General features: G+C 43.0%; 1 protein-coding gene across 2 annotated transcripts; it reads left to right on the top strand.

Moving 5' to 3' along the window:
- The first annotated feature begins 26,992 nt into the window (after window positions 1-26,992).
- On the top strand, window positions 26,993-129,737 carry RASGRP1 (RAS guanyl releasing protein 1). Of its 2 annotated transcripts, XM_060261293.1 has the most exons (17): window positions 26,993-27,084; window positions 34,924-35,105; window positions 56,102-56,207; window positions 59,426-59,488; window positions 60,833-60,964; window positions 66,162-66,315; window positions 83,849-84,022; window positions 84,396-84,512; window positions 84,748-85,023; window positions 87,622-87,702; window positions 88,104-88,208; window positions 89,346-89,455; window positions 101,635-101,779; window positions 110,478-110,514; window positions 112,961-113,107; window positions 123,812-124,182; window positions 128,333-129,737. In XM_060261293.1, the coding sequence occupies exons 1-17, from the start codon at window positions 27,053-27,055 to the stop codon at window positions 128,462-128,464; spliced, it is 2,364 nt and encodes a 787-aa protein (XP_060117276.1). In that variant the 5' UTR covers window positions 26,993-27,052; the 3' UTR covers window positions 128,465-129,737. The 2 variants fall into 2 exon arrangements, with proteins under 2 accessions (XP_060117276.1, XP_060117275.1); XM_060261292.1 differs by lacking the exons at window positions 56,102-56,207; window positions 59,426-59,488.
- Window positions 129,738-144,179: the final 14,442 nt, after the last annotated feature.

The following is a 144,179-nucleotide window of genomic DNA, read 5'->3' as shown; positions in this document are numbered from 1 at the left end:
GACTTCCGTATACTTCCGAATATCTATACGGAAGTACACAGGGAGCCATATATGGCTCCCGTTTACTGACCTGAAAATGGAATTGGAAGTATACGGTGCTGTATACTTCCGAATCAGGGGTGATTCGGTGGTCTATGCGGTTTGGCCGAGCTGAATGCACACCCCTAGTTTGGTGTAGTGGTTAAGTGTGTGAACCTGGTTTGATTCCCAAATCCTCCTCCACATGCACCCGCTGATGTGACCTTGGGTCAGCCACAGGTTTCTCTCAAAGCTGTTCTGCTCAACAGCAGTTGCAGGAGAGCTCTCTCAGCCCCACCTACCTCACAGGGTGTCTGTTGTGGGGAGGGGAAGGGAAAGGGAAAGGAGACTGTAAGCCACTCTGAGCCTCCTTGGGTAGTAAAGGATGGAGTATAAATCCAGTCTCCTCCTCCTCCTCTATGATTCTAAAACAGCTTCAGTGTAAATGGATTGTTGTGTTCGTCTGTTAATTAAATTAACTCTGACTTATTAGAAATAGAGAAGGAAGGGGACCAGAAATGGATAAGGTTTGAGAATGAAGCTAATAATGAGGTAGGAAAACATGGCATCTTTACGAACATGGGGGCGAAGGAACTTAATTTAAACGTGGGACCAAGGAAAAATGGGCTAAATGTTTGGAAGAAATGGCAACCAAAATGGCTGAATCGGGTATCTAGATGGACGCCATTAGAAGTGTTGATGGAAGGAGACAAGGAGCATAGGTGGAGCGAACTACTTAAGGCTAAAGGATTTAGAAGGGTAGAAGATTTGTTAATACTAGATAAGTTAAAACCATTACATGAATTTCAAGAAGTCGTAGGAATACAATACTGGCTTAAGGCCACAGGATTGTATACTAAAGTTAAAAAGGAAGTGGAAAAGAGTAACTTAAATGAAGAAGAACCTATGGAAAAGTTTTATAAATTAATGGGTAAAACAAAAAAAGGATTAGCAGGCATCCTATACAGGAGCATGAATTTAGGTAACGAAGGAGCAATAAGCTACCTTCAACGGTCATGGAGTTTAGAAGGCCAAATAACGAAACGAACAGGGGAGAAGATAATGGAAGGTTTAAAAAAAGTTAAGATACATAAGGTTAGAGAAATGGAATTGAAATTTTTCACCAAATGGTATAGAACTCCGGCTACTTTAGCCAATATGTTTCCTGGGTTGAGTCCTAAGTGTTGGCACTGTAAGAAAGAAAAGGGATGGTATTCCCACATGTGGTGGGAGTGTCCTGAGGCCAAGAAACTATGGGATATGGTAGTGGGAATGATAAAGAAATTCTTTCAGGTAGAGCCGAGAATTAACTTTGAACTAATGCAGATGAGTTTATTAGGGAATGAAAAAACAGGGAAAAACAACCAACATTTACTAAAAGCAATGATATCAGCGGGTAAAGCGGTAATAGCGGCAGGATGGAAGGACAAAAGTAAATGGAAGGAAAGTACTTGGCATAACTACCTCTTTGATTTTGTCCAGTCAGATATAGCCGCTATAATGGTGCAAGAAGAATCATGGGAAGAAAGAAGATCAAGAATTAAAGAAAAGTGGCTGACGTATCTGAAATGGGCGAAGGAAGAAAGGAGAGTGGACATTTAGTGGAAGCTTCGAGTCCTTTGTCCCTGGCTGGAAGAAGAAAAGGATGCATAGACTAAGGGGGGTGGGTTGGGGGTAAATGTAAAATGGATATCAGAAACCATGTAGAGAAACGGATAATGTATTAATAATAACAATATACATATTAAAAATAAATTAACTCTGACTTTATTTCAGATAGTTTAATATTTATTTATTTATTTCAGATACTTGATATTTCTAAAAGCAATGGGTGATCCAGTATGCAGATTTTTTTTAAAAAATGCTACGTAGCATTTTTATCAAACCTGGAAAATACTGAGACATTTTTCTGTATAGTCTTGAAACAGAAAAGGATTTAAGATGAGCTGTTGTCTAGCAATAAATACTCAGAATTCAGAGAACCTGACAAACAGATTGCTATAATCAGGGCTTTTTTTGAGCAGGAATGCACAGGAATGCAGTTCTGGCTGGCTTGGTGTCACGGGGTGTGGCCTAATATGCAAATGAATTCCTGTTGGGCCCTATGTGTAACATTGGTGACAGGGGGTGTGGCCTAATATGCAAATGAGTTCCTGCTGAGCTTTTTCTACCAAAAAAGCCCTGGCTATAATGTTACAACAAAATAAAAATATATTACTTGCCAGTTTTGAAAAATGAAAATGCCCTGAAGCAGCAGGATCATGCCTTCTGGCTTGCCCAGGCTAGCCCAATCTCATCAGATCTCAAAAGCTAAGCAGGGCAGCCCTTGCCCAAATTTGAATGGGAGACCTCCAAGGAATATCAGGGACATGACACTGAGGCAGGCTCTGGCAAACTACTTCTGAACATCTCTTGTCTTGAAAACCCTACTGGGTCACCATAAATCAGCTGTGACATGGTGGCACTTTCTACCACCACCAGGGAGAAATGCAGGGCACAGGGAATTGGAGTAGGGGAAATCTGGGAAAAATTGCCATGTGGAAGTCCTGTTGCCATTGTGGTGTACCAGCAGCTGAAGCAAAAATTGGGAAACCACACAAACCTGTCCCTGCATGGAAAACACCTTTGTGTATATTTTAGCTGCAGGATACAAGCTAGTGATTATGAAATTCCAAACAGATGATCCAGTCAACATTAAGCCCTGTTATTTCAATGGGAGTGTTATGTATTTAGCTCTCTCCTAGAGAAAATGGATCCGATAAATTATTGAGTTATGTCATTTTGTGTTAGAAAAGCAAAATAATGTGCCCTCATTATCTATTATGCCAGGTAATCCTTTTGTAAGCAAGAAACAAGTTTTACTTTTCCTGCTTATAGTGAAGCTAATTAAAAAAAAGTATAATGAAATTCTGCAAGGAACTGTACAAATCACAAGCAAGATCGGGAAGACCATTCAGAAAAATTGAAAATATACATCATATAATACCAGGCAGAGACTGTGAACTCTAAAGACCAATTTTACTTGGAAGACTTTAAATGTCAAGCTGCTTTGCATAATTAAATACTAAGAGGTACTTATGAAGGTAATAAATGTGGAGCTTTGTTCCTTACATTCCAAAACCTAAAATCCTTTTTAACAGAAAATTTAGATGTCACACAGATTACACGTACCCTAGCAACCAGAATGTTGTTGAAACATTAAGTGTGACTCATTGTAAAAAATACAGTGGGACGTTTTGAATTTTAATGCATGGCACAGTGATCCTAGAAGTTTCTGCTCTTAAGAAATCATTGAATTATGCCATTTTTATTTAGAAAAGCAAACTAAATTATTAGCCGATTACCCAGATCTAATATAGTTTGGTGATTCTGGACATAGGTATTAAGGCCTTTGGCTTTAAATATTTTTCTGTCTTGCGATGCGCTTATCCAAAAGACACAGAAACCCTATATATGCTCATGTATCTTGGTGTACATCTCCTCCTGAATTTCTCCATGCACTAAGAAAGCCCATGGAGGCCCTGCCTGCATGTCATCCATCTACATGTTAATTGACAGTAACTATTGCTCGAAGAAGAAATATTTAAAGACTGCCAACCCAGTGGTGTAAAAGCCATGGCTGGGATCAAGAGACAATAGGGTTGCCAGGTCTGACTCAGGAAATATCGGGGACTTTGAGGATGGAGCCAGAAGACTTTGAGGGTGGAGCCAGGACTGAGGTTCCAAAAAACATGATTGAACTCCAAAGGGAGTTCTGGCCATCACATTTAAAGGGACCACACTCCTTTTACATGCTTCCCTCCATTGGAAATAATGGAGGATGAGAGCACCTTCATTGGGGCTCATAGAATTGGACCCCCTGATCCAATCTTTTTGAAACTTGGGGGATTTTTTGAGGAGAAGCACCAGATGCTATGCCTGTACCTCAGAAAACACCCATCAGATACTCATGGATCCAAATGGAACCATTCTCCATAGGGTATAATGGAGAGCTCAATAGACATTAACCCCCCACCCCCGCTTTCTGATAACCCTGAAGTGGGAGGAGGGCCTCCAAACCAGGGAATCCTCTGCCGCCAGCTGGGGATTGGCAACCCTAAGAGATAAATTCTGCACTCTGAAAAGGGATTTGGGCTGCGTTTCCTGAACAGCAGACCCTCATGGCAGAGGTAAAACAATTAACATTTTCAGAAGCAGTTTCGATATTGAACTAGATATGAATAATTTCAGTGTATGAATAAAACTATTTAAGTATGGGGTATGTGGTGGCTATGACATTCAAAGAAAAAAGTGAAAGCCCTGAGCATTGATATGCCTAGAGTGTCCTTTGGCCCACACTTGATGTATCTCCCAAATTTGGTTTCATTTGTATATTCTGTTGCTGTGTTGTTGTTTTTGTAATGTTTGATCTGGTCTTACAAATCATAGTTGTTTTCATTTTTTTAAAAAAGCAACAAACCTGCATTCCTAAGCAGTTTTGGCACTTCACATGATTGAGATCTCAGCTCTTGGAGAGCTGGCAGGGGTTTGCTGGTTGCAGGCCACTTAAGAGGGATAAGTTCAAATGTATTCTCCTAATTAATTTTTTCCCCCAAAACCCAAGTAAACACAAGTTGCACTGGGATTAAACCTTGCCATTAGCAACTACAGGGGTTCTGAAATACATATGATGTTACCTAATTTACAAAGCAATTTACTCATAGAAATGCAAAGTATCCTTATAAGTGCATTCAGGAAACAAGAAGAAAATGTGGCTAGTGACATAACCAGTTCTGCCTTTTTGATTCACATTGCAGCTGAAGGTCTCAAAGAACTTTACACCTTTGCCTGCAAATTTAAAACCTTCATGTTTATGCACACTCATACTGAGTACATACTCTTTATGCATATACACTCTAGAATATTTGTGTCTCCCCACTTCCCTGAGGAATTTGTATTCAAGGAAACAGTCTATGTCTGCTGTCCTCAGGAGAGATCAGATCCTCCAACATTTCACACTTTAATACAATAGTTCTTGTATTGTAAGTGTTCTCACACTGTTACCCAAACCCTGTCTATTACATCTGTATTTTTTTTGTTTTGTAATAATCTCTGTCCTGCATTGTATGTTGTATTTAGTCTAGTGACAGCTTGCTTTGAGCTGACTTCTGAATCAGGATATGTTAGCAAACTGACCATAACAAGTGTGTTTTAAAAAAAATTAAAACTGTATGACAGTGGAGGGGCCATGGCTCAGTGACAGCGCATCTGCTTGGCAAACAGAAGGACCCAGTACAATATCTAGTACCTCTAACTAAAAGGAACAGGTAGTGGGTGATGTAAAAGACCTCTACCTGAGACCTGTCAAGAGTCACTCCATCTTTGTTCCTCTTGCCATATGTATCCAAACAATTTATAATCGTATAATGCTAATGCATGTGCTATGCTATGCTGGCTTTGAAGCATCCCCGCTGCTTATCGGAAGGGAGGGTGGCATGTCTGGGAATTTGCTAGTTACTATGCAACCAAGGTCAGAAGAGCTGGAGAAGATGCAACCAAAGGGTGATAACAAGCACCTGGGGTGATGACTGAATAGTAGTGAACCCACGCAAAATCCTTGCTTTGGCTTGGCGCGCTTGGCTTGAATTATAACGGTCAGGGCTATAAGAGCAGGGAACTGGTGGGAGAGCCAGTTCCGACAATGTCTGTATCTTCCTATGATGCTGGAATAAAGATCTTGAACTTTACTTGTCTTTTCCTTGTCTCTGGGTCTAACATTTTGTTGGAACTGTACCTACCCCTGACCGGCCTGGACGCAGACTAACGATGGCTAGTGAACAGGACCAGGCTATAGGGACAACCAAGACCACCGAGGAGGAGGAACCAAAGCCTGAAGGGCGGGAGGAGAGCCGCCAGCAGGGGGAGAGCCACCCACTGGGGGCAGACCGGCCCCCCAACTCCAACCTAGACCAGAGGAACTTGTCTCGGTACCAGGCAGGCCGCGGATCAGTGAGGTGAGATTCGACAAGGACCCTGCGGAACTTGCCTACTTTATAGTGTTGGTGGGGAGCCACCTCAGTGTGTGGGCATGCAACTTCCCAACGGAGCAGTTGCTGGTGGTATACATTGGGAGCTGCCTTTGTGGGGTGGCTACCCAGTGGTATGTCACCCTGTTCGAGAGTCAATCCTCAGCCCTCAGCTCGGCCATGGACCTCCAAAGGGCCCTACGTCGCCACTTCGAGGACCCCTTTCAGGAGACCAACGCCATATAGGCCCTGCAAGACCTGAAGCTTGTGAGCCGCCCTGAGCCCGCCTTTGGCGGGGGAGGGCGGGATATAAGAATAAATTTATTATTATTATTAAGCAGGGCACCGGGTCGGTGCGTGACTACCTCAATGAATTCAGGGTGCTGAATTCCAAGGTCAACTGATGGGGCGAGGGGGCCAGGGTCAAACAATTCAAGAAGGGTCTGAACTCCCACATCTACGGAGAGGCCCTGAAGACGGGAGAACCAAGAGACCTGGTCAGCTGGATCCAACTAGCCTGTGAGATAGAGGATCGTAATGAAATGATCGCCCTCCACAACAAGCAGCAGGGTGGGTCCCCCAAGGAGGACCGGGAGAAAACCCCAAGACCGAGCCTATCCAAGAGGGCCCCCGAGTCGCTCTCCCGAGAGGAGCGATACCTCAGAGCCAAGGCTAAATTGTGCTTCAACTGGGGGGGGGGGGGGATTAAATCGCCAGTGAGTGCTCAAGCAAACCAAGGGAACCTCGAACCTCTACACTGATCAAACCTGAGGTGAAGAAGAAAGCTGGGGGGGGGCAGGGGCCCCGCTTGCCAAGGCTAAGTCTTAGGTGCTACAGTTCAGAGAACCAATCCTGGAAGAGTCTGAGGGGGAGGACAGAGAGGCCCAGCCGACGGGAAATGACAACGACCTGATGTGAGGAGCATGCAACAGCAGGTCCAAGCCACAGCCATGCCACTATGGGTGAGATTATCCGGGACATTGTATTACGTGCCCATAACCCTAGTGAACCCTGTCACAAAGAGGTTTACTTGCAATAGAGCCCTATTGGACTCGGGGTGCTCGAAAGACCTACTATCGCCTAGCTTAGTCAAGGTGCTAGGACTGAGAACTGTGCCCCTTAAAGAATCTTATATATTCAATCAGATGGACGGGAGTCTAATGAAGGGTGAGCTGTGTAGCATGGGAATGAAGGTGTGTGGCATGGGGGTGGGAGAGCACTGGGAGCCCCGCACCTTCATCATAGCCCCAGCAGCCAAGTTCCAAGCAGTTCTCAACCTTGAGTGGCTGGCTGACCATGACCCATTCATCCAATGGAGCAGGAGTGCCATATACTTCCTAGACCCAGTATGCAAGAGTCACCGCTGGGACAAAAGGTGGGGCCCGCATCCCCCTCCCCAACTAGAAAAGTTGTGTGTCACCAGGGTCGAGGCACCCCCCCTGCCCCCCTGAATACCAAGACCTCCATAAGATGTTTGATAGTCAAGAGGCAGACGAGCACCTCCTCACCAGGATACGGATTGTGCCATTGAACTGGTGGAGGGGGAGCCACTTCCCAAAGCTAAACTGTACTCGATGAGCTGAGGGGAGTGGGAGGAACTACAAAAATTCTTGGAATTGAACCTTTGCTGGGGGTTCATACGCCTTGCCAAATCCCCCCATGTCGCCCCTGTACTCTTCAGAAAGAAGGACAGCAGTTTGTGGCTTTGAACTGACTTTTGTGGGTTGAACGCGATTTCTATGAGTAATGCGTACCCTCTCCCACTCATTCAGGACCTTTTGGGGGAGGTATCCCAAGGGAAAATCTTTACTAAGGTTGATCTCCGGGACGCATACTTCCGGGTGCGCATCAAGGAGGGAGACGAGTGGAAAACCGCATTTAACACCCCGCCCGGACAATTTGAATACCTGGTCATGCCATTCGGCCTCAAGGGGTTCCCTGGGGTGTTCATGAACTTGATCAATGAAGTGTTGCACAAGTACCTCTGAAAGGGTGTGGTTTGCTACCTGGATGATGTGTTGATATATTCCCAGGATCTCCCCTCGCACGTTCAACTAGTGAGGGAGGTGCTCCAGACCCTGTATGAGCACACACTGTTTGCCAAGCTGTCCAAGTGCGAGTTTCACAAAACAGAACTTGATTTCCTAGGATACTGCATCTCCATGGGGGGGAGGGGGTTGGGGATGGACCCGAATAAAGTACAAACAGTGATTGACTGGGAACCTCCCCGAACTCGCAAACAGCTCCAGAGTTTCCTGGGGTTCGTGAATTTTTACAGGGGGTTCATCAAGAACTTTGCCGAGGTCACCCAACCCCTCACAGAACTGTTGAAAACAAAAGGAAGGGGGCCGCAAGCCTTAAAAGGCAGTTCTGGCCTTCGGTGGACAGGGGAGTGTCAGAAAGCGTTTGATGAACTGAAAGCACGGTTTACATCCGAGCCCTGCCTAATACACCCTGACGAAAACAAAATGTGACACGAGCAACGTCGCCTGCACAGCCTTGTTGCTCCAAGAGGGGCCAGACGGCCAGCTGCATCCCTGTGCGTATCTGCCCCATAAATTTAGCCCAACTGAATGTAATTGGTCTGTTTGGGATAAGGAAGCCTCTGCCATTAAACTTGCCCTAGAAAAATGGAGGCACTACCTAGAGGGGGCGAGGGAGCTGTTTGAACTGTGGACGGACCACAAAAATCTGGCCACTCTGATCGCCACCCAAAACCTCAACAACAAAGAAGTATGGTGGGCGGGGTTATTTCAATGGTTCAATTTCAAATTGGGTCATATCCCGGGTAAACTGAACTTCCTAGCTGACGCATTGTCCCACCTCCCACAGCACGACAGCAAGAGGGAGGAAGTTATTGACTCACTGTTCACGCCCTCCCAACTGAGTGCCTTAGTGACCACGCATGTGCAGAGCCGAAGGGAAACTGAGCCCCCTAATGGAACTAAGACAAGCGGTTTTGGATAATCCACCAGGGGGGGATCTCCAGTTAACAACAATTGAGGACGGACTTTGGCGGAGGGGAGAAAAACTTTACATGCCCCCTCCCTTATGCAAACAAGTAATCCAAAGATTGCACGATTCCAAGTTGGGGAGGCATTTCGCTTTTGTCAAGATGGTGCATTTGATTCAAAGACAATTTTGGAGGCCAGGACTCAGGAAGGATGTGGGAATATATACCGCAGGGTGTCCCACTTTCATCATGGCCATGAAATGGGGGGCATTCCACCAGGACACTTGCAGCCCCTCCCTCTTGCCTCATGCCCCAGGGAATGTATATCTATGGACATTATAACTGACCTGCCCTCACCCATGGGGAAAACAGTGATTTGGGTGGTGGTGGACACCTTTTCCAAACAGGCTCATTTCATACTTTGCAAGCAATTGCCCACAACCAAGCAGCTAGCCCAGCTGTTTATACAGCACGTCTTTTGGCTACATGCTTTTCCCAGTAAGGTGATTTCTGACCGTGGACCACAATTTGTTGCCAGGTTCTGGTCACACTTGTGTAAGTTGGCTGGGATGGAGCAGGGGCTCAGCTCCGCCTATCACCCGCAGATGGACGGACAGATGGAATGCACCAGCGCGGTGCTAGAACAATTCCTACACTGTTATACGTCCTTCCAGCAGGACAACTGGGTGGCCCTTTTACCCTCTGCCGAATATGCTTATAACAACAGCATGCACAGTGCTACCAAAGTCAGTCCGTTCCAGGCAGTGTATGGATATGAGAGCAAGCTGTTTCCTGAACTCGCCTCCCCTCCCACATCGGCCCCAGTAGACTTTAAGGAATGGTGGAAAGGAGTAGCAGGGGGATGGGCAATTATCAGGCAGCAACTCCAAAGGGTGCAGGAAGCTTACAAGACCCAATATGATAAAAAGCACTCCGAACTTTGGGACTGAGCGGTGGGGGACAAGGTGTATATTTCAACTAAGGACTTACCCAATGCCCAAAATTGCAAAAAGTTGGGGCTGAAGTATTTGGGACCTTTCCCAATCAAATGGATTATAAACAAGGTGCCTGTTGAACTGGACTTAAACATGTGCACCCTTGTTTCCACGCCAGCTATCTGAAGAAAGACCCTGGGTCTTCGTCATGGCACCCCCAGACGGAACTGCCGCCCCCGACTCTGGTTCATGGTCAGATTCATCATGAGGTACAAGAAATCCTTGATGCAAGACCAAGCATGGTGAACTCTTATTATCTCATCAAATGGACTCATTTCCCATTAAGTCAAGCAGAATGAGTCAAGACCAAAGACACAAACTGTAAAGCTTTGTTCAAGGACTTTTACAACAAATATCCTGACAAGCCCGGGGGAGGGGGTCTTAGGGGGGCAGAATGTCAAGAGTCACGCCATCTTTGTTCCTCTTGCCATATGTATCCATCCAATTTATAATCGTATAATGCTAACGCATGTGTTGTGCTATGCTGGCTTTGAAGCATCCCCGCTGCTTATCGGAAGGGAGGGTGGCATGTCTGGGAATTTGCTAGTTACTATGCAACCAAGGTCAGAAGATCTGGAGGAGATGTAACCAAAGGGTGATAACAAGCACCTGGGGTGATGACTGAATAGTAGCGAACCCACGCAAAACCCCCACTTTAGCTTGGTGCACTTGGCTCAAATTATAATGGTCAGGGCAAGGGGTTATAAGAGCAGGGAACTGGCGGGAGAGCCAGTTCCGATAACGCCTGTACCTGCCTATGATGCTGGAATAAAGATCTTGAACTTTACATGTCTTTTCCTTGTCTCTGGGTCTGACAAGACCCTGGAAAGCCACTGCCAGGCTGACCTTGATGGGCCAATGGTCTCATTAAACATTTACACAGCTCCATATATTCATAACAGAATGTTTAATACCACAATTGATCTGATTGCTGTCATTATAGAATACAGGGTACAAAAATAAATTCAACTATTGAGAATCAAAACTTCCTTCATCAGATATGAGTAGGAATGGAGATCTCTAAGTCATCAAGTCAGAAGGTGGTGGTGTTGGGGTGGTGCAAAGAAAGAATTCAGGATGCAGAGGAACAAGATGCATTGTGATCAGCTGGATTAGTATGGTTGCCAGTCTCCAGACTGTGGCTGGAGATCCCCTGGTATTACAGCTGATCTCTAGGTGACAGATACCAGTTCACCTGGATAAAATGACTGTGTTGGATGGTGGTCTTTGTGGCATTATATCCCATTGAAGTCCCTTCCCTCACCAAACCCTGCCCTCTCCGGGATCTACCCCAAAACCTACAGGTATTTTCCAAACCAGAGCTGGCAACCCTAGAAGAAGATAAATGCTTGGGAGCAAAAAATTAGCAATTGCGGTTAGATAAGAATACTATGTCCCTATTTAATCCTGGGGTGGTCCACTGTTCTGAACTTGTGTTTAAACACAATTTTATTGATAACATATGGTAACCATATCCATTAATACCTTCTTTTTATCTATCCCATATGCTATTTTCTAGTTCCGCCTCCCCCGTTACTTGACTCCCACCGAAGTTATATACTTAAAATACTAACATTTAAAGGTACCCTTAAACCATAAGAACCTATATTCATATTCTACTCATTTTCTAGTACTTGATCATTATTAAAAAATTGTCCAATATCCTTTTATATTCCATTCTTCTTCTACATAACATCTAAACTTTTTCCACTCCTTTTCATACACTTCCAAATCATAGTCTCTTAAGATTCTTGTTAGTTTGTCCATCTCACTCCATGTTATAACTTTTACAACCAATCCCATTTTTCTGGTATTTTTTCTTGCTTCCATAACTGCGCATACAATGTCCTAGCTGCTGAAAGCAAGTACCAGATCAAAGTTCTATCTTCTTTTGGAAATTTTTCCATTTGTAATCCCAATAAATAAGTCTCTGCTACTTTCTTGAATTCATATCCCGAGATCTTTGAAATTTCTTGTTGAATCATCTGCCAATACTTTTTTGCTCTTTCACAAGTCCACCACATATGGTAAAAAGAACCTTCATGTCTTCTACATTTCCAACATCTGTCTGGCATCTTTTTATTTATCTTTGCCAATTTTTAGGAGTCATATACCACCTATACATCATCTTAAAACAATTTTCTTTTATACTCTGACATGTTGATAATTTCATAGAGTTCTTCCGAAGATACTCCCATGTATCCATCTGTATTTCTTTATTTACATTGATTGCCCACTTAATCATTTGAGATTTTACTACCTCATCTTCCTAGACCATTTTAACAGTAACATATATTTTTGAAATTAATTTTTCATTATCTCCAAGCAGAACTTACTGCCCTGGGCCAAAAGAAGCCCGCTTGAAATCCACCAGAGAAAGGGCTTTCTCTGTTATGGCCCCTACATGGTGGAATCAGTTGCCGGAGGAGGTGAGGGCCCTGCGGGACCTTGTTCAGTCCGCAGGGCCTGTAAGACGACCCTCTTCCGGCTAGCCTATACCTAGCTTGAGAATTTAATGCAACTTGCCAGAGTTTTTTATATACATTTCGAATATTTATTAATATTTATGGTTTTATCTGTTTTATCTGTTTTAAATGTTTATTCTCTTATATGTTTAAATATTGCTTAATGTTATGTTGGATCTATTGTTGGAAGCCGCCGTGAGCCACCCGTGGGAAGGGCGGGATATAAATTCTAAATAAATAAATAAAAAAAATTAAAACTTTTTCCATTTCTATTTGCTCACGTCTTATTCCTTCAGTTTTGATATCATTCTCCACCAGGCTTTTTATTTGCTGCATTTGAAACCAATCATATTTTTTATTCAACTTTTCAGCAACTTCAATTCTATTTTGCCACTTTGTATTTTTAGTAATTGATTGTATGACAACCCTCTCTCTTCACTGGTTTCAGCTGTTATTTTTATTACTTCTGCTGGCACTATCCATAATGGCTTTCTCTCATCACCATATTTCTTGTACTTCATCCATGTATTTAACAAATTATTTCTGATATAATGGTGAGGAAAAAAACCATCCATCTTTTTCTTCCCATAGTACATATAAGCATGCCAGCCGAATTTATTTCCATGAGCTTCCAACATTAAAAGTTTTTTATTCAACAGCGTCATCCAGTCTTTTATCCATACTAAGCAAACTGCATCATGATATAATCTTAAATCTGGTAGCTGGAATCCTCCTCTCTCTTTAGCATCTGTTAAAATTTTCATTTTAATCCTTCGTTTCTTCCCAGCCCATACAAATTCTGAAATCTTCCTTTGCCATTTATTAAATTGTTTGCTATTTTTCACAATCGGAATGGTTTGAAACAAATACATTATTTTCGGCAGAATATTCATCTTAATTGCAGCTATTCTGCCCAGCAATGACAGATTAAGTTTATTACCAAGATTGGTGGATGAAAATGCCTTCTTCCTTTCTGTTAAAATTGTGCTGGTGTTTGTAAATCTCAATAGCTTCTTTGTTCAGGCGGATATGATAATGTGAGACCGTAGAAAGGACTTCAGTTCTTTCAAAGTGGATGACGTGGTCTCCTTCTTGAAGTGCATGTTCAGCTACAGCTGATTTTTCTGGCTGAAACAAGCGACAGTGTCTCTTGTGTTCAGTGAGACGGGTGTTGATACTGCGTTGGGTACCAATCTTGGTACCCAGCTCTGCAAAACACCCTACAGACCATAAATTGCAGAAAGTCTCAGAACAACCAGCAAATTCCACAGAACAATCAGCACAGTCAACAACCATCTTCCTTATCTTTAAACCCCTTCCAACCCTCCCAGCAATTAACACAGAACAATGGTCATATTCAACAGCCAGTTTCCTTATCACTACCCTTCCAGGAAGCCCCACCAAACAATGGGCACGTCCACAAACCAATTGCCCTTTCATCACACCCCCTCCAGCCTACAAATAGCAGCTCTCCAGCAGCCCTGGCTCCACTCAATGCACAGCAGCCAAGAAGGTCTGAGCGCCTGCTCCGGCTGCAACGCCACTGAGGATGTTCTCCGCAGCTGAGAACGAAATGTCTGGAAGGAAAACTTTCTCCAGTAGAACACGGCACTTGATCCCTAAAGATTCTACAAACCCTAATGATGTCACCAGCCGTGAAAACCTGAAATCTTTGATAACAGATTAAGTTTATTCCATTTCACCATATCTTCATTCATCTTATGCCATAGCTTTTCATAGTTATTTTTGAACAAATCAATATTTCTCATTGTTATCTCCAAGCCCAAATACTTTACTTTAGAAGTAACTTCACATCCCGTCAGTCTCTGCAATTCCTTTTGCTTATTTACTTGCATGTTTTTCATAAAAATTCCGATTTTTCTTTATTAACATAAAGTCCCGCCAGCTCTCCATATTCTTGTATGTTGGCTAATGTCAAGCATGGCTAATTCTGATTAATAACTGATGGTTTTAGGCCCTTGCCAGAGACAGGTCTGGGAAAGATCCTTGAAGACCAAATGTTGTTAGTTTATTATTCCTTCCTGGCTTTCCTCCCGCTTTATGACTGCTTAATTAGTGGTAGTGTGAAGAGAACAAAGTTATCAGCACCTTCCCATGAATTCTCCTCCGGGAGGATGAGCCATCTGGGCATAGCAAGGCCGAATGGTTGATAACGCCCTGGGAATGCATGTAGTATTGATATTCTATGTGTGAATGCTCCCTTGCGTACCCCCACCTTTGGAATTCCTTTGAAGTATGCCTTAAAAGTTATGTATCAATGTATTGGTTTCATTCTTCTCAAGCAACGGCTCCGGCCATAGTATCGGTCTATCAATAAATGTAGTCTTTGCATCAACTTTGACTCGTCATTGAACCTGCATGCTTGACAGCTAGCAGCAAAGGTATTACTTGTATAGGATTTTCAGCTATAAACATTATATCATCAGCAAATGCTCTATATTTATAAGTAAATCCTCTAATTTTCAGCCCTTCTATTTTTTATCATCTAATATTTGCATTAGCAAAATTTCAAGAGTCATCATAAACAACAATGGTGAAAGCAGACAACCTTGTCTTATACCTTTACTGATCATCATATCCTCTGTGAGGTCTGCATTTATACACAACTTTGCTCGCTGTTCCATATATATTGCTTTTATCATTCTTATGAAGTGTTCTCCAAGTTCCATCTTTTCCATTACTGCAAACATAAAGTCCCAGTTCAAATTATCAAAGGCTTTCTCTGCATCCACAAAAAATAATGCGACTTCCTTTTCTGGATGTTTTTCATAATATTCTACAATATTTACAACTGTTCTTATATTGTCTCTTATTTGCCTTTTAGGGAGAAATCCTGCTTGATCTTCCTTTATAAAGTTAATCAAATATTGTTTAAGTCATTCTGGTGTGACACGAGTGGCAATCTGTACACAGTTCATTAGTGTCCATTGTGAACATCGTGGTTTATTGAAAATCATAGTTCTTGGGCAACAATAGAATTTTTTAAAGCCTCTCAGTATTACTCCATGGTAATATAGGGATATAGACAGAGGTACCCTACATAGCTAGGACACATGGAATATCTTAGGAAAATCAGTTTAGAGTTGTCAACCTCCAGGTTGTGACTCTTGGGATTACAACTGATCTTCATGTGACAGAGATCAGTTCACCTGGAGAAAATGGCTGCTTTGGAAGGTGGACTCTATGGCATTATTCCACATTGAAGTCTCTTTGAAAAACTCTGCTCTCCTCAAAATCCCCAAGTATTTCCCAACCTGGAGGTGGCAACTTCAGTTTAGAGAGTATTCCTAAAGTAGGATAGTATTTCCATCCTACACAGGTCTATCCAATGCAGCTTACTCCAATGAAAGTGTACACAGGATGACACTGTTGGTATTTTTAAGACATGTAAAAAGACTAATTTCGTGTAGTGATGTACAACCAGTTTTGTGTAGTGGTTAAGTGTGCAGACTCTTCTCTGGGAGAACCGGGTTTGATTCTCCACTCCTCCACTTGCAGCTGCTGGAATGGCCTTGAGATAGCCATAGCTATCACAGGAGTTGTCCTTGAAAGGGCAGCTGCTGTGAGGGCCCTCTCAGCCCCACCCACCTCACTTTGGCGTCTGTTGTGGGGGGAGAAGATATAGGCGATTGTAAGCCGCTCTGAGTCTCTGATTCAGAGAGATGGGCGGGGTTTAAATCTGCAATTCTTCTTAATGTAGGCCTGTTCATTAGTGGTCTTCTACTACCATTGCTTTCTTCTAAAAATGGTATGCTTTCTAAAAAGCTTTCTTCTAAAAATACAAACCATCCTTCTCTGCACTAATCAAGCTGATCCTAAATCCTCAGCCACTACTTGTTTCCTGATATGACTAGATTTATTTTTTTTTCTAAAAAGGAAACAGAAGAGGGTTGAAACTTTTTAACCTATTAGTCACTTCACCTAATAGGCAGACACCCACTCATTTAAAATTTTTCCAGAAAATGAACAAGGAAAGGTTCAGGAAGGGGAAAATCACAAATGCAAATGTACCATGACAGAGCATTAGGTTATTTTTTGCTAAATAACACATATGGATTGTTAACACTTTGAGTCAACAGTTTCAAATATTTTTATACATCAGGGCTTTTCTTAAAGGAAAAAAGTATCACTCCTAATATCCCTGCCTTAAAGAAAAGCAAAAAAAATAGATGTTAGAGAGTATTTTAAGATATATTCTACATAGGGTTGCCAAGTCCAATTCAAGAAATATCTGGGGACTTTGTGGGTGGAGCCGGGAGACGTTAGGGGTGGAGCCAAGATCAAGGCTGTGACAAGCATAATTGAACTCCAAAGGGAGTTCTGGCCATCACATTTAAAGGGACGGCACACCTTTTCAATTCCTTCCTTCCATAGGAAATCATGAAGGATGGGGCACCTTCTTTTGGGGCTCATAGAATTGGACCCCCCGGTCCAACCTTTTTGAAACTTGGGGAGTATTTTGGGGAGAGGCACTAGATGCTATAATGAAAATTTGGTGCCTCTATAAAAAAAAACAGCCCCCCCCAGAGCCCCAGATACCCACGGATCAATTCTCCATGATTTTCTATGGGAATAAATCTCTATAGGGAATAACAGAGTTCCCAGCAGACATTTCCCTCCCCTCCCCCCGCTTTCTGATGACCCTGAAGCGGGGGGAGGGCCTTCATACCGGGGGATCCCCTGCCCCCACCTGGGGATTGGCAGCCCTAATTCTACAGTCCCATGTGGTGCATTCTTAACATAACTTAATAGGGGTTTGCAAGCCCATCATCAGGAAGATTGAAGAAGTTTTAGACAGTTTGTGTAAGTCCTGGACAGAGATTGTGTGCTGGCTGAAATTTAGTGAACTCGGACATCCTTTTCCTGTGGTGCTAGGCAGCATCAGAAGTATAAAAAATCAAGTATACATACTGAGGTTTTTTTTAATTTAAAAGTCCTGTTATCGCTTTTCTATTTAGTCTTTGTTGCCACTGAGGATATACTGAGAAAAGTGGAAGGGAAGGCTATGATTATGAGCAAAAAAGCCATGGGAACTTTCAGAATACTATCTTTATAGAACTGGATCTGAAGAAGCAGTATTAGGGTCATTAGGAAAGGCATGAGAGCCAACATGGTGTGGTAGACTCTAATCCGGAGAACTAGTGGCAGACTCTAATCCGGAGAACCAGGTTTGATTCCTCCACATGAAGCCAGCTGAGTAACCTTGGGTCAGTCACAGTTCTCTCAGAACTCTCTCAGCCCCACCTATCTCACAGGGTGTCTGTTGTGGGGAGAGGAAGGGAAGGCAATTGTAAGCTGCTCTGAGGCTGATTCTGCACTCACCGTTCTCTGGGGCAGGCTTCCGTTTCTGGGTGGAGCAAACTGGCAATTTTGCACCAGTTGCTCTGTGCTGGCATTTTGCGCAGGGCAAACCTGCGATATGCCCTGCTGCAGTGTAAACCTGAAAAAACAGGTTTACACTGCAGCAGGGCAAATTGCGGGTTTGCCCCACCCAAAATGCTGTTGCGGAAAAACTGGTGCGAAATTACCAGTTTGCTCCACCCAGAAACGGAAGCCTGCCCTGGAGAAAGGTGAGTGTGGAATCAGCCTGAGACTCTTTCGGGTAGTGCAAAGGGGTATAAACACTTCCTCCACCACCTCCTCCTCCTCCTTCTTTCTCCAGAACAAATTTCCCAGAAACCTGTTTCCCATTTTTGGCTCAAGACCTGTTTCCAAATCTACAGAAGTGTTCCAGAATTTCAGGCAGCAAAGCTTTTCTACCATTTTTAGTGACTGCTTTCATTTGCTGTGCCACTCAAACTAGGCATGAATCCTGACAACTGGCAACAAGCACCATTTTTGCTGTAGTAGAAAACAAGCATTTCATTCATTTGATTTTATCTCACTCTATTTGCAAGGAACTTGTGATTCCCCATCCCCATGGTCGGCCCAAGGTCACTAAGTGAGGTCATGTCTGCATGGGGATTTGAAGCCAGGTCTCCCCGATTCTTGTCTGACATTCTAATCTTGACATTAGCTGTCATTTCTGTATACCTCTACAAACCTGTAATAAATAGAATGCAAGGATACCCATGCTTCTTGCTTGAATGAATTTATATCTTTAACTGAGTGATATGTTGTTGTTCAGTCACACAGTCACACAGTTGTTCAGTCACAAAGTCATGCCAGGCCCTCCTGTCTTCCACCATCCTCCGAAGTCTGCTCAAATTCATATTAGTTACATCAATAATGCTATCCAGCCATCTCATCTTTTGCTGTCCCCTTCTTCTTTTGCCTTCTATCCTTCCCAGCATCAGGATCTTCTCCAGTAAGTGCTCCCTTCTCATTTGGTGGCCAAAGTATTTGAGCTTCAGCTTCAGCATCTGACCTTCCACGGAACATTCAGGGTTGACTTCCCTTAGGACTGATTTGATCTTCTTGCAGTCCAAGGGATTCTCAAGATTTTTCTCCAGCACCACAGCTCAAAAGCATCTATTCTTCTGCACTCAGCCTTCCTTATGATCCAACTCTCACAGCCATACATTACTACTGGGAATACCATAGCTTTGACTATATGGACTTGTTGGCAGGGTGATGTCTCTATTTTTTATTATACTGTCTAGGCTGACCATAGCTGTCCTCCCAAGGAGCAAATGTCTTTTAATTTCATGGCTACAGTCACCATCTGCAGTGATCTTGGATCCCAGAAATGTGAAGTCTGTCACTACTTCCATGTCTTCCCCTTCTATTTGCCAAGGAGTGATGGGGCCGGATGCCATGATCTTAGGTTTTTTTGATGTTGAGTTGCAAACCTACTTTTGTGCTCTCCTCTTTCACCCTCAACAAGAGGTTCTTTAGGAAGGAGGAGGAAGGAGGGAGGTGGTACTCCCATCTCTTTAAGGACTTGCCACAGTTTGTTGTGATCCACACAAAGGCTTTTGCATAGTCAATGAAGCAGAAATAGACATTTTTCTGGTACTCCCGTGCGTTCTCCATAATCCAGTGAATGTTGGCAATTTGATCTCTAGTTCCTCTACCTCTCCAAATAGCAGATATTAAAAATGGACTTTTACTGGGAAGACCTGTCATGATCAAATCCTCATTCAAGGGTGATACTTTTGGTCACTACATCTCAAATTAACCCTCTATGCAGAATGGCCCAATTTAATTTACTTAAGCTTTCTGTCAGAAGCCTGGGATACAAATGTAACAATTGTAGTAATCAACTAATTACAGTTGATTCATTGAAAAAATGCATTTTTAAAGAAACATAAAACGTACAAGAAAGATTTGACTATTTTAACTAATGTACACAGAATTCTGAGCCTGTGCAATTGCCTCACTTCTTTCCTGACAGTTTCTTACCAATGACATTAACTCAGGCATCCCTCTTCACTAGGGATGTGCATTCGGTTTGGCCGAGCCGTATTTACAGCCGAATCAGTGCTGATTCGGCCGCATACGGAATAGCCTGCAGCCGACTTCCATAAGCACCCATTATACGGCAGCCGAATAGGCTCGCTGTGTAGTTATGAATAGCTATTCTTAAGCACACAGCTGTCAATTCAAAAGGCGGCAATTAGCTTCTGGAGCTTCAAAGGAGCTGCTTTGGCACCTTCAGTGGCCTCTTCCCGCCTCTGCCTTAACCTCCCTGGGATCAGGGAGGGGGGGGGAGGGGGAAGAGGAGCTCCAGCAGCCAATCCAAAGCATGCATTTGCAAAATGCATTGCAAATGCATGCTTTGAAGGGCTTTCTAAGGAGTCTTCCCTTCCTGGCTGACTCCTCCATGCTGTGTGTGGCTGGCTGGCCCTTCGCTTAAGCTGCAGCTCTCTCACTCAGACTTCCCTGGACTACAGAAGACAAGGTAAGACACTCTTTAGGTTCTTGTTTTTATTTATTGTTGGTAAAAGGACTTTTTTTAAAGACTTAGAGTTCCTTTACTTATCCAGATTTGGGTGGTGGTGGGGTAGCTTATTTGGGGGTTTCTGCTTGGGGAGGGGGCCTGGGGTGGGGGGGTTTGCCAATTTGCCCATATCTTAATTTAGTGAGAGGACTTTTAAAAGTGCAGTGTCCTTTTACTTCTCCTGATTTGGGTGGCTTGGATTTCTTGGGGTTAGGGTGAAGGGTTTTTTTTGGGGGGGAGGGGGTGGCAAAGTTCCTGTATTTTTAAAAGTTAATTTTTTACTGTTTTAAAAGTATTCAGTGTTTGATTTGTTGCTGCTGTGCTGTGTTGTGCTGCTGCTGTTACTCTTTTCTTTGGGTGCTAGGGGGGGTGCTGTTTGGCCTAATTTCCATTGTTTAAAAGGCCACTTTTGTCCCCCTTTTCTTGTTGGTGAAAAGGCCACTTTTTTAACACTTGGCCTTTTGTGATTCTGCTGGTTTTGTTTTGGTTTTTTAAATTGCCTCTGGTTGGTGTGGGGGTTGGTGAGGGTGTGAGCTGGCATCTGGGTTTGCTGCAGCCAGGTCTGCAGAGCAGACCTTGAGCAGATTGTGTTTTGTGTGGCAGTGATGTTGGCAGCTGGGTTTATATTGGTGCCAGGCCTGCAGGGGTCATAGATTAGATAGAGGGATGTAGTGCATTTGGGGCCTACAGAGATTCTCTGGTGTGAAGTTAGGTTTGGCTTTGGGTGCCCCAGGAATTGGACCCCCTGGTCCAATTTTTTTTTTGGCCTTGTGGGTTTTGTGTGGGACAGTGCCCTGAAGCTGCCCTGCAGTTTTGGGGCCTCTGCCTCAAACCCCCCTCTGGCCAGAGCCACTTTCCCCACAGCAATTGTAGTGGAGGAAGTGGCTAATTGGGCTTTCCCCATCATTGTTGGCAATGGGCCTTTTGGGGAGCCCAAAGACAGGGACCCCCTGGCCCAATCTTTTTGGGACTTGGGGGGGGGGGTTGGAGGGGAGAGTCCCCTGCAGGTCCCCTGCAAATTTGGGGGCTCTCCCTCAAACCCCCTCCCCTCCAGGCGGCTTCAATTATACCCTATTTGCCATTGATTTCAATGGCCCATAGGGTATAATGATGGAATAGGGGCACCCTCTTTGGGTGCCCCTGGAATGGGATCCCCTGGCCCAATCTTTTTGGGACTTGGGGGGGGTTGGAGGGGAGAGTCCCCTGCAGGTCCCCTGCAAATTTGGGGGCTCTCCCTCAACCCCCCCCTCCAGGCGGCTTCAATTATACCCTATTTGCCATTGATTTCAATGGCCCATAGGGTATAATGATGGAATAGGGGCACCCTCTTTGGGTGCCCCTGGAATGGGATCCCCTGGCCCAATCTTTTTGGGACTTGGGGGGGGTTGGAGGGGAGAGTCCCCTGCAGGTTCCCTGCAAATTTGGGGGCTCTCCCTCAACCCCCCCCTCCAAGCGGCTTCAAATATACCCTATTTGCCATTGATTTCAATGGCCCATAGGGTATAATAGGGCCGTATATTCGGTAATAGCCGTGCATCTACCGTATATGCGGCTATTCCGAATACGGTATTCAGTAGTGCATGGGGAATCCGAATTTTTTTTCCCCGTGTACTTCCGAATCCGTGTAATTCCGAATTATTTTTTTTTGCACATCCCTACACTTCTTTATTTTTCTTGCCAATGTAATTCTCCTCTACTAACAGGAAGTCAACAGTAACGTTTCTGTTAGACCACCTGGGGGCAAGGACAGCTGTTAAACATGAGCTTCTCAGTGATTTTCCCCCTCTACCTTTGATAATTTTAATAGAAAATGGGAACTCATATGAGCCAAGAAAATTAGCACTTTTTAATTTTTTTCGTAGAAAAGGTGCAGAATTATTGTCTTCGCTAAAGGAAGCACTCCTGTTATGCTGATAACTTTTATGTTCTGAGAATTCAAATTAAATACCTTGTACATTTTTTAAAAATCCCATTCTTTTCCCAGATAAAGTCGTCATTGCTGTCTAATTGCTGTATTAAATGTTATTGCATGAGAGTCACCTATTAGAAATTGCCTGTGTGACTTGTATTGTTATGCATGACCCAACTTCCCTTTTACAAGCCTGTGTAATTTTGTGATTTCTTTTATTAGTGTCATTATTTTTCTAAGACCATAAAATCTGAGTAGTTTTCTGTTCCAGAAAAAGAGGCAGTGTGGCCAATATGTTTGGGCCACTTTAATTCCTCATGCAGAGTTAGAAAGCACTTTTGCAATTCTTCCTGTCAAGTATATATAAAATTGTATCCCTGGACTTGTGTTATACATTATACTAAGAAATGCATTTCAAGGGCAACCCTAAACATCATAACACCTTTCTAAAACAATTGAAATGGCTTACATAATTCTTCCTTGCTTCATTTTATTTTCAGAAAAATCCTGTGAGGTAGATTAGTTTGAGAGGGTGTAACTGGCCCAAGGTCACCCACCAAGTGCCATAGCAGATGTGGGATATGAACCTTGGTCTCCCAGATCCTAGTCTAATGCGCTAACCACTACATCACAGTGGTTCTGTTGACAGACTAGTTATGCCAGGTATGAAATGTGTTATTGTGAGAGACTTAATAATCAGTGTGCATTAGGGATGCCAGGTCTGTGTTGGAAAATACTGGGAGACTTTGGGGGTGCTTCTGGGAGAGGGCAGGGCTTGGGGAGGAGAGGGGCCTCAGCATGGTACAATGCCATAGAGTCTATGCTTCACAGCAGCCATTTCCTCCATGGGAGCTGATTTCTGCCAGCTGGAGATCAGTTGTAAAAGCGGGAGATCTCCAGGCCCCACCTGGAGGCTGACAACCCTAGTCTATATTCAAATCATAACTCAGCTTGAGTCAGTCACTGTTAAATGTCATATATATGAAAATGCCACTGAGGCATTACTAGCATGCTGAAGTGGTTAAGAGCTTTGAGAGACCTATGTTCAAATCCCCATTATACCATGGAAGCTCTCTTGGTGACAATGGGCCACTCACTGTCTCTCAACCTGTCTCAAAGGGTTCTAGTGAGGACAAAATGGAGGTACAGAGATCAATGCTGAAAGTCACTTTGGGCCCCCACTGGGGGGGAAAGTGAGATTTAAATTAATAAGCCATAAAAATAAATTTATTATATGTAAAATAATTAGTTTTGTTTTGCTTATTACAAAAAGAAACTTTTATTTCTATTTTGCAACACAGCAGATTGTTTCCATAGTACTACACATTGTTTTCTTTTAAATTATGTATTGTGTCCTATTGGATTCTAAGATTTCAGAACTCAAAAAATTAAGCAGACTCTTGAGAAGTTTGCTGTGTCATAATATGCTGCTGATGTTGCGGCTTGCACACAAAACCAATCTTGTAAACACTGAATAAAACTAAATTTAGCAAGGGTGTGTGTGTGGGGGGGAAACATAAAGGGACTTATCCTGCTATTTTTATCCTCAAAGACTTCCTAATCAGCATCTCACAACTGTTAGCTCTGAAAGCATTTTGAAAAGACTAAAACAATACACTGTTTATTGTTCACAAAGAGCTGTGCTATACTGTGTCATATCAATGATGCAGGTATATAGCTGTACTCTTAAATTCTTCCTTGCAACTGGAGCTCTTTTTTTTTTTTAAGGAAACTGTCAGCAAATAACAGTAGCAGAACGCGAAACATGATGGGCCGCTGTACAAAGGCTGATGCTCTACAGCATCTAAGAACATAAGAGAAGCCATGTTGGATCAGGCCAATGGCCCATTCAGTCCAACACTCTGTGTCACACAGTGGCCAAAAAACCCCCAACCAAGTGCCATCCAGAGGTCCACCAGTGGGGCTAGAAGCCCTTTCACTGTGCTACTCCCAAGTACCAGAATACCTAGAGCATCACTGCCCCAGACAGAGAGTTCCAACGATAAGCTGTGGCTAATAGCCACTGAGGGACCTCTGCTCCATATGCTTATCCATTCCCCTCTTGAAGCTGTCTATGCTTGTAGCCACCACCACCTTCTGTGGCAGTGAATTCCACATGTTAATCACCCTTTGGGTGAAGAAGTACTTCCTTTTATCAGTTCTAACCCGACTGCTCAGCAAGTTCATTGAATGCCCTCGAGTTCTTGTATTGTGAGAAAGGGAGAAAAGTACTTTTTTCTCTACCTTCTCTATCCCATGCATAATCTTGTAAACCTCTATCATGTCATCCCACAGTCGACGTTTCTTCAAGCTAAAGAACCCCAAGCATTTTAACCTTTCTTCATAGGGAAAGTGTTCCAACCCTTTAATCATTCTAGTTGCCCTTTTCTGCACTTTTTCCAATGCTATAATATCTTTTTTGAGGTGTAGTGACCAGAATTGTACACAGTACTCCAAATGAGACTGCACCATCGATTTATACAGGGGCATTATGATGCTGGCTGATTTGTTTTCAATTCCCTTCCTAATAATTCCCACCATGGCGTTGGCCTTTTTTATTGCAATCGCACACTGTCTTGACATTTTCAATGAGTTATCTACCATGACCTCAAGATCTCTCTCTTGGTCAGTCTCTGCCAGTTCACAACCCATCAACTTGTATTTGTAGCTGGGATTTTTGGCCCCATTGTGCATTACTTTGCTTTGGCCACATTGAACCTCATCTGCCACATTGACGCCCACTCACCCAACCTCGATAGATCCCTTTGGAGTGCCTCACAATCCTCTCTGGTTCTCACCACCCTGAACAATTTAGTGTCATCTGCAAACTTAGCCACTTCACTGCTTACTCCCAACTCCAAATCGTTAATGAACAAGTTAAAGAGCATGGGGCCCAGTACTGAGCCCTGCGGCACCCCACTGCTTACCATCTTCCACTGTGAAAATTGCTCATTTATACTCACTCTGTTTCCTATTAATTAGCCAGTTTTTGATCCACAAGAGGACCTATCCTTTTACTCCATGACTCTCGAGTTTACTAAGGAGCCTTTGATGAGGAACTTTATCAAAAGCTTTTTGAAAGTCAAGGTAAACAACAACTGTTGGGTCTCCTTTGTCCACATGTTTGTTCACCCTCTCAAAGAACTCTTAACAGGTTAGTGAGTCTTCCTCAATAACTTGTGTTTATCAATGTGCCTACTCATTCTCTCTTTGATAATGGTTTCTACCAACTTTCCTGGTATTGAAGTCAGACTGACTGGCCTGTAATTTCCTGGATCTCCTCTGGAACCCTTTTTAAAGATGGGGGTGACATTTGCTACCTTCCAGACTTCAGGAACGGAGACAGATTTCAATGAAAGATTACGTATTTTTGTCAGGAGATCTGCAAGTTCACCTTTGAGTTCTTTCACAACTCTTGGATGTATGCATTTGTTTTGTAACATTAAGCATGTGCCAGGGCATATCATTTTGTTAACTTAAACCACATATTTAAGTTGCTCTTTTTCTGAAAGACAGTTCTGTAGATCCTTGTCATTCAGGGTTGTCAGTCAAAATATTTAATGAAAATATAATTACATTAAAAAAAAACCTGACAAAGTATTTGATAGAGAACTCTCCCCCCCACCCCGCCCAAGCTGCCTCTAACTACAGATGTCAGTTACATGCATATGAACAAAATTTATCTTTCAGTTGCATTATTGCTATTTTTCCTTTTCATTTGATAAAAATAGTGTTTGAAGTTATTTGGAGAAGTCTCTTCAGATAAGAACTCTCCCTAAAATGCATTTTGCAGGGGATGGAAAGGTCAACTTTTGCTTCCTTCAAACCAACGGCACTGCAGTGGAGGAGGGGACAACAGCAATACCATGTGCAACTGTGTTCTCTTTGCACCATTAAGGTGTTGGTATTGGTGTGAGGCTTGAAATCTTTTCTCCTCACCTCCTCCTAATGCCAGCATACTGAAGGCTTCTGGGCCACACATTCCATGTGTTTTCTCACTAGGGGGATGTCTTCCACTAATAGTGTTGCCATTTCATCATTGTGGGATGGGAGGGCGAGTCAGAATTTAATAGTTTAAAAGAAGACTTTTAAATGCAGCACATAATTCCTACAGGTGTACGGGCAAACCTCACTATTGCTCCTTTAGACTAAAAAAAACATACGAAATGGGAATTTCACATCATTTCCCTTACAGAAAACCCCCGCACAAGGCTCTAATCTTAAGCACAATTAAGCGAGTCCCATAGAATTCAATGCGACTTAACTTCTGGACGGCTACTCGAAGGATACGTTTGGACCTGGCAGCCGAGAGGCACTCGGGGCTTTTCATCATGGAAGTCGGCCGCCTTTTCTTCCTGACTGAGACTCTGTGACAAGTACATGACAGGCAGTCAGTCAACAGATGCAGCTTCCTCATCCGCTCAGGCGGGAAGGAAGCGTCACTCGATAGTGTTCAGCGTGCTTTGCTGCAGCTATTAAAGGCCTAGGAGCACAAAAGGCAGCTGCCTGCAGCGATACCATAGAAACACAGCGCGGACACGCGTGCAGAGACCGAGAGCGCCAATGCGCCTCTTCCCCGTGCGGTTCAGGATCCCACTAGGCCCACCTTCGCCTCGTCGGGTTTCGCCAGCGGGCGGCCGCAAAATATGAGCTCTTCGCAAGACAGTGGCTCCGGCGAGCTCCGCTGGAGGGCGCCAATGGGGACCGACAGAAAGGAGCGCGCGGGGTGGGTGGCTTCGGGCTTTGCGTGCGGCATTCCGCGGGGCGCTAACGCAATTGCCGCGGGGCTGAGGCTGGCGCCAACATGGACGCACCAGACACCGGGAGCTCGAGCCAGTAAGTGTCTGCCCAGTGCCTGTCGACACTGCTTCCCTTTTCTTTGTTCCTTAAGCGATCAGCACAAGTCGTCTCCTCCTTGCTTCTCATATGTGTGTTCCCCGTACGCACGAGCATGTGTCTCCCGTAGGAAAGGTTGAGAAACTTTGCCTCTGCAAGACAAATAGGGGTGAAAAGAATGTTCCCGCCGGCTTCTTTCTCAGAGGAATGTCTGGATATGCGGAGTGGAGGTCACTGGTCTCCTCTTTGCTTCGTAGCTACTCGAAGGGTGGGGGCGGCAGTGTCCATAGTGGGTAGGTTATTTTAAATCTTAGTAATAACTTTTAAAAGGAAGAGCTACCCGATCTGTTGTCAGGTTACCACTTTTCAAATTTAGGGATTTTTTTGGCTGGGGTTTTAATAGCTGTTAATTTTGATGTCCGTTTATGAGTGGCCTTGGACAGGTTCTTTGGAAAGCAGCATATAATAAACCTCAATAAAATATTCTTCATAGTTTCTCTGAGCCAAGAACAGTTAGGCCACCAAGGGGCTAAGATCTTGGACATCTGCGGGACAAAACTACTTACACTTTCTGGTTATTAAGTCTCACTGAGTAGAATTTGAGTAGGATTCAGAGTAGACTTGCATAGGGTTGTGCTGCTGATCATTTATAGTTTTCACTGTTAAAGGACAAATTGGGCATAAATAATAATCATTACATTATTCTTCACATCCATTTTCAGTTTTTGAAGTAGGCATAGTATCTAGGTGTATGACCTTTCCATTGTATCAGATCCTTTAATACTGGAATTAAAGCTGCCTAAGAAAAAAAATCCATTACTTAGTTCTGTTAGCTCAGTTTCCAGGTGTAACTTGTCTCCACTTCGTTGGTATAAAATTTCCAGAAACTGCATTTTCAGATATACCAAGGGCCAAGAGGACATATATCCCAGTTCTAGAAGATACTGGATTTTGGAAGATATTGGATTTACATCCTGCTCTATACTCTGAATCTCAGAGTCTCAGAGCGGCTTACAATCTGCTTTATCTTCTCCCCACACAACAGACACTATGTGAGGTGGGTGGGGCTGAGAGCGCTCTCCCAGTAGCTGCCCTTTCAAGGACAACTCCTGCGATAGCTATGGCTATCTCAAGGCCATTCCAGTAGCTGCAAGTGGAGGAGTGGGGAATCAAACCCAGCTCTCCCAGATAAGTGGATGTTGAGGATGGTGCGAAGGCAGCGCTGTTCGCACACTTAACCACTACACCAAACTGGCTCTCATACTGGCAGTTACTGTTTGTACTACTTACAGAATGGATAGAGGGAGGTGTGAAGTGGCACATGAGTGAGTTTCCAGGTCTTCATAGGTTCTTGTTAAGCAGACATACATGTACACTGGAAGTCCTTGTTGAGACTTAATTATGAGGCATCTAGGGACCAAATTTGAATCGAGACCTTAACAATAGGGAGAGAGGGCTCGGCACTCTCACTGCACTAGTTTTCTGACCTGAGATGGATTTGTCCTATTGGGGGAAACTTAAATTTATTGATGAGCTACTCTTCTTCGTTGTTTCGTATATGGGTGGGTGGACTTGTGCCCCTCCCAGCAATTGCAACCCTATTAAATATAGGGAAGACATCCTAGAAACTTCAGATGCCCATATAGTTTATATATCCTTATCCTTTATCATCATAGATCCTTCTTTTGTCTATTCAGTGCATGAGTATATTTGCTCTTTATGTGATGGAGATTTAAGTCTCTGTTCCTCCTTTTCAGAAGTGCAAGTGAGTTGTTTGTAGCCTTGGATAGCGAATTTGCCTCTTTCCCCACCCTCCACCAGCATGTGCAGGTAAAGAATTTGATTTTTTACCTTGTTGCAGATGGCCTCATCTTGGGGTGGGGAAAGATAGCCTGAGGTTAAACCTCTGTCCTGCCTTGCATGTATGTCCAAGCAAAGCCCTTGCTGCAGCCTCCAGATTTCAGGTTTGTAGATTGGAAGATGCTGCTGGCCTTGGGCTTCCTGTTGAATAAGTAGATGGCAGTGGTAGCCAGGGGTGCCTTCCACCAGTTATGACTGGTGAGACAACTTTGGCCTTTCCTGGGTAAAAAAGATCTTGCCATTGTGGTGCATGCCTAGTAGTCGCATCTAGATTAGATTATCTGATGCATTCTACTTTGGGCTGCCCTTTAAGAGTGTCTGGAAACTTCATTTGGTACAGAATGCTGTGTCATGAATGTTGACTGGAGTGGATAGTAGGACCATATTCCTCCAGTCTTGTTCCATCTAGGTTGCAGTCAGACTACAGGCTTGGTGCAATCTAGCTGTGCCTCTAATTGTACTGTTTTATTTTATAATGGGAAGTTTTGATCAGACATCTCATCCTGTACTGACTTCACTGTGCTCTCTCCCTGTGGTAGATCGTTCAGATTGTTGCAGCATCCTTTTTGTTCATTGGTTTTTCATGCATGTGCATAAGCATGTATCCAAAGCTCTGCTCCTTTTTGATGGCTCCTCAATCCCTCTGCCAAGTACTGCAGCCCCTCTCAGCCTCCTTTGCATTGCCTCGCTTCCTTGGAATGGGCGGGGGGAATGTAAGCATCATGCAAATTTACATGAGAGTAGCCCCACTGACTTCAATACATTTACTGTTGTGTCAATCATGGGATGCTCTCCAATAGCTACCCTTTTTCTGCTAACAATTTGCATGGAGAAAAGTGCGATGGGGAGTAGGTTGCCAGTCTCCCCAGGCTCCCTGTTGGTATGGGAACCTAACTAAGGACTATTTCCACTGCTTTCCAAACCCAAGAAAAAGAAGGGGTTTTGGGGAGGGGAGAATTGTCTCTCAAAAACAACTCCCCTGTGGGTTCCCAATCCTGACAGTGTTGGGTGCAGAAATGCACAATCAGTGATCTAAAACTCTGGGGCAAAGATCCACTTATGTACACATCATTACTTGATTTTCTTTTTAAAGTAGTGGAATGAAAGTTCACACTTCCAACTGCCTTGAGTTCACAACAGGGGAGGTCAGACATCCGGAAACACAGGGCGAAAGCACTGACATCTGGTCTTTCCCTGGTGCCTAAAAACTCCAGTTTGAAGGCTGGTCATAACGGACTGCCAGTTTCTTGGGAACAGGAGGTAGATGTTGCTGTCTGATAATGCACTTTAAATCTGGAAGGGAACAGCAGTGACATTGGATCAAACTGCATTTCTGATCACAGCCCTAAAGTGGTTTCCAATTGGCTTCTGGACTCCATTAAAGGAACTAATATTGACCTTTAAAGGTCTATGTGGCTTGGGACTAGTATACCTTAAGGACCATGTACTCCTATATCAGGGGTGGCCAAACTTGCCTAATGTAAGAGCCACATAGAATAAGCAGATGTTTGAGAACCTCAAGACAAGAAGGAAGGAAGGAGAGGAAGAAAGAGGTGAAAATAAAGCAACTTTAAATGTATTATAGAAGTTGCCTGCTTGCTTGGCTTGGGGAAGTGATTTAAAGAGAGAAATGTCTTCTCCAAGTTGACCGATGAGGCTTTGACAGCCACACAATATGTGTGAAAGAGCCACATGTGGCCCCCTGTCCTATATGAACCTGTTCAATCAGTCTGGTCATTTTCAGGGGGCACTTTTATCTGAGATGAGAGCGGTAGCAATCCAATAAAGGGCTTTTTTTGGTTGTGGCAACAAAACTATAGAATTTCCTCCCCTGGGAGTTTCATTTGTCTTCCTCAGACACTGTTTTCCACCAGCAGGTGAAGCCTTTTTTAGTTCATTTGATGTTCCCTTACTGATCCTCATTGTTGTTTTAGTTTTAATTGCTGTTTGTGTATATATATGTTTGTGTGTGCGTGTATTTAAAAGTTGATTTGCAGTTTGATGCTGACATGAAGACCCTAATTGAGTGGAAAGGCAGGATAAAGCCAAGATTGATAAGGACATCATTGCTAAAGCCATCACTTCTGCATCTACAAGATCCTTACAGCATAACAGATGGTTTGGGGGGCTTTCCAGCATGGGTGGCTTGGAGGGAAAACACCCTCTGCACCCCCTTGAAAATGTTCTTTTAATTAAACCTTTGGTAAATGCACTTCCTTCAGATTTAATTTCGATCTGACAGTAGTTAAAGTGTACTAGTGGCCTCTATCCATTCCTTTGATAGGTAGTTTCTGTCCTCCTCTTCTCCCTGTACTGACCTTTGCACTTGTATAGTGAAGGAAACTTGCAGCTAGCTTGATGTCTTGCACTGTGTATTTATTAACAGCTTTTTCATATGTTTCAGTTTGTGGTTAGATATGACTTGGCATATAGTGTCCATTTACTTAGTTTGCTAGCCAACTGCAACTAATGCCTCAGTCTTGTGATAAGTTTGAAATGTAAGCTATGAAAAACTGCTCATCTGATAAAAATAACAGCTGTTCCTTTGGTCTTACCTGTTAGCGTTTTGAGGGAAAATATTTAATTATTACATTCTATTCCAAATTTCTTTCCCAATGGAAACTTAAAGTGGCTACCAAACACCAAAGAAAAATAAAGTTAGACTCCTAAAAACTGCATATTGCTGGCTCAACTCTTCTGCCTCTTGATACAAGTTTGTAACCACTAGCGATAGAGGAAATTTGCTCAACTCCCCCCCATCCCCCGGGCAAATCAGTGTCAGGCAGTGGAAACCTATGAAGTTTCTTGAGACTGTGCCTCACTGAGCGGAACAGCTTGGGGCTGCACTTTCAATAACCCAGGTGGCTCTGAGTTAGAATTTCATCCTTCATTCTTCTTGCCTAGTGAATACAAAACTATTGGGTGGCTCTGTGCTCGGATTGACTGGAAAATATGATTTTTGATCATCATAAAGAGATAGCATGCAAGATAGTTGTGATTTGGAGTTTGTCATGGAAATTCTTAGCAGCAGCCCAGTATCTAGTGCACAGGATTTTTCAGTTCCTTGGAAATAAATGGTAATAAATGGAAATAAATGCTATCAGATTTGAAATATATGGAATTCCTTACAAAATCCAACCAACCTGTAATTTTAAAAGGAATCCCCCCCCCCCAAAAAAAACGGCATGAAAAGTTAAAAGGAGACTACAAAGTACCATCAGGAAGGGCAAATTCCTTCTGGAAGCTTGGAGATTACTTGCAACCAGGCCTCGGATTCAGCTGGAGCTCACAGGAGCACAGCTCCTGAACCTTTCTGACAGTTCCACCTCCTCCTTCCCACCTTGTCCATTGAATAGTAGGTGCAGCTGCATAACAATCCCTGGATGAGCTCCACCACCTTTTTTTCTACAAAACGACCCCTTGCTTGCAGCAACTATTGACGTTTGCATGAAACATATTGAAATGGCACAAACAAGAACAAAAGCAGTGGTCAAATAGTAGTGTCAAGTAAATCTTGAAAGTCTTGCCCATATAGAAGACAAACTGTGGCACCAGTTCTAAATATAGAATAAGATGATTTTAGGATCGAAATGTAAGTAAGGTGCTGTCAAGTTGCATAGGTTTTCAAGGCAGGTGGATAAGCAGAGGTGGTTTGCCATTGCTTTCCTGTGCAAAGTCTCCTTGATGGTCTCCCATCCAAATACTGACCCTGCTCAGTTTCCAAGGTCTGATGAGGTCAGACTGTACTATAGTATCCCACATCCCAAGAGCAGATTACAAAACAAATTAAAACAAATAATGTTTAACTGTAGCTTTGATAGGAAACCAGCAGTGGGGACTATTTGATAGCACACGTATGAAAACATTATTGGTGAAGGCTGAGAAACTGCAGGGAAAATAGATGAATTTTTTGCCTCAGTCTTTGAGGCAGAAGATTCTGGAGAGATCCATATCTAAACAATTGTTTTTGGACAATGCAACTCAGAGAAAAAAAGTGCTTGTAGAAATAGTTGACAAATTAATTATTGACAGTGCTAGAGCTGGATGGTAGTCACCAGCCTGAAAAGTACAAATTGTTCTATAGCTATTTATTTTGTTTTTGGAATAATTATATCCCCCTCTTCTGAAGACCATAGGGGATCGCAATAATTTACCCAATGCCAGTTAAAACCCAGTACAGTTAATTTAATTCTTATGTTCTCCTTCCAGTTATTACAGAATTGCCCAAAAGCCAATTTTAAGAATCAGGTCTTTCAGATTTAAAAGCAGTAAAGTTGAAAGTTGCTTCATTTCTTCTAGCAATCTATTCCACAGTTGTGGAGCTACTTCTGAAAATGCTCATCCTCTCAGGAAACTGAAATGTGCTTCTTGTGAGAGACAACCAACAGTAAAGATAACAAAATGTGTCTTAATGTTTGCTTGAGGTGTGAGAGAGGTATATGAGTCAGATATATGAGTCCTAGGTGATCAAGGGCTTTAAAGGTCATAATTCATGTTGGCTTGTAATTATATCTGCATTGATCTCTTAAGTCATCTTGGACATCAGTTGTTGAAAGACTGTGTATAGAACTTCTAAATAAATAAGGAATGTACTCTTGGTGTTTGTCTTTATTGATCAAGTGCTATATCCAGATTGCACTTTAATTATGCAAGAGGTTCAAAACAAACTTCAGTGCTTGTCATGACAGAATAGTGTTCACAATATGGGATGGTCTTATAGGTGTGGTGAAGGAAACAATCATGTTTACTTTTGAATGCTGCTTATGAACAGATCTTGCCTCCAGTGTCCACAAGTACTGGACTTCACCTCTTTCCATAGGACTGTTTGGCAGCCAATCACTTGGAAGACATGGAGTAGAACTGATGTTTCTCTTGGTGAATTCAGTGTTTTTGGGATGAAGGGTTATAATTTCCCCCAAAGTCTTCTAGTATGTTTATATAATCCCAAAGAACATAATTAGAACTACTGAGAACTTTGAGCATGACTTGAGTTCCTGGTTATGCTTGAATATTTATTTATTTAGAGTTTTTTGTACCCCATCCTATGACAAAGGAATGGAATTGGAATAATATTTTTATATACCACCATGTGTAAAATGCTTTTTAAACCAATGAAAAAAGCAATTTTTAAAAGATTTTGATAAGGGAATAGTTTAAACTGATCTTGCGTTTGCTGTTTTTTCTGTTCCTAAACATGTTCAGTGGAAGTTCTAAGGATGCCAGCCTCCTGGTGGGGCCTGGGGATCTCCTGTAATTGCAGGTCATCTCCAGACTACAGAGATCAGTTCCCCTGGGGGGGAAAAGAATGTTTTGGAGGTGGGCTCTATGGGTATTGTATCTCACTAAGATTCCTGTTCTCTCCAGGCTCCATCCTCAAATCTACAGGAGTTTCCCAACCTGAATCTGGCAACCCTGCCCTCCCCTGCCCTGCCCTGCTGGTGTCCAGAGGAGCGATGGCTCTTCTTCCATACATTATAGTAAACTGTTAACATGGCTTTTTCAGAGTTCCTAGTCTTGAGGAAAAAGCTCTAAATGTTTATACCTGAATGAATCTATACAGACATTCAAATGACCATGTGCAGATTTGGGTCAGGGCCTGCCTACTGCTGTCTTTCTTCCTTCTCATGGCCATTCAAACTAATGTTGACTGATGGTGTGGAAAGGGTTTATGTGATTAGTTTGCTTGTGAAATCCCCCTGTATCATATTTCATTTAGAATGTCAGTAATAGATAGAAATAATGACAATGAAGAACTCTTTGTGCTGTAGTGGCAAATGACAAATTTAGGGAATAGTTTTTTTACAAAAGTGGGAGAACCTTATTTGATGGATTTTCCAAGTGGGAGGGGAATGTTTGAGTAACCCAATTCATGGGAGTCTCTCCTTTTCCAACTTGCTGTAGAGGCTCTTGTGAAATTTCTCACTTAACTGTTGGTGTTTTCATATGTTTCTGTTCTCCCCCCCCCCCCCCCCCCCTTAGGAAAGCTTCAGAGGGATACAGCTCTGATCAGAAGGCAGCTGTTGAGCTGAAGCAGCTCTGTCAGCATTGCTTCCATTCAGATCTTGGCCAGACTGCTGAGTTCAGAATAACGATGTCTCTGGGGCACGTAGCCAAGGGAGCCAGCCTAGATGACCTTATTGATACTTGCATTCATTCATTTGGTGAGTTGGGTGATTTGACTTTTTCAGACTGTGTTGCTGTGGCATTTTAGGTAATTTATTGTGCAGTGTGTTTGATGTAGTCAGAAGAGACTGACATTTTATTATTGCTCTTGTTAATATTTGGTTTGATGCAGACATCATTATGTGAATATATTTCTATTTGTCTTTTGAGACCTAAGAGTGATAACAGTATCAGTACTGCTCTTGCAGACCCTCACTAGTGCAGTAGAGTTATCAGTTTCTGGAATTATTTTATTTTTCCTTCCCTTAAGATACAGAATCTTAAGCACTTAGATAATTTTTAATAAATGCATGCCCTTCCTGAAGAGAGTTGAAATATTCAGATCAAGGTATTGTGTTGTATGCTGTTTTTTTTTTTTAAACTTGTTTCATAGCACAGCTAAATGAATAGTTTTGGGGGAGGGGGTATTTGTTGATTTAACCCCAAAGAGAATAATTTAGCCCTTTTTTGTCAAGGGGAGGGAAATGAAATAAAAAATCTTGATGGAAAAGCATTACCTAGCATATGAATTATTCATGCTTTTTTACTTCTTCAGTGACAGGATATCTTTGAATAGATTTAGCACTTTAGAAGTATATTCTAAGTTACTTGTTTCAGCATATTCTCTGTGTTGCATTTTACAATTCATTATATACACAAGGGCAAAATGCCATTTAAAATTGGGATTCTGATAGGGACTTCTGAGTTTTCTCCTCAGTATTGTTTATATTGGTACTGCTTATGCTTTTGTATGCTATGGGATAGATATTTCAGAATAAACAATCTGTTTGTTCATGTCCCATTTATGTCCAATAAATAACTATAATCACACAGTTGAAGGTCTATATTTTTCCAGTTGCAGTTAAGTAAAATTCATTTTATCTCTCTCTGTGTAGGAGGAGAGAAATAAATGATGTCAAGAGCAAAAAAATCGACCAAACCATTCTTATTTTTGTCCATATGTGTGTGGCATAATACACTTTGATAGCTGTCTTTCCTGTGAGGAATTTGAAGGCACTGAATAAGCTCAGCACTTACACAGCACTCTACCTTCCTGAATCAGGCACTAAACAATGACTAATCCTCCCAGTACTTCCAGAGAAAAGACATGTGTGTTGTTTATTTATGACAAAGCATTTACAAAACCAAATCCATATCCAATGAAGAATCAAGGGTATGTTCCTGGTTCTTTCTTGCTGTACCAGAGGTATTGCATGGAATGAATTTGCTTCTTCCATAATACTACTGACTAAGACTTCATGCTTCCACAACTACAAATACAGTTTTTCTTTTTTTCTTGATAAAGTATATTCAGCTAAATACAATGTTGATCTCAAGACCCTTACTCTGTTAGCATTCCTTTTGCAACTATGTTAAAATAGAAGCATCAAAAGCAAACTGTTATTTACAGCTTGCATAAATGATGTTTGTATGAAAGCAAATGTTACTGGTTTTGGTATGAAGTTCCTTCCAGCATACCTGTATGATCCTCTGCAGTGTTATTCTGCAGGTTTAGTCCCAGTTGATTTGGTTGATGTTACTTCCAAGCAAACGTGTAGAATCCAACTGCAGGCCATATCTGATTTGCCTAAATTGTTCCAAAGAAGAAAAAAAGGCTTTCACATATCAATTCTACAGATGCTATTCAAAAACTGTGTTTTCTTTTCTTTGTTGATTTCAAATTTTATTGTCATCTTCCCCAAATGAATTGGATTCATATCCAACCATAATCTTAAGAGTCTCAAATTGAGGCTAGTCTGTCAAATTATTAACTGGTGACCAGACTGTAGGAAACCTGATTTTAAAAACTGTTTCAATTAGGTGACTGGACACTTTATTGTTTTTGTTCTTGTTTTCAAACAGTGATGTTCCTCCAAAGCAGGTTAAATATTATTTTAAGAACATTCAGTCTGTTAAAAAGAAACTATCTTGGGACCAGTGTTCCTTCTAAGCTGAGTTAGCGTGAGCTAGCTAAGATTTTTAGGCTCCAACTCACACATTTTTGTCTTGGCTCAGGAAGAGTGACCCCAGAACACACTAATTTATACGGTAGCTCACAACTTTAATGCCAGTAGCTCACAATTTTAATGCGAGTAACTCACAAAGTAGAATTTTTGCTCACAAGACTCTGCAGCTTAGAGGGAACATTGCTTAGGACTTCCTAATAGTCATGAAGTGAGAGTGGTTCCACCAGATTAGGATCTTAATGAAGCATTTTAGTTATTTTTTGGAAACCATAAACATTGCACTGGTGATCAGTGGGGAACAAGGATTGTGGTAGATAACTCACTGAAAATGTCAAGACAGTGTGCGTTTGCAATAAAAAAGGCCAACGCCATGCTGGGAATTATTAGGAAGGGAATTGAAAACAAATCAGCCAGTATCATAATGCCCCTGTATAAATCGATGGTGCGGTCTCATTTGGAGTACTGTGTGCAGTTCTGGTCACCGCACCTCAAAAAGGATATTACAGCATTGGAGAAAGTCCAGAGAAGGGCAACTAGAATGATTAAAGGGCTGGAGCACTTTCCCTATGAAGAAAGGTTGAAACGCTTGGGACTCTTTAGCTTGGAGAAACGTCGACTGCGGGGTGACATGATAGAGGTTTACAAGATAATGCATGGGATGGAGAAAGGAGAGAAAGAAGTACTTTTCTCACTTTCTCACAATACAAGAACTCGTGGGCAGAACAACTCTATTTAGTGGGCCCTGCAGAAATGTAACAAGTTCCACAGGGCGCTGATCTCTCCCAGACGAGCATTCCATCAGGTTGGAGCCAGGGCTGAAAAGGCTCTGGCTGTGGTTGAGGATAGCTGGGTGTTCTTGGGCCAGGGACTACCAGCAGATTTTGGTCACTAGAGTGTAATGCTGTTTTGGGGATACCAGAAAAGGTTGTTCTGAAGATATCCTGCTCCCAGATCACTTTAAAGGTCAACACCAAAGCCAATCTTCAATCTGGAGTAAGTACAGCTGGTCGAATACTAGTTGTATATGTACTCTAGAACCTATGCAGCTGTATTCCTGGACCAGATGCAATTTATTTATTTATTTTTATTTATTTATTTAGAATTTATATCCCGCCCTTCCCACAAGTGGCTCAGGGCGGTCTCAAGGGAAGAGAGAGTTGCAGTAGTTAAATCCGGAGGTAACCAGGTAAATGTTTGGCAAAAGAATTCTGAGTGATTCTGGTTGGGATACATTCAGGTGGGTAGCTGTGTTGGTCTGAAGTAACAGAACAAAGTTTTAGTCCAGTGGCACCATGAAGACCAATAAGGTTTAATTTGGGGTATAAGCTTTCGTGTGCTTCTGGACTCAAACTTTGTTCTGGTTGTAATTCATTTATTGTCATTTGGGCCAAAGCATATCAGAAAGTAGATTATTTCTGCAGTATTTTAGGAACTGACACACTTGAAAGCCTGGTCTGAATTAAAATTAACTCTAAACCTAATATCCATACAACTTCTGTCCCATTGAGTAGCTTACACAGTTCTGTTGTAAGTTTTTTGGTGTGTGTATGTGAGAGAAAGAAATGAATTGAACCAACTCCAAAATTGTATTTGGTCTGGCAGTCTGAAAATAGCATATTATGTGTAAGTTCACAAAGATTGAGAATTTCAAATTTAGTATGTGTTGTCTTTTTGAATTTAGCTTGCAGCTGCCATTGTATGATATAGGAAAGCCTAAATCAAGGTTAAAATCTATAGATCAATGTTACATTGTATTGGTGGCCTAATATTCTCCTTAATTGGATATTTTGCCCTTAAGATCTCCATGGCAATTCTTATTTGGCTCTGCTTATCTAAGGTTTCTTTAAGAATGCTGAAGTTGCTGGATCTCTCAACCATATCATTGAGGTAAATCAGGGAACTGGCAGAAAGATACCAGCTAAAATGCAACCTCTCAAGATTAAGCTTGTGCTGAGTAGAAGGAAATACTTGGCTGCGTTTGTATAAGGTAGCCTCCAATCAGTGTATTCTGTTCAGGTGAGGTATATTTCCAGGTATCCTTATTTTTTTAATAGGAGAAGAATTAAAACCTTGAGAAGTCTTTAGTTTGTCTCCTAATGCATTTGGATTTCCAGGCTGTACTCATAATCAGCAGATTCCCTTTTAATAACACCATGTCTCATTATTTTCTCTGGAGTTCTTCTGCCAAGGAGAGTTGTTTTGCAACCATGACGTAGGTCTTATTTTGCACAGAACTGCGTAGGCTCTTGGTGTGTCCTTATTTGGTTCCTGTGATCTGGAAATTTGAAGATATTGGAGTTATGGAGACCTTGTTTGGATTTTGGTTTGTTTGATTCTCACATCAAATGTATCATAAACCAATATTTTTTCTGGTTTTAAATGCTATTTTAAATATATATTGTTTCCTTTTTGTTTTCATTTGTTTTCATTTTTTGGGAATGAAGACCATTATACCCTTTGTAAAGCACTTCATGCCACATTGTTTGAGATATTTATAACGGGAAATAAAGCAACAGATTACACATATTTGCAGGAGAAATCCACCAGTTTTCCACATAATTATTGGAATTTAATTTTCCTCATCTAGATTCTTAGCAAATTGCTATAATAAAATATGCAGTAGCAGTTAACATGTTTTGTACTGTATAAATGTGTAAATACAGGAGCAAACTACTTTCTCTCCTGTTCCTCTTTTAATCAGTATAATGTGTACCTTTTGTCTCCAAATGTATTAGTTATGACCCTGTACTGTACACATGACTCTGTTCCCAGTAGTGTTTTAAGTGTTAAGAGTTATTGTTTTGTATTAAGATGAGATTAGTCTTTGTACATTTAACTCATCAGTGTAATTCTGTCAAAAATGGCATACAAGCTTTAATGTTGCTTGGCAACTGAAATGAAGCTATTGGAGGGATAATCATATTAAAGGAACAGAAGTCTTCTAAGAGTACTTTAGAATGCTAAACACTAATTTAGGTAACAAAAGATACTTTTGTTTAAGTAACGCAGAACAGCTTTCTGATAAATCGGTATCTTCTATAGGAGTATTTCCTCCATAACTATGAAAGTTTAGTTTAAGTTTTAACAAAACGGATTAGAACTAAAAACCACAAACAACTTCACTGTCTTTTCATGAAGCTACAACTTGTAATTGCTGAAAAATCTATTCTATATATTTAATTCCCAACAGAGCCCCCCATGTGTAGATACTTAATTGCACAGAGAGGGGGCATGTGGAGGGTAAGCAGATTTTCCAATGAATTTGGGGAACTCCCTAGGTTTGCAGAAAAATCTGGAAACTTTTTTTAAAATGGGGAATTTAAATCCCGCCCCCCCCCAAGTGTAAAAAGTACTGTCTGCACAATCTCAGACAATGCACCTTACAGTTGAGGGCCAGGCAACTGCTGCTTCTGTGGAAACAATCCTGACCAAGTTGCAGGGGTGACAAAAATATGTAAACTTCCATTAAAATCTGCCTCCATTTCTGAGAACTGAAAGGTAGCTAATGTCACCCATCTTTAAAAAGGGTTTCAGAGGAGATTTGGGAAATTACTGGCCAGCCAGTCTGACATTACAGGACAGTCAGTCAATGCATCCAGCTCCCAGCCCTGGCTGGGGCCACTTTGGTACTGGCCCAGCAGGTGAAGAGTCTGGGAGTGATTCTGGATGCCTCCCTTTCCATGGAGGTCCAGGTCACAACAGCTGCGCTGTCTGCCTTCTTCCACCTACGGCAGATCAGGCAACTAGCACCATACCTATCCTCCCAAGATTTGGCTACAGTGATCCATGCAATGGTCGCTTCCAGGCTGGATTACTGTAACTCGCTCTACACTGCCTTGCCCCTGAAACTGATCCAGAAACTGCAGCGGGTGCAGAATGTGGCAGCTCGCCTGCTGACTGCATCACCTTTACAGGTGAGCATACAGCCGGCGCTCCGCGACCTGCACTGGCTGCCTATAGAGTACCGGTTCCGTTTCAAGGTGTTAGATTTGACTTTTAAAGCCTTACGTGGCCTGGGACCAACATACCTACGGGACCGTCTCTTTCCATATACGCCCCGGAGGTCGCTTTGTTTGGCCTCCCAGGATCTTCTGACAGTCCCTGGCCCAAGGGATGCCTGTCTTGCCTCTACCAGGGCCAGGACTTTCTCGGTCCTGGCCCCGACCTGGTGGAATCAGCTCCCAATAGAGATCTGGGCCCTACCTGGCCTACTGGCCTTTCGTAGGGCCTGTAAAATGGAGCTGTTCCACCAGGTCTTTGGATGAGGCAGCAGGCATCCATCTATTAGATCGGTTGGCCTCCCCCTATGCCTTTACAGCCCACTGCATCACTGTATTGCGGAGCTATACCATCTTGCCCGTAACACCTTGCTGAATTAACTTACTGCACTTATTGAATGTTGATTTTTTTTAATGTTGACTTTATTGAGATTTTAATTTAAATTGTTGTACTCCGCTTTGAGCCCCCCAAAAGGGGGAAGGGGCGGAATAGAAATAAACTAATAATAATAATAATAATAATAATCAATAGCGGGTAAATTGGTGGAAACTGTTATTAAGGAGAGAATTAGTAAGCATATTAATGAACAAAAACTATTGAGGAAGAATCAGCATGGGTTCTGTAAAGGGAGATCTTGTCTCACTAACCTATTAATGTTCTTTGAGGGGGTGAATAAACATGTGGACAAGGGGGACCTAATAGATGTTGTTTAACTTGACTTCCAGAAAGCATTTGATAAACTTCCTCATCAAAGGCTCCTTAGTAAGCTTCAATGGTCATGAGGTAAAAGGACAAATCCTCTCGTGAATCAAAAACTTCCTAATTAATAGGAAACAGAGTGAGTATAAATGGGCAATTTTCACAGTGGAGGGTGATACGCAGTGGGGTACCACAGGGCTCAGTACTGGGTCTGATGCTTTTAAACTTGTTCATTAATGATTTAGAGTTGGGAGTAAGCAGCAAAGTGGCTAAGTTTGCAGATGACACTAAATTGTTCAGGGTGGTGAGAACCAGAGAGAATTGTGAGGTGCTCCAAAGGGATCTGTCAAGGCTGGGTGAGTGGGCATCAACGTGGCAAATGAGATTCAGTGTGGCTAAGTTCAAAGTAATGCACATTGGGGCCAAAAATCCTAACGATAAATACGTGTCGATGGAGAACAAACTGGCAGAGAGTGACCAAGAGAGAGATCTTGGAGTCATGGTAGATAACTCACTGAAAATGTCGAGATAGTGCGCGACTGCAATAAAAAAGGCCAATGCTGTGCTGTGGATTATTAGGAAGGGAATTGAAAACAAATCAGCCAGTATCATAATGCCCCTGTATAAATTGATGGTGTGGCCTCGTTTGGAATACCATGTACAATTTTGGTCACCACACCACAAAAAAGATCTTATAGCACTGGAAAAAGTGCAGAAAAGGGCAACTAGAATGATTCAAGGGTTGGAACACTTTCTCTGTGAAGAAAGGTTAAAGCATTTGGGGCTCTTAGCTTGGAGAAATGATGACTGAGGGGTGACATGATAGAGGTAATTACTCTAAACATGGCAAAATTTGCTATGCAGGCCATTAAAATCCAGAAACAAGCTATCAACAGTTAGTCAGCCCAAACAGAGATTTTAATTATTTTAATTATTTAATAGTAGTTTACTTTTGCTGTTTTGTTGACTGATATTGCTGATAATGTCTGTATGAATTTTGATGGTGTACCAGCTGATATGAGATCTTTTATTCCTCTTTTATTTATTTGGTCAATGACTGTTGAAATAAATTATGTATGATAGAGGTTTACAAGATTATGCATAGGATAGAGAAGGTAGAGAAAGAAGTACTTTTCTCGCTTTCTCACAATACAAGAACTCGTGGGGACTCAATGAAATTGCTGAGCAGTCAGGTTAGAACAGATAAAAGGAAGTCTTCACCCAAAGGGTGATTAACACATGGAATTCACTGCCACAGGAGGTGGCGTCAGCTGCAAGCATGGAAGGCTAGAGGAGATTAGATAAACATATGGAGTAGAGGTCCATCAGTGGCTATTAGCCACAAGGTATAGATGGAACTCTCTGTCTGGCATAGTGATACTCTGTATTCTTGTTGCTTGGGGGGGCAACACTGGAGGGCTTCTAGTGTCCTGACCCCACGGGTGGACCTCCTGATGGCACCTGTTTGTTTGTTTTGTTTTGCTTTTTTGCCCCTGTGTGACAGAGTGTTGGGCTGGATGGGCCATTGGCCTGATCCAACATGGTATATCTTATGTTCTTATGGTGGGGAATGCTGGGAGTAACTCTGGACCCAAAGCAGCAAATTGAGGTACTTCTCTGTGAGTGTGTGTGTTAGGAAGCCTTGGCTTTGAAACTCCAGCAGGAAGCAGCAATTTAAGGGAGTTTTGTGTGTGTTAGAAAGAGAAGGGAGCTTGGCTTTGAATCTCCAGGAGAAACGGTGATTTGAGGGAGAGGTGTGGGTTAGGGAGAGAGAGAAGGGAGCCTTGACTTTGAAACTCTACCAGCAGGCAGGAAGACAGTCCAGCCTCTCTTTTTCCCATGGGGCAACCATTGGAGTCAATCTGAGTGTAAAGCATTCAGTAGCTTGAAAGGTATGCTTCTTCTGACCACCCTCCTCCACAATGGTTAATTCATGGGGGAAGGAAGCTCCTGCAGAGTTTTTAAACCAGGCATAAGCCCCAGCCAGGATTTAAGCTTAGACAGGGTGCATTTGGCTCAGCCCCTCCACCCCAGTCCTGGTTGACTTTAAGCGTAAGATATTTCCCTCCATGAACGAACAGGCTAGCTATAGAATTGATCTGTGTGTTAAGGAGAAAATAAAGTATATTAAAGATATATCTGAGACCAGTACACATATATAGCAGGATTTGTATTAATTCTTTGAGCACCAATACATCCCATAGCTCACCTTCTATATGGATTGTCCCCAAAACTCCTTTGCCCTCTTTCTCTTTTTAGCATGTTAGCTTTCCAGTTTTCTGTCTATTTTGCAGTACTTGTTTTCTTTGGAGGTGGGGTGAGTATTGACCCTTTCCTAGCTTGCTTACTTGCCTCTTTTGAAATGTCAGGGCCAGCAGAAACAAGCCACAACTCATTTTGTTGCAAATTTAATCTGATGAAACTACTAGGAGGAAGATGGTCATTTTTAGTGTTTGGGGTCAAGTGCGTAAAAAAGTTTTGTGTAATCCCTAGGGTTGCCAAGTCCAATTCAAGAAATATCTGGGGACTTTGGGGATGGAGCCAGGAGACTTTGGGGGTGGAGCCAAGATCAAGGCTGTGACAAGCATAATTGAACTCCAAAGGGAGTTCTGGCCATCACATTTAAAGGGACAGCACACCTTTTCAATTCCTTCCTTCCATAGGAAATAATGAAGAATAGGGGCACCTTCTTTTGGGGCACATAGAATTGGACCCTGTGGTCCAATCTTTTTGAAACTTGGGGGGTATTTTGGGGAGAGGCACTAGATGCTATACAGAAAATTTGGTGCCTCTACCCCAAAAAACAGCCCCCTCCCAGAGCCCCAGATACCCGCGGATCAATTCTCCATGATTTTCTATGGGAATAAATCTCCATAGGGAATAATAGAGTTCCCAGCAGACATTTCCCTCCCCTCCTCCTGCTTTCTGATGATCCTGAAGTGGGGGGAGGGTCTCCAAACCGGGGGATCCCCTGCCCCCACCTGGGGATTGGCAACCGTAGTAATCCCTGAAGTCTGCTGTGTAGATATTTTTTTGTGAACTAGCCAGAATGTATTTCTCATACTCCATGCACAACATGATGCAGCAGTATCAAAAGAGAGTCACAAAATGTTGATTCAGTGAACCTTTTTGTCATTTTTTTTGCTATGACTCGGCATGCTTTCATCACAGAGCCCATAACATCATGACATCATTGGGTCATATAGTGGGAGCGGAGCTTGGCTTCACAGTGGGTCAAGCCAAGAAAATAACTGCTTGAACTAATTCCAGTCTTGTTATTACATGTGAAAGGTGGGCCTTAGTGTTTATATTTGGGGTATATCTACACTGGATAATAAATTATTTACGTAATGTTCTCAAAGTACAATTGTATTTAAAAGTGTGTATTGTTCTTATGCTTGCAGACACATGTGCTACTTTACTTCTTTGGCTGTTACTTGTCCAGAATCAGTTGCAATTAGGGTTACCAACCTCAAGGTGGGGCTTGGAATTCTCCAGATTTCAGATAACTGTTTTCCCAAGGGAAACAGCAGCTTCAAAGGGTTGATTCTAATCTATGGCATCACATACCCACTGAAATTCCTCTCCTCCCCTAAGCTCTGACTTCCATAATCAGCAACCCCAAAACTCCAGGAATTTCCTGAACTAGAGTTGGCATTATAATAGCAATGCTTGAAATTGCTATTGTGACTTTTGGGTCAACTTTTGTATCATTTTAATATGAAATGTTTCTTTGTGTATGTTAGATTCTTGGCATTAGGAGAGTATCATTGAGAATAGAAATTACACAGGGAAAAAGCATGGGTCAAATAAATAACCTGGCAAAAACATGTATCAACCCTGCTACAAGTAGTATTATTGGTAGAAATAACAGAACTTAGAATACTATATTTGTTACTGTCCTTGATATAAATTAAATATGTCAAGCTCTGTATCAGAAATAACAGTTTTGATAATGCTTTCTCAAACAATTGCTAGTATTAATTCAGTATGTCCTGAGAATGATGTGAAGGTCCATGGCATAGTTTGTTATTAAAGAGGTCATGGCCCAGTCTGTGGTCAGCCTGAGAATTTCAAAAGAAGCATATATAAGTGTCATAAGTGCAGATTTAAAATTTATGATCTGTTCTATTTTAGAAATTTCTTGGAGAGTTTAAAGGTGAATCACACCCAGATTTATGGCACTTCACAATCTGCTTTTTATCACCCTCCGCTGTTGTTACAGTCCAGTTAACAACACTAACAAACACAGACCCCAATCTGTGATTCTTTTAATCTGCGAAAAATATTCCCATGACTCTACATACCAACTGACTGCCCACTTTCTCTATATTTAAAGATGGCTTGCCATTCCAATTTTTTCTGATGAAGTCTGCTTAGAGCATATGAAAGCTTACATTCTGAATAAAACTTAGTTGGTCTTAAAGGTGCAAGTTGTCTACTGCTTTGTTGTAATGTCACAGATCATGAAACAACATGGGAAAACCATGTTTCAAAGGAAGCGATTCTGTGGTGAACCCTTATATGGAAACTTGACATTTCACTACTCACATGTTTGTATTGAGGAGGGAAGACAGCATGGTATAGCCTGATCTTGTCAGAGCTTAAAAGTTAAGCAGGGTTGGTACTTAGAACAGAGGCTGCCAAGGAAGATTGTGCAGAGGAAGGCGATGGCAAACCATCTTTTCCCTTGAAAGCCCCTTGCTGGGGTTGCCATAAGGTGGTTGCGACTTGATGTAACTTCACACACACATTTGCGTTACACTTAAGAAAATAAGAGAAGCCATGTTGGATCAGGCCAATGGCCCATCCAGTCCAACACTGTGTCACACAGTGGCCAAAAAAAATATTTATTTTTATACACACACACACACTGTGGCTAATAGCCACTGATGGACCTCTGCTCCATATTTTTATCTAACCCCCTCTTGAAGCTGGCTATGCTTGTAGCCGTCACCACCTCCTGTGGCAGTGAATTCCGCCTTTAATGCTACACAGTATTAGGGCCTTAGGGCTTAGACTGTAAGGTGTATCTTGCTCAAGCTGCATATTGTAAGCATGCTTAACATGGAAATAAGTGATTCTGCCGTAAGTATGATCTACTTGTAAGTAAATCTGGTTATGAATGGGGAATGAGTGACACTTGATAACTACTGTCTTGAAAACATGCATCAAACTTGTTAGATTTAGATGGTAAAGGGGAAGCTATGGGCTTCAAGTTGGCAACTCTAGAAGAACCTGGCCTTTGTTATAATATAATACCCATCCAAATACCTTTATTGGCATAGAAATAAAAAGTACAGCATAGCAAATTTACATGGAATTTCAGCTATAAAATCCAGTCAAACATCAAGAAGGGGAGCTAGTCTTTTGCTCCCTGATTGTTATAGCAGCCAAAAGGTACTTTGGAACCAGACATGTGATATGGGAACATTGATCAGATAGTAGAAAAAAAACTAACTTTGCTTCAGGTAATCCATAAGAATTAGAATAGGTTTGATTATACAGTCCCACACTTCCCCATAAAAATCACAATAAAGTAAGACATGGGCGACCATTTCATGGTGCCTTCCATTACATGGGCAGACTCTATCCTGATAAGGGCTGTTGGCAAAGCTCCCACACAATACCGCTGAGAGTAGAACATCGAGTCTTGCTAACATAAAAGAACGGCGTAACTGGGGTGAAGGAATCTGGGAAAGGTAGGCAGCAGGCAGCCCATGATCTGGGAAGATACCAAATGCTAAAGGGGAGGAAGTTTTATGTCCAGAAGAACAAAGGGACTGTTTCTCAATATCTAAGATCCTCTGTTTCAGGTTTCTGAATTCCTGCGTTTCACTTAGCATATAGAGGTTGTCCAAGGGTACAACTATGGAATGTATTTTCTTCTGGATCTGACTATACCAAGTGGAAACAAAGAAATCCACTAGCATCATATGGATATAACTAGCAGGATCTGCCCTAAGGTGTAGGCGTAGCCAAAACTTTATATTAGTAACCATTCCCTGGTTTCAATCAAATGGGCTCCAGTCTCTAGGCACATTGCAGCATAGCTGACACAGTTGGGGACCCCTAAAATACGGCGTAAATTTGCTCAAGTTGGAAATTGAGGGTGCAAATCCAAATGGGGATCCCATATAACAACTGAGAAACTGTTTTAGCATTAAAAACATGAATTGCTGCTGGGACAAATTGGTTGCCGTTCCTGTAAAAAAACCTAACCACCGCAGATGAACTACACCTTGCTGAGATGACTGCTTGCTTGCATTGTACTGTCCAGTTATGATTATATTGGAAAAAGACCCCCAAGTATTTGAGAGATTTCACCTGTTCAGTATTATTTCCCTTGAGGCACCAGCTTTGTGATTTCCAGGACTTTGAAAATACTAAAATTTTGGATTTTTCGTAGTTTATAGACAGGAAATTTGTCTCACAGTATGAAGTAAAAGTGAGTAAAAGGCGCTTGATGCCCTTCTGCGAACGAGACAGTACAACTGCATCATCAACATAGAGCAATAAAGGGATAACGGATGGCCCCAGTTTGGGAAAGTGACTATCACTAGCATTTAGAGAGGGGGCCAGATCATTCAGGAATAAATTAAACAAATAGGAGGCTAGAATACAGCCCTATTTGACTCCCCGATTGGAAATGATCTTTGAAGTTACTGCACCTAGGTCGTTATATCGCACTTGACAGCTATTAAGGGAATACATTTTACGGCCCAGAATGCATCAGACACAGAGAGTTATACTATCCTCCTGTACTTTGGGAATCCCCTCAATCTTTCTTAGAAACAACAGGCACTTGATGTCCAAAGGGATTTTTCCAACCTGTGTTTACATGAACACTGTTTTGGCTCCTCTCTGCCCGGAAGTGAGATATGAAGAAGAAAGTCACCGGCTCAGATCACGCATGAGCCCTAAGAAGAACATAAGGGCAGCAATGAGCATTGTCAACCAGAAAGACTCTGCTGTTTGCCAAGTCTTTGCAAACAATAAATCTGTGCCTTACTTATCAGATCTGCTATCAGATGTGACTCCAATGGAAGCGGGTATCCAAGATGCATTTGTGGAACTCCCTGAGAGAGAACAGCAATGAATCATAGACAGATTAGAGCTATTGAGAACTAACATGCTAGTTTTGCAGATGTTATGCTGCATGAGAGCATGGAGGCAGACTGTGCTATCCCTACTGCAGTCCTTTCTAACCAGGAGCCAGATGGAGGGCTGCTTAAGGGGTTGGCAATGCAAGTAAGTCTGCACCAGAACTGTGACCCGGCCCTGCAGGACAGTTCTCGGATTGGAGTGAAAATTGTACACTGACTACTTTGATCTCATTTGTCCCCCGTATGGAAGCACAAGTTAAATCCCCATGTCGTGACGTTGGAAACTATCCATCCTCCCACGATACTGATTATACTTCACTATCCTCAATAGAGCCGCAAATCATCTCCAATTCTGATGATTTATTACATCTACCCACAGAGGCTCCTCTCCCAATAATGACATTCAAGAACTCCACCAAAAATGGCAGTGTATTTCTTGACCAGGGGGAGAGTTCTGGATGAGATATCGGAGTCCAACTGACTATTCAAAGGTGCCCAAGAACCAGGCCTAAGGATTTTATCCTGGTATATTGCAGGTTGGAAGAAAAAGGTGACTAGCACAAATTTTCAGACTTTCCTCAAACAATTTGATATTATATCATGCCAGGAAACTTGGGCTCAGAGTGAAATACAATTTGAAGGTTATAAGTCCTATTCCACGCCAGCAATTAAGCTTAAGCAAATGGGCCACTGTAGAGCAGGCCTGTGTTGTTTAATTTCTTACCAGATTAAAACAGAAACTACCTTTCTGCCCCCTTGCTCTTCACTGGCCCAGGCACATTTGCTTAAACTATCAGCCCTAACATTAATAATGGTTAATAGATTATTTAGATTTAGACCCCCTTGTCTAAACAGAGGGGACCTTTCAGCACAATGGAACAGTTTTAGCATGTATATTGAGAACCTGGAGCAGGAGTACCCCTCTGCTGAATTTATAATTATGGGTGATTTTAATGCTAAAATAGGTAATGATAATTACATGATATGTAAATCCTTGGGTCTTGACCTGCATGACTCCCTCCCCGAATTCCTGATTTTTTCAAGGAACTCTAAGGACCCCCATGTTAATGCAGCGGGAGTATTTCTGGCAAATTTTTGTATCCCCTCTAATAGATATATATTAAATGGGTCTATGCAACATGACTTGCTGGGGGAGTACACATTTAGTTCCAGATTAGGCAGCAGTGTTGTCGATCATGTTATTGTTTCTCCCAATCTGAGAAACTTATTGTGGATTTTTTAGTGGGTGAGAGCTTGGACAGTGACCATTTTCCATTGATTCAAATTTATAGCAATATAACTTCTACTATAATTAACTTTTATAAACAGCAATCGACCGCTAAATCCAGTCCCCTTGTTCAGAAGACAGACCCATGGTATGATAAGGAATGCCAAAAATTGAAACGCCAACTGTGTGCAGTATATCGCACTTATCGTAACAGCCTCACTGCTAATATTCCCCTGAGCTACGTTGAATTGAAAAATAAGCTTAAAGATGCAGTGGCTCATAAGAAAAGACAATTATCTTTTAAGAACTGGGATTTATTTACTGGTGCCTCTACTGCCTCTAACAGTAAGCTTTTCTGGTCATTAGTTACTGGTGCTTGTGATGTGAAGAGCCACTCTTCTAGACATTCCATTCCTGCTGAGGTCTGGATAGACCATTTCCATCATTTATTTTTTGACCCTCTGACCATTGTATCTGATTAGCAAGAACAAATCCCTCCTGATCTACCTGTTAGTCCTAATGAGATTAATAATCGAAACAATCATTTGAAGGCAGGGAAGGCCCCAGGCCCAGATGGACTCCCACCAGAATTATTTACAAACAATTCTGACTGGTGGGCTTCCCCTCTGGTGACTCTCTTCACAGTGATCAATAAAACGGGGACCATGCCTGAATCATGGACAAATTCCATAGTTGTCCCAATTTATAAGAAGGGTGACCCACAAGAACCAGAGAACTATCGCCCAATTAGTCTGCTTGACATAGCAGGCAAATTATATGCGAGACACCTCTTGGGAAAACTCACTTCATGGATGAAAGAGCAAAATCTCCCAAGTAGGGAACAGATCGGATTTTGTCATGGCAAGTCTACAATGGACCACTGTTTAATTCTTAACCATCTGATAGAGAAATACAGTGGTAGAGGGGGAAGAAGGCTGTTTGTGGCCTTCCTTGATTTAAAAGGGGCATTTGACTCTATTCCCAGGAATCTTCTCTGGAACAAATTGGACATCATGGGTCTGGATAAACGCCTACTTTTTCTTATTCGTAATATAATACACTGTATAATTATATAAGATCTTTAAAGAAAAAATATCTAGGGCAACCATCTTGTTATAATGTATCAAAGAGACTCTGGGTTTCTGAATGAGAGAACACTGAATTTTTAAAATAATAGGACAATAACTATCTTTTTATATTGCAGTGGAGCTTACTTTAAAAGCAGTATAACTATATATCACATTTAAATGCAACTTCCTAAGCAGCATTCTGTAGTAAGTATTAATGCCTGCAGATTTTACTCCATTTAGCGTTTATTTAGTGGTTTCTCCCCGCCCCACTTCTCCTCCTTTTGCTTAGCAGGGTGTGTGGTTTCTCTCACAGGTATGCAAACGGAAATGAGAGTGAGTCTTCTAAGGCTTTCTACTTAGTAAAACTAAAAGAAACTGAACATACTGAACTTTTTAAAAATATAAGTTGTTGGTTGTCCTCTGATGTTCAGATGAAAACTATGAGTTTGATCCACACTTCCATAAATAGAAACTGAGTTCGTGCAAGCTAGACTTGACTGCAAAGTGGACCTAACAAAGTCTGTAGTCTATTTAATTTTTCAATTATTCTTCATTGCAAGATGTAGCCTGTAATTCTTATGCAGGAGCTACACACAGTGGATTGGATCCAAATGCCTTTGAAAATGAAAAACTTTGCAAAAGCAGATCTTCCTTGCCTTTTTGTTCCTCAAGCAGCTCCCTTTGCTGTTGTGGGCTGGAAGAACCTCCTGAATAAAATGTCATGCAACATGGGAGGACTACAGGAAGAAGGGGGAAACCAAAGAAATTGGTTCTCCTTCCCTAAGCGGCTGCAGAGGAAACTTTACAAGCTTGTGCTCTGATTGTGCAAAAGGAAACATTTAACCTAATTCGACTTTTGTATTACAATTCCCCCACCCTTGAACCTTAGGGAAGTAATTCTTCCTCAGTTAGTAAATTGCACACTTGCACAAGTGTTTTCCTATACCATTTTGAAATCAGTCTGCAAATGCTAATGGAGTTTATTAGAGTGAATATTATGATTGGAAGAGCTCAGTTCGCACTTAAAATTATTTCTGGACGTGTGCTTAAAAGACTCACAGCCTTGATAAGCATGTTCCTGTGGTTTTGCTAAGGGTCAGGAAATAGGGTTGCCAAGTCCAATTCAAGAAATATCTGGGGACTTTGGGGGTGGAGCCAGGAGGCATTAGGGGTGGAACCAAGATCAAGGCTGTGACAAGCATAATTGAACTCCAAAGGGAGTTCTGGCCATCACATTTAAAGGGACGGCACACCTTTTCAATTCCTTCCTTCCATAGGAAATAATGCAGGGGCACCTTCTTTTGGGGCTCATAGAATTGGACCCTCTGGTCCAATCTTTTTGAAACTTGGAAGGTATTTTGGGGAGAGGTACTAGATGCTATGCTGAAAATTTGATGCCTCTACCCCCAAATAACAGGCCCCCCAGAGCCCCAGATAGCCATGGATCAATTCTCCATGATTTTCTATGGGAATAAATCTCCATAGGGAATAACAGAGTTCCCAGAAGACATTTCCCTCCCCTCCCCCCGCTTTCTGACGACCCTGAAGCGGGGGGAGGGCCTCCAAACCGGGGGATCCCCTGCCCCCACCTGGGGATTGGCAACCCTATCAGGAAACCTTGGGGAAGCTGCTGCAGTACATTTGCTAAGGTCCCTAAATTTCAAGAGAGCATACTTGTCTACTGTTGAAGCACTTAGATTTTTTTCTTTAATGTCTGAGGACTCCACAGAAATTGGGAGGGAGGGGGTTATAAAGAGCTCTATATTAGGTTAGGCTGCTTGTCAGAAGTCATATTGAGTGGGATTTGTTTACATGAACCATCCAATAGAATAGTGTCCCTGGTCTGATTAGATCAATTTTTTTGATTAAATATTGGAGTGATCTCTGTTCTCCCTATGAGAATACTTTTATCACAATGTGGCCATCTCAGTGGTTATATGCTCTGAATAAATAGCACATCTCAAGCAGTCCACTTAAAATGCATCAAAGAAAGAAAGCTTTATTCCTTGCATTTAAGAATTATTGACCCTTCTAAAAGGAGATAACCCACAGATAGTAGCCATAGAGCCCGATGGCTCTCCTGCCTCTCCCAGAAACAGACTGTTGATGTTGTGCTTAGCAGCTGTGTATTTATAAGGATAGGTTTGTGTCCAGTAGTACCTTGAAGACCAACAAGATTTCCAGGGTATAAGTTTTTCAGTGCTGAAGCTCTCATACCCTGGAAGACTTGTGTAAAATGAGTAGAGCAGGTACTGGTGTTCGCCCATCCCCACATTTTCAGAATGGACCATGAGGGTGGGGTAAGCCAATGCGGGCTCAGCATGGGAGTACTGACCAATTGGAGGCTGGCTTGCCAGCCAGGTCTGGCAGTGGCTACTTCTCCAGTCCAGTACTTGGTCCGAAAGGGTGAGGTATAAATAGGCCCACTACAGCTCGTTAGGCCCTAATTGGGAAGGTGGAAAAGCATAGGATGAAGTGATTTAGAGTTTGCAAGCTCTTCAAGATATCAGTGATCGGAGGTCCTCAAATTGGGTACCTATTGCCTTGACAGTGAGGGGCAATATGACAAGCCTTGAAGCTGGGCAGTCATGGCTGGACTGTGCCCCTCCATCCCCTCTACACACTTGTGTGTAGGCTATGAAGAGAAAGGTTCAGAAGGATTCTGAACTTTGCTCTGAGCCAGAGTGTTTTTGCCTTGTTAGAAAGCTTTCATGGTAAGTGTGATATGACCTGTGCTGTAACATATTGACCAATTGGTGCAGATCAGCCATATAAATAAAATCCCCAGTTTAACCCATAACCTGTCTCGTAGTTCATTCAAGAAGCAGACAGGCAAATCTTATCTGTCTTTTAAGGTGCTACTGCACTCAAATCTTGTTCTGTGGCAAAGCAACATAGCTACCCACCTGAAACTATCTATGAGGCTAGGACTTCTTTCCTATGCAGGTTCATCTCTGTTGCAGAACTCAACCATTTTTTTATGAGTGGTGACCAAAGAGGTCCCAGGAGTCAGGTATTATTTTAGTGACCTTTCTCCAGTTCTAAATGTTGACTGTCTTCTGTCCTGGAAATAGGTTGCCAAAATAACAATTGACTAGTAAGACCAAAATGATGCTGAAAAGGTTCCCCCCAGTTAAAAGATCAAAATATAGTCCAGTTATACATAATGCCACAATGTGTGGAATGTGATACAACAGGACCATTTATTGATTCTTGTACTGATTCTTGCTGATTCTTAGTTTGATATATTTTAGAAAGTACCTTTCCCTATGTGAATACACTCAACTTTCAAGGTCATCTTTAAAAGCTGTTGATTCCATTATCAGCTGTTACCCTCTATGGAATAACTTCCCCGCATCTGGAGTTCCAGCAACATTTCTATTTTTTTTTTTTTTTGTTCTAGATGCTTCTGTAAGGTATTTCGCTTGATGAAGTAATAGGACTTATCTTTCATTTTTGCTGCTGTTCATTCCCACACCCTAAATATTCGTATTCCTTTGAGTTGTTTTATGCTATGGAATATTTGTGTTAACTGATGTTATGAGCAATCTTGGATTGTTGGGAAATGTTATATGTGAATAGTAATACAGCTTGAAAATCTGTTTCCTCTTAAATGCATGCACAGTTTCTAAAGCTGCAAGTCTGATATATAGCTTGCTAATTTAATTTTTTCTTTGTTAATACTTCTAATGTGCTGTTTTGCTTGTTTGCCTCACATTTAGCAGCATTTAAAAGCTACTTGTCACAAGTATACATTTAACCCAGTCAAGAGGGATTTATATTTTGTTTAACACTCACAAGGAACTTGCATTTCTATTTAAGCCAGCATTTCAGTTTGGCCACAAACCACAAAGCTGTAAATAGTTATTTGCACTGACAAATGCCCTGGTTTTATAGTGTGTGTACTAGGGGATTGTATACAACAATTAAGTATACTGCAGAATGACAATGCGAATGTATTATACCTTGGGGAAGTTTTCTGTCTAGGATGAGGTAGAACAGAGGTTTCTTTAAAAGATCATTATTTTATGTGGTTTATTTATAGAACACCTTTCAATTAAAAAGTTTCCAAGGTGGCTTGCACCTTACTTAATAAAGTGCAATAAAATCACTTCAAGAAGGCTTAAGGGATCTTTATGTAGCTGTGTTGTTCAGATCAGCAACTAAATAACAGATTTTTGCTTCAGACAAGTCAACTGGTCTCTCCTACTGCCCTATTGTTGCAGTTCTATTGTCATGCTTTTGACATCCAGCCTTTGCTTAAGTGCTTTGCTGGAGACAAGCTGTCAGGTTTGCATACTCTTCTAATCACTCAAAAGAGAAACATAATATTTATTAAAGAGTTTCTAGATCCCACAATGAAAGAAAATGTTAACTTTGAAGAATAATAGCATGTATCTGTTTGTAAAATCACTGTTACTGCTGTAACACATTTCTTTGACTGGGGTGTTGGTAGGAGGGCCTGTGGAGTAGACCACCAACTGGGTACCATAAAAGGTCATCCTTCCTTCTCATGTTTAGACTTGCCCATATCTGATTGACTGAACAGAGATAAGGTGAGTGGAATACCAGTTTGGAATCCTTCACTGTGCTCAGAGACTTAACCTTCTGTCCACTTTAGCTCCTTTTCTTAAAATCCTGTACTGTTACATCACACCCATGCATGTCTTACTCCATCTGATAGATTCTTCTTCTAGTTGAGGTATTGTGAAAATCTGAAATGCTGGCTACCATCTAACCTTTACTTAGCTGGCACCATGGAACTTCCAGTCATGTTCAAGTGCTTTGGCTTAAGCATCCTTCAGTAAGCCATCCTACCAAAAGGAGCGTGACATTAGGTTAACTGAATCTAGAAAGCTGACCAGGAAGTGTGTCAAAAGTTTCTTGTTGTATTTCTGGTAACAATGAGCTGATTAACCTTTTCAGATTCAGAAGGAAATCTGTGTAAAAATTACCAGCTGCTGAAGGTAACATTGACCATGCACAGATTTATCATCTCCTCTACTGAGATGCTGCAAAAATTAATTGATCTATATCCTTTTAAATGCTTGAAGTTAATGCATACAATATAATGGCCAGAGAATTTAGAAGTGGCATGCCAACTGAATATTTGGATATATTGGACATGACTAACAAATTATCAGGGCTGTTTTTGTAGCTGGAACTTCTTTGCATATTAGGCCACACACCCCTGATGTAGCCAATCCTTCTGGAAGCCCTGTAAGAAGAGCCCTATAAGCTCTTGGAGGATTGGCTACATCAAGGGGTATAGCTTAATATGCAAAGGAATTTCTGCTACAAAAAAAGTCCTGTATGTAACTATTTCTTGTGAAAAGAAATAACTTAGGTGGCGTTTTCTAATATATGATTTTAACTTAAGGTTCAGTGCCTATATAATTTGTTTTTGACCAGTTGAATGTTATAGAGTTGTAAGAGCTTTATTTTTATTTACAAATTGAAGAATTTTAGCAGACACCATTTACCTTTTCCTAAATGAAATATTCCTGTTTGTCTTGCAGTTTGCCAAAATTTTCTTTTGCTTTCATTTTCAGTCATGCTTGAATCAAACCATTCCACAAGACTTTGTGATTATTTTTGTTCTTTCTTTACCAGAAGCTGCATGTAGTTCAGGAAGCTGAGCTTCTTAATACTATTTTTGATTGTAGTGATTGAATTTGTCAACCAGTTCTTGTAAATCATCCATAAATAACATCAGCTTTAGAGTATAACTTGTTTTGTATGAAGTATGGCATGTGTTTAGATGTTATCATTTTGTGCACTGTGAGATTGGAAGTGGTCCTCTGGCTATCATGCTTTCTCCGCTCCCTTCTTCTATCCTCTGTAGTGTTTGAGAGATCTTACGGTGAATTGAATTTAAATGGAGAGAACTCACAGTTAATTGAAAGCAGGATGTCTTGGTTTGTACATGTGGCACATTATCTTCTGTGCAGGAAAGGAGTGGGATGAGAACATGTTAGCTTGAGGCCTACTTATGTGCAGAACCATGGGAATAATATTGGAACAGGTCTTATGCTCCCAATCAAAATGGTTTGCAGTTTATACTGTACTAATATAAAACACCAGATCCAGATGCTAGTCATCCTGATTTTCAATCTTTATTTGACCATCTTCTGTAATATTCTGAGATATTCCTATACAGTTCTCTTGCTTGCTGACTTGAAGTCACTGATTTGATACTGGCTTAGGGTTGCCAAGTCCAATTAAAGAAAAATCTGGGGACTTTGGGGGTGGAGCCAGGAGACTTTGGGGGTGGAGCCAGGAGACATTGGGGGTGGAGCCAAGAACAAGGATGTGACAAGCATAATTGAACTCCAAGGGAGTTCTTGCCATCACATTTAAAGAGACAGCACACCTTTTAAAATGCCTTTCTTCCATAGGAAATAATTAAGGATAGGGGCACCATCTTTTGGGGCTCATAGAATTGGACCCTCTGGTCCAATCGTTTTGAAACTTGGGGGGTATTTTGGGGAGAGGCACTAGATGCTATACTAAAAATTTGGTGCCTCTACCTCAAAAAATAGCCCCCCAGAGCCCCCAATACCCACAGATCAATTTCCTATTATTCCCTATGGGAATCGTTCTCCATAGGGAATAATAGAGTGCCTAGTAGACATTTCCCTCCCCCCCCACGCTTTCTAAAGGGGGGGAGGGCCTCCAAACTAGGGAATCCCCTGCCCCCTCCCTCTCTCACACACACACACACTTACCAGGTCTTCCTCCGGACAACTCTACTTCCTGTGAAAACGAAAGCAAAGAAAGGGAGGGGCCATTCTCAAAAGCCCTTCCTGCTTCCAGCTTCCTGCCCAGCCTTAAAGGGGCAGACATTTTGCAAACGGCTCAGGAGCTCTACAACATGAAGCCTAAAGGTATGTTCTCCCCCCCCTCCACCCCCCACCCCCGCTTCCAGAGTTTTGAAAAGCGGGAGGTGAGGCTGTGAAACCAGAAGTCTCCCGCCAGAGCGGGAGATTTGGGAAGCCTATACTGGCTAGATAAAGCAAAATGAATGTATATTAAATAATCATTTAAAACAGGTTGTGAAGATGCTGGAAGATAATTGGTCGCAGTATTTTATTTCTGGTGCACCCATTTATGTACTGTTCTAAAATACAATCATTGGTGCAGACTCTAATTTTTACCATTTCCCCATCCTTTTATTCAAAATGATGTTTCATTGTATCATAAATCTCAGGTCATCCTGCCTATATATATATATTTTTTAAACTTTGTGTGTGAGAGTGCTGTTTCATTTTGCATTAAAATGCCAAGGAAAGACTCCTTATTTTTTCTTCTCTGTCTTTAAAGCCCTTTCTAGCTATAATACAGCATATTTCTCTGATCACCCCCCCCCCCCCCAAAAAAGATATTTTAAGAAATCCTAATGTGAGGAAGTCAGAATCAACTGAATATTTTTGAGGGCCTGTGTGGGTGGGAAGAAATACAAATTTGACCAGAAGTAAGGTTTGTTGGTTTTATTTACTGCACTGGAGAGAAAATGTATTTTTGTTTTGCTTTGTTCAGTATTAAATTCTAAACCTTCAAGATAATTCTGAATGGAAGATTAAATAACCATACTTCTCATCATTAGAAGTTGGTCTTAATCCTCAAAGTATCTTTTTGAACAGAAATCAGTTCTTTTCTTACAAATGGCCCACTTCACTGTGGTCATGATTGCACCAAAGTGAAGTTCCTGTTATCTTTTAGAAGTATGCAGGATCTAAAAACGTATTCTTGAAGCAGCTATATTCTAATTCAGTAACGTTGTTCCTTTCACAGAGAACTTACTGTACTATAATTAGGAGCTAGTCATGTATTTACTGTTGGAACAAAGTGACTCTTGGAATCTTAACCATTTTCGGTTTCTGTTATATAGTAAATATGGGTGCAGAATACTTCTTTTTACTGTGAAAGTAACTAGTCCTCTACTTTCAACTTGGATTTGTCCCAAAGTAACATCTTGTTTACAAAATCAAATGTTGCAATTTTAAATGTCATACAATTCTGATAATACAATATTTAGAAATCTATCTACATACTATTCTCCTTTGCCTTCTAAAATACTCATCATTTAACTCTTATCTTATTTTTTTGTGGAAAAAATAATTGATTAGCAAGATACTGTTTTTTTTTAACTTCAGCAGTTTGTCCCTAATGCTTGGGTTTTCAGATGAGATTATGTGAAATTTTCATGTTATGTAGCCTGTTGACATACTTTCCTTAGCAGCTACCTACATACCTGGATGCTTTGGAAAACAATTCTTCTTTGATTTGCCATAAAATATGCTACCTTGTAAGGTAAGAACATCTTTTGGGGTTTTTTATATATGACTTAGTAAATAAAACGTGAGTTGGTAAAAGTTGTTGCCATTTTTTAGTATTAAGAAACAAGCAACAACTGCTTTCCAATTATGATTGTGACATTCATGTGAACGGTGGACATGTGAATGCTGCAGACACCTATTAGACAGTGGTTGTACCAGGGGAAAATTCCATTGTTCACATTATTTTGTAAACTTTTAGAGAAATTTAATTTTGTGTGTGTTAGAGGCTGTGTTGGGTGTCATTGGTACTACTGGGTCATTCATTTAGTGTAGGGGTAGGCAACAAATTTGGCTTGGGTGCTGAAAAAATATGAGTTCTACTTGTGAAGGTGTTGGCGTGCCATCAACCTAAAGAGGACAGGAAGATGAGAGCTGTGTTTGGCAAAATACAGTGCATGTTTTTTTTCACAGATCCAGTTTTTGTTTCAACTGGAAGAAGGGCCTAATGTAAGACTGCTCTAGAAATGTTATTATGAAACAGCAGTGGCTTTGCCTTCAATACAATCAGTGAGGAAGAAATTGCAAGGGATAAAAAAAATACCAGCGTAATATCTCTCTCTAAAGGAAGAAGAAGATCCTATTGGGATATGAGGGCATAGTCTCAACTTCAAAATCTAATTTTTAAAAATTTTAATTTTAAAAAATTGCTGCTCTGCAAGAGTGTACTCATCCCTCAGAATCATGCTGGCCTTTGCCATGTCCAGCTGGCATTGTGCCTGTGGGTCACACTTGCTCTAAAATCCACCTAGCTTTCAGGCATACAAACATTGGCTGGGAGAGAGTACAGAGGGGCCATGTAGCTTCTTCTTTATGCTTCCTCTTTGGCGTAGGGGGTCAGGCATCCGTAGTGAAGAGGGAATTAGTGAAAATTGATGTAACCTTATATGTGAGTACCAACACCTTTTTCTTTTTACCAATCCCCCTCTCTTTTGTGAATATGTGTAATTTATACATAATATTTTAGTCCTTGGTTATAGTACCCAGGACTTTTTTTGTAGAAAAGGCCAGCAGGAACTCATTTGCAAATTAGGCCACACCCCTGACATCATCATAGTTTCACACAGGGCTTTAAAAAAGAAAAGGCCTATCAGTCACTCATTTGCATATTAGACCACACCCCCTGATGCCAAGCCAGCCGGAACTGCGTTCCTGCTCAAAAAAAGCCCCGATAGAACCTAATAAATATTTTTAAATTACACCTTGAATGGAAGTTTTCAAATTGTTTGTACTGATGAATTAAAGACAAATTCACTTTGTAATCACTTATGGCATATAGCTGTAAAGATGCAAGTGAAAACCCATCTTGTGTTCCCATCAGGTACTGGATAACAGAATTCTGGATCATGTTCAAAACAGATTCTAATCTTACTAGCGCTGTGGAGGAATTTCAGGAACTGGTGAGAACTAATGGTGAGGAGTTACACAGTCGCCTAATTGACACATCTCAAATGTGAGTGTCAGGGTCTTAATACGGGAAAAAACAAATTTGGAAAATGTAATAAATGGTCTGTCTACAAATAAGAATATTTTCCACTTAAGACAGTTTGTGACAAAATTCTATTCAAATTCTTTGAATCACTTACACCTGTGTTGAGTTTTGATTAAAAATGTGTGGGCTAGGGTTGCCAGCCTTAAGGTGGGGCCTAGAGATCTCCTGCTTTTACAACTGATCTCCAGCTGATAGAGATCAGTTCCCCTGGAGCAGGGCTTGTTTGTAGCAGGAACTCCTTTGCATATTAGGCCACATACCCCAATGTAGCCAATCCTCCTGGAGCTTACAATAGACCCTGTACTAACAGCCCTGTAAGCTCAATAATAAAATAGAGCTTACAGGGCTGTTAGTACTGGGTCTATTGTAAGCTCCAGGAGGATTGGCTACATTGGGGTGTGTGGCCTAATATGCAAAGGAGTCCCTGCTACAAAAAAAAGCCCTGCCCTGGAGAAGGTGTCTGCTTTGAAGGGTGGACTCGATGGCATTGTACCATGCTGAGGTTCCTCCCCAAGCCCCACCCCCTGCTGGATCCACCCCCAAAGTCTTCAGGTATTTTCCATCACATACCTGGCAAGCCTAGCGTGGGCACATTATCATGTGTCAGGGATTTTATTTATTTATTTATTTTGAAATGGCTTGCCCAGTGGTTGCATAAAAAATGATTTGTACACCTGTTCTCTTTCTTGCAGGGGCGGGGGGGAGGTGTCAGCAGCAGTGTAATAGAAATTGTACAACTGAAGAACCATTTCATATAAATGACTTCCTATGTTGTCCCTAAGCTATTGTTCAAGGAACTATAGTGCAGAAGGCACTTGTGAACTGGGCCTTTGGAAAATGCTTAACATGAAAACTTCTACCATTGATATGGGGAGCCTGGATCAGTCAAAGTAAAATTATCTCTGCTGTCCATTTTTTGTCAAGCCACGATTACATCCTAAACTTAATGAAAGGAAAACAGATTTTTAGTTTTTGACTTAGAACTCTGCAAGCCAAAAATTAAAATGTCATTTTGTTAGCTATGGCAGTGCCTCTAGAGAGTCAGTTTGGTGTAGTGGTTAAGTGCACGGATTCTTATCTGGGAGAACCAGGTTTGATTCCCCACTCCTCCACTTGCAGCTGCTGGAATGTCTTTGGGTCAGTCATAGCTCTCACAAAGCTGCCCTTGAAAGGGCAGTTTCTGTGAGACCTCTCTGAGTCCCACCTACCTCAAAAAGGGTCTGCTGTGGGGGAGGAAGGTAAAGGAAATTGCAAGCCGCTTTGAGACTCTGAGATTCAGGGTGAAGGGCAGAGTATAAATCCAATATCATAATCTTCTTAAGTGATGTAGTGGCATTGTTTCCTCTCTAAGAGCCTACAGGAGTTGCAGATCAGGAAAAAAGAGTGCAGTGTTCTGTATATGTTGCAGTGGGAGTGGAACAGATACATAGTGGGTGTTCATCAGTGTGACATTAAGTCATTCATAGTTCGTTGCTACCATTTTGTTGTTTTATAAAACACAACCGTAGATGCTGTAATCTGCAGTGGAAGACAACAGAATGATCTTCATTTTTCTTTCCCCCCTAGCTAAAACTCATCCCTTTCCAGCTATTTTTTTTTTTTTCACGAACAAAGTTACAGCTTTTTCGGGGGAAGGGGGGATGAAATAATGCCAGAGGATAAATGGTTATATTGCTTCCATTCACTGCATCCTGCTCTTCAGTGGCGGATTGCAGCATCTGCAGTTACATTGTTTAAAAATTGCTATTAAATGTCACGTGTAGTTTGTACCTTTATATAAAGGCAACTTTAAGTGAATTCTTGCATTGTATGCACCCACACATGCACCCATGTGGAGATTCTAATTCCTGCTCTTGTTATATATATTTTTGCTTGATTTTTAGGGCTTTTATCTAGTTAAGTAAAGATTTTGGAGCAGAATAGGCTTAACATGAGATTGATTTCCAGCAGTTTTCTCCTTGAGTGAATGAGAGAGCGAGAGAGCCTACACATAGTATTTTTGTTGTTCAGTCGCACAGTCGATTCTGACTCTTTGCGATCCCATGGACAAAGTCATGCCAGGCCCTGTCTTCACCATCCTCCGAAGTCTGCTCAAATTTGTGTTTGTTACATCAGTAACACTGTCCAGCCATCTCATCTTTTGCTGTCCCCTTCTTCTTTTGCCTTCTGTCTTTCCTAGCATCAGGATCTTCTCCAGGAAGTGCTCCCTTCTCATTTGGTGGCCAAAGTATCTGAGCTTCAGCATCTGACCTTCCAATGAACAGTCTGGGTTGATTTCCCTTAGGACTGACTGACTTGATCTTTTTGCAGTCCAAGGGACTCTCAATAGTCTTCTCCAGCATCACATCTCAAAAGCATCTATTCTTCTGCACTCTGCCTTCCTTATGGTCCAGCTCTCACAGCCATACATTACTACTGGGAATACCATCGCTTTGACTATTCGGACTTTTGTTGGCAGGGTGATGTCTCTACTTTTTATTATACTGCCCAGGTTCACCATAGCTGTCCTCCCAAGGAGCAAACTTCTTTTGATTTCATGGCTACAGTCACCATCTGCAGTGATCTTGGATCCCAGAAATGTGAAGTCTGTCACTACTTCCATGTCTTCCCCTTCTATCTGCCAAGGTGTGATGGGGCCAGATGCCATGATCTTAGTTTTTTTGATGTTGAGTTTCAAGCCTACTTTTGTGCTCTCCTCTTTCACCCTCAACAAGAGGTTCTTTAGGTCCTCCTCACTTTCTGCCATTAGAATGGTATCATCTGAATATCTGAGGTGTTGATGTTTTTTCCGGCAATCTTAATTTCGGCTTGTGCTTCATCCAGGCCAGCATTCCACATGATGTACTCTGCATCTAAATTAAGTAAGCAGGATGACAGTATACATCCTTGTCAAACTCCTTTTCCTGTTCTAAACCAATCAGTTGTTCCATATCCTGTTCTGACAGTTGCTTCTTGACCCTTATACAGGTTTCTCAGGAGACATGTGAGGTAGTCTGGTACTCTCATCTCTTTAAGGACTTGCCACAGTTTGTTGTGATCCACACAATCAAAGGCTTTAGCATAGTCAATGAAGCAGAAATAGACGTTTTTCTGATACTCCCGTGCTTTCTCCATAATCCATCGAATGTTGGCAATTTGATCTCTAGTTCCTCTGTCTCTCCGAAACCCTGTTTGAACTTCTGGTAGTTCCTGATTAACATACTGCTGAAGCCTAGCTTGTAGGATCTTTAACATGACCTTGCCGGCATGTGAAATGAGTGCAATGGTGCGATAGTTTGAACATTCCTTGCCATTACGCTTCTTTGGAATTGGAATGTAAACTGATCTTTTCCAATCCTGTGCCCCCTGTTGTGTTTTCTAAATTTGTTGACATAATGTGTGCATCATTTTAACAGCATCATAGGACTTTGAATAGCTCAACTGAGATACCATCATCTCCGATCGCTTTGTTGTTAGTAATGATTTCTAAAGCCGATTTGACTTCACACTCCAGGATGCATGGCTCAAGGTCAGCGATTTCACTGTCATGGTTGTCCAGGACATTGAGATCCTTCTTGTATAATTCTTCTGTGTATTCTTGCCACCTCTTTCTGATCTCTTCTGCTTCTGTTAGGTCCCTACCGTTTTTGTCCTTTATCATGGCCATCTTTTCACGAAACGTTCCCTTGATTTCTCCGATTTTCTTGAAGAGATCTCTTGTCCTTCCCATTCCATGACTTTCCTCTATTGCTTTGCATTGTTCCTTCAGGAAGGCCTCCTTATCTCTCCTTGCTGTTCTCTGGAAATCTGCATTCAGTTGGGTAAATCTTTCCTTTTCACCTTTGTCTTTTACTTTCCTTCTTTCCTCAGCTATTTGTAAAGCCTCATCAGACAGCCACTTAGCTTTCTTGCATTTCTTTTTCTTTGGGATGGTGATGATTGCTGCCTTCTGTACAATGTCACGAACCTCCGACCATAGTTCTTCGGGCACTCTATCAACTCTAGTGCCTTAAACCTATTCTTCACCTCCACTGTATATTCATAAGGGATATGATCAAGGTCAAACCTGAATGACCCAATGGCTTCCCCAGTTCTCTTCTGTTTAAGCCTGAATTTTGCAATGAGTAGCTCATGATCTGAGCTGCAGTCAGCTCCAGGTCTTGTTTTTGCTGACTGTAAGGAGTTTCTCCATCTTTGACTGCAGAGTATATAATCAATCTGATTTCTGTGTTGCCCATCAGGTGATGTCCATGTGGATATGGACCAAGATCATTCTGTCATTTTTGAGATTGTATCCCATTACTGCCTTCCTCACTCTCTTGTTAACTATAAAGGCCACACCATTTCTTCTATGGGACTCTTGCCCATAATAATAGATGTAGTGATCCTTTGAGTTAAATTCACCCATTCCCGTCCATTTTAGTTTGCTGATTCCCAAGATGTCAATGTTCAGGCATGCCATCTCTTGTTTGACCACATCTAGCTTACCTTGATTCATAGATCTTACATTCCACGTTCCAATGCAGTATTGTTCTTTGCAGCATCGGACTGTTCTTTCACCATCAGACACATCCACAGCTGAGCGTCCTTTCAGCTTTGGCCCAGCCGCTTCACTCTGTGGTTACTTGAATGCTCTTCCCCAGTAGCATATTGGGCACTTTCTGACCTGAGGGGCTCATCTTCCAGCGTCATATATTTTAGCCTTTTGTTTCTGCTCATGGAGTTTTCTTGGCAAGGATACTGGTTTGCCAATTCCTTCTCCAGTGGATTACATTTAGTCTGGGTTCTCAGCTGTGGCCTGTCCATCTTGGGTGGCCCTGCATGGCATAGCCCACAGCCTCATTGAACCGCGCAAGCCCTCTCGCCACGACAAGGGAGCAATCCATGAGAAGGACACATAGTATTACATTCTGCTAATTAATTTGGAATTAATGTCCTTATTAATCAGTAGCACAGTAAAATTTCTAGACACATAATTACACATGTAAAATAAGTATACAAAATTTACATGTGTTGTTGAATGACAGGTAATGCTAAAAATTAGTCTCATAATGCTGTCCATAAGAATTGGTGTTCTGACTGACACTATGGGTACTGATTACTTCTGTTATATATAATTAGTTGCATGATTTTGATCTAGAAAAAGCATGTAAATAAATTACTTTACCCTTTTTAAAAGAAATGCTCGCGATTGGTCTAGAAAGATCACACAGCGTATAAAATCCAACACCAGCAAGAAACGAAAAGTCTCACTTCTCTTTGATCATTTGGAACCCGAGGAGTTATCAGATCATCTTACGTACCTTGAATTCAAGTCCTTCCGACGAATATCAGTGAGTGAATGGCTTTTTTCATGTTTGTTAGAGAAATTGTTTCTCTGAACACAGTCTATGGGTATGCATATGTATTTAAAAAAGAAGCGAATAGTGTAATTCTGAGTTTGGTGCCAGAGAGAACCAGTTTGGTGTAATGATTAAGTGCACAGACTCTTATCTGGGAGACTCCCCACTCCTCCGAGTGCACTTGCTGATGTAACCTGATGCTGATGTCAGTCATAAGTTCTTGCAGAGCTGTTCCTCTCAAGAGCAGTTTCTGTCAGAGCTCTCTCAGCTCCACCTACCTCACAGGGTGTCTGTTGTAGGGAGGAGAAGGAAAGGAGATTGTAAGCCACTCTAAGACTCCTTCGGGTAGTGAAGAGTGGGGTATAAATCCAATCTCCTCCTGCTGCTGCTGCTACAGTGTAAGCTCATTGAAACTCTTGGATCTGTGTTTTTGATATGGATTGATGGTTGCCATAGGCTGCTCTGAGAATTTTTTGCAGGTTTTTCTCTGTAAACTTGGTAGTTCTATATATTGAAAGTATTTTACAGGTGTGTCAGTGTGGAGAGAAGAAAGGAAGCTTTAATAGCTCTTAAAACTGCCTAGTGTTTTCCATCTAGTTCCTTTATGTCTTGGTTCAAGGGGGGAGGCTATAATGGTTGCAAACTGGTAAGTGTTAAAATATATGAAAGAGAAAATGGAATATAAACTAACCAGCTAGTCTGAAGACATATCTGCCTTAACACACCATCTTAGAAGAAAGTTGCTTTTATTTAATTCTTCCTGTTTTTCAAACATTATGTGAAATATTTTGTTCCAAACAGTGTGGCAAGGATTACTTGTTTTTAATCAAGCTGCTGCTTTGGATAAATTGCCTTCCTCTAGATAAAGAAGAACAAATGGAAATAGGCTGGTGATATAATAAATCTGATATAATAAATAAATATGTGGCCTTCAGTAAGGCACAAATTGTATAGGATTGGTTTTACACGAGGGAAAGTATACTTATGGAAATTTCTTCTTTCTTCTACTCACCCTCTTCCTAGAAAAGTCTAATATTGTTGCAAATGTGTGCACCAATTTGTCCAACATTAAAGCCTCCCCAATGTATCTTGTCTTGTGCTGGAGCCTCAAATATATCAGTTAGGGGAACAAACTCTCACTTAGTCAGGCGTTAGTACTCTTTATTTTAAGCTCTAGGTTCATGACTCCTCTCATGTGCTAAGTTAAAATCTAACAGTCTTGGAAGCTGATGTCACGTCTCTGTGCTCAGGCTGCTACCTGGAAGCAGCAGGGTGGGAGAGTTTATATAATGTTTTTAAAATTATCATTAGCTATTTTATTATTGGGCTCAAGAAGGATCATGTCTTGTGATAGTTTGCTCTGGCAGGTCATTTAACTAGATGGACTGTAAGGCAGTCTGATATGCAAATATATTTTTATTTATATGCTAAAAGTTTAAGACTTTATACATTGCAACATAACATTTGGAAACAATGGAGCATTTCTGCAAGTGTAAGGAAAATCCTGCTGTGTGGGTAGAAGTGTTTGTGTTGGTGGAAATCCTGTACTGGATCAACCTGAACTGTGTTCCTAAATTAGAAAGATTTTGCATGTTACAATACTTTTTCAATGTTATGCTATTTTCCATAGAAGAAGAAGAATTGCAGATTTATACCCCGCCCTTCTCTCTGAATCAGAGACTCAGAGCAGTTTACAATCTCCTATATCTTCTCCCCCCACAACAGACACCCTGTGAGGTAGGTGAGGCTGAGAGGGCTCTCACAGCAGCTGCTCTTTCAAGGACAATCTCTGCCAGAGCTATGGCCATTCCAGCAGGTTGCAAGAGGAGGAGTGGGGAATCAAACCTGGTTCTCCCAGATAAGAGTCCGCACACTTAACCACTACACCAAACGGGCTTTCAAGATGCCTTTCAAGGTTTCTCTTTGTATAAGAGAAACTTCAAATGGCATAAAACTGTATGCTTTCAGGTTGTGTAGTTTGCATGAGGGCTTTTTTTGAGTAGGAACACACAGGAACACAGTTCCGGCTGGCTTGGCATCAGTGTGTGTGGCCTAATATGCAGATGAGTTCCTGCTGGGTTTTTCCCACAAAAAGCCTTATGTGAAACAATGGTAATGTCAGGGGGTGTGACCTAATATGCAAATGAGTTCCTGCTGTAGAAAAAGCCCTGGCCTGCATTTCTACCTACCTCACAATGAGCTGGAATTAAGCTGGTATCTGGTATAAACAAGTTGGTTGCTGTACTTGCATGTTAACTTTTCTTTTCCCATCTTCCTTCTCCCCACACATCCAAAGCTTGATTTGGAAATTTCTTGGTTTGGCATGAAATCTGAATACAAGTGCCTCAGCAACCCCACCCCTTGCTGAAATTCTCATGTGTGCTATATCCCAGTTTGTAATCCCAGTTTGTGGGCTTGATCTAAAAGTTGTCAGAGCTGATCTGTATAATAAAATACCTATGGGGGGGCTGAATAAAACTATGGGGATATACATTTTTTTAAAAGTTGAGTTTTATTTACATCCTTTATTCTTCATTCCATCTGTTATTATGAACTTTTTCAATTCATTATTAGATTTGGCTGTATTTCTATTGGGCGTGTTAACTCCTCTGATTCCAAAGTGGCTGTTGTGCTGTGCAGGTGACTAAGGTGGCTACTGCGGTGATGTGCTTTCATTTGGCCAGCCAAGAAGCAGGCAGGTGGACCATTCCATTCCATCCCCTCCTGGCCCCACCATATACCAGTGTCTCAAATACTGCTTCTGCAAAGACCAAAACACTGCATCTCAGTGCATCTCAGTGCACCTTAGCAAATGTAACATAATGTAAGGCAGGGGTCCCCAACCCCTGGGCCACAGACTGGTCCCGGTCCATGGCCTATTAGCAACCGGGATGCAGAGTAAGACAGAGACCTTTGATTACTCCTTATTTAAAGACCCCCATGGGGGGCAGGGATGGGGTGTGGGCTTGGGGGCAGCCTGGGGCAGCAAAAGCCTCAGCACCCCCACTGTCATGGGTGCTGGGGACCCTGCAGAGGAAGTTGAGCCTGCAGAAGAAACTGTGCCCCTGCCACCTGCACTAGTGCCCCTGCCTCCTGCTGGAGAAGATCCCAGCCCCCCTGCCTCGCCCTCTCGGGTGGCGCGTGTGCGTGACCGCCTCCGTCAGGACCTCAGGGATCGGAGGAGGGCGGCACGCTCACAAGCAAGACGCTCCCTGAGCCATGAGTTTTGAGAGGATTCTGGCCCTTCTAAGAGCAAGGATGCTTGAGTTGTAACAGGATCCTGGCTGCCTCTCTGAGCCAGCAATTAGCCCAAATGCCCCTGGACTTTGCCTGACCCGGCCCCAGCCGTGACAGATTGCTTCCACCAACAAACACCCACTCCACAGGATGGATGCTGAAGCAAGTGAAACTACAGGACTACTGGCTGCGCTCCAAGCCCAGGTACAGCAGCTGACACAGGCAGTGGTGCACTTGCAGCAACAACCTGCGGCCAGTGGCCAGGGTAGAGCAACCACCCACGCTCCAACACCCTCTGCCTCCGCATCGATGGCCGCCTGGAAAGTCGCCACCAAGCCAAGACCAGAGGGCGCCAGCTCCCTGCGCCATGCCACTTGGCTCCTCCCCCATCCCCAGCTAGTACCAGCACCGAGGATGAGCCTATGCGGCTTGGAGCTGCTCAACCCCGCCTGACCCCAGAGGAAAAGACAAGACGCCGCACGCAGAATCTGTGCCTCTACTGCGGCACGGCAGGCCACTATGCCTCTGGCTGCCCTGCTAAGCATCGGATACCCGGACCTTCGCTGCCACCGCCGCCAAAAGGGCAGCCCCAGGCGTAAGTGGACCCCCCAGCCTGGGGCGACTAGCTGGGTCCTCCGAACAGCGGGCTGATACCCCGGGGCCGTTCCTGCTACCAGTCAAACTCCGTCTGCCTGACGAACGGTGGCTGTTCGTGTATGCCATGCTGGACTCGGGAGTGGCCCACTGTTTCATAGATGTCGCCTTCGTAAAGCAGCACCAGATCCCGGTGCAGACAAAAGAGATTCCGACGCTGGTGGAGGCTATTGACGGGCGCCTCCTCCGTTCTGGGCCCATCACCCAGGAGACCTGTCCCATCACCTTCCACGTCCAGCAGCACCAAGAACAGCTGCAGTTTAATGTCGCCCGCATGCTTCGCTTCCCGTTGATTCTGGGCCTTTCCTGGCTGCAGCTGCACAACCCCATCGTGGACTGGGCCCAGCAGGAACTATGTTTCCGAGACCCATGTCCTCATCTGACTCCTCCCACCACTCTAGCAGCCGGCATCCCGAGTGGTGGTCCTCAGCTCCCTCAGAAGTATGCGGATTTCGCCGATGTCTTCGAAGAGACAGGAGCGTACAGCTTCCCCCTCACCGGCCCTATGACTGTGCCATTGACTTGGTACCTGGGGCACCACTCCCGGTGGGGCGTCTGTACCCTGTCGGAGCCTGAGTTGGCAGCTCTGCGAGACTTCCTGGACAAGAACCTGAAACGCGGATTCATCTGACCCTCGACCTCTCCCCTGTCTGCTCCAGTCCTCTTCGTGAAGAAGAAAAGTGGGGAGCTCCGGCTGTGCAATGATTACCGGGCCCTGAACAAGATCACCATCCGCGACCGGTACCCTCTACCACTGATCCCTGAACTCTTGGATCGCTTAAAGGGGGCCCAAATCTACACCAAGCTGGACCTCCGTGGAGCGTACAATTTGGTGCGCATACGGCCCGGAGACGAGTGGAAGACCGCGTTTGGGACCCGATACGGGCAGTACGAGCACCTGGTGATGCCCTTCGGATTGACCAACGCCCCCGCCGTCTTCCAGAGGTTCATGAATGACATCTTCCGGGACCTGCTCGACCGCTTTGCAATCATATACCTAGATGACATCCTAATTTACTCCCGCGACCCTGCCCAGCACGCCAAGCACGTCCGCCAGGTCCTGCAGTGCCTACGAACCCATGGCTTCTACGCCAAGCTGGAGAAGTGCGACTTCGACCTGCGCTCTGTCGAGTTCCTCATTCACATTGTGTCACCTCAGGGGATCCTCATGGACCCGAAAAAAGTGGAAGCGGTCCTGACCTGGCAGGCTCCTCAGAATCGCAAAGGCCTGCAGCGATTCCTTGGTTTTGCCAACTACTATCGGCAATTCATCCCGGCGTATGCATCCCTGACAACACCCCTGACTCAACTACTCCGCCCCAAAGAACCCTTCCGCTGGTCCCCAGGGGCCGATAACGCCTTCTCCACCCTGAAGACCCGCTTTGCCACCGGGCCACTCCTGAGATACCCTGACCCCCAGCTTCCCTTAACGGTGGAAGCTGATGCCTCCAACGTGGCCCTGGGAGCAGTGCTCTCCCAGCGTGAGGAGCCGTCTCAGCCACTCCAGCCCTGCGCCTATTACTCGCGCCAGCTTACTGCTGCGGAGAGGAACTATACCATCTGGGAGAGGGAGTTGCTTGCGATCAAGGCGGCTTTTGAGGTTTGGAGGCATTACCTCGAAGGGGCTCGCCACCCTGTTCAAGTGCTCACTGACCACCGGAACTTAGAGCACCTCCAGACCACCCGCCGTCTCAACCAGCGCCAGATCCGATGGTCCCTCTTCTTCTCCCGCTTTGACTTCTGGATCTCCTACATCCCCCATACCCAGAACCGGAAAGCAGACGCGCTCTCCCGGAAACCGGAATACGCCCCTGCTTCAACTGAGACCGTGCCCGCTGCTCCCATCCTGCCGCCCTCAGTGTTTGCAGCCACCTCCACTTCACCCACACTCGTGGAGGACATTCGTGCTAGCCAGGCCAACGATCCCTGGGTCCAGCAACACCTCCAGGCACTCCAAGATGACTCGGCAGGCGAGTTCACGACTCGAGGCGGCCTCTTGCTACACCGTGAACGCCTCTATGTGCCGCCCAGGCCCTTGCGGGCAGAAGTGCTATGCCTGACCCACGACTTGTTACCCGCCGGGCACTTTGGACAGCATAAGACCACCCACTTGCTGACGCGAGAATTCTGGTGGCCACGAGTTCGCTCTGATGTTGCCCGTTATGTCAGCTCCTGTGACGTCTGCCGACGGGCCAAAGACGTCCCGGCCAAACCCTCGGGGTTGTTACAGCCCTTGCCCACACCCTCAGGACCCTGGGATACCATCTCGATGGATTTCATCACGGAACTTCCATGATCCAAGGGTCAGACTTGCATCTTGGTGGTCGTCAATTTATTTACCAAGATGGCCCACTTCATTCCGTGCCCGAAACTTCCCACAGCTCAGGAGACATCCCAGCTCTACCTGCAACACATCTTTCGTCTGCACGGACTCCCAGCCCACCTGATCTCAGATCGGGGCCCCCAGTTCTCCTCTCGGTTCTGGCAAGCCCTCCATTCCAGCCTGGGGACTCGAGTGCACCTGTCCTCAGCCTACCACCCACAGACAGATGGTCAGACAGAGCGCACCAATGCCACACTAGAGCAATATCTCCGCTGTTACACCTGCTACCAGCAGGACAACTGGACCACTCTGTTGCCTCTAGCGGAGTTTGCATACAACAACGCGGTCCATTCCTCCACCCAAATGACCCCGTTTGCTGCAACCTACGGGTATCACCCTCAGTTCTTCCTGGCAATCCTGCCACCCACGAATGTCCCCGCCGTCGAGACCTACCTGCAAGAACTCCGCGCCAGCCAAGACTTGCTCCGAGAGCAGCTACAGCGGGCCAAGGAAGCCTATAAACTGGCTGCGGACTGGAAGAGGCAGGAATGCCCCCCAATCCAGCTGGGGGATCAGGTGTGGCTTTCAACTCGCTACCTGCGCCGGCCTGGTCGGTCTCACAAGCTGGATGCACGGTTCATTGGACCCTACCCCGTCATAGAACAAATAAACCCCGTTGCCTTCAGGCTCCAGTTGCCACCCCACCTCCGCATTCACCCCGTGTTCCATCGCTCCCTCCTTGTTCCAGCTGCACCCCCTGACCCAGCGCGACCTCCTTGCCCACCGCCACCACCGGTGTTGGTGGATGATGAAGAGGAATACGAGGTGCGCCAGATCCTGGACTCCCGGTACCATCGTGGAGGCCTCCAGTACCTTGTGGACTGGGAGGGATACGGCCCAGAAGACCGGTCTTGGGAGCCCGTGGACAATCTTCATGCCCCGGACTTGGTGCAATGGTTCCACAACGACCACCCCGACCTCCCAGGCCCCTCGACGGAGGGGGGCCCTGGGGGGGGGATAGTGTCATGGGTGCTGGGGACCCTGCAGAGGAAGTTGAGCCTGCAGAAGAAACTGTGCCCCTGCCACCTGCACCAGTGCCCCTGCCTCCTGCTGGAGAAGATCCCAGCCCCCCTGCCTCGCCCTCTCGGGTGGCGCGTGTGCGTGACCGCCTCCGTCAGGACCTCAGGGATCGGAGGAGGGCGGCACGCTCACAAGCAAGACGCTCCCTGAGCCATGAGTTTTGAGAGGATTCTGGCCCTTCTAAGAGCAAGGATGCTTGAGTTGTAACAGGATCCTGGCTGCCTCTCTGAGCCAGCAATTAGCCCAAATGGGCAACAGCCAGCAGAGAGCTATATAGCTGTAGGCTTTGGGAGGAGGCTTTGTGGAAGCAACTAGTCATCTCCCTGACGTTTTAGCATTCACTCCGGCTTGACTTTGGTTTCTGGACTCCCTGACTTTGGCTTGTGACTTCTGGATTCCCTGACCTCGGCTTTTGGACCTCGGACCTGCGATACTTGTACAGTGATTCGGATTTGGTGCCTCAGACCCTCCTGCTGACTGGCTACAGACCTCGGACTGCCCCTGGACTTTGCCTGACCCAGCCGTGACACCCACCTGACCCAGGCGTGCCCCAGCCGTGACACCCACCAATCAGTGGAAAAATTGTCTTCCACAAAACCAGTCCCTGATGCCAAAAAGGTTGGGGGCCACTGATGTAAGGCATACACTAAGGCCTACATTTGCCTGAATGCACTGAGATGTGGCTCTTCAGATACTTCAGAAACCATGTCTAAAGAACCAGATGAAGAATAGAAATCTTCCACTCATTTAGCTGGCCTGCTACTACTAGTTTGTTGCTGGGTGGAACTACAGTCACCCTGAAACAGCAGCTATGGCTGCCTGGATCTGAACAATGTGTGCTATTTGTCAAGAGAAGGAGGAATAATAGTGAATGAATTACATCCATCGATTTGTCATTATTCCCCTTTGTTGCCCAGACGATTTAAACAAATTGGACTGGTTTTTTTTTTAAATAAATTGTTTGGGAACTGTTGCAAATCCCCATTTGAAATAACATCTTCATGGAAAGTTCTCCATGCAGTGATTATAAAAAGCTTGCCAAGTGGATCACTCTGAGCACATGGAGAGTTTCCACAGCTCTGCCAGCAACATCCAGCTCTGACATGGAGAGCATCAGCACTATGTAAGATATGTACATGCTATGGCACTTGCTACGTGATAATGTTTGGATGAAGATTACAATAGTGAAAGCTCCTTCCTCATTTTATGTCTGCAAAAAGCCTCGTTCAAAGAAATTCTGGCCCAGAAATCAACCCAGAATTAGTTTCCAAGATGGGAGTTGGATATGTGCTCAGTGAGTCATGTATGCAGTCAGCCTTGGAAACTGTGTATGTGTGTGTGTGTGTGGTGGGGTATTCTGTGTATTCTCTAGTTCTCCCACAAGCATGTTTTCCTGGCTTCATTTCCACTGAAGAATATTGTTTTCTGTCATTGGTTTGTTGAAAGCAAGCTATAAAAGCCCTGCTCAGTAGAGATCCAACTGTGTAGGAGGTGAGAAAGTGGGAGATGTCATCTACCTGGCTGATGGTGACTGGAGGTTAGCCAACAGGGCAGTCTCTTTTAGCATTACTTTAAGAAGTATCTGGGATTTTTATTCCCATCAAGGGCTATTTGGTGATTGCAGAGCAAACAGTGCAGGTTGCTTGGAAGGAAGAGATGAATGAAACTTAAACTTTCTCAGTATCATATCTCACCATCTTGTTGTACAGTGTTCCAACTTTCTTCTCCTTTTTGTTGATATCCCTAAATAAATTCTGTTTCCTTTGCCCTGGGCATAATACTTATACATATACTTCTCTATGGCCTTTGCTGGTCATATCCATCTCATATGCTTTGTTAAATGCCCCAACCCTTTTACCCTTTCACAGTTCTCCCTCTGAGCCCACTTGCAGAGAAATAGAATAAATAAATCTTGATAGGATGATTTCCACCATCCAATCAAGGGGGTAGGAACTAAACTTCAGCTTTCTGTCTTCAGATTTGTGGGAGTCACCATCTCCATTTCATTTCCTGCCTCAGAAGGGAGTGCAGCTAGGCAAATGGGCGCTGCCCTATTTAATCTACTTTCTGTTTCTCTTCCTCCATTGATTCTGTCTTGCCCTCTCTCCCCCGTCCCCATCTCCCTCTCTAGACCCCAGAAGTATGAACAGCACCATAAGATGTTTTTAGTTGTATTTTATCATTTTTAAACTGTATTTGTAGATGTTTGAACTGACTGTTAGCTGCCCTGAGTCCGCTTGCGGAAAGGGTGGGATAGAAATCTAAAGTAATAAATAAATAAAATTAAATAGAAAAAAAAGAAAGGAAAAAAAGAGGCATGCGGACATCTCACAGTATATTCATAGGCTCGCCATTCCCAAGGTCCCAGTTTTGGGGGCTTCTACGTGCTGTGGTGCAGCTGGCAAGTGGGGGAAACCCCACCCTCATACACCAATGTCACAAAGTGACATCATTGCACCTGTCAGGGCCTCCTTTGCTCCCCCTCTTATCTATCCTCTGAGTCTCCCTTCCATTGGCAAATCCCTGCCAATGCCAACCTGCCTCCAACCTTCCTTGCTCTACCCCGCTCACAGTCCTGGGAGGATGTGGTCTCCCAGCCTGATGCCTTGACATTTGCTGCTTCTTCCCCATTTGCTTAGTCGCCGTGCTGCTTTTGCAGGTTCGGGTGCTCCTCCCGCTCATTGCCTCCACCTGCCAATCTCTCAGCCTTTAACTGACTGAATAATCAATTGAAATAACACACTACCTCCGGACAAGCCTAGTCAAGTGCAGTAGCTTTGCCTGAGCTCTCTGCCACTGACTTCCTCACTCCAGGGCTGCCTTCTATGCTCCCAGCGTTGTTCCTCGCTCCTGGGCTCAGTGAGTGGTCTTTGTGCTGAGCCTTCTGCCTTGGCCTCTTGGTTAGTTGCTCCTCAGAAGTTGAAGGATGATGGGTCTCCCACAGCCTCACTGCCCCCAACATCACCGACACAGCGGGGCTCGGCTTCCTTCCAGCTTTGCGCATGCATAGTTACCAGTGCGTTTAGTTGGAAGGGCATGAACAGTGAGTCAATTAAAGCAAAGATGGCGGCGGCGGTAGAAGCCTAGACGCTAGGGCTCCCGCTGTTACTATCATTAAATTCAACTTAACAACTTAACAACTCTACTACTGCAACGACCGTCTCTGTACTGAAACATCTAAGAGATACAGCAGTAGCAGCAGCAGCAGTAACAAGCAATAACAGCTAAGAATAAACGCCAAACCCACCTGCAAATGAAGACCGAAACTGGGCCTGGTGCTGAGACGGAGAGGAGAGCGACCACGAGTTGCCGTGCGAGAGAACCAGGTAGAGCAGCGGAGGGAGAGCCGGGAGGAACAACGGAGGGAGTGGAGTTATGAGCTACGAAGACGTGGAGGCAGAGGACTGCGGAAAGTGCAGAGCTGCTAAGGCGCGGAGGCAGGAGCCAGACAACTCGGCGAGAACGCCGAGGACGAGTCGTGGGCGGCGGCCAGGGAGTTACGGCGAGCAGAGACTGGGAAGCGGCTGCGGCGTTGTGTGGAGGAGCAGCACGAACAGTGAGCGGGCAACAGACCATCTTGGGGTGTCTTGGACCCCCGCCCCTCACTCCCTGCCTCCTCGCCCCCCTCCGCCCCCCCTCCACCTCCTTCCCACCTCCTCCCTCCCTCCTCCGTCGTGTACCGTGCTCCCTGCCCCTGCTCCCGCTACTCTCACCTTCACTTTACTTCACTTCACTTCCCACCACCTTTCCATCTACGGACACTACCAGAGGGGCTGACCCAACGGCCTGGCTACCCCCCAACAGAGAAGCCCTATACGGGGCTCAGGGGAGCCCAGGAGTGTGTCAAGCCACAAGAGACTGGAAAGGAGGAAAGAGGAACGTGTTTATATATCAACTGCACTGGCACTTGCACTTTATCAGCACCTAAGATCAACCTATGACTTTAACATCTGCACCCCATAGACAATATATACTACCACCCTCTACTGAATATTTGGACTTATAATCTAGGAACCAACTGACTGCTAACCGCTAATTAATCCCACAAAAATAGTTATTAATTAATTAATTAATTTGAATTTTTAGTCAATTAATTAATGATTGTTTATGTATAATATATTATATATTTATATATATATATATATTCATATTTATATGTTGATTTATATATAACTATATTTATAAATTTTAGCACATTAATTAGGAATGGTGGGAGGGAGTATTTATTTATTTATTAATTGTGCTGAATCGATTAAAGTTATAAAATTTTTTATTAATTGACCAGAGGGGAGATTGGGTTGGGTTATTAAATTAATTAAATTAAGATATAATTAGTGAGTTAGCAGCTAAGAACAGGAGGGGTTGGTAAGGGGGAGATAGATTAAATGACAGGTAGGGATAAATTGGGAGATCAACTGTGAGGGGTTATATTGAGAGCTATCCAGGTAAGTGCGGATGTCTGCCCAAGGGATTCCAGTGCTCCTGGGGAGGGGAAGATATGACGGTGGGAATAGACAGATATATAAGAGAAGGCGACAGAGACAAAATGGTGCTCGGCCACCTTCCGGTCTACTTCCCATCCCAACGGTGGTAGGTAGTGGGACTAAGAGGAAAGGCTTGTCTCCGTCACTGGTGTTATGCAACACCAGGTCCATCAATAATAAGACCTCGACCCTCAAGGAGTTCTTACTCCAACAGGATGTGGACCTGGCTTGCGTGACCGAGACCTGGGTGCGGGACGGAGAGACAGTAGCTCTCTCCCAGATGACCCCCCCCAGGTTACTCGGTCTTTCACCAGTCACGGAATAACGGGCGGGGGGGAGGGGTAGCGCTGTTCATACGGGAGGGTTACACCTTTCGGGCTCTCCCGGCACCAAAGATCGATGGCATTGAATGTGCTGGCCTGACGTGGGATGTTGGAGAGGGGTTGGCGATCTGGCTGGTGTACCGCCCGCCCAACGCACCAGCCGGCGCCTTACCATCACTATTGGAGGCAGTGGCGGGCTGGGCATTGGAGTTCCCGGGGCTTATGGTCCTGGGTGACTTCAATGTCCATGCCGATGACACGGCCTCCACTCAGGCGATGGACCTAGTATCTTCCATGGCGACACTGGGGCTCTCTCAATTTGTCACAACTCCCACGCATCAGGCCGGGCACACATTAGACCTGATCTTTGCATCCGGGATTCTGGTGAACGATATCGCGGCTGAAGCGGTTCCATGGTCGGATCACCTAGCCCTTAAGGCCCGTATGGAGACGTCGCCCCAACCCTGTATGGGCGGAGAGCCTATTTTGGCTCGCCCCCCCGGGGCTTGATGGACCCGGAACGGTTCCAAACAGCCCTGAGGGATCCCTGGCCCACTGGCAATCCCCTCGATGACCTGGTGGAAGTCTGGCAGGGCCAGCTATCCAGGGCTATCGATGAAATTGCACCTCGGCGCCCTCGGCGCCCTCGGCGCCCTCGTAAGAGGCTGGCTCCATGGTATACCTTGGAGTTTCGCCAGCTGAAACAAGGGCTCAGACGACTAGAGAGACGGTGGAGGCATACTCGGGACAAAGCGACGAGAACATCCTATAGAACGCTTATGAGGTCTTATGAGATGGCAGTCAAGGCTGCAAAGAAAGAATACTTGCAGCCAAGATTGCATCTGCAAAATCGCGCCCAGCACAATTATTTAGAGTAATTGGAGATCTTATAACATTGCCACAAGGCAAACCAAATATTAGAGAATTAGAGATAGGCTGTGAGGCATTTGCGAAATATTTTGCAGATAAAATCTCGTCGCTCCGCCAAGACCTGCCTATCACATTAGATACAGTAAGTGAACCTGAGGCTCCGCGCCTGTCTTCAGATTTAATACTGGACCACTTCGACCCGCTCAGCCTGGAAGAAGTTCATGGAATTCTCTCTGCTGCTCGCCCAACAACATGTGATCTGGACCCTTGCCCCTCTTGGCTGATTAAATCTTGCCAGATGGAGCTTAGATGTCCTTTACAGGACATCATAAATAGATCCCTCTTAGAGGGGCATTTTCCAACGTCTCTGAAAGAGGCCTTGGTCCGCCCCCTCTTGAAAAAATCTACAGCAGACCCAGCCGAATTGGAAAACTACCGACCGGTGTCTAATTTACCATTTTTAGGTAAAATTATCGAGAGGGCAGTGGCGTTGCAGCTACAGAGATTTCTAGATGACGCTTCTGTCTTAGACCCGTGCCAGTCTGGCTTCCGGCCGGGCCACAGGACGGAGACGGTCCTGGTCGCCTTGGTGGATGACCTCCAATGGCAACTGGACCGAGGCGGTGCGGCAATACTGATGTTATTAGATCTGTCGGCTGCATTCGATACAGTCGACCATCGGTTGCTGATTCACCGCCTCGCCGACATAGGGGTAGAGGGGCTGGCCCTACAATGGCTTTCCTCCTTCCTCATGGGTCGGGGACAGAGGGTGGCGATTGGGGGTGAGCGATCCCAGAGGCGCACACTAGACTGTGGGGTGCCCCAGGGAGCAGTTCTCTCCCCGATGTTATTTAACATCTATATGCGCCCCCTCGCCCAGATTGCCCGGAGATTTGGGCTGGGTTGCCATCAATATGCAGATGACACCCAGCTCTATCTACTAATGGATGGATGGCCCGCCTCCGCCCCTGGGAACCTGGACCGGGCTTTGCAGGCTGTTGCAACGTGGCTCAGACTGAACGGGCTGAAGTTGAATCCAGCGAAGACAGAGGTTCTCCACGTGGGTCGTGGCACTCTGGGGAAGGAAATATCTCTCCCGGCCTTTGACGGGGCGCCACTGAAGACGGCGCAACGGGTAAAGAGCCTGGGTGTTTTACTGGAGCCTTCATTATCAATGGAGGCCCAGATAACAGCCACTGCCAAGTCAGCTTTCTTTCATCTGAGGCGGGCGAGGCAGTTGGCCCCTTTCCTAGAGCGGCAGGACCTAGCAATGGTGATCCATGCGACGGTCACCTCAAGACTGGACTACTGTAACTCTCTCTACATGGGGCTGCCTCTGTACCGGACCCGGGAGCTGCAGCTAGTGCAGAATGCGGCAGCCAGGCTGTTACTTGGTCTTCCAAGATGGGAGCATATACGGCCGGGGCTGCGCGGACTGCACTGGCTGCCAATTGTATACCGGATCCAGTACAAAGTGCTGGTCATAACCTTTAAAGCCCTATATGGCCAAGGACCGACCTACCTGAGGGACCGTCTCTCCCTATATGAGCCCCAGAGAGCACTGAGGTCAGTAGGCAAAAACAGACTGAATATCCCTGGGCCAAAAGAAGTAAAACTGCAAAGCACCCGCACTCGGGCCTTTTCCGCCGCAGCCCCACAACTCTGGAACCAGCTCCCAGAGGAGGTGCGGGCCCTGTGGAACTTAGACCAGTTCCGCAGGGCCTGCAAGACTGCCCTCTTCAGACAGGCGTTTACTAATGATTGTACTAATGTTTATGGCTAGATTAATAATACTTACCGCCACTGTTAGTTTAGGAATGTTTTAATTACTGATTGGTTTTAACGTGATTTTAATGTTTTATTATTGTATTGTTCATTTTAAATGTTGTAAGCCGCCCTGAGCCTGCTTCGGCGGGGGAGGGCGGGATATAAATAAAATTTTACATTACATTACATTACAATTACCTCCTCCCTCTTGCTGTCGTGTTGGGAGAGGTGGGACAACGCATCCACCAGGAAGTTTCGTTTCCCGGGAATATGACCTAGTTTGAAATTGAACCGCCAGAATAACCCTGCCCACTGCACTTGCTTGTTGTTGCGATTGCGCGTTGCGATGAGAGCAGCTAGATTTTTATGGTCTGTCCATAGTTTGAATGACTCCCTCGCTCCCTCTAGAAGGTACCTCCATTTTTCTAGGGCAAGTTTTATAGTGGTGGCTTCTTTGTCCCACACTGACCAATTGCGCTCGGTGGGACTGAATTTCTGGGACAGATACGCACACGGGTGCAGCTGTCCATCTGGCCCCACTTGGAGTAATACAGCTGTGCGGGCGACGTCGCTCGCATCACATTGAACCACAAACCTTTTATTCTCATCGGGGTATATTAGGTGTATTAGGCAGGACTCGGATGTAAACCATGCCTTCAGTTCATCAAATGCTTTCTGGCACTCTCCCGTCCACTGAAGGCCGGAGCTGCCCTTTAAGGCTTGCGGCCCCTTCCCCTTGGTTTTTAACAGTTCTGTGAGGGGCAGGGTGACTCGGCAAAGTTGTTGATGAACCAGCTATAAAAGTTTGTGAACCCTAGGAAACTTTGGAGCTGTTTGCAGGTTCGAGGGGGTTCCCAGTCCATCGTGGCTTGCACCTTACTTGAGTCCATCCCCAGCACCCCCCCGTGGAAATGCGGTGCCCCAAGAAGTCTAGTTCTGTTTTATGAAATTCACACTTGGATAGTTTGGCAAACAACTTGTGTTCATACAGAGTCTGCAGCACCTCCCTCACCAGGCGGACGTGTGAGGGTAGGTCTTGGGAGTATATTAAAACATCATCCAGATAACAGACCATGCCCTTACACAGGTACTTGTGCAGTACTTCATTGATTAAATTCATGAATACTCCCAGGGGCCACTTGAGACCGAATGGCGTGACCAAATATTCATATTGACCAAGTGGTGTGTTGAAGGCAGTTTTCCACTCATCACCCTCCTTGATGCACACCCGGAAATAGGCATCTCGGAGATCAAGCTTAGTTAAGATTTCACTAAGCTGATTCAGTTAAAAGCTTTGTGGTTATACTGAATCCAGTCTTATTACTGGATAATCAGTGCAGCTGCAAAAAGTGTTTTCTACCAATAAGATTGCTGCCTGGATTCATGTCACATTAATATTTGAGACTAGACTTAGTGTAATGCACGGTACATTGGTCTCCCCTCCAAATCAACTTGGAAACTCCAGCTGCTGCAGAGTGCCACAGCTCAGCTATTATTGGAATCTAGATGGAGTATACATATTACTCTCATTCAGCAGACTCTCCATTGGCTGTCCATTTGTTACTGGGCTCAGTTTTAAGGTATTGTCTGTCATATATGAAGTCCTTCATGGCTTTGGTCCCTCTGATCTGTGGGACTGCCTGGCTTTCTATGTTCTGCCTTGACAGCTTCATACATCTGAGCAGGACATTCTGCAGGTGCCGGTCTGCAAATGGGCAAACTCAAAACTACTCTTACATCTACTTTTTCCATTGTGATACCTGGCGCATGGAATGGCCTGTCCAGGGATGTCAGAAAGGCTCCCATTCTCCTGGCTTTCCACATCTGTGCAAAATTGAATTATTCAAGAGGGCCTTTCTGTACAGGTAATAGGGTTCTCTATACAAAATGGTTTACAAACTTACCTGGATAAATTATAAGAAACTGTGGTATATACCACTGTGTATAGCTTACTGTAAGTAGGATCCTATTATGTTAATGTTTTGCACTGCTTAATGCATCATGTTAATACTTACGTTACACTTCAGTTCTATCTTTTAGATTACTGGTTAGTTCCAGACTTCTACAATCCTAGCGCATTGTTTATTGAATGTTCTGTTTTATTAATTGTACTGATTAACTGTGTGTAATCCGCTTTGAGTCCCTTCAAAAAAGATGGACTATAAATAATGCAAATAATTTTAAAAAACAATATAATATCCTGATGATTTATAATCTCTCCTTGGAAGTCTATCCCTTTTTAGAGTCAGTCCTGATCTTGTTGATTCATGAGGAAGAGAACAATCTAATTGTTTGGCTTTCCCAGTCTCTCTTCTTTAGATGTGATGTTTTAGCTAAGGTATTAAATGGCAACCTTTTTTGTTCTACTCAGGTCCAACTGCATAATCAAGTACTGAAGTGTTGTGCCAGGGAGACAGATGATTCACCTCCTGCTGTTTTCCTTTTGCCAGCATTGAACGCTTCTCAAGCATGTGTAGAATGCAGTCCCAATTAGGGATGGGCATGGACCAGACCCACAGATCTAGTTTTTGCACGGACCTGGGTAGGTTCATGGTCTATCTGCCTAGTCCATGCATTTCCTCTTTTGTCAAGACCGCACATGAAAACTCATGGACCATAAACCCATATGAACCTCAGTTTTTTCGGTCCTTGCCCATCCCTAGTCCCAATTACTGAAATGTTGGGAGAATTCTAGGGTGGAGAGCATTTCTCCACAAAGAATAGTATATAACTTAAAATCTCTCTTATATGACCTTTTAAATTCCTCCCCCCCTTTTTTTTCAAAGTTACCAGATTACCAGAACTATATTATGAATGGCTGTGTGAAGGAAAATCCAACAATGGAACGTTCAGTTGCTCTTTGTAATGGTATATCTCAGTGGGTACAACTAATGGTACTCAATAGACCAACACCACAGCTTCGATCTGAAGTATTCATCAAATTCATTCGTGTGGCTCAGGTCGGTCTAATTATGAACTTTCCTTCCTTCCCCTCTGTCTCTTGGCTTAATAATAGTAGTCATTTCTTTAATATTTAGGAAATGCCTGGTACTTTCCTGTAAAGAAAGAGAGCAAAACAAAAGAATATGAAGTTGTTTTTTTAAATTTAGAACTGTTTGGAAGGGAAAGGTAAAATAGGTAGCCATGGGCCAAAATACATTTATGGACATTGAGTGAAGGTATTTTAAAAAACTGCATCTAAAAGAACTATCGAAAGGGAATATTTCTTACTGCCTTGAGGCCATCCTCCCACCCTGTTATGTTAAGAAATTAGATACATACATTTAACCAGATAAGAACTGAATAATGACCGCTGATCATTTCTCAATGCAGAAACTTCATCAGCTGCAGAATTTTAATACATTAATGGCTGTGATAGGTGGTCTCTGCCACAGTTCCATCTCTAGACTTAAAGAAACTAGTTCTCATGTTCCACACGACATCCATAAGGTTAGTAATACTTTTCTCTGGTGCATGAATGCTTGATTGGTTTAATCCAAAATAATCTGGCAAGTATTGCAACTGCAGTTTGTTTCTAAAAGGAAAAGTTATCTGTAGACACTGTATCTCACCGGAGGATTCTGTTCTGTAGAACTGTGCTGTAAATATATTGCATTTAATTTTAACTGCAAGTGTTAAATTAATCTGCTATGTTCATCATTATCGTCTCTTTGTTTTTATTTAGGTGTTCAATGAAATGACAGAACTACTGTCATCCTGTAGGAACTATGATAATTATCGACGTGCTTACAGTGAGTGTAGTAACTTTAAAATCCCTATCCTTGGAGTACATCTGAAAGACTTGATCTCCCTTTATGAGGCCATGCCAGATTACTTGGAAGACAAAAAAATTAATATGCATAAATTGTATTCTTTGTACAATCATGTCAATGAACTGATACAACTGCAGGAAATGGCACCTCTCTTGGAGGCTAACAAAGACCTCGTTCATCTCCTCACAGTAAGTCTGTGTATTTTGATTACAGGCTGTACTTTCTCCCATTTATAATTAGAGTTAAGTGGAATTACTTAAATGCTGGACAGATATGCCAGGCAGGACAATTTTAAGTGGGAAAGCTATTGTTTCTTGTCTGTCTCTGCTTAGAAATAAATATCAGTAAGCAGAGAGGGAAGAGTGCATGTTCATTTGCTTTCCTAAATGGGGATTGGAGCTAAATGTTTATTTGATGTTTCACCCTGTTTATTATATTGATTTATACTGTGTAATCCACCTTGAGTCTCAGCGATAAAGAAGGATTATAAATAAGAACATAAGAGAAGCCATGTTGAATCAGACCAATGGTCCATCCAATCCAACACTCTGTGTTTGGGGGCTTCATTATGGCACCATTCAAATGCAGCCAGAAATTGTTTCTGTATGTATCTGGGGCTACATTTGGCTTTAACAATACATTAATAACTTTCCACCATTCAGCAGTAACACTTGAAGTCTCTTTGAGACAGGTAACTGCCCTCCTTCCCCACGTATCATAGGTTTATTTTCTCTTTGACTTTGATCCTCAAAACATCTGCCTCCCACTTCATTTCAGCAAAGTAATTTGACGCATCAGAAATGAACAGATCTGTGATCTTTCGCAATTTAAGTGTAAAGCCACCTTAAGTGAAAACTGCCATCATTCTGTGAATGTCAATGTAAAAAATAAATTATTTTTGTATTGGTTAGGATATGAAATAAGATTTTAAATTTCTTTGATTTTTTATTTCCTTATTGAAGCTAAATTAATCAGTTTTTTTAAAAAAAAACAAGAGTAAAAATGCTGTAAAATCAATAGCTTATTGTACTTTAAAACTAAAATGAACAGCATAGCTTGAAATAAGAGTTGCTGAGCCCAGCTACAAGTCCCTTAATTTGTCTTGCCTGTTTTGTATTCCATATGGCAAACAGATGCGTCTTTCATGCACTCATATATCTTGGAGTGGAAAGAACTGCAGGGTGACATAGAGCTCATCCACAAGACACATCTCAGCTTCACCTGTAGAAGGTTGTTTGCACAATAGGCTTTATGGGTTATATGACATTGCAGTTTTGTAGCACTCTGATACCTGGCATTTCGAACTTAGCTGGCTATATTGCTAGGGAACCAACTATTCATTCATTGTAATCCTTTTACACAAAATACACTAAACTCTGAGGCACATGTTAATTGGGCTACTGATATCCCGCTTTTATCCCTAACAGGGACCCCAAAGGTCTCATTATCCCCTCTTCCATTTGAGCCTCACAACAAATGAAGAGTGGACAAAGAAGAAAAGGCTATACAGTAACCCCCCCCAAAAAAAACCCCCCAATGGGTCTTACATGTTAGGTTGAGGCTAAAAGGTGTCCAGAATTTTTCATCTATTTTATCTCAGTAGTCCCTATAACAATTATAAGGAAGTTTAATGTTACTCCATAAGAAGAATTGGCTGATCACAAGATTATGTTTGGATGTAGTGCTTTGTAGGAGCTACATTGTGTGCATGTAAAGTGCTGTCAGGTTGCAGTCAACTTACGGCGACTCCAGCAAGAGCCTTTCAAGGGAAGCAAAAGCAGTGGTGGTTTGCCATCACCTTCTTCTGCAGAGTCTTTCTTGTTGGTCTCCCTTCCAAGTACTGACGTTGAGATGTGAGAGTGATCTGACTGTGACATTTGTCACTCCATTGATCATCAGTGTTGATTCAGCTGATCCAGCTGGCTAGGCAGGTGTTCTCTACCTCCCTCACCACTCAATGTATGTCCCTTCTGAAGCTGCATGCTTGGTGGAAGAGGACAACCATCCCAGATAGAAGGAGTGTGCTGTTCTTCAGTCAAGGGTATATGATAGCTGTGCTCTCCTGCTGGAACCTCCAAACAAGCTCAAGTACCGACCCTGCTTAGCTTCCAAGATTTGGCAAAAACTGGGCTATACCATGCTGCCTTCACTTTCTACATTGTATGATAGTTATATAATGCTAAGTACTTTATTCAAAGAGAATGGCCCATTTGCAAAAGCTAGTTTCTGTGTATGGATTCTGGGAACACAGCATGTTGTCTTTGTAGCTGAGGATATAATTTTGGGATTTTCCTATATAGCAGATTGAGACTGGGAGCTACCAGCTAATAGACATTGGGATCTAGGAAAAAAGCTGGATTTTGTTGGTTTTGTGGTTACAGGCCAAATGATCGCTTCTTTAGAGTATTCATCCCTGCTGAAAGTTTGCTTGTTTTCTTGTTGCTTGTGTCACTATGGCCTGTAATTATTATTATTATTATTATAAATAATAGCAGTGTTGATGATTGATTTTGCATGGTACAATGAAAACTACTTTCTACAGCTTCAAGAGGGGATTGGATAAAAATATGGAGCAGAGGTCCATCAGTGGCTATTAGCCACAGTGTGTGTGTGTGTGTGTGTGTATAAATAAATAATTTTTTTGGCTACTGTGTGACACAGAGTGTTGGACTGGATGGGCCATTGGCCTGATCCAACATGGCTTCTCTTATGTTCTTATGTTCTGCAACCCTTCAGGCAAGTTACAGTGTCTTGGAGAGTAAATTGTTCCTGTGTTTTGGTTGCAGCTGTCTCTTGATCTTTATTATACAGAAGATGAAATCTATGAACTTTCATATGCTCGAGAGCCAAGGAGTCACCGGACTGCAGTAAGGATCCTATTGAAAGATTTCAAAATTAAAGGATAATCTTCATCCTCCTGTGTTTTTTATGCATATATTTTCATCAGGATATTTAGAGATTTGCCTTTTCTAAAAAAAAAAATAAAATTGCAGTATACCAAGATCTGGGAAGAGCTCTTATAACTAATAATTTCTGAATAAGAGTATTGTAGTATAGAAAAAATGCAATGCACTCACCAGCTGTAGTATAGCATTCTCTTTGTTCATGAAAATGATACACCAATGATGTTAACTCTATACAGCTAGGATATATTAATTTAAACAATCTAAAATAAATATTGATAGCCTCTGTTAAAGGTGCAGGTTTGGTATTGTAGCATCATTATTCTGTTTCCTTTAATAATACAAATTTGTAATTCTTATTTTAGCCTTTGACACCTTCCAAACCGCCAGTAGTAGCAGACTGGGCTTCTGGTATAGCTCCAAAACCAGATCCAAAGATAATTAGCAAACATGTTCAGAGGATGGTAGATGTGAGTATGTTTCATTATTTATCACATATGTTTTATGTCATTTTTCTGCATTTTTATGTGGTCCAAACTACACATTATGGGGACCCACAGATAAATCCTGCTAGCAGAGGCACTATTCTGCTGTAGAAGAAGCTTTCCCCTTTGGGATCCAACCCTGTCCAATGGAGAATGGTATGCCTGTTGCATTTGCTCCTCTACCTCAGTCTTATCATATAGTTGCAGTCTCAATATGAATCTGGAGATGAAGTAAAAACTGTGTGTATATAGCAAGAGCAGGAGAACGCTGTCTGATGACCCTAATTCATAGGCTGTGTGCTGCTAAGCTTTGTAGTGGGAAGTGGGAATCATGCCAGAGGCATGCTAATCTCTGTGGTCACCATATCGTAGAACCCAGTCATATGAGAACCTTGATACCATTCTGAAGGCATCAAGGTTGTGTTTCTAAAATGTCCCCAGTGCTGTATGTAGCTTCAGTTCTACTGTGCACAAGGATAGTAGGAGGCTGTGGGGGTGGGAATATGGTTTTTTGAGCATAAGGGCATTTGTGAGAAAGTAGGAGGAGAGAAAATCAAATCTCTGTATGGTGTGGGGTTCTGTTATCATTGCCAAGTTGTGTAAGCAACAAGAGAACACTTCCAATTTCTGAGTGAACTCTGCATTGGACAAAGCTGTGGTAAGCATGCAATATGTATACCGCTGCAGTTGGCTAAATGCAGCGACTATAACCAGTATGGCCCACAGAAGTGCCCTTACTCTGTTAACAGGGCCATATGGGTTGTATATCATTCAAGAATCTAGTCCAAGGAACAATTAATATTCTCTTGGCTATGCAAATGAAAGGGGTGAAAGTTTCTTATTCAGAAGCATTCCTACAAGATTTTTTTAAAATTATCATTTATTTAATTGTATCCCACCTTCCAAGGAACTCAGGACAAATGTACCTGCCCTGTTCCCTTTAATTGGAGCATAATCTTGTAAATTAGCAATACCGTGTAAGATATTAATTTTAAAATATCCATTATAAAACTCTCTTGGAATTAATTTTTATACTCATCTGTTACAGAGCAAGTACTTTTAAAATCCTGGAATGATATTTAGGTTTGTTGTTATTTTAAATTTTCCTCTTACCTTATCCAGTCTGTCTTCAAAAATTATGACCATGATCAGGATGGTTACATTTCTCAGGAAGAATTTGAGAAGATTGCGGCAAGTTTTCCTTTCTCTTTTTGTGTAATGGACAAGGACAGGTGAGTACATCCAAGCATTGGTTTTACATTTACTTTTGCATCATTGCAACTGCAGAGATGCCAGTGTAACTCAAGTTACATAAAGATGAGCATGTCCATCTGTTGAAATTTGCCATGTGGAAAAAGTGATCTTGGTTTTGCGATACAGAAGAAGCAGTGAAATCAATGACAGATCTTGCAGGCTGCTAACCCTACTGTATAGATCATTGACTTACAACCTAGCTGTATTTAGATTCAGGTGGGTAGCCATGTTGGTCTGAAGTAGCAGAACAAAGTTTGAGTCCAGTAGCACCTTTAAGACCAACAAAGTTTTATTCAAGGTATAAACTTGTACACAAAAGATACCTTGAAAAAAACTTCATTGATCTTAAAGGTGCCATTGGAATCAAACTTTATTAACCTAGCTGTATATTAGCCATACATCTGAGCTGTAAGCAGGGGTAGAGTTTGATTCAAAGGTAGTACTTGATCCAGCCACTTTGCTGCTAGTTTATCCAAAGTGTCTGGTGACATAACCAATGTTCCGTTTAAGCTGAAAGGTTTTGTGAGCAAAAATTTTACTTTGTGAGCTACTGGTATTAAAGTTGTGCACTACTGCATAAATTATTGTGCTCTGGGGTCATCCTTCCTGAGCTAAGACAAAAATGTGTGAGCTGAAGGCTAAAAATCTGAGCTAGCTCATGCTAACTCAGCTTAGAGGGAACACTGGACATACATACGTACACCCAATGAGTGTTGTTTTAGGCATTATGCTCAGATTTGGCCATGGCAAGAAGAAGAGAACTGTATTCCCTCCAAACTCTAATCCTCAGTTGTAAGAATTAATTCCAGTTCTGATACTGAATTGGTACCACACAGTTATCTGGCAAAGTAACTATTTTTCCTGGCTAACAGCTATAATGGGCATTTGGAGTTCCTTCACCATTCCCCACCCCACCCCCCTGAAGTCGAGGAAACAGTGAGTCTTGGAAGCCTTAGAACCCTCCTGAAAGATGATTTAGCATACCAGAGGAGGTCCTCTACTGCAGGTAGACATGAGACTCTTGCTAAATGATCAAGGAATGAAGAGCTTAAATAATGTCATGATGGGCTATGAAGCTGCAGATTCAGTAATTTAATACTGATTTTAGGCTATTACTGGCCATGCAATGTGCCTCTTTATCTGCTTTGGTACAAACCATTGATGAAAGGCAGTACATTGATGAGAAGACTGTACTTCATTGGAATCTCAAAGCCATGTTGTTGCCCAATCAGCCAGTTTAGAGAGATCCATCTCTAGCTCCTCACAATCTACCTCGGTTTTCACTACACTTAATAGTTTGGTATCCTCTGCAAAGCTGGGCACTTTACTACTTGCTTCCAATTCCCAGTTATTTAATGAAGAAATTAAACAGCACTGGTCCTAATACCAAAACATGTGGAAATCCACTGCTTGAGCTAGTCATCAGCTGTGGAGCTGGTCATCGACCATGAATAAATGTCTATCTATCCATCTTTGTTTGCTTCCCTGTGTTAAGAGAACTGCTTATTTATTCCTAATGTGTGACTTTTTATAGTTTAGCTGTAGCTAGAAATGTCTGTTACCAGTTTAAACTGATTGCACAGTTGGGGCCTTTCTAGGGCAGAGAAGATCTGGCCACTATGATGCAAGTTCTACCTGGGGCTATGAACCCACTCATGAGTCAAAATTCAGCACCAACTTGGGCTGGTTCAAAGCCCCCAGTTTTGCCCAGTTTGGTTTGGCTGTTTGGGCCATTTAAACCTAACAACTGAGTGGCGCAGGTCCACGAGTGTCTGGTATAAATGGAAACAAGCCATTTCACTGGTGGGTTTTGCTTCCCCTCACTTGGAAATGAGGAGAAGCAAAATGGGCCACTGAAATTACTTCAGCCTAACCAGTGGGGGGAAGTGAAACAGACTGATGAAATGGTTGCCAGTCATTGAAACCTAACAGTGGGGTGGGTCTGCCTGTCAGCTGTTAGGCTTAAATGACTGTGAGCCATTAAACCTGTTGGTTTCACTTCCCTCTGCTTGGAAGTGAAACACTTGGAGGTGAAACGGACAGTCCCTCCTTTTTTGTGGCCAGGAGAAAGGAGAACTGATCTTGCCAGTTTGGTTTGGGGCCTTTTGGCTCGGTTTGGTTTGGGATTCAATTTCACACAGACACTCCTTAGGTTAAACAATTTTATTTGGTAATATATGGTAATTATATCCAATACTAATAAAATATTAATAAACACTTATTACCTTCCCCATACATTACACTTTCTCCTCCTCCCCTCCCCCCAAATCCTGACTTCCGCCGGTGCCAATTACTTAAAATTCTAATATCAAAAGGTATCTTTAACTTTAAAAGAATCTTAATTTAAAAAAGGAAATATATATATATATATATATCATTTTGCAGAGAAATAAACAAACACATTTCTTATACTTTATAAAGTCCCACCCAGTTATTAAAGTTCATCTCCTTTCTTCTCCTAAAAACCTAAGTGGTATTCTCAAAGATCACCCAATGTCCTTTTACTTTCCATTCTTTTTCTATATATCTTCTGAATTTATCCCAATCCTTTTTAAATCCCTCTAAATCATAGTCTTTCAAGATTCTTGTAAGTTTATCCATTTCACTCCATGACATAACTTTTACAATCCAATCCCATTTTTCTGGTATCTTATCTTGCTTCCATAACTGTGCATATAATGTCCTAGCAGCTGAAAGCAAGTACCAAATTACAGTTCTTGTCTTCTTTTGGAAATTTCTCCATTTGTAATCCCAATAGGAAAGTCTTTGGAGTTCTCTTAAGTTCATATCCCAAGATTCTAGAGATTTTTTGTTGAATCATTTGCCAAAACTGTTTCGCTCTTTTTATATCATCTTAAAACAGTTTTCTTTGATATTATAACATGTCGAAATTTTCATAGAGTTCTTCCACAAGTATTCCCATGTTTCCATCTGTATTTCTTTATTAACATTAATTGCCCATTTTATCATTTGAGATTTTACTACTTCATCTTCAGTAGACCATTTCAGTAATAGTTTATATAGTTTTGAAATCAACCTTTCATTATCTCCAAGCAGAACATTTTCTAGTTCAGTTTGCACTTTCCTTATTCCTTCATTTTTTATATCATTTTCCACCAAGCTCTTTATTTGTTATCAGCTGTTTTCAACTCTATCTTGCCACGTATTTTTAATAATTGACTATATGACAACCATCTTGCTTCACCTGTCTCCGCCAATATTTTGATTACTTCTGCTGGCACTATCCACAACGGTTTCCTTTCATCTCCATATTTTCTATATTTCATCCACGTATTCAACAAATTACTTCTTATGTAGTGATGAGAGAAATAACCATCCATCTTTTTCTTCCCATAGTACATATAAGCGTGCCAACCAAATTTATGTCCATGACCTTCCAATACTAAAAGTTTTCTATTCAACAACATCACCCACTCTTTTATCCATACTAGACATACTGCTTCGTGATATAGCTTTAAATCTGGTAGTTGAAATCCTCCTCTTTCTTTTGCATCTGTTAAAATTTTCATTTTAATTCTTGGTTTCTTCCCCGCCCATACAAACTCTGAAATTTTTCTTTGTCATTTATTGAATTGTTTACTGTCTTTCACTATCGGAATAGTTTGGAACAAATACATGATTCTTGGTAAGATATTCATTTTTATTGCAGCTATTCTTCCAAGCAATGACAAGTTAAGTTTATTCCATTTTACCATATCTTCATTAATTTTATGCCATAGCTTTTCATAGTTGTTTTTATATAAATCAATATTTTTCATTGTAATCACCACACCCAGATATTTTACTTTAGAGGTAACTTCACATCCCGTCAGCTCCTGCAATTCTTTTTGTTTACTCCCTTGCATATTTTTGCATAAAAATTTTAACTTCTCTTTATTGATGTAAAATCCTGCCATTTCTCCATATTCTTGTATCTTACCTAGTAATAATGGCGTTACTTGTATAGGATTTTCATTTATAAACATTGCATCATCTGCAAATGCTCTGTATTTATAAGTAAAGCCTTTTAGTTTCAAACCTTCTATTTCTTTATCTTCTTGAATTTGCATCAACAAAACTTCAAGAGTCATTATAAACAACAATGGAGAAAGAGGGCAACCTTGTCTTGTTCCCTTACTAATTTTCATATCCTCTGTAAGATCCGCATTTATGCAAAGTTTTGCATACTGTTCAGTATATATTGCTTTCACCATTCTTATAAAGCTTTCCCCCAATTCCATTTTTTCTATCACTGCAAACATAAAGTCCCAGTTTAAATTATAATAAGCTTTCTCTGCGTCCACAAAAAATAAAGCAACTTCTTGTTCTGTATGTCTTTCATAATAATTCTACAATATTTACAACAGTCCTTAAATTGTCCCTAATTTGTCTATTGGGAAGAAATCCTGCTTGTTCCTCTTTAATAAAGTTCATCAAGTATTGTTTAAGTCGTCATTCTAAGATTCTTGTATATATTTTATAGTCATTATTTAACAATGAGATTGGTCTGTAGTTTTTTACATTCGTGACATCTCTATCCTCTTTTGGAATCAGCGAAATTACTGCTTCCTTCCATGTATTTGGTATTTTCCTCTGCAGTCGTATAACATTCATCAGTTTTTGAAGCTTTGGTGTTAACTCTTCTTTTAGGGTTTTAAATTTTTTTGCTGTATATCCATCTGGACCAGGTGCTTTTCCCATTTTCATTGAATTAATTGCCGCTTCAATTTCTATTTTTTCAATTGGTTCATTCAAAACTTTTTCCATATTTTCTGTTAAGGGAGCTATTTTAATTTTTTGCAAATATATTTCCATCTTCTCTTTGTTTATCTTAAAGCCTTTAAACAATTTGGCATAATATTTAAAAAATTCTCTTTTGATTCCTTCTTGATCCACAATCTCTTTACCACCAACTACTATTTTGTTAATAATTTTGTTTTCTCTCTTTTTTTCATTTGCCTAACCAAATATTTTCCAGGTTTATTTGCTCCTTCAAAAGATTTCTGCTGCAATCTTTTCAGATTCCATTCCAATTCTTTATTTAACAAATGCCTCATTTGTGTTTGAAGTATTTCCCTCATAATTTTCTTTTTCCCAGGTCTCTTCCTTAGCTCCCCCTCTTTTTTCTTTATTTCATTCTGAATGTCCAACAATTGTTTTTCCTTTACTCTTTTATCTTTATCTTTATTGTTTAGTGTAATCAATATCCCTCTCATTACTGCTTTATATGTATCCCAAACCGTTTGAAATTCAATAACCTCCTTATCATTTATTTGGAAGAAAGCTTTAGTTTCTTTCTCTAGAGATGCCACTATTTCTTTATTTTGTAGTAAATCTTCATTTAACCTCCATCTTCTCACCTTTTTGATTGACTTAGTTGACCTCAATAATGTATTATGATCTGCTCCTACTTTAGGTAAGATCTCTATTTTCTTTGTAATAAGACCTAAGTCTTTTGTACCCCACATGTCAATTCTTGAAAAGGTATAGTCCCGCACTTCAGGGTTGAACTTCCTCCATATATCTTCCAGATTTTCTTGTTCAACTAATTCAAAAAAGGACTTTGGAAATTTCCCTTCTTTATTATTTTTTTCCCCCAGATCTATCCAATGCATTCTTAATTGTTCCATTAAATTATCATAATTTATTCATATGTCACATTATCCAATTGTTGTATAATGTCTTTAAAAATATATATCTTTTGCTCCATTTGGTGCATACAATCCCAATAGCAACGTTTTTTTCCCATTTATTATTATTTCCACTGCTACATATCTCCCATCATTGTCCTTAAAAATCAATTTTGGGTCCAATTCTTGTTTAATATAAAAAATCACTCCTCTTTTCTTCTGCTCAGCCAGTGAAAAAAATTCAAGCCCCAATTGTTTATTTCATAAAAATGTATAATCCTTTTGTTTAATGTGTACTTCTTGTAAACAAATTATGTTACAATTTTGCTTTTTAATCCAATGAAACGTTGCCTTTCTTTTTTGTGGTGAATTTAGTCCATTTACATTCCAAGATAATAATTTGTAATCCATCATGGTTCAAATTCTTTATGTTCTTCATAAAAACTATGCAGTTCTTGTGCATTTGTGATTGTGATCCTTTTCCCTTGAAGTTCAAAACTCACACCTTCTGGTAGTATCCACCTATACCTTATTTCATTATCTCGTAATTTTTCTGTCAGTTTCTTGTAATGTCTTTCTGTCAGTTGTCTTGGCAGCTCCTTCGTGATGCTTACTCTGCTGCCTGCAACTGTCAGTGTTTTCCCAAAATTTTTATTTATGATCTTTCCCACCATTTCTTTTGTCATAAATTTTATAACCACATCTCTTGGTAGATTATTTTTTTGGCATAGAATGAGTTAACACATAGTCATACATGTTCCTAGTACCTTCTAGATCTTCCTCCATGAATTCCGCAATAATTTTTATTATATATTTCTTTAAGTCAGTTTGTTCGTCTTCAGGTACTCCTCTCAGACGTATCTGAGTTTCCATCAGTTTGCAGTCATGTATTACCACTTTTTCTTGTATTTTTTTAAGGTGGAATAATGTGCTTTCACTCTCCCCTCCACTTCTTGCACTTTCTTAGATGTTACCACAGTTTCATTTCTGAGATCCTCTATATCTTTTTTCAAATCTTCAATGTCCTTTCTAATTTCCTTTTTGGAGGCAGTTATTAGCTCTTTCATCCCTTTCATCATCCTTGCTTCCATTGCATCCAATTGCGCCTGCATCTTCTCCAGTGAAGAAGCCCTAGTATGTAATTGGCTTATGGTCTGACGTGTAAAAATGCTGAAAAAGTTGACCTCACCAAATTAAAATCCAACTATCGGGTTTTAAAGAATAAATTTTGCTTTTTTCAATAAGCCCAAAATCGCTGTCCCTGGAGCCTCCTAAGCTCAGATAGAAATTTTTAAAGTTTATATTTTTTCCAAAATGGCAGTGGCAACTTTTATGTCCCTTTTTAAACTTTTTTCCACTTTTTTCTGGAGTCTTCCAAAGTAGTTTTAACAATAATGTCCAATAGTATTTACCTTACAATGCTCAAATTCACCGGTTCCACTAATTTTCGATGTCTCAAATCCTTTTAAATAACTTTTAAATTTTGACCTTCTTGTAATGGCCACCAAAGTTTTTCTATGATTTCTCAGTCCTAGAGTAGGCTGGCTGACTCCCAATTTTCCCTTCTTCACTGAATACTTCCTGCTTTTCTTGCCACCAAATCCCATTCTCGCTGGTAGAGAGATCTCACGATGCTTGTGACGTACTTCCTGTGTCGTCTGTTAAAACTGCAGCTCTATGACAATGGGGCTTTCCAACCGCAACCGCAAGTATTCAAAACAATTATTTTCTTTTCTCTTTTTGACACTGTCTTTTAGTATTTTACAGTCCCAACTTCACCCCTTCTTTATCAATAGCTTCTATATTCAATCTTCCACCTTTTAAATTTTAATTTTTACAGTTCTTATTAGTCCTGGAATGAAAGATAACGATCTGTACCTTTTGCTGTGGTTATCCAAAACGGCTCCGGTCTTGCATAAATTTAGATGTTCAGTAGAATCAAAGAAGGTTTGGATCTTGATGAGCTTAAGTCAATTGAATGACTCTGTAAACTTCTGTAGACGCTGGAATGCAACTCGTCTCCGGATACCCTTCAAAGCCTCAAAGGAGCCCCTCCCCCGGGACTCCCTTTAGGCCAAAGTAAATCTCCTCAGAATTTTCCGAGCATGTCTTGGACTAATCTCTGACTGAGAAAAGTAGGCAGTAGGCATTGGATTGCCTTTTTCTACCCCGAACAGAAGTTCCAGTCTGCTCCCCTACAGAGAAGCAGTTCAGCTCACCATTCTCGAGCCCCTGGAAATCCCCAATTTCACACAGACACTCCTGAACCGAACTGGATTTTTGGGTTCATGCCCATACTTATCTATGGCTACCCTTGAAAACAGCTCAGAAATTTCAAATGGTACTGAATACTGTAGCCAGGATGTTGACTGGAGTGGGTCATAAGTCCCACATTGCTCCAGTCTGATGTATCTACACAAGTTCCCATTTCGTTTCTGGACCCAATTTAAGGTTCTGGTATTGACCTATAAAGCTTGTGAACAGTATAGCTGAAGGACTGTGTACTTCCTTACAAACCTACCTTACTGCTAACATCATTTTGAAAAGCCCTGTTTTGAGTGCCCCTGCCTTCTCCAATTAGGTGGGTTGTAACCTGAGAGAGGTCCTTCTCAGCCATGGCACCAAAACTATGTAATTATCTCTTCAGGGATATTTGTCTGTTCACTTCTGTCACTGTCTTCTGCCAGTGGGTAAATATTTTTTTATTTTTTATTATATTTGTAGCCTGCCCTCCCCTGATGGGCTCAGGGTGGCTAACAACAATTAAAACAACATAAAATTAAATTGTTACAATAAAATCACAATAAATTATTAAAACATCTCAGATATATACAGTTTTAATCCCTGGATGGTGTTATTATTAATTCTTGATTAGCACTATTTGCTGTGATGTTATTGAATGTTATTGAGCACCTTACATTTCTACTTGGGTCAAGTTAAGATATTAATGCTGTGGGTGGTGAAGTACTGGACATCTCCATTAGGTGTTAAAAGCACCTGTTAGGTGTTAAAAGTTCTGTCTTGCAGGCCCTGCGGAATTATGGCAAGTCCCGCAGGGCCCTAATGTTTTCAGGGAGAGCATTTCAGAGAGTAGGGGCTGCCACCGAAAAGGCTCTTACCCTTGTGGTGGACAACCAAGCATCCTTTGGCCCAGGGATCATTAAGAGATTTTGTGAGATTGATCGTAGTGCTCTCTGAGGCTTATGTGGAGAAAAGTGGTCTTGGAGATAAACAGGTCCCAGGCCATATAGGGCTTTAAAGGTAATAACCAGCACCTTGAAGCAAGCTCGGAACACCACAGGCAATAAGTGCAATGTCTCCAGCACAGGTTGAATGTGCTCCCATAAAGGTAGCTGCAATAAGAACCTGGCTGTAGTGTTCTGCACCAGTTGCAGCTTCTGAGTTCACATCAAGGGCAACCCCATGTAGCGGGCATTACGGTAGTCTATTCTCAAGGTGACTGTCGTGTGGATTACTGTGGCTAAGTCACTGCACTCCAGGTATGGAACCAACTGCCTTATCTGCCTAAAATGATAAAATGCAGATTTGGCAGTGGCTGCTATCTGGGCCTCCATAGTCAGTGAGGACTCCAGGAGTACCCATAAGCTCTTGATCTTAGAAGCTGGTGCTAAAGCCGCCCATCAAAGGTCAGTAAAGGGATCTTTCTTCCCAGGCTGCCTCGGCTTAGACATAGAACCTCCATCTCTGTCTGAGCCATTTCACTACGGCTTGCAAAGCCAGATACAGATTTTCCGAGACGTTGCCAGCCCGGCCCCCCATCAATCAATAGATAGAGCTGGGTGTCATCCGCATACTGATGACATCCCAGCCTGTAACTCTGGACAATCTGAGCAAGGGGGTGCATGTAGATGTTAAATAACATCGAGGAGAGAACCGCCCCCTGAAGCACGCCACACACAAGTGGGTGTCTCCGGGACGATTGCTCCCCTATGGCCACCCTTTGTCCTCGACTTTGGTGAAAAGAGGTAAGCCATTGAAGGACAAACCCCTGAATCCCCATGTTTTATTTTTATTTATTTAATAGGCTTATATTCCGCCTTTTCCCATAAACGGGCCCAAGGCAGATCACAACATATAAAAATAACAATAAAAACCTACATATCAAAGTTAAAACACCAAATTAAAATTAACAGTAAAAACAATAAAAAAAATGCACCACCAGCGGACAGGGCACAGCATATCAATAACCAGTTGTAGGCCCACCTTAAACGATGGTAATAACAATAGGATAGCACTGTAATAAAGCATGGTGTCACCACAAGGGAGACCAAATGATGGAATAACAGGATGCCCGCTGCCTCAATCATAGGCCCGGAACATTGGCAAGGCGGTGCAACAGCAGCTGGTGATTGACTGTGTCAAAAGCAGCTGACAGATCCAATAACAGCACTGCTGACCCGCCTTGATTCCAGATTCCCAGTTGAACTCTGTGACCTAATTACAGCTAAGTGGATGTCCTTGACACATAACCACCAGTGTGTTGGTGTCACTAACACCTGCAGAGAATAATGGAACAGTGAATTGTAGCTGGAACTGACTGGAAAATTCCTTTGAGATGACTTCTCTCTTGATAACATGGTTGCTTTGTCTTGCCCTCAGGTGCTTGCTGTAATGCTGTTGACTAGCAAATGAACATTCCCCCACAGTGGATGTACTGTTTGCAGGGTCAAGATTCTAATAACTATAAGAGGGAGACTTTTGAAGACTTGTGTGTGTGTGTGGGGGGGTCACATTTCTTCCCTGCTGGTTCCCTTCTCTACTATGTGGCTGATAACAGATGACCCATTTGGAGCGGCTTCAAAGAGAGCTAGCGGGAAATAGAGCACTCCAGAACTTCCAGATGGCACTTGGAAAGGGGGCAGGCTGTGGGCACCCAGGGAACGTCTGGAACGCTCACACAGGATGCCTCTCTGGGCATTCTCCAGGCACTTCCCAGCCTTCCAACTTCTCCCCAGTCTGAGCCCACGTATAATAACCTCCGAGGCCAGGGAGGTGCCTCAGAGGTGCCCCAGCAAAAAGTGGTGCCTTTGAAAGTGGTGCTTTTTTGATCTGGCTCCCTGCAAATCAGGGGCGACTCGGGGACGGGGGGGGGGGCAGATGTGCACATGTGGACGTACTTTTCTGGTCCACCTGCCTCCCACTCCCTGGGCGGCTTTAAAAGCCTGTCTGTTATCAGCCTATATCTACTTTTCCTCTTCATGATGTCCTCTGGAGCTTTTCCCTGCTTCCTTTCATCCTAAACACCTACCTGTCTTCCTCCTTTGCACCCCCCCCCATCCTCAGTTTCCTTTTCCATTCCTGGCAGCTCTTGCATCCTCTCCCATTTCCTCCCTCCTCTTTTATGCTTCCCACATCTTCAGATTTTCCTTCAGTGTTTTTTTTTTAAAAATCCCTGCTGCTTTCCTTCCTTCTCAGCTACTCTGGTCACCTGACACTAACCAGGGAGTTGCCTAGTAACGCCCAAATGGCAGCACAGAATTGTTGCAATGTCTGCAGGCATCACTTCTGTGATTTGGCAGACTTTAATGTCCCGTTTTGTTTGTTGGGGTTTATGTTTTTCTGTAAATGTGGGGCTTTTGTCAGGCATGTGGAAGCACCTCCTCTACCTGAATGTACGGTAGCTAATTTTGTGGATTTTTTTAGTCCACATCCTGGGACTAAGGTTAAAATTAAATATGATTTTTTTTGCTAGAGTAGAGTATTTATAAACCAACTAGATTGGAGATGGCATCAAAGGGGCTAGTATATGGACTTGTAATCTCCTTTACTTATAGGGATAATTGACAGTCACCCATTTCTGTGTCACCAAACAAAAAAAAAGTTTGTCTGCTTATAATTTTTCAGGGGGTGAGACAGAGTCACATTTCCAGCTTCCTCCTCAGTCTGAGCCCACATATAATAAGCTTCTTGGTAGCCTGACTCGGCAGTGGGTTCTAACTCAGGAAGAGGAAGGGCCCTTTCCCAGAGGGATGTGAACCTCTTGAGATGATGTTTCTGTTCTCTCAACCCATTGTCTCAAAGGGTTAACATTAAAGGAGGAGAACATGAATTCTTGTATATTTAGGGGATTCCTGTTGTGCCTTTCCCCTCCTCCTTCAGTTCTGCTCATTGTCTAACATGCCAATAGAAATTGTAAAGAGCAATTTGAAGGTAACAGTGGTTTGAATTATTCCCTGGGCTTCTTCTTTGTTTCGATAATTGTACTGCATGTTCAGAATCAGTTGTGAAGGTTGCTCCTTAAGCTGTTTTGCTGAATTTTAGATTAGCTGCTGCAGAACTCACTAGCTGCCTGACAGGATCATACCGTGTATGTGTATGGCACACACACATTTATTTATATGCTTGAATATATTTGTTGCTTTGACAATGAATTGTTACATTTACCTTGTTGGGTTGTTAGGTATTTGGGTATGAAGGAATGGGGGGAGGGGGAGAAAATTAACTCTTCCTTGTTCTAGAAAGATTAAGCTTCCATTCTGACTTTTTTCTTTCTTGTTTGTTTTCAGGGAAGGGCTCATTAGCAGGGATGAAATAACAGCTTACTTTATGAGAGCCAGCTCAATTTACTCTAAATTAGGCCTTGGCTTTTCCCACAACTTCCAAGAGACCACTTACCTAAAGCCCACATTCTGTGATAACTGTGCTGGATTTGTAAGTTTGGGTTTTATTATTTCTTTTGTCATGTGTGTGGTGGATAGAGGGGTGAATTTTTTAAAAATAAATTGTGAAATACTATCTATGATGGTTATTATTATAAGTAATAAGTAAGCTGGGGATTCATAAGAATTTGCAGGGGACTTCTCAGTTTTTTACAGGCTCCAAACTTGAACCCAAAGGGAAAAGTGGATATAAATATTTTAATTAATACCACACTACAGTTTCCTCTCTCCTTATTTCCTCTTTCTCTTCCTTGTAAAACCACTCATTGTGAGTTACTTGCTTGATATACCCGAAGCAACATTTTCTCAGTCCAATCTCCAATTTCTGTGATGGTCACAGTCATGGGCTGTTCTTGTGTATGACTCATCCTATCTTATCCAGCAGGATAAAAAAAAAACTTTGCCAAAAAACCTTATCATGGAGTACTACTGATGCTGCACAATACATCCTCAGATATAATCACACCACTAACATTATGTATGGTCATAGGGAGCCCTACCCCTGCTACCAGGTGCTTAACCACAGCTACCTGGCCCATGAGCTGATCAGCCAATCAGGACATGCTTAGCCAGGGGTCATTTTAAAGAAAAATAGGTGGTGCTGATTAGTCTCAAAGGAGCTCATTAGCTTCAAAGGATCCAGACCTTACCACTCCTGCTCCCAGGCTCTGAACCACAGCCATCTGAGGGTTCTAAACTTGTTACCAGAGACTTTTAGCCTCCTAGGTTCTGCTCTGAGGTTTTCTGCAAGTTCTCAGTAACTCTGGACACCACAAGATAGGAAATTTCCAGTTTAGTAAATTACTCCGGTTGCAAAGATTATATTCTGTGCTGGAAGCATTCTTAGGGCACGCACAAAGGTAAGTAGAAGAAAGATTCTTGCTCATCAGATGCAGGTCCACCACACAGTTCTCGTATGCAGGATTGAAAGAGAAAGTCCATCCCATGCCAGGCAGTCCATGTTGTGGGAGGATTGATGGCACAGCCCCTTCTCAGCTGTTGATGGAATAGCTGGTTTCCCACTCCCTGAGTGAAGCATGTTTTCAAATGTCCTTGCCTGAGCCCATGAGCTGATCAGCCAATCGGGACATGCTTAGCCAGGGATCGTTTTAAAGAAAAATAGGTGGTGGAGCTCATTAGCATATGCCCCCCCTCCAGCCAAAAGCAACCCAATGCAAAAAAGGAGAGCTCCAGGCGAGCAAGGCTTGCTTGGGCTAGCTAGAGATCCTTGTCTGGGGCAAAAGGCCAGCAAGCCAGCAGCCACCCAAAATCGCATAAGAAGTGGAGAAAGGGTGGCTTGGGCTTTTCCAGGGGTTATTGAGGGCTGCTGGGGGTGTGGCAAAGCCCTTGGTGGTTGGCTGGCTGCCTGTTCTCCTAATCCAAGGATTGTTATGCAGCTGCACCTACTATTCAATGGACAAGGTAGGTGGGGAGGAGGAGGGGGAACCCTCAGAAAGATTCAGGAGTTGTGTTCCTGTGAGCTCCTCTTGAATCTGAGACCTGTGCTTAGCTAATTGGCATCAGCAGATTGAAACAAATTAGGGAAACTCCCAAGGATGGTTATCCTGACAGCAAAAAAACACAGATGAATGCAATCAAAACAAGCTCATTGCCTCTAGCAGACAGGGCCAAGGACCTGCAAAAACATACAGGCTAAGGAAACTGATAAGATGATGATAACATCAAGTCTTAATGGCAGCTACTCCTTACACAGTTGTGCAGTGCAGGGCTGGGACAAGTGGTGTGGTATTGATCAGGCTGGACTCAATGAGCAATGTTTATTTATTAATTAAAATATTTATACCCACTTTTTACTTTGGGCTCAAGTTTGGAGCCTTCCTCCATATTAAGAGGCTTCTTAAGCTGGAGGAAGGCTGCTTGGAGGGCTGTTATGCTGATACGATGAAAAGCAAATATGGTAGGCTTACTTGACTAGAGATACAAGGACTTTTGTAAGAGTAGATACAAGGTCCTGAGATAATCAAAAGAAAGGTGGACATTAAAATATTTTAACATTTTAAATAAATAAAGGTTTTCTTTGATCATGGGCAAATATATCTTCTTAGCTCAGGACATAACATCTAAATATGACCCTGCCTCCTCCATTGTCATGCAAGAGCCGGGGTCTCACACCACTTGTCTTAATGTGTAGGGATGCATAGTGTTAAAGTGGTGTTATTCAAAATCACTGAAGTCTGTAAAAGCTGTGGTAGCATCTGGCTGCTCAGAACCCTAGACAGTGCCCAGGCAAGCCTCCATGCCCCTGCGCCTCTGCACCCAAGCTGGTAAGCTAGAAATATGTGCAACCTTAACCCAGTAGTTCCCCGACACATATGCAGAGTCCTCGTCAGAGGATGACTCACCAGACTTTGAGTCACTGTTGGAGGCCTCCCATTCTCTTGTCCTTAGAGACGTTAGTTATTGATTTGATTTGATTTCTCGCCCTCCCTTCCCTGCTCATCAGGGCTCAGGGCGAGTAACAACACTGGTTAAAACAATAAATACAATATCAATTAAAATCTTATGCCATCTGGTGCATTTTCTCTTGTGTGGTGGCTGGCTCAGTGATGTGTCTTCCCTGAACTCACTAGATGACACAGAATCCACGGAGGATTGAGACCTCATACTCCTTTTCCTAGGAGTGGCTTCAAATCAGGGTGCTGAAGATGAAGGTTGGCCATCCATTTGATCAAAGCACTCAGGGAGGTGTCCCAGTGTTTGAGCAGTTCCCTGAAGAACAGCTGAGTTAGTCAAAGATGGGTTTGCTAAAGCAGCCACGTTGGGAGAGCAAAACCCTGAAGGAGGATCGCAGCAGCCTGCACTAGCAGGGACCCATGATACGTTTGCACAGCATGCTGTATTAACAACACATGAAGATTTTTCAGGGGGCACTCCCTTAGCGAACATTTTAGTAAATTTAACAGAAGAGGCAGCCACACTGTTTTTGCTTTTAACAGTGTTCCTGCATGCTTAGGAGGCATATTTGTATGTAAACACTTACCCATGATACCAAGAGTATGGCTATGCCAGTTTCTATAATTCTACAACCAAAGTGCATGTAAAATTAAGTGCACAATGAAAATGGATGTGATAATCTAGTTCTTCTGGGTATATGTGTGTGTGTTTTCATATATAAATTTATTTTGTTAGTTATTATCATTATCAATATCATCATCATTATTATTTATACCAATGGTTATAGAATCATAGATTTGGAAGGTATCTCCAGGGTCATCTAGTCTAATCCCATGCACAATGCAGGAACTTCACAAATACCTCCCCCACACATATACCCAGTGACACCTGCTCAACACCCAGAAGATGTCAAAAAAAACCCCAAACCCTTCAAGATCCCTGGCAAAACTGGCCTGGAGACAAATTGCTGCCTAACCCCAAAGTGGTGAACAGCATTTTCCTGAGTGTTTAAGAAAGGGCCACAAGAATTAAACACTTATGCAACCTTTCCTGTCTTCCTTGTCATGATCTGCCTAAGTTCACAGAATCAGCATTGTTGTTGGATGGCCATTTAGCCCCAATTTAAAAGCCTCCAAAGAAGAAGAGCTCACCACCTTCCAAGCCTGTTCCACTGAGGAACCACTCTCACTGTTAGGAAGTTCTTCCTAATGTTTAGTCAAAAAATCTTTTGATTTAATTTCAACCTCTTGGTTCTTGTCTGACTTTCTGAGACAACAGAAAACAAATCTGTGCCATCCTCTATATATTACAGCCCTTCAAGTACTTACAGATAGTTATAATATCACCTCTCAATCATCTCTTCAGGTTAAACATACCCAGCCTTTCCTTATAGGACTTGGTCTGCAGATCCCTCACTGTCTTTGTTGTCCTCCTCTGGAAATGTTCCAGCTTATCTCTCTTTTGGCTTGACTTCGCGAACGAAGATTTAAGAAGGGTGCAGTAGTCCACGTCTGTTGCAGGCTTGCTGGTGGCTGACAAGACCAATGCGGGACAGGCAGATCCGGCCACAGTGGCTGCAGGGAAAAGTCTGATTTGGGGTTGGTGCTGTAGCAGTACGATTCTTCCTCAATCTCCTTTTGTCCTCAAGACCAGCTATGTGTGCGTTCTCAAAGGAAGAGACAGCCTGGTGGATGGTGTGCCTCCATGCTTTGCGATCTGAAGCTAGGTCAGACCACTGGTGATGGTTAATGCAACAGGTACCAAGGGATTTCTTCAAGGAGTCCTTGTACCTCTTCTTTGGTGCCCCTCTATTTCGATGGCCGGTGGAAAGTTCGCCATAGAGAGCAATCTTGGGAAGGTGGTGGTTTTCCATCCTGGAAATATGCCCTGCCCAGCGCAGCTGCGTCTTCAACAGCAATGTCTCGATGCTTGTAACCTCTGCCCGCTTGAGGACTTCAGTGTTGGTCACAAAGTCACTCCAGTGGATGTTGAGGATGATGCGAAGGCAGCGCTGATGAAAGCGCTCAAGGAGTCGCAGGTGATGACGGTATAAAACCCATGATTCGGAGCCGTAGATGAGGGTTGTCATCACAACCACTTTGTAAACATTGATCTTTGTGCCTTTTTTCAGATGCTTGTTGCTCCACACTCTTTTATGCAGTCGGCCAAATGCATGGTTTGCCTTTGCCAGCCTATTGTCAATCTCCTTGTTGATCTTGGTGTCTGAGGAGATGATGCACCCCAGGTAGCTGAACTGCTGGACTGTCTTCAAAACTGATTCACTCACAGTAATACAAGGAGGGTGATAATCTTCCTGGGGTGCAGGCTAGTGGAGAACTTCTGTCTTCTTCAGACTAACTTCTAGGCCGAATAGCTTGGCAGCCTCTGCAAAGCAGGACGTCATATGCTGCAGAGCTGATACCGAGTGGGAGACAAGTGCAGCATCATCAGCAAACAGTAGCTCTCGGATAAGTTTTTCCATTGTCTTGGAGTGGGCCTTTAGTCGCCTCAGGTTGAACAGGCTGCCATCGGTGCGATAGCGGATGTAGACACCATCGTCATCATCTAAATCTACTGCGGCTCTTTGAAGCATCATGCTAAAAAAGATCGTAAAGAGAGTTGGCGCGAGAACACAGCCTTGCTTTACATCTGTGCCAATTGGGAAGGGCTCAGAGAGATCGTTGCAGTGTCTGACATGGCCTCGCTGGTCTTCATGTAGCTGGATGACCATACTGAGGAACCTTGGGGGACATCCTAAATGTTCCAAGATTTGCCACAGGCCGTTCCTGCTAACGGTATCAAAAGCTTTGGTAAGGTCAACAAAAGTCACATATAGACCCTTGTTCTGTTCCCTGCATTTCTCTTGGAGCTGCCTGAGAACAAATACCATGTCGGTGGTACTCCTGTTAGCTCTGAAGCCACACTAGCTCTCTGGGAGGAGTTCTTCTGCAATGGTGGGCACCAGTCTGTTCAGGAGTATTCTAGCAAGGATTTTGCCTGCGATGGAGAGCAGGGTTATCCCCCGGTAGTTGGAGCAGTCTGACTTTTCCCCTTTGTTCTTATGTAGAGTAATGATGATTGCATTGCGAAAGTCCCGTGGTAGTTTGCCTTGTTCCCAGCAGGTGACAAGTACTTTGTGAAGTGTACTATGTAGTACTTTGCCCCCATGCTTCCAGATCTATGGTGGAATTCCATCAACTCCCGCTGCCTTGCCACTTTTCAGTTGCTTGATGGCTTTAACAGTCTCTTCTAGGGTGGGGATCACATCCAACTCTGTTTTCACTGGTTGAAGTGGGGTGAGGTGGATTGCTGAATCTTGAACTACGCGATGGGCACTGAAGAGATCCTGAAAATACTCCGACCACCGGTTCAGTATGGATGCCTTGTCTGTGAGGAGCACTTGGCCATCTGCACTACACAAGGGATTCTGAGCCTGATATGATGGACCATATACTGCCTTCAGGGCTTCGTAGAACCCTCTTAAATCACCAGTGTCTGCACACCGCTGGGTTCTCTCTGCAAGCTTGGTGCACCCCTCGTTCTGAATGGCTTGCGCTGGAGGTTGCTACATACAGCGCGAAAGGTTGCTTTTTTCCCGGGACAGGAGGGCTGAGCAAGATGTGCTTGGTAGGCAGATCTCTTTTTCGCCAGTAATTCTTGGATCTCTTAATGGTTCTCGTCAAACCAGTCCTTGTTCTTCCTTGTGGAGAACCCGAGGATTTCTTCAGAGGTCAACAGGATGGTAGTTTTTAGGTGTTCCCAGAGTGCTTCTGGAGAAGGATCTGTGAGGAGAAGGATCTGTGAGGCAACTGGGGTCCTCAATTCTTGTCTGGAGTTTTGCCTGGAAGGCAGCTTTAACTTCGGCTGACTGAAGGCTGCCAACCTGAAACTTCCTCCGGGGGATCTAGATCCTATCTAGATCCTATCTTGATCCTTCTTAAATTGTGGTGCCCAAAACTGAACACAATACTCTATGTGAGGTCTAACCAGTGCAAAGTAATATCACTACACTTCTGTTGTTACAGCCCAAGAATCATATTTGCCTTTTTAGCTACCATATCACACTGCTGACTCGTGTTCAGTGTAGATTCTCTTTGCACATACTATTGCCAAGACAAGTCTCCCCCATCCTATAATTACTCATTGATTTTTCCTACCTAAAAGCAATATGTGGAACCTTATAAAAAAAACTTACTAAAATCAAGATAAATTATTTCTACAGCACTCCCCTGATCCAGCAAGGGAGTCACTTTCTCAAAAAAAGAGGTAAGGTTAGTCTGACATTACTTGTTCTTGAGAAACCTCTTCTGGCTTTTAGTAATCATAGCCGTCCTTTCTAAATGTTCAAGAACAGACTGCTGATTTGTTCTAAAACTTTTCCAGGTATAGATGTCACGCTAACAGGTCATCAGTTACCTGGATCCTCCTTTTCCCCCTTCTTGAAGATGAGGACACTTGCCTGCCTCCAGTCTTCCAGCACCTTACCTGTTCTCCAAGTATTCTCAAAAATAATGGACAGAGGCTCCGAAATTACATCCACAAGTTCTTTTAGTACCATTGGATGCAGTTCATTCGACCCTGAGGATTTAATTTCATTAAAGAAACTAGGTGTTTATGTGCTACCCCTATGCTGATCCAAGGCTGCAATTCCCTTCCCTTATCATGTGTTCTGTATTTGCTATGTTGAACACCTTTTCCCTTACAAGAAAAGACAGGAAAAGTAGGAATTGAGCAGTTCTGCCCTCTCTTTATCACCTGTTACAATTTCACTTTTTCCATCCCCACAAAGTACTAAGTTTATCTAACTGTTTTGCTTTTCTATCCATGTATTTTGAGCCTTCTGTATAAAGGAGAAACTTGGAGTCTAATAAAGCCTATCTGTTATTAAGTGTTTTAGCCTTCTGATAACTGCAGGTTGTTTTGGGTTTGTGTTGCTGGGGGGTACAAAATAAATCCCCTGACACCCTGGTCTCTCTTTAAAGCTGCTTCAGAGAGCCACAGCACATATATTTTCAGGTTTGGATCAATGCAATAGATGCATAGTTTCTGTTTCTGAAGAAGGATCAAAACTGTGGAAAAGTCTTAGGAAAGTGGTCTCATATTCTCTCTTCTGGATATTTTGGACTCCTTTAACAATTATTGGATCTTGAAGGGTTCAACAGCAGAATACTGTGGAGGCATTTAGCCCAGAGGAACATTTTCTGAATTATTTCCTGAGGATACGAGAACCTGGATTTTGTTAAAGGACTAGTAGAACCTAGATTTTGTTAAAGGACTAGTCACTGCGTTCAAGGCAAAGGCTGTATTGTATAATGGTGTGCTTTAATTGTTGTTTGTATAAAAGTTATTAGGATATACACATTTTGAGTGTGAGAGTTAAATAATTTCCAGTGAGTTATTGCTATTCCTGTTTTAATTTTAAGGCTTGCTACAATCAATTGGAGAACCTGTGGGGCAGTAAACACTTCATGTATTGTATTAATATGAAAGTAGCATAACAAGTAAATACAAGTTGTCAGAACGGATACCCTTCAGATTTCAGTGCGTCCTTCAAATCCTATGGTATATTGCTGTAATCTATGGTTGCTGTGCCAACTTTAGCTTGCAAGAAGCAAGGTCCTTGAGGACTCCTCAGCCTGACAAGAAGTGCCATCATCTCCTCCTAAGAGGTGCCATTGCCTCTACAGGCCTGTTTTAATGACACTTGCAAATCAAAACAGGTTCTCTGAATTTATCAGTTTTTAAAATAGTCTTAGTTCGCCAAAATCTGCCAAATTTGCCGGTAATTTTCTAGGACAAAGAAGTATCAGGTTGAGACTAGATTATAATCATGACCTAGATCTTGTTAGTTTTGAAGATGATATTGTGCGTGGCTGTTATTTCTTATCTTCCTCATAGATCTTCTTGTTTTGAGAATTCATCTGTCCAGTAAGAAAAATTCTGCTTTTTGACAAGGAGTAAAGGAAAACAGCAAGTTTTAGAACATACGATAGGTGGTTATCCAGTTCAGATGACTTTGGTGAATTGGAGTATGGGCTGTGGGGCAGTAAACACTTCATGTATTGTATTAATATGAAAGTAGCATAACAAGTAAATACAAGTTGTCAGAACGGATACCCTTCAGATTTCAGTATGAAAGTATGACTAGGACTTGATGTTGTATGTAGAATTGTATGACTATAGCTTGATGTTGTATGTAGAATTGTAATGTATGACTATAGCTTGATGTTGTATGTAGAATTGTAATATTTCTCTTCCTTCTAATTCAATTTCAGCTTTGGGGAGTTATTAAGCAAGGATATAGATGTAAAGGTAAGTGACATTCTGTTTGATTGATTTAAAACATTTATGTGTTGCCTTTGCCCCAAAATAGGATCCCCAAGGCAGTGAGCATAAAAAGATTTCAATGTTAAAAACATGTAAAATAGATATAAAATAATTGAAGAAAAACTTATAAACCCACATAACACCAAAATCAGGGAGGAGAGCCAGTAGCAATTGTTGTGAGTATGCCAAATAAAACAAAAAAGTCTTCACCTATTCACAGAAGACAACAATAGAAAGAGCCAGATTTATCTTGGGGTCGGGGAATTTCCAAAGTATAGGTGCCAAATAGGAGGCCCTTTCTAGAGTGCCATCTGTCTAGACTGAGATGGAAGAAGCACCTGAAGCAGGGCCTCTGAAGATGACTGGACAGGTAGGTTTTTATAGGAGAAGGAGATTAAGTTATGCTGGCTGCAAGTCATATAGGGCTTTAAAGGTCATTACCACCATCTTGAATTGGGGCCTAGAAGCAAACTGGGAGGCAATGCAGAATGGAATGATGTGGTCTCAATGCCCCACTCCAGTCAGCATTCGGGCTGCAGCATTTTTTGCCAACTGTAGCTTCTGGACAGACTTGAAGGGCAGTCCCATGTAGAGTTCATTTCAGTAATTTAATGCAGTTGTTATCAAGGCATGTACCCTTCTGGCAAGATCTTCCCCCACCCTACCCCAGGAAGAACCACAGATGGCTCACCAGCCAAGGCTTGTACAAAGGACCCCAGGCCACCACTGCTACCTGTATATCCAACAGGAGGCTTGGGTTCAACAGCATCACCAAGCAACAAATTGGCTCCTTTAGGGGGGAGTGTAACCCCATTGAAAAGCTTGGTGGGACAAGGTGGAACCTTGAAGAATCCTATAGGCCAGAGGGGCATAGCAGCAGTCCTTGAGCACCACACTCTGAGGCAGGATCAAAGCCACTGTAGAACCATGCCTCCCAGTCCCAACCTTGATAGGTGTCTAGAAGGATACCATGCTCAATGATATAAGAGGTCATTTAGGGGTCCAGGAGAATTAACAGGGTTTCACTGCAACTGTCTGGCAATATTTTATTTTATTTTATTTTATTTATGTTATATTTATATCCCTCCCATTCTGTACAGACTCATGGCAATGTCATTCCCATAACCAGGCCTGAAACCAGGTGGAATGGATCCAAACAATCCACTTCATTCAGGGATCCCTGAGGTTAGCCTGCTGCCACTTATTCAGTCACCGTGCTCAAGAATTTACTGTTTACTAGACCCAGTGTTCCTGGCGGATTTAAGCAGCCAAGAGGGGCAAGGCTAGTACAAGCAGGTGGTAGATTCCAAGAACCCTGGCCACATCCTCAGAATGAATAAAGTGAAAGGTATCCCACACACTTGAACAAAATAGAACCCCTGGGACCATCCTTTCCTGTCACTGTTAATGTACAGTTCAAGTCAGAACAGATGTGAGAGATTTTGTTTGCAAAGAGCTTAACAACATGATCACAGTGAGCACTGCTTTTTGTGCTGGTCAAGAACATTGTGAAGGCATCATGTCACAGAGTGAGGGCTATTCATTTGTCCACTAAACTATAGTCTTCCCCAGAGAAATTACTACAACTCCTTTGTGGCAGTGCAAGAACAGAGAGGCAGCCATGTATAGTGGTCAGTATCAGCCTATAATCTGGAAAGTCTAAGTTCAGAATCCCCAGTCTGCAGAGGAAATGTGCTGTGTGAACTTGGTCTGGACACACACTCTCAGTCTAATCCTCTTCACTGGCTTGTTATTTCTCATCTAAATAGTTAACATTGCTTTCCTACTAGAAAGGCTGGCTCATGAGGGCATGAGTACAGTGAAAAAGAAGAGGGGAACCCAGCTGCACCCATAACAGCCCAACAAAACACACTGTCTCTCTCCCCCCCCCCCAGAAGACTTAGGGTTGGAACTGACAGAAGATTTCTGCAGGTGGAATGATGGCACAGTTCTCCCCATCCACAGCAGACCTCTGACTTTAGCCTTTATGCTGTTGCTGGGGGTCCCTTTAGGGGAGGATTTTGAGCTGCATCAGAAGGGGGATAAAGAACTTGTGCTCCATTTATTTACCATTATTAACTGGATAGTAGAATATATATGGCTGTAATCCTGAAAACTTTCCTTTAATATTCACTTCAACGTGTTCAGCACTTGCTGTAATCTCAGTATAGAACTGGATTCTGAGTATCTTGCTGGATAACTTGGTACTTATTTTGGAGGTACCTGGAAACATGATATATGAATATTATCTTTTTTTTACTTTATATTAGCACAATAAGTTATTCAGCAAAAAGGATAGTAGAGAGTGTTGGTTACAATTTAGTTACATACGAAGATTCTATAATATGCTTCATAAGATGGGAAATCAGAGAATAGATCCATTGGTTTCTGACATCAAGTCAATGAACCCCTCCTCTGTTTTTATTTGCAGATTGTGGAATGAACTGTCATAAGCAATGCAAAGATCTGGTTGTATTTGAATGTAAGCGAAGATCCAAAACCATGATGGTGGATAACAGTCCTGCATCAGCCCTTGCATCGAGCCTCTGTCCCCTTGGGCTAAAGGAGCATATCCATGGTAAGAAAGTTTCAGATCTTCTTCGTGGTCTCTGTGCTTCACACTCATGGGATAGAGCACCTGCGCCGATCCCCAAATCGGTACCTAAAAAGCCCAGGATTTTTTCACGCTCGGCACCAACGGGCATGCGCAGGCGTCCCAGTGCGCATGCTCACCGGCACCAGTGCATGGATCCTGCCAGTTCCTTTCTGACCGCTGCGCTGAGAGGATCTCCTTTCATGTCCCCGGTCGGTAAAGTAATCTTGGATTGCTTTTTTGCCTTTGTATATAGCCCGTTTGTTATTTTCCTTAGTGTAGTTAGTTAGTTAGTTGTTAGATAGTGTTGTTTAAAAAAAGAAGAGAGAGAGAGAGTTTGTTGGACTTGCCCTTCAGGGCTCCTTTTTTCCCCCTCAGAAACTTTCCTGGGCGGGGTATTTTCCTGGACGTCTATGGAAAGATATTGGGGGTTTTTTAAGAAGAAGAAGAAGATATTGGATTTATATCCCGCTCTCCACTCCGAAGAGTCTCAGAGCGGCTCACAATCTCCTTTACCTTCCTCCCCCACAACAGACACCCTGTGAGGTGGGTGGGGCTGGAGAGGGCTCTCACAGCAGCTGCCCAACAATCTCTGCCAGAGCTCTGGCTGACCCAAGGCCATGCTAGCAGGTGCAAGTGGAGGAGTGGGGAATCAAACCTGGTTCTCCCAGATAAGAGTCCGCACATTTAACCACTACACCAAACTGGCTCTTAAGAAGTGCCGTTCCTGTGGGAAGAAGATTGCCCCCCCCCGACGGCCATTCCCTCTGTCTCCTCTGTCTGGGCGAGGGACATCGAGTCGATTCCTGCGCTCACTGTCTGAGTTTCTCAAAACAAACTCGCAAGAATCGAGCGGCGAGGCTTTCGGCGGTTTTGGTCAAGTTGGCACTTTGTCCTCTAAAGATGGCATCGGGCCTGTCGGTACCAATGGGTGAGGCCGCTGCCTCAACGGTCACATCGGCTGAGACTTTGCCGATCAGGACCGAGATGCCGGCCGAGCGCAGGCGTTCCATGAAATGGCCTTCTGAAGGGTCAGTGGACAGCCTGGCTAAGAGGCATCGGGATGATTCGGGGACCCAATCATCCGCGCCGAAGAAAGTGAAATCAAAAGATAAGCGGAAGAAGAAACCATCCCGCACCTCTTCACCTTCACATGACGCTTCGCAATCAACAGTGCCACCGAGGAAGATCTTGGCATCCCCGCGTCGTAGCCCTTCGGTGTCGAGAGGCAGTGCTTCGCAGCTGTGCCTATTGGCATCGGAGCACGAGATCGACCTGACTCAGCACTTCCACTCTTCAGGGTCCAGACGTCGCAGTGAGAGCAACTCGGTCTCGGAGGTAGAGGTGTCGGCACCAATGGAGCCTTCGGCACCGATGGATCAGGCGAAAGGCTGGAGAGAGCTGGAGCCGACTTCAGTAGTTCGTCGCTTCCCACCACTTACATCATGGGAGCAGTGCCAATGGCCTCTTTACCCTTATCCTTACTCACCATACCAATGGTACCCTCCTCGCGAGTTCGAGGCATCCCACATGTCCAGGCTGTCTCAGCATTCTGGATGGCGGCCTTCGGCATCAATCGCTGTCCCGCCTGACAGACACGGCGTGGTGGGGGAGGAAGTCCAACCTCGGTCATCGGGGTCGATCCGGTCGCCCATCAGAGAGTCTACTCTGGTGCTCTCAGAACAATCTCTACACAGAGAGTCTTCATTGTCGGACTCTGAGGTCGGTACCAACGATCCGGACCGGGCTTTGGAACCTTCCCCAGCGTCTCATACGGCTGAAAATCTTCCCATCTCACTGTTGGAGGATCTGAAGTCGTACGGGGACCTGGTGAAGAGGATGGCACTCTCCCTCTCGCTTCCTGTGTCACAGCCGCAACCCGTTGTAGACGATAATGTGTTTGACATCATGCAACGGGATACATCTACAGCGGTTGCCCTGCTGGTGATGAAGGTTTTCCTACAGGCAGTGAAGGAGCCCTGGGTGAAGCCTGCTTCTACGCCAGTGTCATCGAGGAGGTTGGACCATATGTACCATGTCCAAGAGTCCGGGGCTGAGTTCCTCTTCACACACCCGAAGCCAAATTCGGTGGTTGTTTCCTCCTCATCCAAGGCCTGCAAGACGCACTCCTCTCCACCAGACAAGGAGGGGAAGAAATTGGATAATGTAGGGAGGAAGTTCTATTTGGCTGGGACTCTGGGAGTAAAGGTATCTAACTATGCCGCATGCATGGCTAGATACCAATAAAGGTATCTAACTATGCCGCATGCATGGCTAGATACCAATACTCAGTATGGGAACAACTGACCCCCCTTGTCAAGCAATGTGAATCTTTCTTTTAATAATATAATGCTAATAGTATGATGCTAACTGAATGTATCTGTAAAGCTCCATGAATGTTACTAACCATGAACTAAGCTAGGCACATCAAAGCAGGGAATAGCCAGAGTGTAGTTCGCGCCTCTTTTGCCTCTTTCGCTTTCACTAACAAATGCAGGAATTTACTCTTTGAAGATAAGTGCGTCCAGGGACAGGTTCTCAGGCCTGGTCCCAGGAAAAGAAACCACAGGGGAGATAAGAAGTTGCCGTGTGAAGATTCACACGTGAATACAGCATTGTTTAGAGAATGTAGCTTTGTTTAGGAAACCTTTGATGTGCCGCCTTTAAGTATGCCTTCCACTGCTACTATGTATCAGTTCCAATACCTAACTCAATAGAAGAATCTTGGATTATCAATAAATCATACTTTGTTTCAAATCAAGGACTGATTTCTTTGAGATCTAATTGCTTGACACCCCTTCTGTCTTCCCTGAGTGAGGAGAAGAGGTCGGCTGCAAAGAAGTTGCAGAAGGAAGGCTTTGCTGTAGCCAAACAACAACTGGCCACAGCAAAGCACATGGTCGACATCTCAGCAAGGACCATCACTTCTGCCATCTGCCTCCACTGCCACTCCTGGCTCAGATCTATGGCTCTCCAGCATGATACCAGGGCCTTCATCGAGGATCTGCCCTTCAAGGGCGAAGGCCTCTTCAGCTCCACCACCAACAATGTGCTCCAGGAAATGGACAAAAGTATAAAAACTTCCAGGAACCTGGACGTACTGGCATCTTCCAGAGCTGCGAAACAGAAACAGTGGCACAAGCCCTGGGCAAAGAAGCCGTACCAAAAGTTCTCCCTGGAACAGCAGTGGAGACCTCGCTCTGCTCAACTTGAGAGTAGGTCCCCATACAGGGGGAACAACAGAAACCGTTATGCTTCACAGCCCACCAGCAAGTCCAAGGGCACTCGCCCTCAAAAGCAGGGCCTTTGACTTTCTGGCAGCACGCGTCACCGTCCCCTCTTCCACTTTGTCTATCCGCCTTCGCCCATTCCTGTCAGCCTGGGAGTCCATCACTACAGACAGTTGGGCGCTTTCCATCGTAGTGGAAGGCTACAAAATAGACTTTACTCAGATTCCGAACCAATCCGTGGTAATTACCACTCCCCCGTCCCCACCTCTGCTGGCGGAGGTAAGCAACCTCTTACAGAAACAAGCCATAGAGAAGGTCCCGAAGGACGCCAGGATGGGAGGCTTCTACTCTCGTTACTTCCTGGTTCCCAAGCGGGATGGGGGTCTAAGACCAATCATGGATCTTCGGAATCTGAACAAATTTATTTTGTACCAGAAGTTCAGAATGTCCACTCTGCAAACAATTCTATTATTATTTATGGTTTTATCTGTTTTATCTGTTTAAATCGTCATTCCTTTACATGTTTAAATATTGTTAATTTTATGTGGGATCTATTGTTGGAAGCCGCCCTGAGCCACTCGTGGGAAGGGCGGGATATAAATTCTAAATAAAATAAATAAATAAATAAATAAATAAATAAATTCTGCCCCTCATCAACCAAGGAGATTGGATGGCAACGCTGGACCTCAAGGATGCATACTTCCACGTCAGCATTCATCCTGCGTTCAGACGTTTCCTTCGGTTTGCAGTAGGTTCTCAGCACTTCCAGTTCAAGGCTCTGCCGTTCGGTCTGTCCACTGCACCTCAGGTGTTCACGAAGATGATGAGGGTTGTGGCTGCCCATCTCCAGCTTCAAGGGATAGTCGTCTTTCCATACATCGACGACTTGCTCCTTGTGGCGGAGTCGAAAGAGGGTTTGTCATCTCACATTGCCATCACTCTTCGTCTTCTCAACACCTTGGGTCTGCAGGTCAATTTGGAGAAATCACACCTTACTCCATCGAGGACAGTTCAGTTCATAGGGGCTTTGCTGGATACGAACCTTCATCGCGCGTTTCTGCCTCAGCAGAGAGCGATGGACATTATCAACCTTGTCGAACTTCTACAGAGTCAAAAGTGGGACACGGCGCAGCAGCTGCAGCGGATGCTGGGGCTGAGGGTAGCGACAACAAGCATGCTGCTCTTTGCGAAGCTGAGGATGAGAGGCCTACAGCTTTGGTTTCTCCGTCAGTTTCGTCTATTACGGGACTCACCTCGAAAGAGGTTTGTAATTCCACCTGTGACGCTTCGAACACTGCAATGGTGGAAGTCAAAGGACAACATTTGTCAGGGAGCTCCCTTCCATCTACCTGCACCAACTGTGACTATCACAACAGATGCGTCTTTATGGGGTTGGGGGGCTCATATGGACGATCTGTGTGGGGGGGGCCCTTGGCCTTTGAAATTGACTCACTGCCACATAAATTACTTGGAACTGCTGGCATTACTTGCCACTGCCCTGTGTTACATCAACAGGCAGGGAAGGACAGTCTCGCGACGGCTTTGTGCACTGGGGCTGGATCTGTGGTCGGAGTGCTTGGATCACGACATCTTTGTGAAGGCAGCACACCTCCCAGGGATCCTCAACCTGCAAGCAGATTCCCTCAGCAGGGGTGCGGCTTCCCCGTACGAGTGTGAGTTGCGGTGGCGCTTCCTTCAACCTGTGTTTCAGCTCTCGGGGTATCCTCAGGTGGATGTCTTTGCCACAGCTGAAAACCGGAAGTGTCCTCTGTTTTGCTCCAGAGGGGGCTCACGTCCAGAGTCATTGGGAGACGGTCTGCTGTTCTAGTCGGTTCCTTTATCTGTTTCCACCTCTGCCACTACGGACAAGGGTGGTCAACAAGATAGCAAGAGAGAGACCATGCTGTATCCTGGTGACTCCCTGGTGGCCTCACCAGAACTGGTTCCCAATCCTGCTCCAACTGGCCAGGGGGGTCTTCTACAAGTTTCTAGCGGAGCCAGACCTTCTGTCAGCTCAGGACGGTCATGTACTCCATCACAATGTGCTCCACCTGAAGCTGACAGCGTGGTTCATCGACCCTGTGGGTTCTCTAGCAGAGTCCAACATGTTTTCTTGAACAGCAGAAAACTTTTTACCCGCGCTTCCTATGATAGGAAGTGGCAGAGGTTTCTGCAGTTCTTAGTTGATCCCTCAGTCTCCCCCCAAAGGGTGGGGTTGTCGGTGATTTTTGAATTTTTGTTATCTCTGGTGGATGCTGGCCTTGTTTTTTCTTCCATCAAGGTTTATTTGGCAGCAATTTCTGCGTTCCATGAACCAGTTGAGGGGCACTGTTTTTGCACACCCTCATTCTAAAAGGTATTTGAAGGGTTTGCTTAGGCTTCATCCCCCATCGAGATCGCCCCCACAGTTGTGGGATTTGACTTTAGTGTTGGACAGGCTGACTCGACGTCCTTTTGAGCCGATGGTCACATGTTTGTTACAGCTTCTGTCTTGGAAGACTGCTTTTTTGGTAACCATCACATCCGCACACCGTGCAGGGGAGCTCACGGCTATGCGTTGTGACTACCCATATCTTGTTTTTCAGGAGGCTGGAGTGTCGCTAGCTCCTGATATTTCTTTTCTCCCCAAGGTGGTTTCTCAGTTCCACCTCAACTTAGAAGTTTGGTTGCCCACTTTTCATCATACCCCTTCCTCGGATGAGGAACGTAGGTTGCATGCTCTAGATGTGAAGCGTGCTTTATTGTTTTATTTAAGTCGCTCCAAGAGTTTTCGTAAGGACCAGCAGCTTTTTGTTTCTTATGCTGCTCCTAAGTTAGGTTCCAGGATCTCGTCTCAGCGGCTTTCGAAATGGCTCACTGAGACTATTAAACTGTGTTATTTGTTGGCTAAGAAGCCGTTACCTGGGCCTATTCGCAGACACTCTACAAGAGCGATGGCGACGTCAGTGGCATTCCTGAAAGGCGTGTCCCTGATGGATGTTTGCAAGGCTGCCACCTGGTCCTCTCCGCATGCATTTATGAAGCACTACGTGCTGGACGTGCATGCTCAACAGAGGACTCGTCTGGGAGCTGCGGTGCTGCAAGCAGTTTCTTCTGGTTGACCATCTTCTCGCCTCCAGGTATGTCTTGCTTGCTAATCTCCCATGAGTGTGAAGCACAGAGACCACAAAGAAGATAGACAGGTTGCTTACCTGTAACTGTAGGTCTTCAAGTGGTCATCTGTGCATTCACACTACCCGCCCTCCTTCCCCACTGCTGACGGTCTCCCTCCAGTAGGGGCTTCCAGCGGTCAGGAAGGAACTGGCGGGATCCTTGCGCTGGCGCTGGCAAGCATGCGCACTGGGACGCCTACACATGCCCATTGGTGCCAAGTGCGAAAAAATTTCCGGGCTTTTTAGGTACCGATTCGGGGATCGGCGCGGGCGCTTTATCCCATGAGTGTGAATGCACAGATGACCATTTGAAGATCTACAGTTACAAGTAAGCAACCTGTCTTTAATGAAATGTTCAGGCATAATTGTTACTTAGGATCCAATCTAGTGCTGAATCTAACACTATCATCTCTCAGGCCCACACGTTCCCCAGAGAGTACTACGCTCAGGTTCACAAAACCTGTTGGTAGTCCCCGGGCCAAAGGAGGCCCGTCTAAAATCCACCAGGGATCGGGCCTTCTCAATAACGGCACCTTATTGGTGGAACCAGCTGCCGGAAGAGGTGCGGGCCCTGCGGGATCTAGGGCAATTCCGCAGGGCCTGTAAGACAGCCCTCTTCCGGCAGGCCTATAACATTAACTGACAATGAAAATATCTTGGATGGAACAAAATGCATCTATAGACCGCCGGTTTTATTCTATCTTGTTTTTATTAATTTATGGTTTAATTGTATTTTAATTGTATTTTTAAATGTTTTAAACTGAAGTGTTTGAATTATTATGCTGTAAGCCGCCCTGAGACACTTAGGTGAGAAGGGCGGGGTATAAATCCTAATATAAATAAATAAATAAATAAATATTGGGTTTATTTCCTTATTTTTTAAGTGTGTGTTTATTATAATGGGCTAGGGTGCCATCAATATGCGGATGACACCCAGCTCTATCTGTTGATGGGTGGCTGATCTGGCTGCACATCAAACAACTTGGACCTGGCACTACAAGCCGTGACATCCTGGCTCAGGTTGAGTCAACTGAAGTTAAATCCAATGAGGACGGAGGTTCTCTATCTGAGTTGCGGTGGCCCGAGAAAGGAGATTCCCTTGCTGACTTTCAACAGGGTGCCACTAATACTGGCCCCTAAGGTCAGGAGCCTGAGAATGCTCCTGGGGCCCTTGTTGACTATGGAGGCCCAGGTAGGAGCCACTGCAATCTGCCTTTTTCCATCTGCGATGGGTACAGCAGCTGGCCCCTTTCATGGAGCACTGCAACTTAGCAATGGCAATCCATGCTACAGTCACCTTGAGGATAGAATACTGTAATGCCCTCTACATGGGGCTACCTTTGACGCTGACTCAGAAACTGCAGCTAGTGCAGAATGCTGCGGTGCGGTTGTTAATGGGGCTCCCTCGATGGGAGCACATTCAGCCTGTGCTAAAAGAGCTACACTGCCTGCCTATTGTGTATCAAATCCATTTCAAAGTGTTGGCACTGACCTTTAAGGCCCTATATTGCTGAGGACCTGTCTATCTAAGGGACCGCCTTTCCCCATATATACCCCAGAGAGCACTGCATTCAGGAGGTCAAATCTGTTATCCATCCCTGGACCAAGGGAGACCAGACTAAATTCTACATGGGCTAGGGCCTTCTTAGTGGCAGCACCGATGTTATAGAATGCTCTTCCAGAGGACACGAGAGCCCTGCGGGATCTCTTCCAATTCTGCAGGGCCTGCAAAACTGAACTCCTTCGGCAGGCCTATAACAACTAATATGGGGGGAGGCTGCCACTGCTATGCCGCTGAACAATATTACCTGTAAGACTGCTAATAGAGTAACAAAGGAACAGAGAACTGAGATGTTGATAAACCAACTATGTTATAAAATCTTCTTGTAGCACCAATATTTAGTTTTTAAATTGCTTATATATGTTTTTATTCTTTTATAATTGTAATTTAAATCATTTTATCATGACTGTTAGCCGTCCAGAGTCTGCTTGTGGAGTGGGGGGCATATAAATCTAAAGTAAGTAAATAAATAAATAAAAATAGCTGAAAACCTGAAAAGTAATCATCTTCGTTTGTTCCTCTTTTGTAACTCTCATTTTCTCCTGAGTCAATATGCACTTATTCTCAATACCAGTAGTAGCCTAAAGAGCCAGTGTGGTGTAGTGGTTAAGAGAGACAGACTCTAATCTGGAGAACTCGGTTTGATTCCCCATTCCTCCTCACAAAGCCTGCTGGGTGACAATGGAATAGTCATAGTTCTCTTAAACTCTCAGCCCCATTGACCTTACAAGGTGCCTGTTGTGGAGAGAGGAAGAGAAGATGATTGCAAGTCACTTTGAGACTCCTTGGGGCAAAGAAATGTGGGATATAAAAACTTATTCTTCTTCTGAAGAGAGCCCCACCACTAATGACTAGATTTGAAACATATTAAGATACAGGATTACTGTAATATTACACCAAGGTACAGGGACATGCAGAACTTCTTTCATTAAATTATCTGTATTGTGGGTCACAATTCCAAAAACACCTCAACATCATTTTCAGGGAGCTCTCCAATGTAACTTTTTTGTTGTTTATTGTACCATTTATTGTTTATTGTACCATTTGAAGGTTAAAAGTTAAAAAAATCAAGTAGTATACAATTTAATGGTGGGGTTTTTTTAAAACCCAAAGCTTTCTTGAAATAAGAAAAATCCACTCATTATATTTGATAACAATCTGTATTTCAGATTCCATCTGTCAGTGTATCTTGTTCATGCATCCCACCAGTCTTGAAATTTCTGCCAAATCCATCTCTTTGACTCTTTAAAGACCAACTGTCAAGGATTTGGGAACCTGGTTAACATCTAGTTTGGCCTTTAGTTGATATTTTAAGGCCCAGTAATAGAAATCCATTTTATAGCTCTACTAATTCCTGCCAGTTTGACCCAAAATCAAAGTGATTGCTGCTACCTAATAATTTCTGAATCTTCATACAGGCTAATACCCATTATATTTAATGACAGGTGTGGCTTAGCTTTTTATATTCTGTGATTATGTACTTGAACTGCCTTATGTACTGTCTTTAAGTTCCCCATTTGTATACTTGAATGGCAAGATATAAATCTTCTGAAGAAACAAAATAAATTATCAGTTATATTAACAACAGTGGTGTATAGTAGGCCACTATTATTATATATCCCAGTTGAAAATATATAAATTCCAAATAATTCCCTCACACCCAAAGCATTCTTGCAGCTTACATCTCATTAGAAGCCCTAAAAAATAAAATGGCTTTTAGTGCTTCCTAAATGTTTAGAGAGACCACACACAATGTACCTCCTCAGGAAACTCATTTCATATGGAGGGAAGGTAGAAAAAGCACAGGCTTTGATCAATGCCAGTGGGTTACCATAAGTGGGGGAACACCTAGTAAGTTGCAACTCATGTATCATAGTTGACTGTATTAGTTTAGTCATTCGTCAGCTTCTTACAAAGTTTTGGCTACTATATAGGGATGAGCATGAAACAGCTCATGAACCAAAATTTGGGCCAAACTTGAGCTGCTTTGAAGCTTGGGACTTGATGTTCAGAGAAAACTCCTTCCCTGAACATTTACCAGACTTTTGGCCAGTTTGATCTGGCTGTTTGGGGCCAACCATTTAAACCTAACAGCTGAGCGGTGTGGGACCCACCAGTCAGCTGTTGTGTTTAAATGACTGGCAGCCATTTGACCCTTCAGTTTTGCTTCACCCCTTTCAATGGAGGTTTTGCTTCTAGCCACTTCACCCCCTTCAGAATACGTTTTGCTCTCTTCTGCTTTGAAGAGGGGGAGCAAAACCCTTCCCAGGAAATCCCCACCCCTTTCCTTCCAGCCAAGGTGAACCATGGCCAGGAGAAAGGGGGAAAGGAAGTCCTTTCCCAGTGAATCCTCCTCCCCCTTTCTCCTGGCCCTGGTGAGCCGCAGCTGGGAGAAAGGTGGAAGGGAAGTTCCTTCCAGGGTGGTCCCCACCTCCTTTCTCCCGGCTGTGGCTTGCCTTGGTTGGGGCCCATTTGACTAAGTTCAATTTGGGGTTCGGTTTGTGGACTGCCCCCTAACCCTGAACTTTTGAGGTTCATTCCCATCCTTACTACAGCCTATAAAGAGACAACATGGGAAAGAAAGCTAATGAAAATTAATGTATATAGTTCCAACAGTAAATAATTTCATCAACTTTGGTCACTGAGCTGTAACTTCTACTAGAATGTGTAATTTAATTTAATCGCTGGACTGCTTTCACCTTCCATAATTGCCATTAACTTCATATCTTTTGTTTTTTTCCCACAGGACTAGAGGAGGGAGGATTTCCCTTTCCTAATGGAGAAGTAGTTGAACACAATGAAGAGAGCAAGGACAGAACAATTATGCTCATGGGTGTGTCAGCTCAAAAGATCTCAGTAAGATTAAAGCCAGCTGTGGTACACAAAGGCACGCAGACTGACCCAGTTCCAGCTTATGGTGATGGGACCAACAGACAACAGAAGGAGCCAGCAGTGCCATCTGAAAATACTTTTCTCCAGCCTACTCCTGTGTCTCCATGCCCAAGCCCAGTTCTTAGCCGTAAAAAGGCTTATGTAAAATGGGAAAACAAGGATGGCAGTCACAAAACAAAGGAAGAGCAATTTATTCTTAAACCTTCATATCAGGAGCTAGAGCAGGTAAACTGAAACAATGACTGTGGATGGTAATTCATTACACATCATACCTTTTTGGTGTCTCTAGGAGTTCCCTGGCTGGCTCCAATGTAGAGTGTGAAAAACGTGAAAGAAATTCCTTAGATTTGTAAGAAAGAGACAAAGCCCAGTTTGGATTGAAGTAGTTCTTTTTAACATAGTGAATAGGGATGTGCAAAAAAAAAAAAAAAATCAGTAGTACATGGATTCGAAAATATACCGGTGGGGGGGGGGGGGGAATACGGAATCCCATATATTTCTGAATTCCATAGTCGGAACAGCCACATATACGGTAGATGCGCGGCTATTTCCGAATATATGGCCCCATTATACCCTATGGGCCATTGAAATCAATGGCAAATAGGGTATATTTGAAACCGCCTGGAGGGGAGGGAGTTTGAGGGAGAGCCCCCAAATTTGCAGGGGCCCTGCAGGGGACTCTCCCCTACAAACCCCCAAGTCCCCAAAAGATTGGGCCAGGGGGTCCAATTCCTGGGGCACCCAAAGCCAAAACTAACTTCACACCAGAGAATCTCTATAGCACCCAAATGCACTATATACATCTATCTACTCTATGGACCCTGCCACACAAAACACAATCTGCTCAATGTCTGCTCTGCAGACCTGGCTGCAGCAAACCCAGATGCCAGCTCTCCAGCCCTGCCCCAAAGAATACGAGAGCTGGCCAAGCACAACAAGCCTGCTGGCTCTGGGTCTCTCACCCAGGTGCCAGCTTCTCCCCCCGCCCCCCAAAACCAGAACCAGGAAAAGGGACAACAGGAGAAGGCCAAGAAACTCAACTGTTAAAAAAGTGGCCTTTTAAACAATGAAAATTAGGCCAAACAGCCCCCTCCCCCCCCCCCCTGAACCAGAACCAGAAGAGAAAAGGAACAACAGCAGCACAACACAGCAGCAACAAATCAAACACAGAATACTTTTAAAACAGTAAAAAAACTTTACCAACACTTCCCCCCCCCCCCAAAAAAAACCCCTTCACCCTAACCCCAAGAAATCCAAGCCACCCAAATCAGGAAAAGTAAAAGGACACTGCACTTTTAAAAGTCCTCTCACTATAGTAAGATATGGGCAAATTGGCAAAAAAATTCCCCACCCCAGGCTCCCTCCCCCAGCAGAACCCCCTAACCCCAAATAAGCTACCTACCACCAAAATCTGGATAAGTAAAGGGACTCCAGGCAGACTCCTTAAAAAGGTTCTCTGGCCTTCAGAGAGCAGTTTCAAAAAAATAGCACTGCTCTGTGATTGGCCAGACAACAGTGCTTACTTGGATACCCAAGTAAGCAAAAGATTAAAAGAACAACAATGTTGCTGATAGCTGGGGGATCAGCTACACAACAGCCCTGCAAAGCATGCATTTGCAATGCATTTTGCAAATGCATGCTTTGGATTGGCTGCTGGGGCTCCTCTTCCCCCTCCCCCCTCCCTGATCCCAGGGAGGCTATGGGAGAGGTGGGAAAAGGCTACCAAAGGCAAGCAGCTCCCCTGAGGCTGCAGAAGCCCCTTTCCCGCCTTTTCCAAGGATTTTCGTATACTTCCGAATATCTATATGGAAGTATACGGGGAGCCATACTCCGTTCCCGCATAATGGGCCCCAATTGGATTCGGCTGTATGCGATTCCATATACAGCCGAATCAGGGGTAATTCGGCAGTTGATTCGGTTCGGCCGAACCAAATGCACACCCCTAATGTACCGATAGTGAACATTACCTTTGAATATAATACAACAGAACCAAACATATTTTCTTTGCTTATGTGAGCTTTCAATTCAGCCTACATCTAAAACTCATATGCTGAAACTCTTTTTGCATTTATATGAAACTCTGATGTTACAGCAGCTGATAAAAGACAAATAGGGTAAGAATGAATAATAATAATACATAGTACTTATATCTCCCATCCACTGTTCAAAGCACCTCAGTTAAATTGTCTTGCTGTTAGCTTTACAACAGCCCAGTAAGGTAAGCTAGTATTAACTACTTGTTGCAGATGGGGGGGAGGCTGAAGGAGAGGGTTATCTAAAGTTTGTTTAGTGCGTCAATGACAGGTGCAAGATTTGATCTGGAGACATCCTGGGTGACAGCTTGTCTGTGTGCAAGCAAGGTACCCAGTCCCAGTTGATGCCCCCATTTACCATGACGAGACAACCAGTGAAGGCCCAACGTGGCCAAGCTTCAAGGTGCAGAGTAGGGGTGTGCACTCGCTATAAGCTGAGTTGGAACCTCCCCCTCCCTGATAAACAGTGTTTCCTCTAAGCTGAGGCAGCGTGAGGTAGCTCACAGTTTTTTAGCCTCTGGCTCACACATTTTTGTCTTAGCTTAGGAAAAATGGCCCCAGAGCAAACTAATTTATGCAGTAGCTCACAACTTTCATGCCAGTAGCTCATGAAGTAGAATTTGTGCTCACAAAACTCCACAGCTTAGAAAGGAGTATTGCTGATAAATATCTTATCAGTGTTTATCAGGTATTTTCTCAGCCAGTTACTGAGAGGGCTGGTGATTTGGCTATCCAAAAATGACTGCCTTGAAAAATCCTGAAAATATTCAGGATTTTTCAGGGCTGTTGGATGGCTCATGTTCGCCACTTGGAAAAGGTGTTTAAAAGGGTTTTCTGAGCCAGCAGCAACAGAGTTAGGGATGAGAAGGCACCTCCTCATCCACTTGCACTCTCTAGTCACTCACTACTTGCTACTTCTTCCCCCCGCCCCAACAGAAGCATAGGCTGTGGAGGCTCTCCCAGCCTCTCACCCATTTCCTCCCACACACACCAGCTGCGCCAGGGCCCCAGTGATCTGTCAATTGGAAGCAGGAGCCCTGGGAGCCATGGCAGTTGGGTGGGTGACTGCAGTAAGGCTCTCTTCAGAAAGACAGTGAACTTGCTGCTTTGAGATTCACTCGTAGGCAGCTCAACTTGCAAAAGACATTTAAATGGACCACATTCCTTTAAATGCCTTTCCTCTTTCCACTGGAAATAATGGAGAATGGAGGCACCTTCTTTTGGGGCTCATATAATTGGGCCCCTAGTGCAGGGCCCAGCCCAGCCAAGGTGGACACCTAGGCATGGAGCTTTGTCCAGGACTCGGAGAGAAGGAAGGATCCCAGCTGGAGGGAGATGGAGGAAACCTTCAAGGGCTGACTGGATCATGCAGTATGGTGTGGAACATGTAATAAGGCTGTGAGAGCCTATTTAAACACTCTGGACCTCAGGCTAGAGTGGAGGTGTTGTGGCTACTTCTGCCTCAGAGCCAACACAGAGGGGACAAGCAGGGAGCACCCTGACAGGAGGTCAAAAACCCTCTCCCCTCTATATTTGAGGCCTCAGGGACCTAAGGCCCTTAGCCCACTTCCAGCCAGGAGCCTGGAGGAGGCTTCAGCATGAAGCTCTGTTCCTCCCTTCTCTTCTCCAGTACCCCACTTGTCCACATGAAGCCACATTTCTATGACTGCCCTTCCAGAGGCAACACAGGCCAAGGCTCTCACACACTCATTCTGTTTGCCACAACACTATGCTGGCTTTTTAACAAAAACTGAATAAACAAGTCTGCAAAGTGGGATTTAAGGAAAGCAGTCATAGGCTAATTAGTCTAGGAACCAAAATATAATATAAGCATATTATATAAGCATTTTAGTTGATGGACAGATCAGCCATAAGTCCTGGACCACCAATACATTGCTGACACATGCAAAGAGCCGGCATAGTTATAGGTGTCTTATGGACATAGGAGATTTTTGTGTAGAGATATTCAGCTTTACTACCTTCTTTCCTACTGAACTGTAGGTGCACTAGATGAGCTGAAGATTAGAATAGAGTACAGACATTTCCTATAGTCAGATAGAAAATATCCATCTTTGCACATGAAACATATCTTTTCTGGCCCATTAGGTATTTTCTTTTGAGATGCAGCAATGATAATTGATCTCATCTCAGGTGGACGGTTCTTGTCTCTTTCAATCCATTTGCTATTCAAGTTGTTGTGATTTAGGAACTAGTTAAGTGCAGAGACTTGGAGAATAAGATGCCAGTCAAGAAAAGTGCTCCTACTAAGTAGGGATGAAAACACTGAAACTTAATCATATACTGTTCCAATGACACCCATTTGGTTTTGTTTTGTTTTTTAGGAAAGAAACATTTTAACAGCAGACAATGAGGCTTTGAAGTTGAAGCTTAAACAGGCACATAAGAAAATAGAACTGCTCAGCCTTCAGAGAAACCACCTACTGGAAAGCAGGGAACATGGAGACTGCTTGTAGCCAACGAGTCAGGAGCCCTCCTATTGAAAGGGGCCTTTGTATGTTATAAAGGCTGATTCACTGGAGCATATGCAAAGTGGCAAGAGGATTTTAAACAGAGATATTCCTGCTGAAAAATCTTGTTCTGATTATTAATAATCCATAGATGTATGCGTGCTCCATAAAATAGTTGGCATTCAGTCTGGCGGGAACAATATAGTTTAGAATTACTTTAAAGTAGGCACCATTGCTAAAGAAGAGTGCATGAAGTGCTGTCTCCATAAACATCTCCATTTCTAGAAGTGGACATCTGCTGTCATCTTGAGCATGTTTTCTAGCTAAAGGTACAACTGTAGACTGTGTTTTTTAAAAAATACCATTGTGGTGGTTGGAAGCAACTTCTAATAGAGCACAGATCTGAAAACGAGGTAACACTGTACAGTGTGAGGGTAAAATATTGGTTTGCAAAATGATCAGTTCAGAGTCTTCACCATGTTCTTTCTAACAACAGAGCCAGAGGACTAGATCCCACAAAGGTAAGTCCCATTGATTTCAACTGGACAGAGTTGAGCATGTGGCTAACCAGCTCACTGAAATCAGTAGGTCTTTAGTGGCTGATCTGATACTGTGGAAATATAGCATGCTATATGTAGCATGCTGCAAAGCATTGTATATTGATTTTTCTGTATAGTATCTCAGACATGACAGATTTTTCTGTATAGTATCTCAGGCGTGGTTCTCTTCCATTAATTTTTGTGTGACTTGGAAATGTCTAATCCTTGGCTGGATTGTGTCTATAAATCATAAGTGGGAACAAGTGCATTTGTTTCCTTGTGATCTTCCCCATGAATTAGATTTAGAATGTGTTGAGTGCAATCAGTGTTCAAAGCATTTTGTGCATATTATTGTGATCATTATAACAGCCCTATAAGCTAGACCAGTGTTATTAACATCATATGCCAGACTGGAGACTGAATTTGAACAGAATGACTTGCCTAAGGCCACCTGATGAGTTTGTGGCAGAGCTGAAATTTGAACCAGTGACCTGCATTTACAGCCAGTGTGCTATGCTAGCTCCCATATTCAGATTTGGGGCATAGGTCACAACAACATTTTCTGGATGAGCTGTACTTTTGTGCTGCTTTCATTTATTCTGATAGGGATTTTTTTCAGAGATTGGGAATAGATCTTGAATTCATATTCTTCCTTTGACTCCCTTAGTAAGGGAATATTATAGTCATCTAATCACAGAATCACTTCATCAAGACATTCACCATGGGGAAATTGAGTATGCAAACCCTGTCGATGCGCGTAGAGAGACCCAGAGGGTGATGCTTAGCGACGCAAGAATGAAGGCTCTACACAGTAGCTGTAAAACCACTATATACATTTATTTACACCAACTCACTCTCCTGACTGACAATATGCTCCGCTGCACTCCAACTCCACTAACCCACAATCACCACTGTTGCTCTGTACATTTATACATGGGACAGCCAATCAGCAACTTGCTGTGTCATGCTGACTCTGCTTGGCTGATGCAATCCTTCTGGCAGCCAGCCACCAGCTGTCAAGTAGATCATCTACTGCCTCTAGATATACTTTCTGTTTTGCAGCACATGCTATAAGCTGTCTGTTTACACATAATAGTGACAAACCCATGGTGCATTTCTATTTCTTCCCCAGTCATGATCTAGATTGGCAGGTAAAAATCTATAATTACTTAGTTTATTATGCCCCCCAAGCACTTTTCTGCAATGAGTTCAATCAAACGGCAGTTATAAGTTACCTTATTAATGGGCACAAATTTTAGTGACTTGAAAATTGTCTTGCATTATCTGTTTGGCCATTTTTGAAGCTGTTGTAAAAGAATACTTTTCTTCCACTTTCCTAACCTGGAACTGCATAGTAGTAATAGTGCCTGGAGCTCAGAGAACCAATAATGTGCTTCAGGTTGGGCACTTCTGGTTCACAAGTGAAACAGAAATCACATGAAGGTTGAAATGTAAACACACCTCTTTGTATGCTCCTCAACTGTGTGATGCAATGGCAGTTTGAATGTGGGAAATTGTTTTTCAAACCTTGGCTCAGTATATATGTTAAAGCCAGAGACTGCAGTGGTGAATGGACAAGATAGATCTTTCTACAAACCTGAATACCACCCTTGGTTTGTAGAAAAATTTGAAATTTTTTAAAAAATACATTGGGGATTTAAAAAAAACCCCAAATGATAAGCAGAGCACCTCTCGCTTTAAGCAGCAGATTCTCTCAGTGACCACTGCTAGGCAGCCATGGATTCCAGGCTTGGTTCTGTCAGTAAAAGGTGTGGGGGGGGGATCAGGCCTATTTTAGCCTTTGATGAAGTACTGATTGGAACCAAGCCTGATTAGGGTTGTCAGCTGCATGTTGGGAAATTCCTGGAGATTTGGGTGGTGGAACCTGGAGAGGATAGGTTTGAAAGAGTGAGGGCCCCAGAAGGGTATAATGCCATAGACTCCACCTTCCAAAGCAGCAGTTTCCTCCATGTGAAATTGGGTTGCCATCCTCCAGGTCAGGACTGGAGATCACCCAGAATGACAGCTGCTTCCCAGATGACAGAGATTAATTTTTTTTTTTGAAACAAGGGCTACTTTGGAGGGTAGACTCTATGGCATTATACCTGCTGAGGTTGCTTCCATCACAAAACTTTGCCCATCCCTAAATCTCTAGGGATTTCGCAACCTGGAGCTGGCAACCCTAAAGAAGGAAGCAGGAAAAAAAGGAGATACTTTGGAAAGGAAAAGAAGAAATAGTGGTGGAGGGGAAAATGAGATGCCTCCCACAAGTAATTGCAGGTTCCCACTTGTTCTAATCTATTTTACTGAATGGATGTAGCTAAAACACTACCATGTTTTCTTGTAAACCTCTTTGAACTTCTAGCAGAAGTGGCCTAATAATCATTTAAAAACTGAACTGTTCAACAGTGCATTAGTTATTTGTACCTGTGGACAAGTAGCACACTATGCCAAAAGGTAATTTTAAGAGTTGTCCATGAAAATCACCTCAGATGTGCACCATCTGTAGATCTTGATAGACAACATGGCTCCATCTGTGGATACTTAAATCCAGAGGCTGGAGTCATGCAGACATGACAGATCTTTCTTCAATCCTGAAAAAATCCCCAGGTTTGCAGATGAATCCGAAATCTAAAAACAAAACAAAAATCAGTATTTGTACCTCTAAGAAATGAATGCCTGCTCTAGTGACTATTGCTGGGAAACCACAACAATATTGCCAGCCTCCAAGCCTTGTTTTCTGCCAGTAATTGTCAGGAAGAAACGGCAGGACCTTGTCCAGATCTCTTGTCTTTGAGGGAGGACTTGTGGAGCCAGGCTTGACAGCAACCAGTGGCAGACTATTCAAAACCAGTGTGGTATAGTGGTTAGAGTGGTATAGTGGTTAGAGACTAGGATCTGGGAGAAACAAATTTGAATCCCTGCTCTGATGTGAAAGCTTACTTGGTGACTCTGTGCCAGTCACACACTCCCAGCCTAATTTACATCACAGAGTTGTGAGTATAAAATGGAGGACAGGAGAATTATGTAAGCCAGGGGTGTCAAACATGTGGCCCATGACACTGATCCATCCTCCAAGCAGCTGACTCCCTCTTACTTCCTTCTGTGGTGGGGCTGCTGCCCAGCTCCCTCTTCCTGGTTCCTGTTTTGTGCAGGAGAAAACCAAGCCACACCTCCCTTCCATCCGTTGGCTGAGCTTGCCTCTTTTGGGAGGAAGGAAGGGGAAGGGAAAGTGGAAGCCAGTGCTGTGCAGCAGAACAAGAGCAAATCCTGACTCTTCCTATGGCTCATTTAAGAACAGCAATGATTTATTTCAGGTATAAGTTTTCATTCTTCTTCAGAGGGATGGATTCTTCTGCCAAACAGGTCCCAGCATATGTATTGATAATAGTATTAGAACTGACAGAATACACTATGGCATCAGTAGTTTGTGATTTTATGTAGCTTGTGTTATTTATTTGCAGCCTCTTTTTAAACCTCTGCCTTCAAACAAATTCCATAATTTATTTTAGAAGAACAAAATATTGGCTCCTCTATAGTGGTATTTGAACTTTGTGTCCCAGCACATGTATGTTTACTCTGTTTGGAGTAATATGGTGTTAATAAATTGCTTTGTACTTCCATTTGTAAAAGTCCACCTGAATCAACTAGTATGATTATGTATTACAGCTGCTTCTGAACTGGCGCCTATTTCAATTAACTTTGATAGATAATTAACTTGTAACTATATTTTACTGAATGTAAATACTTGTATAATACTTAGTAATGCATGGTTTTCTAAAGCACCTGTGAATAGAGTTGATTATGAGTAATACACTAAAGACATCCAACCAATCTCAGGAGCAGAGAAATTAAACTGACAACTTTGGCCAGTGTGTGTGTCCTCCTTTTTCCTCATGTGCAAACATGCCTGGGGGTCTCAGAGCATTCCCCATGACTGGGGAGAGAGGGATCACCGCTCCACTTCAGACTGGACATGTAGATGTTAGTACGTTACCAGTATACATGGAAGTTCTCAGTATACATGGAAGTTCACTTCTGCCTTCAGATGTCAGTGACTATTTCTATTTCTACCTGCGTACTTATTTTTAGAGGGATATATGGTGTGCCACTGTTGCCAGGTCAGCCTTTTATCATGTTCAAGTGGTTAGGCAACTAGTTCCCTGTCTTACCTCCCAGGATATAGCTACAGTGCTCCATGCAACAGTCACTTCCAGGCTGGATTACTGTAATCTGACAGCTGGCTGTTGATGCGCCAGTGTTTAGTGAGGGTGGTCTTTAGTGACGCAAAGAATGAAGGCTTGCACACAGCAGTGGTAAAACTACTATATACAATTTATTTACACCTCCACTCTCCAAACGGACAGAATGCTCCGCTGCAACACCACCATACATAACCCACACACAGTAAAGTGTCTCTGTACATTTATACAATTTATCTCCCCAAGTGACCAGTCAGCTTGCTGCTGAGTCATGCTGACATTGTCCTGGCTGATGCAATCTGGCAAGCAGCCACCTCCTGTCACCTAGATGATCTACCTGACAGATCAGTTACTTTCACTCTCCCAGCATGTGCTTAGAAACTGTCATTGTCTTCCACAATACTGACATTGAGACCGTCATTTTATGATCTTTTGACTCACCACTTCGGGGACTTAGGGATAAGGGGATTGCTTTACAGTGGTTTTCCTCCTTTCGCCATGGTTGGAGACAGAGGGTGGCACTAGGGAAGAGGATATCTCAGCGGTACCCACTGGAATGTGATGTGCCACAGGGGGCAATCCTCTCTTTGATGCTATTTAACATCTACATGTGCCCCCTCACCCAGTTGGTCCAGGGGTTTGGGCTGGATTGCCATCAGTATGCTGATGACACCCAGCTTTATTTGTTAATGCATGGCAGCTGGACTCCACCCCAGATGTTTTGGACAGGGCATTGGGGGCTATGGCTGGATGACTACAGCAGAGCCAGCTGAAGTCAAATCCAACAAAGAGAGAGGTCCTGTATCCAGCTCCCAATGCTTGATATGGTATCATTGACAATAGCTCTGAGGGTGTGGAGCCTCGGGGTGATCCTGGATGCCTTGATTTCATGGAGGCCCAAGTCACCAGAGTTGCCAGGTCAGCTTACCTCCAACTGGTGAGGCAAGTAGGTCCCATCTCACATCCCAGGACTTAGGTACAGTGATCCATGCAATGGTCACTTCTATGTTGGAATACTGTAACTTGCTCTGCGTAGGGCTGCTCATGAACGTGATCCGGAAACTGTAGCTAGTTCAGAATGTGGTGTCATGCTTGCAGATGCAATGGGCATGCATTCAGCCAGTGCTACACCAACTGCACTGGCTGCCTATTGAGTACCAGATCCTATTCAATATTATGGTGATGGATCTTTAAAGTCCTATGTGTCCAGGGACCAGCATACCTACGGGACTGTTTCTCCCCATATGTGCCCTGGAGAGCCTGGTGCTGATGATCAACATCTTCTGGTAGTTCCCGGCCCAAAAGATGGCTCCTTAGCTTCAACCAGGGCCAGGGCTTTTTCTGGTCTGGCCGCAGCCTGGTGGAATGTGCTCCCAACTGAGATCAGGGCCCTGCAGGACTTGTAACAGGGCCTATAAAAGCCTTTGGCTGAAATGGCAGATGTCCAACCATGTTGTTAATGTTGATGAAGATATTGGACTTATACCCTGCCCTTCACTCTTCACTCTTAATTTCAGGCTGTGATCGCACACATTAAGTAATGCACTTTCCAATTGGATTTTAGTGTGTAAACTGGCAAAATCCAGTTGGAAAGTGGATTGAAAGTACATTAGTATGTGTGATTGCAGTCTCAGAGCAGCTTACAATCTCCTTTACCTTTCTCCCCCGCCCCTGCAACAGGCACCCTATGAGGTGGGTGGGACTGAGAGAGCTCTCGTGGGAGCTGCCCTTTCAAAAACAGCTCTGCAAGAGCTATGGCTGACCCAAGGCCATTCCAGCAGCTGCAAGTGGAAGAGTGGAGAATCAAACCTGGTTCTCCCAGATAAGAGTCTGTGCAATTAACCACTACATCAAACTGGCTCTCTTGGCCTCCCCTGACCACAGCACTAGCCTTAGTGCCAGGACTAACATCTTGCAGGAGGCATTCTGGACTACCTGAATGCTGTTTGTTAAGGTACCTTGTTTTGTACTGTTTTAGATGATACGATTTTAACAATTTATGTTTTATATGTTGTGACTGCCCTGAGCCCACTCGTGGGATAGGGCAGAATATACATCCAATAAAGTAAATAAAAATAAAATATGTGAATGGAACTACTGTGGTAACTAGTTTGGAAAAATGGGCTGATGGCTAGTACTAGAAACAGAACTAGGTTACTGAATCAGCTGTCTGTACTACTATTTGCTGTATTGTGGAATTTCCCTGTTAGAGGGGAATTCTAGAATTTGATTACACAGACAATCTGGGAATTTATGAAAGGTTGCTTTAGATTGGCACTACAACGCTTCACAGCATTTTCAGTGTTTTGAGGCCTCTGTACATGCCTGGAACTTTGGAAAAGGCAGACAAATGGAGATTAACTAATGCGTGAACCAGCCATAAAGGATTTTTGAGTTTAACCCTTTTCAGATATTGCAATCATATGTACCAGGAACCTACCAAATGTGTGCCCATGCCGTTGGCATATAACATGCATGTTATTAGGGCTGTTGTCTTAAACTGATAGTAGCCATCTAATACTACTGTTAACCATTTCAGAAGTAACAGTAAAAAATGTTGCAATGACAATCTTTGTTTTGCTAAAATAATCCACTTTGAATTGTATGACGAGGAAAACTAAATTTCACGAGGCATGGGCTCTAAAGAATGTACAAAGTGCAATTTCCTTAATATTTATTGAAGCGATAACAGGTTTTTTTTTTAAATTAATGCAGCCCTTTCTATAAACTCTTATTTGGTTTGATTGTTAAAAAGCATTCCAGTGTTTCAGCTGACTGCTGGCTTGTGGAGTCCCACACAGGTGCAGTTTCTGTGCTGGTCTTTGACAAGGTAAGGACATGGTTTTTTTTTTTTTTTAATACCTCATCACTTACATGTCACAAACTTTCTATAAGGTAGGTGCCCCCCCACCTGGTGACATCTGGTATTTATCTTCAAATACAAACAAGCACTCTCCCAACAAAATACTAAAAGATAGTAACATTAACATTTTTGTAATACAATATGCAGTACTGATAACATCAGAAATCAGTAAGTGAATCACAGGATTACACAACTATATAGTATCACTAATATACTCAGCCACTAATATCATACAACAATCCAAAAGCAGCAGGCAACATAAGCAACAAAAGTCTCAAAAAACTAATGAATTCACAGCAAAAATCAAGGTAGTAATCAGAAATACCAAGCATTAGAGCAATATTAACATAGGACCAGTATTGACTAGTGCTCTTATCTCAAACACAGCCCAGTTATGAACAGTTTTATTATTTCTATGGTGGTTCTACAACATTTCAGATGAGCCTCCCTTTCTCAAGAGAGATGATTGGTGTTCAAGAATCTCCACTAATAATCGTGGTACAATAACCACTGGACCAAATATTAATGGAATGGAGCACAAGAGCCTCTGGAAAATTGACAACTCAATGGTGAACAGTGCATCAGGCATGGTGCTTAAAAATCAGCTTTGTCTGTTTAGGGGACTTGTACTTTTCAAGCCTGAATATGATACCTGAAAGTAAACACCAGCTGCCAGTACATGGTATACATTTATAAGAAAGTGAATTTGAGGATGGCAGCTGCCGATGCATTACAGCAGAAAAGCAGCCTAGCAGTTCTGTCAGTGATACAAGAAATGTGTTTGTGTGTGTGAAAAAATATAAAGAACTGACATCTCAACCATTGTCCATATTTAAAGTCTGAGAGGATTTGAAAAATCTAAAAGTTAACTAACCTAAGCTCCTCTTTCAAAAGCAGCACTGTTCACCCTTATGACAGTTACCCAGATATCTTGCACAAGGTTTGGAAGGACTAGTAAAATCCTTTACACAGCAGGGCATGCTGTTACAATTCAGCCAAATTATGGTTGCCAACCACAGCTTTATTGCTACTGGGCTGGAGGGACAACAATAAACCATCATTTGTTGTTCAGATGAAACGTGAACTCCAGCTTCCTTCCCTATCACCACTGTGTCAGCAGAATCTCACCCAGCACAATTGTTAAAGTGGTTTGTGATTTGATAACACCTAAGTCTGACCCTGCCAGCAATGGAAATTTGACCCCCAGCTGTGATGCTTTTGCAAGGTTCTTTGCTGATGAAATCTCTCCCTTCTGTTCTCACCCTGAGCCTAAGTTGAGAGCAGATCCAGTACTTGTCTGAAGTGCCCATTGAACCTTTTATTATGGATAGTTTCAAATTCATCCTGTCTTATGGATGCTGATAGGAGGGAAGGGGTCATGGTGTAGCCCAGGGGTGGCCAAACTTGCTTAACATAAGAACATAAGAGAAGCCATGTTGGATCAGGCCAATGGCCCATCCAGTCCAACACTCTTTGTCACACAGTGACCAAAAAAAAATTATACACACACACAGTGGCTAATAGCCACTGATGAACCTCCATATTTTTATCTAACCCCCTCTTGAAGCTGACTATGCTTGTAGCCGCCACCACCTCCTGTGGCAGTGAATTCCACATGTTAATCACCCTTTGGGTGAAGAAGTACTTCCTTCTATCCGTTTTAACCTGACTGCTCAGCAATTTCATTGAATGCCTACGAGTTCTTGTATTGTGAGAAAAGGACTTCTTCCTCTACTTTCTCCATCCCATGCATAATCTTGTAAACCTCTATCATGTCACCCCACAGTCGACATTATTCCAAGCTAAAGAGCCCCAAGCGTTTTAACCTTTCTTCATAGGGAAAGTGTTCCAAACCTTTAATCATTCTAGTTGCCCTTTTCTGCACGTTTTCCAATGCTATAATATCCTTTTTGAGGCGCGGTGACCAGAATTGTACACAATATTCCAAATGAGACCGCACCATCGATTTATACAGGGGCATTATGATACTGGCTGATTGTTTTCAATTCCCTTCCTAATAATTCCCAGCATGGCATTGGCCTTTTTTATTGCAATTGCACACTGTCTTGACATTTTCAGTGAGTTATCTACCATGACCCCAAGATCTCTCTCTTGGTCAGTCTCTGCCAGTTCACAACCCATCAACTTGTATTTGTAGCTGGGATTCTTGACCCAATGTGCATTACTTTGCACTTAATAATAATAATAATTCTTAATTTATATCCCGCCCTCCCTTCCAAAGCAGGCTCACTTGTCCACATCGAACTTCATCTGTCATGTTGATGCCCACTCACCCAGCCTCAACAGATCCCTTTGGAATGCCTCACAATCCTCTCTGGTTCTCACCACCCTGAACAATTTAGTGTCATCTGCAAACTTGGCCACTTCACTGCTTACTCCCAACTCCAAATCATTTATGAACAAGTTAAACAGCATGGGGCCCAGTACTGACCCTGCAGCATCCCACTGCTTACCGTCCTCCACTGCGAAGACTGCGCATTTATACTCACTCTCTGCTTCCTATTAATTAGCCAGTTTTTGATCCACAAGAGGACCTGACCTTTTTACTCCATGATTCTCGAGCTTACTAAGGAGCCTTTGATGAGGAACTTTATCAAAAGCTTTCTGGAAGTCAAGGTAAACAACATCTATTGGGTCTCCTTTGTCAACATGTTTGTTCACCCCCTCAAAGAAATGTAACAGGTTAGTGAGGCAAGATCTTCCCTTACAGAGCCCATGCTGAGTCTTCCTCAATAACTTGTGTTCATCAATGTGCCTACTCATTCTGTCCGTGATAATGGTTTCTACCAACTTTCCCGGTATTGAAGTCAGACTGACTGGCCTGTAATTTCCTGAATCTCCTCTGGAACCCTTTTTAAAAATGGGGGTGACATTTGCTACCTTCCAGTCCTCAGGAATGGAGGCAGATTTCAATGAAAGATTAAGAACCAGATAGAATGAATGTCATGTTTGAGAGCAGGAAAGAAGGAAAATAGATGGGAGGGGGAGAGGTGGAAAGAAAGCAACTTTAAATGAATTTTCCAAGCTGACTTGGTGAAGTGATTTAAAGAGAGAAATGCTTTCTCCAAGCCAGGCAATGGGGAAGTGGGGCCTTCGAGAGCCACAGAACATGTGTAAAAGAGCCACATATGGCTCCCGAGCCACAGTTTGACCACCCCTGGTATAGCCTGATCTCATCAGATTTCAGAAGCTAAGCAGGAATGGTACTTGGAAGGTAAACCACAATGGAAGACTGAAGAGGAAGGCAATGGACAGCATCCTTGGGAGTATGAAGGCCACTGCTTGTGCTTTGAACCCATGCCCATACTGGCTTTTAAAATCTTGCTGGGAAAAGGTATAGTGATAATTACATATTGAAAGTGTTAATTCCTCCCTAAGTAGACATTTGAAGGAGGCATTTGTTAGAACATTGCTGTAAAAAACCTTCACTGGCTAGATGAGATGGCCAATTATTGGACCCTCTCCAATTTACCTTTTCTAGGGAAGGTGATAAGAGCATGTGATGTCAGAGCAGCTCCAGGGTTTCCTGGATGACACATTTGCCCCCTTGACCCATTTCAGTCTGGTTTCAGGGCTGGGCTTGTATTGATGACTTCAATTGCACTGATGGCCAATCTTTGCTTAAGTTGGGCAAGGGACATTTTTCCCTGTTGGTACTGTTAGATACGTCAGTGGCATTTGATGCAGCGGACCTCTGCATTCCAGCTTGAATGCGGAGTTGGTGCTTCATCAATATGTTGAAATTAAATCAAGAGTTTTTGGCTAAACATTAGGAAGAATTTCCTGACAGGTTGTGTCATCAATATGCAGATGACACCCTGCTCTGTGTTTCATTATCGGAGGCCTTCAGGTGTGTCTGTCTTTGTTCTGAACCAGCGCTTTAAGCGCTTAGGTGGCCAAGGCAGAGTAAGCTGAAGCTGGATCAAGATAAGACAGGGGTAATGTTAGTTGGGAATTCTATGGGGATTAAATCCACTTGTCCCAGATAGAGCACTGTTGGCTTTTTCAGAGCAAATTGACAGCAGGTTGGCATGGTGACCAGGAGCAGCTTCCATCAGCTGCATTTGGTTTGCCAGCACTCAGCCAATCCAGCCACACTGATTCATACTTCTATAATGTCACGGTTGGATTACTGCAACATGTTCTATGCGGAGCTGCCCCTGAAGACAATACAGAAACTGCAACTGGTCCAGAATGTGGCAGTCCGACTATTGTCAGGAGCTAGCCTCTGGAAACATGTATTGTCCACTTTGAAACAGCTCCTGCCAATCTGTTTCTGATTCAAGGTGCTGATTATGACTGCTAAATCGTTTCATGAGCTGGGACTCACATATTTGAAGGACTGTCTTTTTCTGTATGCCAGCTATCGTTGGCCTTCCCCACACTTAGGGTGGCCTGTTTAGCATCAACAAGAACCTATGCATTTTCTATTGTGGCTCCTGTTACATAGAATGGGCTTCCTGAAAGGGGGGGAGACTTCCTTGGAAATCTTCAGGAAGCACTGCAAGACCTGTTTGTCAGAGTTTTGAAGGGGTTTGAATGGCAGGCATCTTCTAGAGGGTGAGGGAGACTGGAAGTTTGTTATTTTATTCTGGTTTAAATTGGAAATATTTTTAAATGTTTATTGTAAGCCACTTTGAACCATAATGTTGGAGTAATTAGTAAATAGGAAGTAGTCACACAGCTTGCCAGTTCAGACATTAGTTAGAAAGTATAGCAGTAAAATCTTAAAAACAGTTATACCTTTTTCAGGCTACTGAAGCCATTTTAAGAAAGCGTCCAATGTTTCTGGTGCATCCAGTGAAGTCCATTGCTACAAATGTATTTTTAAAAGATACAGTGATGTTACTTTTTCAGTACTTTATTTATCAGTGCTCACAAATGTAAACAAACCTTTTTTTATTTTAAAAAAACACAGTTTAAACATCTTTCTCTTGGTGATCAAAAATCAACATTTAGATAGATGTTTCATGTATGTGAACAAACATTTTAAAATAAAGTGTTCAAACATAAAAATGAGTTTTCCACAACAACAACTGTTTACATCAAACTAAACTTTTGCAAAATGCACTGTTCAGGTTTAAAATATACGTAAAAATGATTTACATAAGTATTTCAAAAATGACTTATTGTATTCTGTAGAGGTTAAAAACACAAGCTCCAGGATTGCCAGTGGTTTTTAATGCCTACAGATACTCATTTTAATGGTGTTCTAATGGTGTTCTAAGTTACAGAAAAGGCAGGGAATATTTTAAAAAAATTAACATAAGTAGACATTTAAAAACAAATATGTGTCTTACTCTTCACTTTCTGTCTGGGCACAGTAAAATGACCTGTTTTCATATATGATTAGCTTTTAAAAATGTCTACCCTTTATATCAGGCAGAAATTGTCTGATATATATGTAAGCCTGTGAAAGGCAGAAAGAAAACCAGAATTTTCTTCTAAAAGAGGATTTGAGCTCTCAAAAAAGTAAGGAACTGGTCAGCAGCTACCAAGAAAAACCCTTCCTCCATTGGCTCTAAGAGATCAGCTTTGTCAAACAGCCCTCCCCCGCACCCCACCTTCAGATACACAAATTGGAATTCCTTGCAATAGCAAAGGATTATGTCAGCTGAAGAAACGGGAAGCTTACATCCAAGGCCCACACACATGAACACAGATTGATCCTGACTTCCTTCTGGACAGTTAGCTACACCTGCCAGAATGTGACATTAGAGATTAAAGGCTGAAGATTTGTATAAACTTTGCTATTATCACAGCAGCTATTAAGATGCATACTGGTAGTCATCCCCTGCATTTTCGTGGAACTCTGTTGTTGGGTCCCTTTTTTAATGAGTAATACACATTCCAGTTTAGTGAAATTATGTTCCTTTCTACTTTTTCATAAACATCTTTGAGAAGACTGGAGAAGGATTCTTGTATTGTAGGCTTCCTGTATCATTCTTTGTAAAACACAATGATTGAGATCTGAACACATTTTAAAAAATCAATTTTTCCATTCAGATTTCTGAAGTTACATAAAAATCCATATACTCAAGGGTGCACAGTGTGTCAAAGCAAAAACAAAAACAATGGCTTCTTTGACAAGTCAGATTTTCATGTGACCAAATATCAAAGACAACTTCACGCATGACAAATTTTCTACACAGCTATGTATAGAAAACTGCACATCCCCTACATTCTCAGCTATCACAGGAGGCCAAGTTCATATATGCCCATTTTAATGCATGTACACGACATTGAAAGTCTCTACACTAGGGGCTTCCAAGCATATTTAAGTGGGGGACAACTGCACAGGTGGATAATTTGAAGACAATGAATGTCCAAAACAGAAGTTACATGTAGGTAGAAAATTTATCATAAGTGAAGTTGTTACACTGAATAGCAATTCTATCAGTAAGGATGGTCTGGTATTCAATCCATCAAGACCTGTAAACCAAAGTTTAAAGAGGTCATATTTACCCAGTGAACATTCATATACCATCTTTCACAAGGAGAAACTATGTTTGCAGCCACCAATATGCTACTCTGAAGTAGGAGAAGTCACGCTGCCCATAAATAGCATTCACTCAGGGTTACAGATTTACAAAGAAAGAAAGACCATCATATAGTTCTTTGACAACAAAATCATAATGGGTAAACCAGGCAGACATCAGTATGTGCATGGAAAGAAAATATCAACAGCTGTATAGTAGTTAATATAAGAAAACAGTGCCTTGAGATTATACAGAAAGATTGTACAAGAGAGCAGGGTTCCGAAATCCGTGTCTCAGCTAAACTATTGTACAGAAGAGCACAATGGTTTTGGATGTAGCACATTTCGTTGTTTCTTTCCATGTATTCCAAGGGCTGGAGTTTTCATTCACCATTACAAACCTTTAGTTCTCTTTCTAAATACACTGCAGACATGTCAGGACATTTTGCATGTTATTTGTGACAAATAGCTTGCCAGACTCCTGTTATATATTTTGCTGTGATATTTAATGTTTCTAAGGTTTTAAATGTTTTAAATATTTTAAATGCTTATACATTTAAATGTCAGTCTAATTTTATGTTTGACTCTTTGTTGTAAGCCACCCTGAGCCACTTGTGGGAAGGGCGGGATATAAATCCTAAATAAATAAATAAATCTTTCCATGCCACAATAGTCTCATACTAGCAAACACTAAGAGTTGTCTGAACTAATATGGTTTTTGAAACTGAAGTTTTCCCTAGGCTAATGAAGCCAAAGCCAGTCCTGAACCTTACACTGCCAATTTAAGACTGCATAGACTTCACCTGATGCTTAAAAATCTCAGGAAAACTCTTTTCCAGTTCCAACAGTATTTTGCACTCACAAAAGCATTTTGGCACTTGATCTCTAATCAAAGAATCTCTCAAAGCTATCAATTGAAGATCTGGAGTGAAATCCAGCAAAAAGATCCTGTAAGGTGCAGCCTCTGAGATGGTATGGTTGTATACCTCTTCATAGGATTTCCATATAGCTGTTCCAGCTGCACAAATATCAAGACTGGTTCAAATTAATGCTTATAACTAATATAAGAAGTGACCTTTGATTATCAGACTATCTCACAAGATTGGTATGAAGATAAATGGATTAAAACACTGGATGCAGTGGAAAAGCTCATGGAAGGAGTTGGAAAAGCTGACATTTCCCCACAATTAGGGAGCTACTGGTCCTTAAAACCCTCTAGAAGATCAGAAGAGCTTTACAACCGAAATAAAGGAAAAGTTGTGCTAATCAGCTTCATTGGAGAACTGGGGCTGCCAGGTAATTAAACATGTCAGTCAAACAAGTGGGGAACCCACTTCCTGAGAGCAGATGTAGAAGGGACAAGCAGTGTAGTGGCTCTTTAAAGGCCCTGTTCCTACTGCAACCATTAACTGGTGGTATGGGGAGGGACACTCTGGCTGTGGTCAGCAGCACACATTCCCCCCATCTAGCCCAAATACTCTGCTAAGTCCTTCTGCAAGCTGTCCCTTGAATCCATCCCAGGCATCGTCAAAAGTTATAACATTTTTTTTTAAACCTCCACAGGAACAAATTAATAACAGGCCAGTTCAAGAAGACATATAGAACTGTTGCTGCATTA

Source organism: Heteronotia binoei, chromosome 21 (assembly GCF_032191835.1).
Source record: "Heteronotia binoei isolate CCM8104 ecotype False Entrance Well chromosome 21, APGP_CSIRO_Hbin_v1, whole genome shotgun sequence".
Classification (NCBI taxonomy): Eukaryota; Metazoa; Chordata; class Lepidosauria; order Squamata; family Gekkonidae; genus Heteronotia; species Heteronotia binoei.
The sequence above is the reverse complement of the archived record's forward strand: the minus strand, read 5'-3'. Positions and strand labels throughout refer to the sequence as shown.

Coding starts and splice junctions, on each gene's coding strand:
- RASGRP1 (XM_060261293.1), top strand. CDS start 27,053: ATGGACGCACCAGACACCGGGAGCTCGAGCCA. Junction 84,513..84,747: donor TTCCACACGACATCCATAAG/GTTAGTAATACT, acceptor GTTTTTATTTAG/GTGTTCAATGAAATGACAGA. Junction 89,456..101,634: donor TGTGTAATGGACAAGGACAG/GTGAGTACATCC, acceptor GTTTGTTTTCAG/GGAAGGGCTCATTAGCAGGG.